Here is a 144179-nt window from a genome sequence, read left to right on the forward strand (position 1 = left end):
ATCTATAGTTACATCAAGCAAGAAAATAGCATATATTTAATCATTTTAAAAAGAACTGCATTTTGAAAGTAGGATAGACTACATTCACAGTTATGTCAAATAGTAAAATAGTGGTAAAAGCAAAAAATAAAAAATAAACATCTTTGAGCAATCATGAAAGATGGAATTTTCAACATCCCTCCCCAGTATATGATATGCTGTTTAGACCAATCTGATAATTTTAACTTTGCTCTATTGCTTGGTCAGACAGTAGCCAAGAATCTCTCACTGGTATTGGTTGGTATACTGAGGAAATTAAATAACTCATCTGAATTTGTATCTGAGCTTCAACAGCTTAGCATCTTTATATTTCAGTGGCAAGTTTCCTTATTTAATCTTCTTCCTGGATGTATCCATCAAAGTTGCTCTTCTCCCCATGGAATTATTTGTAACTAAATTATAAAGTGAACATAACATGTTCACATTAATTTGTCCCTGAATGATGACTTCCCATTTTATTTTTTCCATCAGCTCACGAATCTGGTTAGAATTTTTTCAGTTGCCTGATCTGATCTGGTTTAGATCAGATACTAAACCAGAAATTCCTAATTTCCTGGGACAATGAACACATGAAGTGAATTTAGGTTGTTGATCCTCTATGGTAGTGAAAGGAGAAAGTTCTCCCTCAAGTTCCTAAAGAATTTTCAGTGGTCCGGAGTAGCAGTAAATCTCAAATACAACCTGAGAGCACCTTGCTGCTCTCAATATTTTCTATGTCTAAACCCAGTCTTGCTCAATTCAGACCTGAATGCAGAGAAACCTGAATTTGAAAAGAAATGTGCAAGTTAAAATTGTGCTCAACACCACCCAACCCCATTCATCTTCTCCAATCTCAAACATCTCAGTCATATATTTGGTTTTTCAAAATAGTAGGAAATTACACTTGCAAAATATCTAGCATACAGTATACAGAGCATAGCTATATGATGCATAACTATACATTGATTAATTGGATTATTTGAAAGGTGCAGTCAATCTGATTATCCACAGTCCTGTGTCTATCATATTCTCTTAAGCTTTCTCACTGTCATAATCTTTTTAATTTTTCATTAAGCCTTCCAGGAAAGAAAAAGAAAAATGAAATAAAAGAAAAATTCATATCCTTAATCTTCACAGAATCCAAAACATTTGAAGATCTAAACAAGACTTAAAAATAATTAATAATCTTTGTTTTAGGTATTTATGTAAAAAAGAATAATAAAAAATTAGGGGTACAGTTTCATTCCTGTATTTTGTTTTCAGTTATACATTTATTCATGGTTTTTTTGGTGTAAGTGTTCTTCTTTTTATGTTTTTCTTGATTGACTCTTTGCAGGAAACTATTTGACATTGGTAGATGTAATGTCTATATTCCAGCCACAATATTCCAATATTCAAAATGACTTTGATTTATGTTACAGAGTTCAACTCCTTCATCAAACACATAAGGAAAACAAAAACATAAGAAAGTGATTTGTTCAAGATCACTGAATTAATAAAAGCAAAGCTATTGACAGAGTTTTAACTATTCTCAGGTTTTAGTGTTTTTATTTATTTTACTTTATTTATGCTACCCTTTTTATGCATAGATGTAGTGCTGTCTTTTTTCCAAATAGATAATAGAGAATAAGCTTCATTTTGCTTTGAACAGGAACTCTGTGAAAGAAAGAGGGTGAACATCTATCATTGTAAACAAATACATTATAATTTGTTTCAAAATTCTTAGGCTAGTCAACAGTACATGGTTCACTACATTGTTTAGATATCTTTCTTTTACAAGAAATAATAATAACCACCTCTCTGAGGGCTAAAAATGTGTCTCAGTGGTAGAGTAACTGCCTAGGTTCAAATCCCAGCATTGAAAAAAAAAAAAAAATCCTGTCTTAAACTGACTTAGGTATATGAATGATGAATGAACTAAATCAAACAACTAATAAATCTGATACTGCTTTTAGGTACTGCTGGATCAAGGGATCCAGAGTCTCTGAGTCTAAAGCCCCTGTCCTGTAGGATTAATAACCCTGGCAGAGTCTGAAAAACTTTTTCTGTGTTCATGTTCTGATCCCTGTATGTGGACAAAGGATTACTCAGACTGGCCAGATCTAGGTCACATGCATATCCCACTAAGACAACATGCTATCCCACAATAAACAGTGGTTTTATTGTAATAAAAAAAAAAAAAGAAGAAGCTATACTGAATAAGGAAACATGCACACACATACATACAAACATAGACATACCCATCATGGCCCCCTTTTCCAATTTCTTTTTCAATATAGACTTTGAACTCTTAGTCAAAATTATCTGGGTTTTTAATATGAATTCATTCAACCCTGCTGGAGAGTATCCACCCTGCATAGGAAAATTATGGCCTGAATTTCTGATTCTCACTGACATCAGTAACTTTTTAGAAACAATCATTTACACAGGCTCTGATTTACTACACCAGTGCTAATGGTTTTCTCATATTCTTTTAATTGTCAAAACACATATAATTATGCAGTATTAGGAAATTGCCCAATATTAACTCATCCTGACCCTATTAAATTATTGGGGAAAAATCTACAATAACTTGCTTTCTTTACTATGAATGATAGGTTCATTTTAATGTCATGAGTAGAATTAATTTATTAATTATATTTAATTATACACATACAATTAAATATAATTATATAAGCAAATGATAATAGTCTAATGAACAAAGAAACAGATACTTACTTGCAGTGACTTTCCAATAATCAACCACAACAAAAAGAATACAACTGAAAACTTTTGACATATTTATACAACCAAATGGAAAATAGAAATACTGGTTTGGAGGAAGAATGTAGAGATATGAATATACATGGCTTAAAATTGAATTAATTTTTCAATGTGAAAGATTTCTTAGAAATATCATAAATAACTTCTCTCTCTCTTCAAAGGGAATAAATAAGTTTCAATTTGTATCTCCAATGGATGTCAGTACCGTGCCACTAAAATATCACTGGCATCTTTACCTTGCAACAAAAGATCCTGATAGTTTACTGAGAAATTCAAAAGTTAAATTGTGGAACTGAGGTTGTGGCTCAGTGGTAAAGCGTTTGCCTAGCACATGTGAGGTCCTAGGTTCAATTCTCAGCACCACATAAAAATAAAATAAAGGTATTGTGTTTACCTACAACCAATATATATACATTATATATGCATATATTATACATTATATTATATTACATTACATTATATTACATATATTATACATTATATGCATACAATGTATATATTGGATATATATATTATATACATAATATGTAAATATATTAAGTTAAATTGTTTCAGCTAATTTTACCTACAACCCAAGTAATGATATAATTGTTTCTGCCTGATATAAATGCCTTTGTGATGCTTGTCCTCCAGCAGCTACAGAATCCTGTTGGTTCAAAAATGAGTGCATTTGAAAAACGACTTGAAAATGTCACTACCACTTTGAATAACCTTCAAAACCGCTTGCAGGAGGTCAGTACTCTGTCTGGGTTGGTGCACAAGTGAGGATGATTAATTTTTTAAAAGGATAATAATTTAATTTTAAAAGATACACAGTTACTCACCTTGTATGCAATAGCCTATTTGTTCATTTTGGAGGTGGATGGCAGGAAGCTACACAATGATTTCTGAAGCTGCAAACGGAGGTATAGAGCATATCATAATATATTTATTAAGGACTAATGCAAACCACATTGAGTTATAGAAAGGAAAATGTATTCCCCAGTGCTTAGAATTTACTGAACATGAAGAATTCGAATGAGATTGTTTAGTGAGAAGGAGGAAGAATTTCCATGCCTACCTCCCCAAACAAATAAATCACTGCTTCTATCCTGGGAATGTTTTCAAATAGACGGTGTTTAATGAGATGAGTAGTATTTATAACTGAGTTTATATTCACATGTCTTTTCTGTTTTATTTTTCAAATGTATTCTTCAGACTAGGACTTGAATACCAAATATGTGTTCAAGATATAATACTAGGGTACCAAGGTCACTTGTTCTTGAATTGTTCTTTCATGTTTTAAGACAGCAGCAGTTGATCCACCGAATAGCTAGCTTGTAGTCATCTACAAACAGCACAGAATAATCTGGAGGAACAGCATAGAAACATCTTTGAAATCATCCCTATACCATTCTAGAAAAAAAGAACTGGTGGACAAAACAGGAAAAGGAAGACATTTCACCCCAGATTTGCCTTATGTTCAGATCATTTTATTGAAAACTTAACTTTCGTTCTTCCTGAGCCAGTGTCTTGTTGCTGACTAGTAAACTTTTAAAGAAATTTGCAAAATTTTGGTTGAAAAATTGAAGTTAGGTTTTCAGAAGTATCTGCATGATACATCTAAAATAGGACATATTTAGGGGAGATCTGAACATAATTATGCTGAAATGAGCAAAGGAGAAAAAGGTAAAATCAGACACCTAGAATTGATGTCAGAAGATCTGTCAATTATTTTATTCAGGCAACAAAAACATATAACACCTTACAGCCATTCATTTAATGAATGAATTGAAGGTCAGTGATAGTCAAAGCCTATGAATGTATAAAACCTGAGCAAGAAAAATAGTCCCCTTAAACAAGAAACATTTCACTTTTGTAAAACACATAACTTTCATGACAAAGAAAGTATAACATCAGAATGAAGAAAGTATTATTTAATAGACTGTTACAATATTTACTTCACATTTGGGAGCAAATTATTTCAGGTAAATATTTCATATCAAAGGTAAAGATTAATATATATAAATTTAAAAATCAGACATTAAAAATGAAACAACACAACTAAAATGAGAATCAATATCTATCAACATTCTGGAGGAGACATAGGTGATTTTGTGAGTCTAACAAGTTAAGAAAAAGACAGATGAGGAAATAATTACTATACAAGAACATTAAAAGGCAAAGGATATAGTGGTAATATATTTGCAAAAACATCAAAGTTTATGTAAATCCTAAAGAAAAATGAAATATGTACAGATAAGAGAATACATACAAGTATCTGTTTTATTAAATAAATGAAAATTCAAATAAAAACTAGATGTAAATTTCACTTAGCAAACCAGCCAAAGACGAAAAAGATGTTTAATTCCTAATAATGATGTATGGTACGAAAATAAGTACTAGCGAGATTGAAAAATATTGATGTCTCTTTGGAAGGCCATTAGACAAAGTTTATCAAGATCAGTAAAATATTCTTATCCCTTGATCTATCAAATCTCAGTTCTATGGCTCTCTCTTATTAAAATAATGCAAATTTTGCTGAAATAGCAAAATAAACATGTTTCTGAAAGACTCTTTCACAGTAGTACACAATGGGAACGAAATACACAACAAAATTTATACAATCTCTTGGCATACAGTATGCACTCAAGAAATATTTCCCAGTGAATTAATAAAAGTCATTGGCCCTAAAATTTTATCCATAGATTTCAAATATTTGATTGCTCATATACAGTATGATTAATGCAGTAAAGCTTATCTAATATAAAGAAAGCATTTACTTGGAGAAACTATGGTAGCTTACATTATCATACACTCTCCTATTACTTCTGTTAGTTCAGAGGGCTAAGTCAACATAGTAAAGTGAAGTTAAACATTTAATTTAATCATCATAGACACATTAATGTAGGTAAATGACACTATGAAAATTGAGTTTGGATTTAAACACCTAAAGTAATTAAATTAACTAGATAATTAGCAAAATTCCAATTCCATTTGTAATGTGTGGACACAGCCTTTAGAGACATAGCTGTGACTTTTTTTTTCTCCTCCTTGGTAAAATTTTGTACCAAAAAATAAATAACACATGCAATCATAGAAAAATAAAAGGGTTTGGAATTTATTCAATATTGGAAAATAATTCAATATTTTCTTTTCTAAAAATAATTTTGAGGCTTAACAATATTAAATAATTTACCCCAATTTCTGTTAGTATGAATGCATTAGAAGAGAGGCTCTGATCACCTCCAGCATAGTTTCTCTGACCCTGAAATATGTGATTCAAAGTCTGAGTGGATTTCTTTTTTTTTTTTAATATTGTTTTTAGTTGTAGATAGACACAATATCTTTATTTATTTATTTGTTTGTTTGTTTATTTATTTATTTATTTATTTTTATGTGGTGCTTGAGGTTCAAACCCAGTGCCTCACACACGTGCAAGGCAAGTGCTCTACCACTGAACTACAGACCCAGGCTCTGAGTGGATTTCTCAAGAATCTAAGATAGTTTTGTTCCTTATAGCATGGTAAAAAGTCAAAGTTTTTGTTTGTTTGTTTGTTTGTTTTTTGCCATTTTGCTTAAAACATTAAATGGGAAACCAGATCAACAAAATTTGCTGCCACTCATTATAAGAACATTTTTACTGGTAATTCCAAGAGTATGCATGGTAGATTGTAGAAAACAGAAAATATACACACAGGTTCTCTCTTGACTCCCATTTAGCTTCTTTCAGAAGTCCACATTACCAGAATTCACCAAATCAAACAACAACTGTCAGGGGGCTGGGGAGATAGCTCAGTCGGTAGAGTGCTTGCCTTGTAAGCACAAGGCCCTGGGTTCAATCCCAAGCACCACCCCCCCAAAAAAAAAAAAAGAAAAAAAAAAAAAAAAAACCAACAACAACAACTGTCAACAGGGCATGGTAGTGGTGGTTCATGCCTCTAATCCCAATTACTCCGGAGGCTGAGGTAGAAGGATGGAAAGTTTAAGTCCATTCTTAGCAACTTAAAGTAAAAGATAAATACACAAATAAATAAGGGATTAAAAGAACTGGGATGTATCTCAGTAGTAGAGCACCTCTGGTTTTGATCCCCAGTATCACCACCAAAAAAGTCCACAAAAAAACAAAAAACAAACAAACTAATCACAAAACAAAACAAAGCCAAGGACAAAACCACTAAGTGTACCCTTCTCTCCAGAATTGAAACACATCCACAAAAGCTAAAATAATTTCAGCTGTATCTATAATATAATCTGGTGAACAAATTATTTTAAAATTTATTCTTTAAAGAAAATTTTTATGATGCAGTCTGAAAATCTTTAGTAAATGTTGATTCTTTTCTGACTTTTCCTTTATTCATAACCAGTTTTGAGGCATTTTTACTGAAGAAAATAAGATTAATAAATTTCTCCATTTGGGTCCAATCTTCAATTTATTTCAGCATCTCTCAAGATTATATAAATTGTGTATTGACACCTTAAATTTTTGAAATGTGAATAAATCTACCTTTCACCACTAGATGTCACCAAAGGTTCATTCATCCTAACAGGAGTCCAGCTTTTAGCCATTGGACCTCAGGACCTTAGAAAAGTCACTTGTTCTGCTTCTCACTCTAATCAGAAAGTGATAGCTTTAGTAAAGTATTCTTCATAATATTAAATTCCTCCGTGTTTCAATAATGTTTTATATGTAAAAATATCTTAAACATATATGGAAATATTCGAATATGCATTCATAGAGAAATCATTGTTTATCTTTTCAAAATTCCTAATAACCTAGCTGACAAGTATGCCATTTTCATTATGATATAAGCAAAGGTTAGATTCTTTCACCCATGAGATACTTCATCAATGTGAGGAATTATACTACTACTGAAACTGTTAATATCATTATGAATATTATTATGATCACCAAGATGGAGAACTTGATCATTAATTTCACGTGATTAATTGGCTTAAATGATTTGAATATATAATTTACATTTATTCTTTTTATGCACACAAAAAATGATAATGGAAAAATTTATTAATTTTCTTCTTAAGGCTTTATGGTAGAATCCCTTTAAAAACAAAATTTCATGCTACATATATTTTATTTGAAACCTCTATCTAATCATCTTCTCCTTGGTTATATGAATGGTCAGGTTCACCTAAATTAGCATATTTTCAAAACTTCAGTATCAGGAAGGGAAAATTAATGTACTCATTATTTAAATTGTTTTATTATTATCTTAAATATAGACTTTATTCTTCATAATTTGCTATCAAATAACATTTTGGATATTAAATATTTTCCCTGAATGTAGTTTCTTCATCATATAGCTTGATATAATTAGAGCCATTTCGATCAAACATATCTGGTCTTCTTTTAAATGCTCACCCTTTATACTTTGCTCTCTAGGACTTGAATGATATTTATTTGCAACTTTCCCAATTTAAAGATAACATCTATCTTTTGGAGAGTACCCCGACTATGGCCAGGATGGAACATTTGAATTCATATACTGAAGCAACAACTCAACCTTTCCAAGAAAATGAAAAGACAGCATATTCGTCAGGACTGCCGTATATAACACCTAGTGAGAATTATGATATTTCAGGTATGTCAATCATTCATTATATGGATAATTTGCTTTAGTATATGGTTAATTAGAAAAGGACAGCATAGTGCATGTTCAGTTCATTGCATAACTTCAGTCATACTTCCTGTCACATAGATTCTCTGTATTACTTATTGAAGAAATTGATAAATGTGTGAATGATACACCCATAATCATAACAAAAGAGACTTTGGCTTTTCTATATTAATCCCTTCTGTAAACAATTCAGATGCCACCTGTGATATAATTTTAATATGGGCAATATTTTCTTTCTGTTATGTACATTTGCAAGTAGGCAGAGATTTTTGTTTTTAATATCTTTTTTTTTTTTTTTTTTTTTTGGTACCAGGAATTGAACCCAGGGGTGCTTAACCACTGAGCCATATCCCCAGCACTTATTTATAATTTATTTAGAGACAGGGTCTTGCTGAGTTGCTTAGGGCCTTGCTAAGTTGCTGAGACTGGCTTTAAACTCACAATCCTCCTGCCTCATCCTCCCAAACTGCTGGGATTACAGATGTGCACCACTGCATCAGGCTAGGCAGAGATTATTAACAATGAAGAAAACGAGGCAATTGTCCAACTTGTCTCAGTTGCCTGAGATAAATTAATTGAGAAATAAACTCACTATATATAACAAATGAAACCTTATTATAATATTAATTATTCCTTACATTCCTGTATTTGATAATATTCAAGTCCATGCGGACCATGTAGGAGTTGGAGAGGGGTGTTATGCATTAAGGGATGCATTGTTTACTTACATTTAAGGAAAGAATATCTATAAAATTTTGTGTCACCATTCAGAAAGAGATTATATGGATTGCCTTTGCTGGTTAACACTGAGAATATTCCGTTTTTAGACATTTGCTTGCTCAACAATATTTGTTTATCAAATACCATTTGCCAGGCATTGCGCTGGTCACTGAGGACTCAGCATGCATGAAGTTCCCTGCTCTCTCTTGGAGATTGCGTTCTAATTGAGAGAAACAAACATGAAATAAGTGAAAAAATAAACACAAAAATAAGATGATTTTAGGCAAGGGAAAGTGTTAAGAAGAAATTAAGAATAATTAGGATATACACCTCTGGAGAAGGCTGGCTTAAGCTGCATTATAAAGAAAGGGCTCACCAAGCAGAAGGCATTTGGATAGAGGCCTAGGAAAGAAGCAAAGGCATTTACATGAAGCTCTGCCTAAGGCATTCTAGGCAACAGGATCAGCAGTGCAAAGGCCTTAGAGGGAAAATGAGCTTAGCATGTGAGAAATAAAAACAATCCAGTAAGACTGAAACTTAATGATTAAAGAGGAAAATGGCAGCATATCAGATCAAAAATATTTCAGGCAGCAGCAAGAACATGTCGAATCAGTAGACTACAGTGAAATTTTTGAGAAGCCAGAGGGTTTTGACAGGGAAGTCAGATGACAGATTATAGGACATTTGTAGGGGGCTCTGGTTGCTGAGTAGAATCTCAATACTAGAAAGCCAAATATGGAAGGTGGAAGATCTTTTAGGAGCTTTGTGCTGAAGGCCCGGCAGGAGATCATCATGGTTTGGGTGGAAAGAAATGAAGGGTTTTAGGAAAGTGTTCAGCACTAGAGTCAGCAGGACTTAATCGATCAGATGTGGAGAGAGGAAAAATAATATTTAGCTATCTAGGTGTCAATTCAATGAATATTGGTACCATTTACAACACAGAAAAATCTTGGGGGAAATTATAAGTTCTATTTTGACAATTTGAATCTGAAATCCTCAATAGACTTAAAATACAGATGACAAGTAGTCAGTTAAGTTTGGAACTTAAGATGCAGATGAGAGGTGGAGATGTAAATTTGGGACATTAATGTATATATTAATATATCAAAGGCATGAGAATCTCTGGGATCATATAGCGAGAAGGTAAGATGAGGAAGAAGGCCCAGGACTACATGTGCTCCTTCATTTTTCATTTACAGGTCAGATAGCTGAGGCACAAACAGAAATCAAAATTGTGAAGTGGACATTGAAATAGAAGAGGAGAGTACCTCTTAGGAAACAATACAAGTTTTCATTCCTGAAAAATGTATGCTAGACACTATTTAAAACTGGTCATGTATTAGTGTGAACTCATTTAATCCTCATAATTACTATGTGATATAGGTAAACATAAACACTATTGAATTTCTCTCTTTATAGAAGAGGAGATAGAGAGGGAAATTTAAAAAATAAAATATTTCAAGAAGGAGAGAGCTGGGTCAAATATCCTGAGAGGCTGAGGTTAACTAAGATGAAGACAAGAAAGTGATTCCTGAATTGGGCAAGATGAAGGTCACTGGTGGTCTTGGAAAAAACAATTTCAATAGAATGATGATAGTGGGGGTCCCACAAAAAGCGTTACATAAAGAATGCAGGGACTTTGTGAGAAGTTTTACTATCAAAAGGAAGGAGAAAAATAAATTTGTAGGAGGGAGACTCAGTATTAAGATTTTTTCAATATGAGAGTTATTAAGAAATATTTTTATTCTGCCAGGGGTTTTCCTATATGTGGAGAAAAATTATTACATGGGAAAGATGGTAATTATGCTGTAGCAAAACCTTGAAACCAGGATGGGATTCAAACTGCAAGTGTAGAGAAATTGCCATGGTGGGTGCTGGAGACTTCAGGCATTTAGCAGAAATTCTCTAGCAATATTCAGCTCCTCTGAAAACCTATGTGGGTTTTCCCAAGTAAATAAGTAGATAGGTTTGGGTTTTCCCCAGGGGAGTTTGTTGAAGATCCATACCTGGAAGTTGGTACAGTGGTTAGATCAATGCAGAATATCCAGAAATGTGCCTTTACCCAAATAATGTGAGATTCTTATCTGTCTTCACTATCTGAATCTTGAGTGGGACAAATTCCATATTGTATGCATGATGTTGTACAGACATGATTTCAGAGTCCTGTGCCAGAGTAGTGTTGAATTTAACAAAGTCTGGAATTTCAATTTTAACTCATATCCTAAGCATTTACATGAGTTAAAATAATTGAATCACAGCAAATTGTCCTTAATGATTCTTTAGGACAAATCCCTCCCCTTAAACTCATGGAATTCTATTTTTCCAGTCTATTGGAACTCTTTCCATTCATACAATCTGGTATTTTATAGTTAAAGTTTCTCTTAGAGTCTGAAATAGTTAGCTGTTGCTTGGTTTCTTGAGCATTTAAAGTCATTCTTTCATGATTTTCATTGTCACTATGACTGTTTTATTAGACAGTTGAATAAAACTACCTTTGACAATGTTAATTGTACTAGAAATTTCATCCTGGGCATTTTCTACACATCACACCTCCAAGGATCTCTCACTGTTGAACTTATCATGAGACAGTAGTGTTTGTTCCAAAGACAATGTCTTACTCATGGTGGCATCCACAATACCTAGTCCTGCCTAGCACAGAGTGGGTGCTCAGTGAATGTTTTTTGAATAATCAAATGTATGACTTATTCTGCTGAGGAGTCTAACATACACAGTCAAGCACTAAGTGAGGTGATAAAGGAAATGAAACATTAGCCTATGAAAACAGGTATGCTTTTTATAGTGTTTCCAACTGAAAAGAGCATGGAACTAAATCTTCTGTTCCAGATCACTTGGTGAGATGATTATAGAGCTAGTGGTAATTGAGACCTACAATTTGTTTGCCTAGATACCCTATACCAAGTGTGTGATCAATTCATTTTCTCAGGTCTCCTAGATCCGGTCAGTGTTTCTGTTCCCTTTATAAACACTGCTCTAGAACTAACATCGCAAAATCCTACAGATGCAGAAAATGCTGAAATATTAGAAGAGAAACCCAAGATAATCATTTCATTCATAAAGAATCTTACAGGTAAGTTTCACTTTGATGCTAAAGCTTGGGATCCAAGCATTTCATCAGGAAATGATTTAAGAAATTGTACCTCTGTGTCATCTGCCTTATTTTCAATATTTAGCATATAAATATGGAAAGTCAAGATTTTAATTGTATGTACATACGACTTTTCTACTGCCAAGCTCTTCAATATATTTTTATATATTTAACTCTAAAATAACTCTGGGGCAGGGGATGACTGAAAGGGAAAAATTTCTTCATTTTACTCTGTAGTGCTATTACGTGTAGTTTATTTTATAAAATGAAAGAAAAATGCATATGCACTTAAATGAGTAGTCGCCAAGTCCTAGAGGCATAAAATCAAGGCACACTAAGGCTGTAACATTTACCCAAATATAAAAACTTGTAGTGAATTTTACATTACCTGAACACTCATAAGTAACATGTTAATATTAATTCATGAAAAGATAACAAAGCCTTCCAAAATGGGGGAAATGTTGATGAAAGAATTAAGAAAATGACTTGACTTTTGGCTGCCTCTGACAGAACTTAGGTTGTTTTATTTTGAGATTTCCATCTGGGTGAAAGTAACATATTTGCATGCGTTTGTGTTTTGGTTTCTTAAAATAACAACTTTAATTATAATTCACAGACCATCTATTCTAACATATCAGTTATATATCATATAAAATCATTGTACATATAGTATTTTTAATTCAAGCTTGCTAGTGGATATGGAAAACCAGTATATTCATGCCTTTATATATAAAACATCTATCATCATCATTATCATAAGGGCAGGAGGTATGAAAGGAAACTACTAAACAAAGAGCCAGAAATAAAGTTATCTTTAAAAGATCAAGAACAATGTGTACTTAGGAAAGAAATACAGCCTCTCCCACTCCTATCCTAGACTTCCCCTGGAAGAGAATCAATTAGTGAATTGCACAGACTCTTTGCAAAGCTGTGCTGTGCCTATCAGTGAACAAGAACAAGACAGAGAACAAGATGGGAGAGAAGAAAACAGACATGTGCTTAGGGCTAGCAGAAAGCTAGCAAGGGGGTCTTACTTGAGTCAGGGTGATCAAAGGGCAACAGTAAAATACATTTTGTCTCATAATACATGCATTTAGTCCTATTCCGACCCCAGATTCTCATCTCATGTCCTAACACATGCTGATATGGAAGCAGTAATAGGACAATAAAAGAACTAGAGTGCAACTGTTAGTCATTCAGCAAACATTTAATGTGTCTTATGTCTCACGTCTGCACAAAGTGGAAATGAAGATGAGAAAGTCAGAAGCACAGTGTTTTTAATGCAGAAGATAATATGTGAATAATTATGATGAGTAGCCATGAGCACAGAAAATTAGAAAAGAAGTTGGGATCCAGGAGCATACCTAGGCAAAGTCTTTCTCTAAAAGGTAATATTAGAGCTCTGATTTGAATAGGAAAGGGTTAGCCTAGGAAAGGGTGAGGACACAACTGATGAGATGTGAGGGATGAGATCAAAGTAATAAGAACTCCATAAAAAAGGAAATACTAAAGATTATATTCACTAGGGAGCGTAATGCAGATGAGCAACTTCAAACAGTTCTGCCTTGCTAGTAGGAAGACCTGGGAAGTGGAACAAGTGAGTTAGGGGTGTAATCAATCACCAAATAGCAAAAGGAAGGCCTTATATGCCTGGCTAGGTTTCATCTTACTGTGAACAGGATGCAACCTGATAACTTAGGTAATAAAAAATTAGAATGATAAATTTGCACATTTAGATAGATACGTCTGTAAGTGGAAGGGAAATAGGTTTGGGGTAGAAAGTCTGGAAGCAGGCTGTTAGCAAACTGTAAGCTATAGTCCTGATGAAAGTAGAGAACAATTAGGGAACTGGCAATAAGCCAGACAAAAGATGAAAAACAGCTGAACTAAGGCAATGGCAAAAGAAAGGAGACTCAAGAAACCCTGGGGGCATGAATTAGCAAAATGCTGTTATAGGCTGGAGATGGTGGGTAAGGATAAGGTAATTTCAGGGTTTATTTCCTTGGGCAATTGTGTTGATGCCATTATTGAAAGAAAAAATGAAAAAGGAAGAAATCAGGAGGACTGAGACGAGAAAGTAGTGGTATTATGTGATTTAGGTGCCATTCACTATTTTTCTGCCACGATTTTAATTAATTTTTATTTGATAATAAATCCCAAGCATAAATCTAAAGCCAGGTTTTCTTTCCTGAGCTCTTAATCTGTTGACCAAATATCTCCTAGACCTTTCCATTTGGATATCTTGATAACACCAAATAAATGAAGAATTTCAAAGTAGAATCTAAACAATGAGATTAAATTTAAGCACTAGAATAGAAATTTTTGTGAGATTACTTTCTCACCGATACTACAGAAAATTAGACTACATAGAGGTGGATACAGATAGGTTAGGAGAAGTGGCAAGAAGGTGAAGGACCACTTGTTTATCTACATTATATATTTCGGTAAAGTAATAGATCATTTACTGAAACCAATGGAGGTAAACTGGCAAATAAAAAAAAAAAAAAAAACTGAAGGGAATCTGATGAAGGTTTGAAATAGCTATGGAAAAGAAGAAAGAGAGCCACAAGGGAATAAATGTAATGATGCGTAGGTATCAACTGACCAACTAAGAGAAGGATCTTGATTTTTCAGCAACACCAATCCATGTGGCTTTTTAATTCTTGTCAGTGTTGCTCATCAACCCAGGCACAGGAAGAGAACATTGATACAGGGTTGATACAGGATTGGATTTTTGCTACAGGAGTGTAGCAGGACAGTAGAGCGAGTTTTGAGGGTGTAGTCAACAGAAATGCTAACATTAAGGATGGAAGGTTTGGATTATCAAAGAAAATCAGTGTTTAGATTGATAGGGGAAATGGAGTTATGGAAATAAACATCACTAAGTGTAGTGGGAAGGTGCTGGGATGATAGTAAGTTGAGGACTAAGAGTGGGATCCTGGAGAATATTTCAGAAGTAGAGAGACTCTAGGTGATAAAACCCCTGATTTGGCATGGAGGTGATGATGGAGGGGGAAGAGAGGAAAAGGTCAAGGGCTTTGTCAACAACATATAATTTATCAGGTGCACCCTGTATTTGGAAGAACTTTAAAGAGGTTGGACTAGCAGCCTTTAAACAGAATTGTGTATTAAGGTTTTAACTTTCAAATCTTGGCCAACCAGCTGTCATCTTAATGAACTGCTCATCCACAATAGATTATCCTCTATGAATGACTTGTCTTAAGTCCTCTAAAGCAAGCATAAAGGAAGTCAGTGGTGTTTTTTTTTGTTTAGTGATTATTTACATATAATAGTTTGTGGGATTTTGTAATTTTTCTCCACTATGAAAAACAGTTGGAAAAAAAAAATAGAACAGTTGACACAATTTGGAGAAGAAACTTGATTGCCCTCTTGAATAAAAGCACTTGATCAAACCTCCTGGATAAAAGGGTAATAAGAGAGTAATGAACATTCTATTGAGTTGACATCTAATTACTTTTCTTTGCATACACATGAAACCAGTCTCTGTCACCACTCTGTGGGTTATTTGGCCTGCTCTATTAAGTTAAACTCCAATGTCCAGCAACATATCTGACAGCTAAATCATATTTTTTAACACTTATGTAAATTTTAAAACACATATATTAGCTCTGAGCTTAATATGAAAACATAATTCAAAAAGATGAGTATCTATGCTTGAAGTTTTCATTTAATTAGATACCATTGTCACCTTCTAGTGGAAGGAAATTCAAGGCTATTGTCTTTCCCAGTCTCTTTCTCTCATTATTTCTCCAAAATGAGTCCAAAAAAATTTTTTTATTTTTCTTCATTCTCAAGGAGAGGATGTTGCTTATCAACAGCCCCAAGGATATAAAAGACCCAGTGAGCTAGAACAATCTAATCTAATCTAGATAAAAGGGGTTAGGTAGAAAGCATCTGCAGGGGCTCCAGACTGTCTTAATTTCATTGCTTCAGAGCTTGTGCTTTCTGCAGGTTGGCAGACATTGAATCTGGGAAGAGAATTAGTTATTGAATTAATGGTCACACGCCACAATTGCTGTGTTTACCACACCTCATCAGTTCCACTTGTTCCTTTGGCAATGCTGAAGTTCTTGTTTATCTTTTCTGTCCCTTCTACACATTTAAGCTTTAGAAGCTGCATTTCATCTGATTCTGGGACCTGGGTTTGGTCTTTGGATGTATGCTTTTTGCAAAATGGAGATTAATAAAAATAGAGTGATGGCTGCTAATGCAAAACCAAAAATCATAGAAAGAAACAAGTACAGATTGAATAAAGGATATGGCTAGATTTAAAATCTCTAAACATTATATCACATTCAGTTATTATATTTCCTGCATAGGGACGCATTACTAATTTATTTTCTTCTAACAAGAATAACGTTCTGTAGCAATCCAGGGCTGCCTCGATGACCACGATCCTTACTCTGTCACTGTTGTTCTTGAACACTTGGTCAGTCAGTATTCCCAGTATACCTCGTTAAGTCAGTATACCTCGTTGAGTAAAAATAAAGGCTTATAAATTGTTGCTTTTGCTGAATCTTTTCACTACCAGAATACACTCTCATATTTTAAGATGAAAAATCTTTCTTTTTCTTCATACTAGTTAAGCTATACATATTACAATTGAGTTTTCCTAAGCCAAGCACAAGCAATCTTATTATCATTTTATCTATCATTATATCATCTATATATATGAAAAAACCTTTCCATTATGTCAAACCTGCAATACAAAAAGCTTGACAAGCTTGACACCAACAGTTTTAAGTGATATGTGCCATATGACTAGGTACATTGGACACAGGTACATAAATAGGCATCTCAGAAGATCACTGAATGCAAAGAGAGGTTGTGCTTCACAGTGATACACCACAGAGTCAAAAGGAAGACTGACGTCAGAAAGGCTCTTTTCTTTGTATAGTGGTCCTTTTCCTCAACACATACGCTCCAGTCAGACTAAACCATGTGCAGGTTCCTAATGTTCCACACTCTTCCTTAACTCGGTGCCTTTGGCTCTGGGGCTCGCCTTCCCCAGATTACCTCCATCGACTTGGTCTGTTGAATTTCCATGCATTTTCTGTGATTCAACTAAAACAACCCCCAGATAGAAACACCCCTCCCTTTTATTTCAATGGCACATTGTCTTTGCACATATTACTATACAGATCCTATTGCTTACTGAAACTGCTTATTTTCTGTTTTTGTTCCCTTGAAGTCAGAGACTGTGGCTTCTTCATCCTTGCATCCTAGTATCACATACAGTGCCTGGCACTTTAGAACCCCAGAAAACAATGTTTGCTTGTGTTTTAATAAAGGCAGTACTTAGAGCAGTGAGATGAAGAGGATAATAAGAATATTGACAAAGGAATATTATTTGCTGATTTTATAAATGGAGAAACACAATTTGATTACGTGAGCTAAAATTAAATTTCACAGGTGATAATCAGCTTATGAATGTAAGAGATGCATGTCCATACCTGATGGCAAATGAGCAGAGATTTCTTGATGTAAAAAATAAGAAATGTTAGACAAAAGTAGGCAGTGAATGTAAGCAAGATAAGTCAAGGAACTGGGATGAGAAGACCACTGAAACTTAGCCACATGGATTTTTTTTTTTTTTTAATAGTCTTAGGAGAGAAAGAAGATCTGGTGAACATATCAAAAACTGCAGGGCAGTGGAAAATATTCTATTAAAATGATTGTATCAATAAATGAAGCAAATGGAAAATAGCAAAAACATTGATGGTTATTTATGGTTTAACATTAAAACATAATGGGGATACAGGTAACAGAAAGATAATTACTGAAATAAATGATCAAATAATTCAGAATAGACTAAAGAGAAGATAAACAGTGTTGGAATAGAGGAGGGGACAATTGAATCTATAAAGAGTTGCCCAGCAAACACCAACTGGGAGGAAATGATCTGCATTTGAGATGAACAGAAAAAAACAGCAGATGAGAAGCCCAGTATTGTCATGAAGGGTGTAAATGTTTGAGTTCACATTCGAAATCTGAGTTGAAGTATACAAACCATTTTTATTTCCGTAGATCTTCAAATCTTTTTCTATGGTGCTGATAACAATGCAAATGGATATTTAACATACCATGAAATAGAGAGCCTTCTAGGGGAAGAGACACCAGAACAAGAGCAACTGGAGCTGTTTGATGCTGATCACAACCAGATGTATTCCTATGCTGAACTAGTAAGAGCATTTGGACTGACTGGTAAGGGTGTTCTAGGTCTGGAACATGGGTATGGTCTAGAACATTACAGTCAAAACCAACAACCCAGCTTTCAATTTTTCCTTTGAATATTACTTAGTCTTCCCTTGTACCTGCTGTAGGGATTTCAAAATGGCACTCTTAATACAGTGAAACTTTAGAGTTTGAGTAGTATAAAGTGATGATATAAGAAGGAACTAGAAGGCTACTATTCATGTCAAAGAAATAAGAAGTTAAAGCAATGTACATTGCATGACATTTTAAATACCCTTTGAAATTGAACATTTCCTTCAGTGTTTCTTTTCTATTTAGTTTTCATGGAGTCTGTTGTGTAAATAATTTGAAAACATTTCCCATAAATACCTAAAAGCTGTTTCTCAATCAGTGATGTGAGTAATGACAGACACACTAGAGCTGGCATCCAAAAACTGGTAGAGTAATAGAGCACGCTTGGCATAAAATAGAATTCCATGTAGCCAAATGTTAAAGTTATTTACTTTAAAATTCGAGAATGGAGCCAGGCACAGTGGCCCACACCTGTGATCTCAGCAACTCAGGAGGCTGAAGCAGGAGGATGGCAAGTCTGAGGCCAGCCTCAGCAACTTAGTGAGGCCCTAAGCAATTAAGGGAGAACCTGTCTCAAAATTTAAGAATAAAAAGGGCTGGGGATGAGGCTCAGTGTTTAAGAGTCCTGAGTTTAATCCAAGTACAAAAAAAAAAAAAAAAAAAAAAAAGAGAGAGAGAATTAAAATATATTAAATTGCTATTGTTTCCCTCTGATTTAAGGAAACCCAAGCAAAGATGGCTGTATACCTCTGACTTGGCAGAGGTGACTTTATTAACTCCTCCAGTGGTGTAACTACATTCTCAGGGATCACTTCCATATATGTTGAAAAGCACATCACCAGAACATCCACTATGTAACAGGGCCCATGTGCCTGTAGATATCTGGATATTGCCAATGTCTTGCATTTGCCAAATCCCTCTGACTTCTCTGGATACTACATCCAAGATCTTTAAAGGTCTCTGCTTGATTTTTATTCTTCCTAAGAAATATGAAAGGCATTCTGAGGTGGGTTTTGATCTAAACCTCAACTTCTGCCTTCTTCCCAGGCAGACCCTGCATTTCTCACCCACACTTTTTTACTGACATGTGGAAGATCATCCTGCTGCCATCCTAGGTTGAGATGTTTTTGACTGCCTACCTCCTATCCATCTCGGGCTTTTCTTTGACTCTACCAGGCAGCTGATTGCATTTCCAGCATCTTCTGTCAACATTAGGAATATGAGCTATGCTAAATAAGTGGAGTTACAGAATCAAGGATTGAACACATTTCTTGATGCTGAGGGATCCTGTTAGGAGCATCAACAATGAATGTATGAGGCAGGCATCCACTGGGGACAGGCAGAGTTTCTCCTGGTACAAGTGAGCTGTTTAAGAATTTTAATTGACCAGTGGGAGGTACAAAGAGGTACATGTGACTTAACAGTTTAGAGATCACTGAGCTGTGCTCCAGAGAGTTCACACAGTGCCAGATCCAGAGGGTCACACAGTGAGTGTCCTGAGGGAACAAAACGAGCCCTCACTGGTAGGGATCTTCCAATACGCACTGGAAGCACGATCAGCACATTCATTATTTTCAATGAACCTTACAACCTACGTGATATTCAACTGGCACAAATAAAACCAAACCAAATCAAAACAAACACAAGTGCTGGACATTTTCTCATTAGCATTCTGTACTTTTGGATGTTTGAGCTCCAGTTGGTTCCACATTCTGTTAATAACAAAAAAGCATTATTAAATACACAGACACAATCTGTGCACCATAAATTGAAAATGGGAGTCCAATTTAGTAAATGCCTAACAAAGGTAAGAGAAAGGTTTGAAGCAGGACAATGAGAGAGAACAGGTAATGAAGAAAGCAGAGGAACTTGAGTGAATTTCTCCATTGCCTTTATCCTCCTGAGACCCCAAAAGAGAAATTGTCATTATCAGTTGAAGTGATTATGAGAAATGTTATTTATACCTAGAATCTACATGTAGTTTAAATTTCTAAATCTAAAAATATTTTTATTCTAGAATAAATAAGAAGACGGAAGTACAAGAAAGAAGAATATATTCAAAGAAGTGGATTAATTTTATATTATAACATGTTCATTCTACATTCTTTCATTTTGGCAAGAAGTGTTAGGAAAGGTACTCCTAACAAGTTTCTAAAACTTGTCAGTTCTTTTTAACTTTCTTCAGCTTAAAAGAAAGTTTCTATTTCCTGAAACAGTCTTTTAAAATTCCATAATACTGCCAGTCTTGAAGAAAAACAATATTTTTAGTTTGAACTTTTAAAAAGTATAATTTCTAAAGAACTGTGTGTATAATGTAAATATTAAATATACACAAACATATGTAAATGCTACTGATATATTTTTTCTCCAATTGATATACATATCAGTAGCATTTGCTTCCTTTTTTTTTTTCTTTTTGGCATTGGGGGATTGAACCTAGGAGCACTTAACCACTAAACCACATATTCACTCCTTTTTATATTTTATTTTGAGACAGGGTCTCACTAAGTTGCTTAGGGCCTTGCTAAGTTGCTGAGGCTAACTTTAAATTTGTGATCTTTCTGCCTCAGCCTCCTAAGCAGCAGGAATTACAGATGTGTGCCACTGTGCCCAGCAGCATTAGCTTTTTCTGATGAAACTTAATTAATTGTTAATGTTAGCATTTTTAAGCATTCCTGTACTGTCCTATTCATAAGTTGAATCTATGCTATAGCCAGAAGGCAGACCTGAAAGCAGAACTGATGGTTTTTAAGATATTCACCACCATTTCCTTGATTTGTGAACAAAATGCATAGCCACTCCAAGATTTAACAGCACTCACACACATCGTTGCTAATGTAAAATTTAATGTTACATGAAATTTACCAACGTATTTATATTCAAAAGTTTCCATTTGGGGCTTCAAGTAAGGAATATTCATGGATCTCCATCAATATTTTACCCGTGTGACTGAACCAGAATTGTCTTAAACATATGAAATTCACCTTTTCAACATATCATACTCTAATGCAGTTCTGTGCTAAGTAAAAGAGTAACAGATCTTGATAACAAAACTTTTCTTGGTTGCACTGTTTTTATTTAATTTTGATCTAAATGGAAATCTGATCCTAACATTAAAACTAAGTCAGAGTTTAGGAGAAATGGTCTTCTGAAAGTATGGATAACTCTACAGATTCGGTGAAACTCAAGTTAGACCCTCTCTCTGCAGTAAGGAATGATCACTAATTATACAAGACAGGATTACTGAAAAAAGCTTAAAGCTTAAACTAACTGTGGGAAGTAACACAGGAATATAATGCTTTTAATTCTACAAAATTCAGTGAGTAATTCATGTTTTACTGGTTAATACACTAAAGTGCTTTGTAATACCTGAGATATTGTAATACCTGAGATTAAAGTTGGTATTGGACTTCTTTCACAGACTCACATTTTAGCCATCTTATTTGAATAACAGTATCATTTACACGTAGTTAGAATTCTTCAGTTTGAATTTTGATTATACTCTACTGAAAAAAATCTGGATTTATTACCCTAACTAAGTAGAGTATCAGAGATTTTGCATTATCAGAGTATAATGTGAATTCTCTCTTCAATTATGTCTGAATTACCCAAAAGAAAGAGTGTGAATGATATGATTATTGCATGCTTTTTGGTTTCCATATTTTAAAAACTAAGATTATCATTATTTATGTCACTCTTCCCCTGCTATACTACCCCCAATTCAGGAAAACAAACACACAAGTGATTTGGGACCTATAACGTTCTGCGGCATTTATAGGAAAATGAAAACATCTATATTTTATTTGTGTGAACTTCTAAGCACTTTTTAAAAAATTTGCCCGAAAAACTATTTTACTATCTGCCAAAAATATGAATAGCATCTTTTCATGACATATATGTCTTAAAAAGCTAGTTAAAACCCTTACCATCTCAGAAGCAGGATAAGAAGTTCTCTAACACATATTTTGAAGAGGTTTTAATAACAATTCCTATGATTCTCAAACTTCATTAGATAAGATTTTAAAATTCTCTATTTCAAAATGTTTTTGATTATACCAAAAGGAAATAGACATTCTCAAATGTGATTTTACATTTACAAACTAGCTGAATTGCTTAGCAGCAAGAATGAAAATGAATTAATTGTACTTTTTTAATAAAAGAGATGACTAGATTATCACTTGAAGTCATTCTTCAACTTACTTGGGTCATTTTAAAAACTTTTTCTTTCAGAGTGAAGCCATACAATTTTAGTAGTACTTTGGGATTTGTTAAGTAGCTGAGTTTTGAAGAGAGAGTCTACAGCTTTCTCCAACCTCAATCATAAATCATTGCTGTAACCCAAACATTTGCTCTTTCCTGACCTTGCGTGCTTATGTGATAGAATACTAGAACTTACGCTGTAGAGGCAAAACTTCTTAATTCTCATTTGTGCTGGACATCATGATAATCAGCTATGGAGATATTTAAAAGCTGCACCAACTCTTTCTAAAAAGTAAATGAATTAATACCTTCTTGAAATTTTACTTTATTAGAGAATCTAACCCAAGTGTGGAAAATTTAAAATCATTTTTTTACCAAAACTGTCTAACAGTAAGCCTCCTAAGAAAAAAATAAAAATAACAATGATCAGTAAATACTTACACTTAACAATCTTAATTCTGGGATAGAATTTTAATGTCCATGTTGATGTACTTGTAAGGTAGATCCCTTTGTTTAGTAAAAATGCATCCCCACATTTAATACATTGTTTTCACACTCACATACACATATAAAAATTGGGAGACCTGTCTTAGAAACATGTTTATAATAAATGTCCATAATATTGTGAAATAAAATCTGAATAAAAATTTTATTCCAACAACATTTCTCTATTTTAAATCATGTTTATTGTTTAAGTTTTTATCACAGTGGAGATTAATTTATAATCATCCAGTCAGTGCTTGTTAACTTCACCAAATTCCAAAAAAGTAAAATCAACTCATTCATACACTCTAAGCCCTGTTACCATCCCACCATTCATTGCCTGTGTCTTTTTTTCCTTTTAACGGCAACATTGTGATAAGATTGTGAAAAGGTATAGTAGGCTTATATGTGTAATACCATTTCTTCAAGTATCAGAGAGCAGGTACGTTTGTCTGTATTGTACATTAGAAAAACTACTTGTGACATTATTTCTAAGTACAGGAAAGTGGCTCCTGGTGGGAGTGTAATGAAGTTGTATGTCATAGTGTATGACAAGGATTTACAGCATTCTAGAATTTTCACAATTCTTCTGTTAGTGAATGACATTAGGTAAATGTTGCATTTTTCAGATGTCAGTCATAGGATTTCAAACTACAAATAAATAAAGCATACACTCAACAGGTGTAGTGCAAATGCTAAGTAAACAGAATGACATGGAAAAAAACTAATAGTTGCCACCAAGTAAATGGTCCAGCAGGGAAGTCCTGATTTTATGATGTTTGTGACTTGCGTCCCTGTTCTACATGAATACTGTCACTGTTCCATGTCACTCACAATGACTGGAAAAGGCTGCCCAAGTGGGGCTGAAGGACTGAGAAGGGAAAGAAGAACTTATCTTTACAAAACAAGTGGTTCTATTTCTGTCATTTCTGTATACCAGGTAAATTCTACAACCTTTGCAGACAAAGCAGGTACCAATAATGAGAACTGCAAATCTTCTGCTTAAAAGAAATAATTGTTGGCACCTATATACTATACAGAGTGTGGCCCAGAAAATAAAAGGGATGAAGATGATATTTTAAAATTAGAACTTTGGATTTGCAACATCTAAATATTCCAAACTTACATCACAGAAAAGCCATCAAATAGTCACATAAACATCCAAGCAATGGCCCTATTTTAAAATGCCACATAAGCAATCACCTCTAGTATTCTGAACAAAAGTCAGAGTTTTGCTGCTTTGTCTTAATTATGCATTGAACAAAATGTTACTCCTTAAAATAAAAATAGGGAAAAAATAATAAGATTCTTCCAGAGGAAAATTATTGGTAGGGGGAAAACAAAAGGAAAATGTGACAATAGATTTATACTTTTTTAATTACACATTTTCCCCCAGAAGTATCCATAAGTCGGTAAGAAAAGGAAAAACAAAACAAACAAGAAAACATGAAGTAAACAAAAAGTACAAAAAACTGTGCCATTTATCTTTTCACTTTCTTCCTCTGCATTCAGTTTTGAGAGAGGTGTTCTCTGATGGTAGTGTTCTGAGTGCACACATTAATGCTACAGAAGAAGCTACAAGAGAAGCATGTGGATCTTGACTGTCTTACTACTTCATTCATGAATGTGTTGTACCCTCAACAAATAAAACAAGCAGCCAGATAAAATTCTCTGAATTAGGAGACACCACACACACACACACACACACACACACACACACACACACACACTCAATAGAAAAAAGAAACCATTCCTTATCTGTGACACACACATATCAACAGTTTAAAACTAAGGTCTGACACGGTCACTTAATTAATTTAATAATTAAGGCTTCTAAAGGTTCAGTGCCAAAACTTTCTGCATCAGTATTTGAACCAAATACATTTTCGCATTTTAGGTTTGTGCTTTGTACAGCCATCTTAATTCCACAGAAATTCATTAGTAAGATCTGATAAGGGAGTGTTAGAATTGTTTGCTGACATTTTACTTTTAGTAGCTGTTAGACTAATTTCTAGCAATAAAATTTCAATGACTGAACAGATTTGTTTCCATCACCTGGGCTGCTGGCTCATTTCACCTTCTTTTCATGTTTAATATGGCCATTTCTTTTGTATTTGCCATTGAGGATTCCATTGTGGTAATGTCCATTAACAGCACTATGCTTATTTTTAGACCACAGACTTTTGATTTTTCTGTAGATAAATTTTGTCACCCAGGACAAGAAGAAGTAAAACAAGGCAGCACCAAACAAAAGCACAAAGGCAATATCCAGTAAAAAATACTGACAGAAAGAGATTTGATGGACAGCGGCACGGAGGTGATGGGCTCCATTGTGACGAAGAACATAATCTATCCAATAGACAGTCCGATTGACAGGGTGACCAGGTTGATCCTTGTGAATTTCTGAAAGCTTTTGAGCTCTCCGACGATAGCTAAGGAGTGGATGCAAAACACAGAATGATTATGTACATTGTAGGTTCTGTATTAAGAATTTCTTGATTTAAAAACGGAGGAAATAATAAAACTACTATCCTTCATTGGGTACCTTGTAAATTCCAGGCACAAAGAAATGTATGACATTACATGTAACATATATGTGAATGTATGTGAACATGTACGTATGTTTAAAGAAAACACTCTTAAATTGTTAATTTTAAAAACCAGCTAAAGTGGTAAATATATTAAATATTTTATATTAACTTAAAATGTATAACTGCAATAAAATGCATTTTAATTTAAAAATATCTGAACACAATAAAGTGCATTTTATTTTAACTTAAAAATATGGAAGTGCATAGTAACAATCAATAACAAATGGCCAGAGCCCCTTTATGCATGGATCTCTGGTTGAAGTTGATATTGTTTTGACATAAGAAATAAATTCTACCCAGAGATATCAAAAATATATATCATAGAGGATATGTCTTGAATTGTGCTTTATAGACAGAAAAAAGTTTGCAGATATGTGAATATCTGATAGGTTAAGAGAAAAGTATGAACTAAATCATAAAGGTGGGAGGGAAGAACAGGACCAGACAGAGTCATTTGGAAAGGGCATCTAGTGGGATGGTCATTTGGGTTAGACTTGCTCAAGGGTAATCAGAATGACAAAATATGTAGCTTAATATGAAGAAATTCAAAGATATATTCCAGTAGGAATATAAAGATTGCAAAATGAAAAAAAAAAAGTGAATAGTGTAATTAAAATGGTCATTCAAGCCAGATTTGAACTATTCCAAGGAATGCCTTATATAAGGCCCTTTTGGAAAAAGGAATTACCTGGTAATTATAGCACATTACATTATAAAGTGTGTCTTCCATTAAAAGATGGCCACAGATTAAATATGTGCTTTTAATAGTGATAACCTCCCACCTTTCTTTATAACTTGCCCTAAAATAATAAAATCACCAGACTAAAAAAAATTTTTTTCTCAAAACAAGAGAATTAATAAGTTCTTTAAATAAACCCTAAGGACTAGTTAAGGAAGTAGTGAAATATGTAATATCATTTAAGTATGATATGTAATAATATCATTTAAATCATGGGTAAGAGAAGAAATAGCTCTTCAGCCATATTGGTTACTTGGTTTAAACTAGATTACCTTGGCCATGAAACTGGTGAAGCCTTCTCAATAATTATTGCACATTAAATGTGGTTACATGATCATGTATTTGAAATCAAGAAAGATAAGCAAATTCATTATATAATGACTTTGGCAAAGGACATATTATACAAATTATTATTAATTTTTATATTAATATATCCTTCTGTCCTGAATGTTCAAAAGTCTTCAGTTAAATATTTAAAAATTTTCAAGTTATGTGCAATTAACTCATTGTTTATCAATATGCATACTTTTCTTAGAATGATATCAATTTATTAACCATACAAAATTTAAAATGTATTAACTATACAAAATTTAAAATTCTAAAACTGAGCTTCGATGCATATTGATATTTTGTAACTACCATTTAATTTTAATGTGACCTGAGATTAAAGCCTGCTTTCTCTATTATTCACCCTGGCTAATATCTCACAGAACACAGCAGGATTGGGTTGGGGTTATAACTCAGTGGTGGAGCCACATAAGACTCTAACAAAACAAAACAAAACAACCTAGCTGGACTATTCTAAATTACAGAACTTTTTGCTCTACTCTTTATAATCTAGTGTCAGCAGCAACTGCCCAACCCAAAACACTCTTACTTTAGGACTTTGCTTAAAAATTTATATAGCATATACACACATTTTACCATAAGAACATCATACTTTGAAATGCATTAGACCACAAGAAGAAAACGATAGGTTACAGAGAGGGATATTCTCTGGATCATAGAACATATTGCTCAAGTGCCAGAGCTGTGATTAAGACACTGGGTTTTTAAGGGGTCAGAGCCTAAAGAGCACGTCTGAGACCACATGAAGGTTGCATAATGAACCTCAGTTGAATCCAGAATTTTACATGCAAGCTGCATCATTTTATATGAAGTAATATTTTTTACTGTTGGCATTCCTTAGAATTTGGCAATGTTTCTGATCTCAATGTTAAGCATTGCATATGAACCAAAAAAGTTTCAAGTCTAATGTCATTTGAAATGCATTATATATTCAAAAAAAGGGGGGAAAACTGCTCCTTTGTTTTAAAACTACATAGGCTAGTTCTCCACCCTCTGAGACTCATTTGCTAAGTGGATTAACTCAGGGCAAAAGAATTTAAAAAACAAAATTAAAAAATTTGATTCATCATTCACATAAGGAAATAAATTTCAGCACTTCAACAATACCCAGTACCAAGGAAAACCAGCAACAGCAGGCTTACCATGGAGCTACAAAGAGCTCTGGCCTGGGAATCCAATAGTCCTGGCTTCGAATTTCTACTCTAATAGCTGTGTGACTGTGGGCAAATGAATAACGCTCTCTGAGTTCCAAGTGCCTCATATCTACAATGTGGATAATGAAAACTGATATATTACATTATAAGTTTTACAATGACAAGAAAGACCCAACATTTGACACACTGTAAGGACCCAATGATTGTTCCCATTCTAGTTTCTCTCTCTGTTTGGCAAATCCTGGTAGAATATTATTCAGGGTCATAACATGGCTTGACAAATGATTGCTACTTTTATTTTCCAAATTATAGGAACCATGTACAAGGCATTATCACAGGAATCTAAAGAATATTTCCCTAATGGGCTTATTGATAATTTATTGTCAATAACTGGTTGCAGACAATGTATTGTGATATGTGTGTGCATGTGTGTGTATGTATATAAAATGTACTTTAGTATTAATTGAAACCTTACCTGGGATTATTGATAACTTTCACCAGTGCTTCATAGAGCTCTCCTTCAGTAACTGTCTTCCACTCTAGCAATATCCCCATGCCTTTTGCCTGTACCCGGGTCATAGTATCATAATGATCTCCAAAGAGTGGGATTCCCACTACAGGTACGCCATGATACATAGTTTCAAAAATACTGTTCAAACCACCATGGCTCAGGAAGGCTTTAATATATGAATGCCCTAAAGAAGAATTAAAAAAAAAAAAAAAAAAAAAACCTTACATTATCACTCTAGACGTTTCCAGAAATTTCTTAAACAGCAATACTACAGTAATATACATTTAAGATACGGATTTTAAAGGCATAATTTAACTGATTCCTACTCTTCAGCAATGAAAATTTTTGCTATATACGAAATTACCTGGTTTGTATACATCAATCAAAAGCCATTTTTAGGTAACTGAAATGTATATCTTTAAGCATTAAAACACATTACGACTTTCAAACACTGACAAGATGTGAATAGTAACACATATTCAAATGGCCAATAATGAATAGGAAGCCAATGAAAGCAGAAATGCCAAACAATACCAGAGTACAACCACATTGTACTAAAAATATGGATCTATTTGCTGACTACTCAAGCATTTATCTATATTAATGTCAAACACACTTTGTAAAAAAAAAATGTAACAACGTAAGGCTGGATTCCAGAAGTCAAAGAACAGTTTAGTGCATAGCTAAGAAAGAACACTGTACAACAATCACCATTTACAACACTCAAGTTCTCCAAAAATCCATTTTTATAGTACTTGTTTATATATCTAAAATGTAAAACTGAACGAAGCAGAGGTGGATATTTAGGCAAAATCAGTAGTACTAAGAGATGCAACATCATGTAACATCTAGTTGTCTTGGGAATAAAAGAGATGACTGCTCTAAATTTTAGTGAGGTATTTCAAAACCCAAATTTGTGCTCACATAGGAAATAGCCTATGTGTCATAAAAGTGACCAAAAACTTTCATAAGAAGTTTATAAAAAATAAACTTCCCACTTAGGAAATCTGTTATTGGCAAAAAAAAGAATTACAGCATGCAGAAATGTCTTTTAGATAAACACACAGCAAGCACAAAGTAGACTGTGTGCATGAACCTCAGCCTTAAAGGGTTCCCAGAACATTCCTGCCCAATGTCTAACAGTTTGGTCAAGCAGTGTCTCTATCCCTTACCTGCAAAAATGGCTTCTCACATTGTTAGGCTCAACTAAAGGATAAGCTACAGAAGTGGATTTCAAACTTTCTTTTTAGCAGTTGAACCCTTTCTGTGAACATAACCATACCAACCCCAGCAGTGAAAAATAAAGCAGAGCTGGCGTACAGAAAGGAGGGGGATATTAAGAGGTGACAGGAAGGGAAAGATACTAATTTGGTTCCTACTTCTCATCCTGGAAGAATCTTCTGATCATAGTTAGAAACCATCATAGAACATGCATAGATCATGCCTGGAGTAAAAAAGGGCATTTATCTTGGAGAAGTCAAGGAGTTGACTGGAAGAATTCAGAAAAAGGTAAAGATCTGAGGAGTCCTCCAGGCTTGGACCACTGAATAAGCTACACCTTGCTGTGGGTCACACATGATAGAAGTTCAGATGTTGCTGGATAACAGTGTCACACTTGCTCTGAGACAGCTGAATTGACTTTACTGCTTCTTTCCAGTCTTCCATGTAATTTGAAGTCATAATAGACACACAAGCAGAAAGGAGGAAAAAATGCAAGTATCTATCACAAGAAAAAAATGCCTTGTAGGCTGAAGCTATAGCTCAGTTAGTGGAGAGCTTGCCTCACAAGCACAAGGCCCTGGGTTCAATCCCCAGTATCACCCAAAAAAAAAAAAAAAAAAAAAAAGCCTTGTGTTTGTGTCTCCTCAATTTTATCATTTACAGAATATCTGTAATGAACTAGTTAAAAAGAACCATATGTATAATATAGTGTTATATTTTCCTAGAAACTTAATACCATTTTTACTATTTGTGATTATTGAACATAGAATTAAATTTTTTAGATTCAAATATACTTAAAAGATAGGAATATAATTGTTATATTTTAATTTTGAGTTGAGGATCAGAAGTCCAAGAAATAAATGAAACAAAAAAATAAAGTGTTTCACAATGAATCCCACTTTCATGTATAATTATGCCCATTAAAAAATAAATGGAAAGGAAACTAGTAGAATAGAAGAAGGGGACCTCGGAGCAGGAGGAAAGAAAGGATAGGGTGAATACTGGGGAAAGAAAGAGAGCAAATTGTGTTGTGTGCATGTACAAATATGTCACAATGAATCCCTATTATTATGTACGTTTCTAATGCACCAATAAAAACATTTAAACATTTAAAAAATAAAATAAAGTGCTTCAAAAATGCCTACTGATTTAAGAAGAAATTCAGACTGATGACCTAATATTTACATTAAAATAAATCTATTTCTCTAGCTTTCTGCTTGTCTTTCGTTTGACACAAATGACTTCTCATTTCTCTGAGTTATCAGAGACATCTATAATAAAACTGTAACACCAGTTTGTATTATTTTCATTGTTTTAATTTTACTACTTTTATTTGCTTAGCCTAATTAGGTATACCTTTATTCACTGGTAATTTGTATAGCTTATTAAATATATTTTACAGATAATTAAATTTGATGACTAGTCTAAAATTTTAAATTAAAGGCTATCATGATTACACTTCACAAATTATTTTCTAACAAAGGTTTCAAATGTTGGTCTGAAATTGAAGAATTGAGAGACTAGACAAAAACACAATGACTCTATCAGAAACTACATCCATATTTTAAAAACCACTCAAGTATAAAATTTAAACTCTTAACATCCAAGTAAGTACCCACATGTCACTCACCAAGCAGGTCATTTTGCGGTAACCACTCTATTAGTTTTGTGTTGTTTCCTAGATTCTTTGGCTTGGTTCCAGAAAACCTAAAATGTACACCAGATAATGAATTTTTCAAAAATCAAACCTCACTCATGGTATAGGTTCTCTGGTTAAACTTTTAGACTTAAAGTAAATGTTTCATGATTATTTGTTGGTATTTTTATGAAAGAATCATGCATCAGCATCGACAAAAAATTGCTTTAAGTTTCTTTGTGACCAAAAATCTTTCATTGATTGAGGGACAGGTGAGAAATAATTTGCTTCCATAAAGATCTATTTTCCATTGGCTTTTCTGACTTATGCACAGAGATGGGGGAAACCAACAAAATTGTCCTTCACTAGAAGTCATTCCATCCTAGTAGTCAGAACCTGAAATAGGAAGAGCCACCAGGGGCAGTCATCAGCCCTCATTCTGAATACCTTGAGCCCAAGGGGAGGGGCAAAAACCAGAATAGAGCATAAAAAGCTCCAGGGAAAGGAGGTCTGGCTGTTCCCAACATGACCTTTGAAGATAAATCACAAAGATGCTTAACAACCAGAAGAATGACAAGAGTCTGAAAAGAACAGGCAAAACTATCCTAAATAAAGCAGAAGCAAGTTTTCTGGGTTAAACCTAATAAAAGAAACAATGGGACTAGAATCTGAAAGAAAAAGTTTTGAATAGTTAGAATACAACAAGTATCCATCTCATCGCTCAGCCAGGAGAAGAGGGAAGTCATCCCTACATAATTATTATTAATCAAAGGGAAAAATCTACATGACTCAGAGCACTTAGAATGGCTTGAGACACTTTCTTCTGATTGTAGAAACCGTGGGATTGATTGTGTTCATTACTATATCCCTGTAACTCCATAGCAGTGGCACATCTTAAATAAATATGTGCCAAATAAAGGGTTCAAAGTTCAGGTATGATTTTTAAACATAGGGTAGGAAATTTCAGAGACAGACAACTATTGGCAGGGCCTGCACAAAGCTGGAGCTTCTAGGGGTCATTTTTATTTATTTATTTTAACCCTGATTGAAACCAGGGGCACTTAAACACTGAGCCACATCCCCAGCCCATTTTAAAATTTTATTTAGAGACACAGTCTTACTAAGTTGCTGAGGCTACCTTTGAACTTGTCATCCTCCTACCTCAGCCTCCTGATCAACTAGATTATAGGCATATGCTAGATTACAGGCATGTGGCCACCACTGACGGCTTAGGGGTCTATCTTAACTAGTGTTAACTGGTAAATTCCTGAGTTTTTAGAGGCCTGGTCTCTTGGATTAAGAAATAAAAAGTATCTGTGAAGTGGGAGCCCAAAGGAGTCCAAAAGTCTTTGAAATATTTTGCCTATTTATTCAATCATTCTTTCCTGCCTCATTCCAAAATTGATTTAAAGGATTACATATGGGCATACATGACTAAATTTTAAAATATCATAGAAGAGTAATCCAGGGTACAAATCTAAGGGAGACATACAAATTAATCTGACATAGGATTAATCATTCCAAATCATATAGGGTAGAAACATAGACAAGAGGTCTCTTTGTCTATAGCAATCTTATGAATTAATTCTTAAATTTCAATTACCAAGAAACAAAATGAAAATTCAGGGCTTTCTGCTAATCTTGCCAGTGAATCAAATACGATGTGCTTTATGGGACCTGCAGGCCAAATAAGCTGAATAAGGGGATATTGAAAATCAACAGCAAAGAAAGAATGAATCATTACCTTACCTCCAAATCACTTTTTGAGGCAATCTCCCCAGAGCTCCTGCCAGTTTGTTAGCAATGTCTTCTGACAAATACTTGACACCAGCTCCGAAAGACACCAGGACAAAGCCATGTTCATTAGCACCATTTACCCACCTTTGGAGATCCTGTAAATCAAAATAGGGCAGTTAATTTTATGAAGACCAATATCATTCTCAGTCAGGAGCAATACCCCAGTTTTAAAAAGCTAAAGGTAAATATATCTTGGAGAAAAGACAGGATTTTTAACACATGGTGCTGGGGAAAACTGGACAGCTATATATAGAAAAATGAACTTAAACCCCTCTCTCTCACCCTGCGCAAAACTCAAATTGAAATGGATCAAAGACTTAGAAAGAAATTAGAGAAGAAACTGTACAATGAGAAGAAGAAAACACAGGGTCAACACTCCATCATACAGGTACTGGCACCAACTTCCTTAAGATCCCTAAGGTGCAAGAAATAAAACCAACAACCAATAATGGGATGCCATTAAACTTAAAAGCTTCTCCACAAAAAAGGAAGTGATGAAGAGCGTGAACAGAGAGCCTGCAGAACAGGAGAAAATCTTGACCAGCTACTCCTGCAATAAGGGATTAATATGAAGAAGATACAAAAAACTTAACCCAAACACGCACACACACACACACACACACACACAAATAACACAACGAATAAAGGGGCAAAAGAACTAAACAGAAACTTCTCAAAAAAGCAAACACAAATGGTTAACAAATATATGAAAAAAATGTTCAATCTCTCCAGAAATCAGGGAAATGCAAATCAAAACTACACTAAGATTTCATCTCATTCTGTCAGATGGCAATGATCAAAAAAGGAACAATAAGAAATCCTGGTTAGTTTGTGGGGAAAAAGGAACACTCATACATCGTTGTTGGTACTGCAGACTAGTACAACCACATTGGAAAGCAGTATGGAGATCCCTCAAAAAACAAGGAATGGCACCACCAGCTATCCCACCCCTCAGCATATACCCAAAGGACTCAAAATCAGCAGACTACAATGACATGGCTGAATCAATGTTTATAGCAGCATAATTCACAACACCTAAATTATGGAATCAACCCAGATGCCCATCAATAGATGAAAGGCTTAAGAAATTGTGGTGTGTGAACAATGGAGTTCTACTCAGCCATAAAAAAGAATGAAATTATGGCATTTGCCAGTCAATAGATGGAAATGGAGAATGGATTTTATGCTAAGTGAAGTTAGTCAAACTCAGAAACTCAAATGTCCAAATAATGTTTTCTCTCAGATGCAGAAATCTATAAATCTCTAACAAAAAAAAGGCTGAAGGTAACTTTCGAAAACAAATTAGAAAGTAAAGAAGAGCATATGTTATTTTCCTCCAAGTAACTCTTTTGCTTAAAATATTTCATCTGACTAATTGAAATTGACTAATTAAAATAAGGAGGACATATTTTTAAGTGGAAGAGAATCAGTAAGTAATAACAATTGGAAGTGGTGGTGCATGTGTGTAATTCCAATAACTTAGGAAGCTGAAGAGGGAGGATCACAAGTTCAAAGTGAGTCTCAGCAATTTAGTAAAACCCTGTCTCAAAATAAAAAGGACTGGGGATGTGACTCAGTGGTAAAGCGCCCCTGAGTTCAATCCCTAGTACCAAAAAACAAAACAAACAAATAAAATAACCACCCAAACAAAACAAAATCAGTAGCTAATGACCTAAAATCTCAGAAAACTAAAACTGACATTTGACATATAGTCAGAGATAAATTTTATATGAGGTAATGAACAAAAAGCTTGGATTGAACATGACAAATCAATTGTATTGGCAAAAATGTGTTAATGCATCTTTGACATATGCTGGATTTGTATTGAAAAAGAAAGCATTTCATTTTATTGGATACCACTTGCTTTATTTTATTCCAGAGGCACAAGCTTGTTTTTAACGGCAAGTCATCCTTTTGAATAAATTTTGCTGAAGACATCAAGCTTCAATTCCCCATATGAAAACTAATAGAGTTATAGCACTTTGAGGAACACGAATTCTCTTGTGAAGGCAACACATCTGCTGTCCACGGAAAACACCTAGGCCATAGATAGTCAGGAAAACAGGGTCCTGACCCATCTGTGCTCATGTGTGCAGTGAGCTATCAGTTACCTCTCACACAGCCTGCAGTTGTCCTGCTCTAGATCATGAATCATTTCAATGGCTGCATCACCCAGAGTTTTTTTTATCTCTTATCATTTTCCAGCATAACCTAATGTGTAGCTGAGGAGTACTACTCAATAAGAAGTATTACTGCAAAGTAAAATGGAAGGTTAGGCCTAGGTTTTCTCCCCCCCCCCCCTTTTTCTCTTATCACTTAATGGCATTTGCTTTACCTGGCTCTACTGCACTCATTCTAAGGAGAGGAAGGGAAGAACCACCTTCTAGGCTCCAGGTGAATAAGTGAATACTGTCACTACTGAACTGAAAGTGAAGATGGAAAGGAGGAATAATGTCCTAGCTACTGAGAGAGTAAAATAAACTACACTTATTTGGTAAGGGGGGAAAATAACTAACAAATCACATTCTTTTCCAGGAAACTGAAATAGAGACTCTATCAACTTTAGATTAGAGAGATTAACTTATATTCTGCTGCCTCTACTAAGTATATCACACGTACTGAAAATGTAATGGTGTTATCTGTGGATTCAAAGGAAGAAACAAGAGAAAATTGATTTAAAAATTTAATTTTATGTAAAGTCCTAAGCCAGATGTACTTAAAACACATACAAATGCTGCATGCTAGAATGATTTGAACACAAATGACACTTTATCCCTATGGTTTGTCTTCAAGTAATTTATCACCTATTATCTAGTTCGCTAAAGAAGAAACTTTCAGGGTCAATGTTATTTACAAAAAGTTTACATTCAAATATAGTAAGGCCTTAAGGTAATAATGTTATTTAAATTTTGCTTCACAAAAACTTAAAATGTCTTTGGGTTTCAACAAACTCCACATAAAAACGCTTCTTTGGTTATTTGTTCTTTGTTCTGCAGGATATAAACCAAAATCCAAGTGCTTATTTTTCCTACTTTTTCCTCCCATAATCATTAGCCATAACAAGAATTTATTTAAGTATTTGGCCCTATGTAAGGGAACAGAAAAAATAATGCATCCATCATGGTTATCTTCAGGAAAAGTAATCAGTATTTTTAGAAGATACTCATCCATTTAGCTTAGAAGAAAGAACGAGGCCCCAAGGTGATATCCAAACTGCTATTTCCTGGGCTGGAGGTAGAAGAGATGAAGGGAAAGGGCAGAATCGAGACTGGGAACCAGGGGACACTCAGTTACCCTGGACATACACCTCTTTCCCTCCATAATCTCTAGCTTCCAACCTAAATGCACAGAATTTTGATATGACAAATGTTTCATGGGAACATTGCAGGACTGGGTTCTGGATATGGCTGACAAGGGTGACATACAGGAGGCAACAAACAAATGTAAGAGCCAAGGCTGAAGGGGTCTTAAATTTGCAGAACTCATGGCAAAGACTTTAAAATTGGAATTTCATGAAAAGAATGTCTGTATTTCAGATGGGCTGGGAGGCCCTATGTATACATATACAGTATTTTCTGAACTTTAAAATCCCATCGATTATAAAGTGCCAAAATGCATTCAATATAAACAAAAGAATTTCAGAAATTTAAGTTAATTTTTTTAGCATATATAGTTCAACAAATATTTATTGAGTGCCCACCATATTCCAACACCATTTGAGGTGCTGGGGGTGTCACAGGAAATAAAACAGATAAAAATCTCTTGATTCAAGGACCCAGTTGAAGTGAAGAAGTACCGATAGTGAACAAATAACATATTCAGCATGCTTGAAGGTAGATGTAATTTGTGAAGGAATGAATATGCTTTATTTTAAATAAGATGACACTGTTAATTTCTAAAGAATTTTAGAATTGCCCTGTCCCTACTCCTCAGAAAAAGGATCAAATTAAAAAATTGGATTAAATCTTCATCCATTTACAATATCAACAAAATCTGTACATAATCAAGAAGAATCTGAAATATCCAAAACATACATGAAAAAATGAATGCTTTATTAAAAAAGGAAACCCGAATAAACAGAGAGATGTAATACATTTCTAAACAGGAAGTATTAATGTCATGAAGATGCTAATATTTTATATAATTTTTATAAAATTAAATTTAACACAGTCTCAGTATACACTCCACGATGATGAGTAAAAAATTCATTTAGAAAAGAGAATGTACAAGAAACTCTAAGGAAGTTTTTGAATCACCACTGGGTTTACTGTCTAATTTATCATGTCCCATTATTACCTTTTAAATAATCAACATTTTCTTTAATGATTTTTTTTTTAAATACTTGGGATTGAACCCAGGGGCACTCTACCACTAAGCTACACCTGCAGTCAGCCCTTTTTATTTTTTATTTTCAGACAGGGCCTCACTAAAGTGCTGAGGTTGAATTTGAGATCTTCCTGTCTCCATCTTCAGAGTCCCTGGGTTATAGGTGTGTACCTCCATGCCTGGATCTTTCAGTAATTTAGTTAAATTAAATGCATTTCTTTAGTGTTTTAACCTTTCATGCATCTAGAATTTATTCTGAAGAAAACAAATGAGGCTGGGATCCATCTATTTTTAGCTACTCTTAGACAGTCAGCACTATTTTTTTTAATATCTCATCCTGTTCTGAGCCATAGGAAATACCACCCTCTCCCTGATTTCTGAGTTCTCTTCTGTTCCACTGATTTATGCATCCATTCCTCTATTAATGCCCAAATTTTACTTGCTGTTATATTATATACTTCAATATTTGCAGTGTTAGATTTCTCTTGCAGGAATTTATTCTTATATTTAATGCATCTTTTTAAGGACTCTAACTGATCAACTGCCACTTATTAGCAGTATTAATTCCTATGAATATTATGGACATTTTGTATATATGTACACAGCAAACATTTCACTCAAGAGATGAACTGAGAAATTGCATCCAGTTCTTAAATTTAGCTGTCAGCACTGCAGGCACTTTGCTCCACTAGATGGCATGGCAGGCACAGAGCAGGCAGGCCTGGGCTTCAATCATCACCAGCCCAAACCCAGAGCCCATCTCTATGGGTTCAAGGAAAGGACTCTTTCAAAATGTAAGTGAAAGCCAAATGATCAAAATAGCAGATCAAACACTGAGCAAGAAATCAGCAACATTCATAAGTACTCCTCTCACTGCAGCAGTATTGGATAATCCCATTCCTATGCAATTATCACTTTAGATGGCCACCTATACTTTCCTATAGAGTCGTCATATATACATATATATATATACACACACACATACATACATATATGTATATATTTATGAATGATAACTTCACAATAAAAATAATCATTTTATCTCTTGTATGGTTAAATGTCTTAAGTTCCTTGAAGGAAAATGTAGCACAGTAAGGAAACACAGATAATATATATGATATGTATCATAATCAGATGCATGTTAAAGCATTTGCCTTTTCTTTAATGATCATGACCTATATAAAAAATTATTTGTTCTCTAGTGATACCAGATTTCTTTTCCTAAAATAATTATATGCCCAATATTTTGACTTAGTCACAGGATGAATAAAAGCAATGAGAGGCATGCTGTGCTCCCATTGCCGACTGCCCTCCACACAGCACCGTGCAGCCTGACAAGGTGCAGAAGCCTGGCTCTGTGAAACAGCAGACAGGATGAAACAGGAACGAAGGAACGTACCCAAGTTACATGCAGAAAGCAAATACTCCAAAAGTGTAAAACTTGACACGACAGATGTCAAGAAAGGGAAGATGGTAAAACACAATAAAAGAAGGAGTATAATGTTAGTTCTTGAAACCTTTACAGAAGACTATCATTGGGTGATTCTGTTTTTATATACTCAGCCTCTATCCAAAAACAGTGACCTCCTATTATGGCTCACGTAAACACACCCCAACTCCATCCCAAATCCAGAAATGTAAAAACAGCATTAAAAAAAAAAAAATACATGCTACAGAACCAATAAAAGAATAACTAAAAGTTGGATAGTGTAGGCCCGCACCTCTATCCTCACTAGGCTTGATTATGAGGACACGAGAATCTTCTAGACCTCTACGTCTTCAACAGGTCTGAGTCCTGTAGCCAGATGGGGCATCAGTAGTTAGCCTCAGATATGTCCTAAGGGTACTCTGTGACCCAAGCCTACTCCTTTCTCTCCCCCTAGAATGGGAACATTGAGAGGGGGCCAGCCAGACAAGAAATCAAGAACACTGCATCCTTTGTCAGCCCCACGATTCTGAGAGAAAGAATGCCTGGACTGTGAGAGAATCCTACACAGGGACAGTGAGGCAGAAGAGTAGGCAGAGTGCTGGGGCTGCTTTCCTTGTTCTTAACACCAAAATCCATAGGCCTCTCTTCCCATTTTAAGGTGTCTGATAAAAAATGTTCTGCTTAGGTTAGGTGGGCCGAAAAGAACAGAAAAATTCATTCTGCAAAATCCAGTAGGTAAAATAACAATAAACGTTTTGACACAAAATATTTTAAAACATCTTGATTTTTGACTACCGTAAGGGTAGTTAAGATTTGTTAAACAAACAACAAAAAAACCACAGAGAATGTAAAAGTTCCCATTCAAAATGATCCTTATTTTCAGCAAAATTTGTTTGGCAAGAGATTTTCCTCAAACCCCTAGTTTACAACTTGTTGTGATCACAATGAAAATGGCCTAATCTTTAAGGCCCAGCTTCCTCATCTCTACAAATGCTGATAATACATCACAGGACACTGTGAAGATCAAATAAGACTAAACACATAAAAGTTCTTTTTTCAACTAAAAATTAGCCTATTCTTTTCCCTAGCTAGGATGTCTGATAAATAAGAGTATGGGGATAAAATGATATACACACTGAGAAAAGGGGGTAAAAGTCATATTACATCAAGATGTTTTCTCTGTTCTTTGTTTGCCATATTTTAAATTCTTCAGAATAAAGCTGCTTGCACTACAGAAACAAAAAGCAGTAAACAAAGAGTAGTTTTTAATATGTAATATCAAGTCTAGTTGTTAGTTTTCCAGAAAATTCAAATTATTTCTAAGATTATCCAAAGGGTTAAGCTTCAACTAACCCAAGAAAGCAATAGAGAGATCAATGTCAAGGTGATTTCTATTGAGATTCTGCATTATCTTTTTTTCTTTCACATAGGCTTTTACTTTTTGCCAGTACAGTTACAATTAGAAGAAGTAAGCAAAATTTGAAACCTGGACTTGACATTGAAGAGAGTAAAATTTTCAAGGTGCTTGAGACCTTCAAGAGACTGCACACAAGCAGTCAGGATGTCCCAAAGACATGAATATGACAAGGTATTGAAGTACTGGGGAAAGTACCCCGCCATGGTATGTTAAAAAAAAAAAAAAAAAAAAAAGGAAAGAAACATAAAATTGAGAAACTTTGGAAAAGAAAAAAAATTCTATTTGAAAATGACATCTAAACCCTTCTCATATTACAAAAGGAAACTAAGAAGGCAGAGGTTTGGAAAGAATGGGGGATATTTGCACATGTTTATTTGAAATAAGAACAGGGGAGTCAGGGAGAGAAATAAAAATGAAGAAAGAGGAGGCCCACATCTCTGCAAATATCCTGAAACATTCTTTACTTAATCTACTATCAGGTTAACTGTCAAAGTTCTATCAAATGATCACTTATCAAATAGTGTTCCTCCCAGAAAGTTAGCTGGGTTTTTAATTTCATTCATTAATTCAACACTTATTGAGCATCTGCTGTGCATAGCACCTGACACTCTTCCAAGCACATGGGGAAAAATAAAGAATAAATGAAAAAAAAAATTCCTGTCTTCAGAGAGTTCACATCATTTTTTAGGGGAGTAGGCATTAGGGATTTAACCCAGGGGTACGTTACTAAGCTATATACCTGGTCCTTTTTATTTTTTCTTTTGAGACAGGGTTTCACTAAGTTGTTGAGGATGGTCTCAAACTTGCGATCCTCCTATCTCAGCCTCCTGAGTTGTTGGGATTACTGGTGTGTACCGCCACGTCCAGCAAAGTTCACATTCTTAGCAATGTGGCCATACCTATATTTCCACCTGAAGATCATTGGGTTCTGACACTTTATTCTTCATTCCCCAGATGCAGCCTGCCCCTGGGAGGCCTCACACTTCCTCCTCACATCACAGTTATTTACCAGAGGCCCTCTGTTCCTCCTGTAGACCTGGCTTCTCACAGGGTTTCAAACTCACTGTCTTGCTGTGGTAGCATTTGGATATATATACAAGACTTCCCCCCCAACTTGTGAGACTCAGTACTTAGTTAATTATGTTACCTAATAGTAATTTGAACCCTTAAACAAAATAAAAACAATTAGTAAATTGCTGCATTTTTCCATTCAGTTAATTGGATAAAAAAGACTGTCTTTCGCTTAGAATTTAAGAGAGTATTGGGTACCTAAAACAAAAGTTTCACTTTAAAATTCAAGTTTAGCTAATATATTATATGACCTGTCTAGAAGAAAGACAGGCCAATCTTTCTGCTTTCCTTCCTTCCCTCTAGGAAAACAAAGAACAACAACTGACATGTTTTTCATAACCATCACAATGGAACATCACAGGGACACAGAGACTGATGAAAACAATTTGCATAGCTTCTAATTTTGAGTGATTACCAAAGTAAAATTAGTAACTTGACAGAGAGTAAGCCTGGGTGTCATAACACCTTAGTCAAAGTGGACATCATCAATAATGAATCAAGTCAAGACCATCTGCCTCCTGATCAGATGCATGCCCTCTGCAGTATTCCTGCCAAGAACGCATAACCTGAATCCAATCAGGAGGAATGGAAGAAAAGCCCAAACTTAGGGACATTCTATCAAATAACAGTTTACACTTTTCCAAAGTGTCAAAGTCATGAGAATCAAAAAAGCACTGAATAAACATTTATGAAGAAAGAGCCTAAAGACACACACCTGGTTCTGAACTGGAGTCTTTCCTTATAAAGGACAATATTTAAAAATGGCAAAACTCTATTGAGGTATGAGAGTTAGGTGGTATGAATGTACCACTGTTAATTTCTTTATTTTGTTATTCTTTGTTGTGGTTATATATGAGAACGTTCTTGTGTGTACAAAATGCATACTAATATGTTTGAGGGGCATAAGGTATCATATCGAAAAATTACTTTCAGATGATTCAGGTAAAAAAAATAATAATAATAACTAGCTGGGCATGATGGTGCACACCAGTAATCCGAGCAAATCAGGAGCTGAGGCAAGAGGATTGTGAGTTCAAGGTCAGCCTCCACAACTTATTGAGATCCTAAGCAACAGGATGAAATCCTGTCCCAAAATTAAAGAACTGGGGATAAATTTAGTGACAAAGTGCCCCAGGGTTCAATCCCCAGCACAAAACCAAACCAAAACAACAACAAAAAAAGCCTTTAAACTATACTTGCAAATTTTCTGTGTATTTCATATTTTTTTAAAACATAATAATGTATTTTGCAAATTGCTATATTGTAAGAAAATAAAAGAAATATAGCTTTTAAATTTTTTTTAGTTGTAGATGAACATAATAACTTTTTTTACTTATTTATTTTTTTAATGTGGTGCTAGGGATCAAATCCAGTGCCTCACACGTGCTAGGTAAGTGCTCTACCACTGAACCACAATCCCAACCCAGAAATACAGCTTTTAATAACAGTTCCATGCATTATCATTGTTATAAAACAAATACTCAGAATTTGAGACACAAATTAAGTAAATAAAATTTTATTTCACTGCAGAAAATATTTCTATTAAGTTTTATTTTTAGATTTAAACTTTATCCACTAAAGTGGATCTGAGTAACACTTTTAATTGCATTTTTTTTTTAACAAACTAGATACTGGGAACTGATAAGTAGTCTTTGGTAAAAGCAATGTAGTGATACCGAAATTATTAATCACACCTGAAAATAACAAAGCCATAGCAAAAGACATGGGAATTATATTGCATATCAGACTATTTTCCCAAAAATAGCTAAGGCACTATTTCCAGTCCCTTATGTGCTTTCAAGACCTTTACATCATGAGGGGCTGTCTACATTCATACCTGGTTAGGCTGGTGACTTCTCTGATTAACAGAGTACAGCAGAAGTAACAAAGGATATAGTTGCCACCTGTTTCTCTAGCTCTTGGAACATCCACCCTTGGCAACTACCACGCTACGAGCAAAAAAATAGGTGTTCTAGCTACAAACCCTGGTTAGGGTCTCAGGCAAAAGCTAGTATCAGCCACCAAACTGATGACTGAAGGAGACTGAAGATAATCCCACCTTCCAGCTCCTGAACCTCATTCCATGTGGAATTCAAAACAATCTTTCCCCTGTTTCCTGTCTGAATTTTTCACCTACAGGCATGATAAATGGTTGTTTAAACATCTCTTGGGTTTTTACAACTCTAGGGACTGAGGGTCTCATTGTATCTTCATTTGATTCCTTTCTCAAGAGTCACAAGTGGATTTTTAAAACAGGGCTAGGAGATCCACAGGCGGTCCCTACCATTTTTCTCAGAAGAGATCATGGAGAATAGAAAGTAACTAACAGCAGCTGAACACATGACTTTGTGACTTTAAACCCATTTATGTTATCTCTTCTAAGAAAAAATAGGAGTGGATAATAATAAGGCCCGATAATACAAAGAAACTCGTTCTGAGGCATGTACCTCAACAATACTTCAATAAACAAATGCAAAACCCTGGTAGTTTTCCAAAATAATGCTGGAACCATAATCCCCTTTTGAAGTTTACTGATATTACCACCAGGGAGAGAGTACAGTGCCCTTTTAATGTGTTGGCATATTCATTTCATCAATAATTCAATCATAGTTAAACAAACTGGTCACCTTCTATGTGCCAGGCACTAGGCGCCAGGAAAATAAAAGAATAAGATATGGTTTCCTGCCCAGAAGTTCATACATAGTCCAATTCAAATTTGTGGCCCATATAAACACTGCCTTTTCTCCACTCACTGCTTGATGCTGGGGAAATGGAGACCCTGGAAATAAAAAAATAAACTTTAAATAGTACAGTTACATTAAATATCTGGAAATTTTATCCCTGTTTTTTCTTTATTTCAAGGTGGCATTCTCAAAGAGATGAAAAACAACAAAAGGTTGTACACTAATATTTTCAAAACCAATTAGAAAAATATTGATAATAATGTATGATCTTAGACAGAGATCTAAATATGCCATAAAACCATATCCTAAGACCTCATGAATATTTCATTAGTGCTAGTGTTGATATCTGATCAACTTGAATAGTGTATGTAGGCAAGAAGGCAGGAGAAGTCTCATTCGCTTCCTTGAGGTGAGTGACTGCACAGACCAGAACACTTGGAATGTTCTGCCTTTTCTCCTCCATCTCCCTCCCCCTTTGCATAATCTATTTCTACAATGATTGATTCAGGAAGTAAACTCCTACTGAACAGCAAAGTCAATGGCCCAGAAGGGCATGGCCAGTGGTGCATTAATCATGGGATGAGTATCTGGTCATCCAGGGAAAGCATTCATACCTTGGGCAGAAACTTGCAGAGCCTGTGAGACTGTATGCTTCTATGTTCTACCTTATATAAAGACAACTTAAAAATAAATCACTCTGTTTGGACAGACAACAGAAAAATCCCAATGGGATTCAGCAAGGGCTATATAGATTAAGACTAAACATCAGTTATAAAACCCCATTAACTGGGTGTAGTGGCACACACCTGTAATCTCAGCAGCTTGGGAGGCTGAGGCTGGAGGATTTTAAATTCAAAGCCAAACTCAGCAATTTTGTGAGGCCCTGAGCAATTTAGTGAGACTCTGTCTCTAGCTAAAATATGTTTTTAAAAGGGCTGAGGATGTGACTCAGTGGTTAAGTGCCCCTGGGTTCAATCCCCAGTACAAAAACAAAACAAAACTAAACAACAAAAAATAAATAGAACTGTTTGGGGTTGCTATGCCCCTGAGCATCCCATCCAGGAAGAATACTCTTCATCACATTGTGTACTATAGAGCCAATTTTATAGAACAAAAATTTTGATTTATCTATTTTTCTTATATTCTAATACCATCCCTTCTTTCCATCAATATAATTAACCACTATGCACTTAGAAAAGTCCATGTAGTCCTATATCTTTGAATAAGCAGGCAAAAAAATAAAAGTTTTTTTCCTCACCAAAATTTCCGTTTATCTTAGTTCCTGGTCCGTCTCAAAGTTTACTTCCCAATCCTAACCAGAGTATTGCAAAGTCTTATTCTGGTACTCTCCACTCAAGGTCAAATGCTCACGTTCTCAATACTAATTCATTTTTTAAAACTTTACCCATGAAAAAAATTCAAAACTTTTATTGGTTTAATTGCCAGATGATATCCAAGGCCCCATCTGTTTTTCACTGCTTACTCTGATGTGCACTGGGTCATTTTACATTCTCTGAGCTTATTCATCCTTGCCCACTCTGGTGACTGTTCACTCCTCACATGATGTCCCTTCCATCTATCCAAATTCAACAGACCCTTCATGGTCAGCTCACCTGCCATCTACTCTCTCAATCCTTGTCTGATCTTGGCAAGTTTAATAATTTATTCTTTAACCTTCTTTGATAATACTGTATACCTTTGTATGGAACTATTCATTTTGAACTCGTTATAATATTATTTGTATAGATATGTCATTTCCTCTAATAAACTATAAGTGCCTTGAATTTCAAGATACCCCATTCAATAAACATTCATTGAATATGTATAATATATATTATAGTCACATATTGTTTTACAAAATTTCATTATTTTTCGCAAACCTATGCAAAAAAATCTATCAATTTATAAGTGAACTTACTCCAAGGGGTCATTTTAAAACTTATTTTCAGAAGTCTATGTGCATTTTCCAAGATGATGACTGCAATACAGGATAACTAAAGCTATACTTCAGTACTTCAGGTATATTATGGATTCATTATTAATTTAAAAGACATCTGAAAGAAGCATTAAAAATCATGGAACATCAAATTCACGTTCTCTACTCCCATTCTGGGTACCAGAGACTAATGGACTCACTGCATCATTCAAAAAATTCCTCTCTTGCACATGCTGAACAGTGAACAGAGATACAGGAAGGACTTTCAATCAGAAGATTTAGAGAGCAGAAGTGAGGCATACTTGTTCTCAATCTTGAAAATGTCATAAATTTTCCATAAAATTAAAAGGAAATCTGAGATTTATTTATTTATTTAGAGGACTGAACCCAGGAGTCATTTACCGCTAAGACATATCCCAGCCCTTTTTATTTTGAGACAAGGTCTTGCTAAATGGCTGGCCTTGAACTTATGATCCTCCTGTTTCAGTGAACCAAACTGCTGGGATTGCAGAAGTGCACCACAATGCCTAGCTAGATTTTTACATTTATAAAAGAGAAATATGACTAAAGAAGAAAACTTCAGTAACACTTCCAAGGAAAGGGCACTTTGAGTATTCTCGACTGAGAAAAAAATGGAGATATTCATAACTTGCCAAGTCTTTTCAAGTCAATTTGTTTGCAAATTTCATGATATATTTTATATTACCACATGGCTCCAAAGGACAATTGATTAGAAAAAAATGATCTACTAGAATGAAAAATTGAGAGAAAAAAAAAGTAAGCGACTTTTCCCATCTAAGCCAAGAAAAACAGGGGAAAAAATATGCTGGCAAAGGTATTGAGGTCTCTTCAAGTTCTAAAAATTTGAATCTGGGCAATCTCAGAACCAGGGTCCAGAAGGAATGCCTCATAAAGGAGGGATCAGATTTTTCTAGGACCAACAAAGGAGTTTTCAGAGAGGTGAATTTCATGCAGGAAAAGTTATGATATTACAGAGAAGAATTGTAGGATTAAAAAGGGTTTTTCAGGTCAAAGGAATAGTAAATTCAATGGAAAACAGTAGAAAGACAGGCATTGCATAATAAAAAAAAAAATCTTGTACAGAGAAAAACTTTTCTACAGAAAAGTGAAATGAACATGATTGGTAAAGAGAGAGAGGGTGCCAGAGGGGCTCAAAGGCTTAAAATCAAAAACCCTGAATTAATAATTAGTTCATCGTGGAGTGGATTCCTGTTATATGATAGTTGATTCCATAAAACTGAATAAGCCTCCAGATTAAAAACCAATAACCAAAAGTCAAAAACACTACCAGGAAAGATTTTTTTCTTTTTTTTTAATTTGGTACTGGTAATGGAACCCAGATACACTGCCACGGAGCTACATCCCCACTCCTTTTAACTTTTATTTTGAGACAGGTCTTGCTAAGTTGCTGAGTCTGGCCTCACACTTGGGATCTTCCGCCTCAGCATCCTGAGTCGCTGGGATTACAGGTGTGCACCACCAGACCTGGTAGCAGTTCTTTTAATGGAATTAAAAAATGTAGTCATAATATTGGCGAGGTATTTAATTTTCATAAATATGTAAGAACACATATTTAAATATCATTTTAAGTAGAAACTGATAAATTGACTGTGATATATTTGTAAGTTGCAGTAGTACACAGATTGTTTTGAAGAATATGAGTCTTTAAAACATAGCTATACAACAGAGAGATGTGAACGTGGAAAAATTCAAGTGCAACTTGTAATGTCCCGTGAAGAGAACATGAAGATAGAATGGGTAGAAAAAGGGCTCCAAGGCCAGCCAACTGCCAGTCATTTTGGAATAAAGCAACACCAAAGGCAACAAATGTGACTATGCAGCTGAAGTCACTGCAAAGAATTTAGCACCAGGGCAGAGGGGACTCAGTGATCCCAATACTCTTGAGGTCCCCAGGGTGAATGCAGAATCTCAGCTTGGGAAAATCTCTGCATACCAATTGAGTGTGGTTAAAAAAACTCACTGGTCCAAAACATTGCTGATTTTAATGAACAGTTCACATACAATTCCAAATCAGTGTTCACTGAATATAAATAATTATGTATAAATCATTACTTCTCAAAGTGAAGGAAACAGAAGATGTACCAGGGAATGCATACCATAAAGCCATAACATCGATACATTATCCTGGAATGTTCATTTTATTCCACAAATAAAGTTTAAGTCTCTTTTTAAATTAATAAAACAAACCAAGGTGTATCACTGTGGGAGAGATTGCTAGTTGTGTACCAATAGTCATTTCCTCTACTTCCTTAATAACAGCTCCAAACTTTAGTTGGGCATACTACAGCCCAGGTAAAGACTGCATTTTCCAGAGCTGGAGTTAATGTGCCTAGTCAATGTCCTGGCCAAAAAGATGTAAGCCAAAGTGAGCCTTCCAATAAAAGATGGTAAACAGCTCCTCCTTAAATAAGAAAAGGGGGGAAAAAGTACTTAATAGAACCGACACTAGTACCATCATTTCAATATGCCAGGGATGGTAGAGAGAGTGTTGAAGGAGCCCGAGTTTCTACAGACTTCTCAAATCTCTCACATGCCATGGGCCTCTCTCAGACATTACTTGATGTGACATAAAAATAACTTTCATTTTTGTATGGCTATTAATTTCCAGTTATGCACATTAAAACATCATTTGAATGATGTGATCATGAAGAATATAAAACAGGAGAAGCTTCCAACTGACATCAATATTTATGGTTGGCTATACATGGCTTTCTCAGTATCACTCAGGTGAGCAAATTCCTTGCTCTATGGTATATAAGTTGGAGAAGTATTGAAATGTAAATTATTAATATAAGACTACCTTCTAGGTCTTGTGGGTTGTTTTAAAACCAGAATATTCATGCTATATTAGCAACTTCCAGTACCCTAGGGACCAAAAGTTGCACCTAAAAATCCAACATCATCCCAGCATCATTAATTTGAAAGAAAAGCAAAAATTATGTTGGCCCAGTCATTTATTTCACTGCTGAAGAAACTGAATCAAAACATTAACTGACAAGAGGCAATCAGAAGCAGAGCTAGAATTGAATTCCAGTTCTAAGTTTCAGTCAACTGTTGTCCTTTCTAAAATGCCAGCATGGCCAGAAATCTATGAAATAATGCAAAGGCTATTTTAAGTTCCTCAGAAGCATAAAGCTATATAAACTAAAACAATGCATAAGCTTTTAAAATTTTTCTCAATGAAAAGAAATTGCTGTATATTCCCCAGGGTTAAACGTCTCCTTCCTCTTGGCAGTGCACTTTAAAAAAAAAAAATGATATGCATAAAGAAATATTAACCTATGTTGCAAATAGCAAATGCTTTGTTTCCTATTTACTGTTTTGATTCTTTCCTTTAAACAAAAAGTCTTTTTTTTCTTTAGTCACTAAGTATCCACCTTAATTACTGCCACTGGAGTTTAAAAATGTGCTAACATCTTGTTTTTCATAAATATATTCTTAATTATGATTCATGACAAAATTGGACTAAATTATATAGACCTTAAATCTCATTTTTGTGCCATAATGGCAAGAATTTTTTTAAAAGTGGCTCTTCCAAAAACTATTATATGTAGCCTAAATATTATTCATTAAGTACTCTGAAGCTGATGTGACTAAGTAAATGAATAAAATGCTTTACTACTGGAAATATGTGCATACATATGTGTATATATATATATATATATATTTATATTTATATACACTATTTCCTCATCACAGGCAAGAACTGCAAACTCCTTCTCTTATATTTTGAGTGCTAGTAAAGCAACCATTATCATATCTTGATTTGCTGAGAGTAGGCTAATTATGCGGCCACGGCACTGCATCCTATGCAATGAGAGGGAATAAAATGGACTCAAAACAAGGAATCTTTTTCATTATTTATGAATAGTAAAAACCAGGCAAAGGACCTTAGAAAAAAGGCTGAATTAATTAGAATTTACATTTCTCAGGGAAGAGAAACCACCTACCCTCAAGTTGGCAAACAAGATATTTAACTGACACCAACTAACTATAATAACTTATAATAATGTATGCTACATTAACCATGAGCTGAAATATCTGTTAATATCCACAAATGTCTTCCACAAAATGACTTACGTGTCAATTAACACATAAGAATAAGGAAACAGCAATGGAAGGCTAAAACGAACAGAGCTGGGGTGATGCCTAAGAGCTGGCAGCTTGAGTTCAAATTCTGTCTTCTGCCATCACTGACTGCAACTTTGGGCAAGTTAGTTAGAACACTTGGACTTCAAGTTGCTCATCTGCAAAATGGATATAAAAACAGTCTTTATCCAGAATAGGATTCACATCAAGGATAGTTCCTTGATACAAGTCTCCATGCCATATAGTACTAATTCTTGAGTTTGTGAAATGGCCAGATATGAAAGAATGAAAGTATCTCTCTCTCTCTCTCTCTCTCTCTTTTTTTTAAGTATCTCGTTTCAGGTAAATTAGCCAAATGGTTGTTTGAGCCACTTCCAGCTTTATGTTACAGTCATGGCCCTGCAAAAAAATAAATAAACAAACATTTCCATAATATTGGGAACAGGCTTTTGCAAAAGTTTCAAAGTTTGAGACACTGCAGAATCCTTTGGAGTTCAGAAGCTTGACAACTGATTTAGGTAAAAGGAGCATTTCATTGTTCCAGGAATTTAGGGACTTTATGAGGCTTAAATGAGCTAATTGATACAAATTGCTTGGAAAGGTAAAAGGTATAGAAAAGCCCTTAATAAAACTAGGAATAGTGGCACATGCCTGTAATCCCAGCAACACAGGAGGCTGAGACAGGAGGATCACAAGTTTGAGGCCAGCCCCAGTAACTCAGTGAGGCCCTAAGCAACTTAGACCCTGTCTCAAAAAAACAGAAAAGGAAAAGGGCTTGGCTGGGAATGTAGCAGTTCAATCTTGAATAAAAAAAAAGCTCTCAATGAGCATTAGTTATTAGTACCTAACTTACTGTTAGTACTGATTAAAAGAAAATAATAAGTTCTTACTATAGATCCTCAAGAAGAAAGGAGTTTGCAAGACTTTTATATCATTTCAGGCACTTCCCTTGGAAACCACTTACAGATTAAAATTACAATTATATATTTTATAAACTCTCTACAGGTGTCAATATTGCTTTACAAAAAGGATGAATTATTTGTCACTGATATTGCCAATCTATTTCTAGTTGTGTCTTTATTTGCATCTAGAACCAAGCATTCTAGAATGAAAGCTTCAGAATAAATTCCAGGGAGAGTAAAATGCTCCTTTCCCCCAAGTCAGTAGTCAGGCTTCTGAATGCCAAAGGATTTTGCTCTGTTTCAGTCTTTGAAACTTTTGAAAAGGTCTGTTCCCAATGATGTGGAAATGCAGTTCTGCAGGGTCATGAATGAGACATGAAGCTGACAATGGCCCAAATAATTTGATCAAATACTTTCATTTCTGGACACTTCAAAAAACACCACAGGGGGCTGGGGTTGTGGCCCAGTGGTAGAGCACTTGCCTAGCATGTGTGAGGCACTGGGTTCGATTCTCAGCACCGCATATAAATAAGTGAATAAAATAAAGGTCTATCAACTTAAAGAAAAAAAAAAAAAAACACTACAGGAATTGCAGGTAGTACATGGCACCCTATTCCAAGGGTCTGGCCTTGGTCTGAACCCTGATTGGGATCCTTTCTCTCCCCAGGTTTTGAGAGAATTCAGTTGAATGCCATATCCATGTCATCCATGATGGGTAATGAATTAACTTCTTTTGAAGGTAGCTGGAATGGTACTAGCTCTGCACCATCATTAAAACTGAGAAAATAGTCATTCACATCATTTTAGGTAGGGTTTAATTCTTTTGTGGGACTTCAGTTGAGAAATGCTACTTTTGGGAAATAATCTCTTTCATTAAAATATAAAATAATGTCCCCTGATACTGTTGATGCTGCTGCTGCTGATGATGACAATAAACTTCACTGTTTGCTACACTGTTTCTATCACATTCATTGATGAAGCTTTTTATTTTTCTTGCTCATCTAATGTACTTAAATATCAGTTATCTTTTTAACAGTGAATTTCAAACAAGATTTATGTTCTATTTTTTTTTCAACAAAAGATACCTGATTCCAAGTTCTTTTAATTAGCAATAAAAAACTAATAGAAGCCTTTGTTTTTCTCCCTGAGGCATTTTTGTTTTAATAAATTCCATGGGAATCATTCTTTAAATATCATATCACATAAATTTTTGTCAGAAGCACCTCCGAACTAATTCACTTTGAAAGATCAAATGTGAATAAATAGCCTATATTTCTTTTTATATGCCAAATAAGATTATCTCTGCATTTATGTGTGTTTACATCTGACTCCCAGCTTAAAATGGTATATTCTTGGCAGAACTTTATTTCATTCTATCTTCTTTACCCAAAACCTTGAAAAGCTTTAGTTCTTAGGAAGAATTTAATAAGTAGTTGCTAAAGTAATGGTGTCCTGAAAGACTTAAAGTCTACCTATTTCACTAATCTATCCCTGCATAACTCAGATAAACAAAAAGCATTTTATAGATCATCTGAAGTCCCAAAACATAACAAGTCTATTCTTTGTAGAACTATTTAACTGGAGGCCATGGTATATAAAATTGCTAACTTCTTTAATGATTTTCCTATGACAACCATAAGAAAACTTTTATTCCTCGTCTTGATTTCTTATTAACACTGTATAAATCATTACAGGGGATTTCACTGTAGTGTTTATTTACCAGCTGTAGGTCTTTTTCTATTTCTACATTGTGATACATTAGCAAATCAATTATGTGTTTATATAACATGGTCTTACCAAATAAATAGAATCATACTAAGTGTAAGGGTCCAGAAGACACAAAACACTATTCATTTTGTACTAGTTTTGTTTAATGGTTCAACCTGTTTGATACCAAATCAACCCCACAGAGACCAGAAATAGTGGTTAGAAACAAAGGTTTTCAAAAAGACCTGAGCCTGATCACTATGTAACCTGGACAGAGGTACTTATCTTTTCTTACCTGATAAGAATAAAGAGGTTACCAATAGTTCTTGAGCCTCTCAGGTGTAAGAGGATAACATGCAATTAAGAGAAATGGCGTATATAATGCCTTCCACATCATGGCTCCTCGTAGTAAGCACTCATGAAATGGTAACCACTGGTGTTATTTTAATGGATACTGAGTGGTGGAATTTGTAATGTTTCTTCCATTAAAGGAACAATTTTTCACCCAGCGTTTAGATTAGTTAATTTATTTTGCTCATTTAATTTCCTCCAGTATAAACAGTGTGAATTTCCTTCCATATTTTTCCAATCATTGAAGATGTTCAGAACAACTGTATCTCTGGATCTTGCATTATTTAATTATCATAGAAGAAGCTGAAAGTAGCTTTATGAAGCTAATAACCAGGTTAGAAATAATAAGACATAAAGGCTCCAATGAATAAGTTCCAGCAAAGTAGTATGTAAAAATGACAACCTGAGAGGTAAGTGGAGCATTTTCAGCTGTAAAGGGACTATGCAGAGGTGCATATTTATCACTTATATACTCAGCACACCCAGGACATCAACTGAATGTCAATGGATATAAACTGAATGAAAGAAAGGAAATGTGGAATTTTTGTAGGCATAAAGCAAAGGATAGAACATTTTAGACAGGGAAAGATTTGAAAATGCATAGAACACAAACTATAAGTAATATTAACATACACATTCAGTGCCTGTTTATGGAAGACCTACAATACTCTGACTTTAGGGATGCAAAGATGATGGAATAAGATGTCCAGTTGAGGAACCAAGGGTCATCATGGCCAAAGAAGGAAAAGATGAGGAAATAAATTAATGTGATGGGCTAAAATAGATTATGGAATTTAGGTAAAAAAAAAAATCAAAGCTTCTGGGGCTGGGGTTGTAGCTCAGCGGTAGAGTGCTTGCCTAGCATGTATGAGGCACTAGGTTTGATTCTCAGCACCACACATAAATAAATTAAATAAAGGTCCATTTACAACTTTGAAAAAATTTAAAAAATCAAAGCATCATTTCAAATGAAATAATATTAAAAAGGGAGAACAGATCAGTTGACCTGTAATGAGCAATTGTAAAGAACAAAATCAGACATTTATAATGAATAAGCAAGCAGATCCGATGGCTGCAAGCCTCGTTTTTTTCATGTAGATCATTTAAGTGTGGGCACACAAAGAACGTGTCAGAAGATAAATAACAAGTGTTGCTCTATTTGAAGGTTAATCAATCACTGTTTTTAGAATAGATTAGATTCAGGAAAAAGGGGTACTGCAACTGAAAGGTAAAGCCTGGGAAACAGGTTTGTGGGCTCTATCATTGCTCACACTTGAAGTCAAAACATTTTGCAGAAAACGGGAGTGGAAATAAAATGAACAGAAAAGGATGAATGACATTTTCAAAGAAAAACCACCCACATTTGCTGAAACCAGAAAGAAGGAAGCATTAAAAAAATTCAAGGAATATGTATTTCATTTTTGATGTGTCATAGCTTTCAAGAGATTTTAACATTAAATAAGAATGCCTGTTAGTTAAAGTGATTCCCTTTCTATAACTCTATATAATATGCTTAAAGTCTTAAGTTTCTCCACCATCTGAGAAACTGACAAATAATCTGCAAATGTGTTCATTAACCCAACAGAGATTCACCTAACATGTATAATACCAATGACATCATCAGTGATGTCACTGTATCTCATCATCAGGAGATACAGTGTGAGTGATTTATATACTTTACAAACAATATATACTAATGCCCTGAACCTACATAAAGGCTGAATATTACAAACCTCTCTCAGAAAAATGTAATAACATTTTTCCCAACTCCCACAAAGTTCCTTTTTTATCAGAACTAGATGGAAAACCACCAAACCCATGAACAACTTCTTGATTCCACAGGCCTCAGTCCTAATGTTTTTCAAGTTGAACTGTCCCAGCTATTTCTGCTTTATTTTCCCCACTGTAACTCAAGTGAGTTTTTAAGTGTTTTATTATTCCCCAAAGCTGTGTAAATTAAATTGTAAACTTAACGTTTACAACATTTCTTTCCATCCTCCTGAACATGAGGGTGTAATTGCACAGAAGCCACTGCCATGTACCTAGACATTGTTTTCATACTTTATTATAAACAAAAAAAGCAGAAGGAACATGATTGTTCTCTTAAATCCTGAATGCAACCCATTCACAGTTTTTATCTTGGACCTTCCTTAATCCAAAATTATAGAAGCAATTTTAATAAGAGGAAACTTACTCAGCACATAGGTAGTACTGATGCCCCGTCCCACACTTTATAAGGACAATGAGGTCGCTTTCTCATTGAAGTAAGGAGAACTCAAAGGGGCTTTTGTTGTCAGTTTTCAAAGGTGACTGTCTTCCTTATAGGGATGTTTTGCAGTTTAAATAGGATTATAGAGCACACCACTTCATTTAATGCATTAAATTAGTAGCAGTTACTTAGTTCCTAGCAAGATGAATATGTGGTTATAGTTTCTTGGTTAGAATTTTATCAATGTGTTCTTTCTAATGGGTCTGTTCTGCGAAACCTGTTCTTTTTATCAACTTCTTGGGCTGTCAATATTTTGCTTCCGGAATTCTGCTGCTGTATTTTCACTGGAATGAGCTGGTGAATACTGAGTCACTAAGTATAGACAGCTGAATAAACTGCACTCATTGCTTTAGTATATAAACTTCCTTTTATTTATTTTATCTCTTTCTTTCATAGTATTTTAGTTTGTGAGAATGGATTTAAGTTTGCTGTTTGACTTTCTGTTGACAAATTATAAAAATGTCTTAATATCAAAAGGATGTTGTTTCAAAGGCCCTTTATAGGGATAAGTCATAGAAAAATAAATAGGGTTGAATTAATTGTTTAAAGACTATTTTCCTCTTGCATTTATACAAATGCCTTTATAATACAGAATAAGGTGCTTTTATCTTGTGAATTATTTTCCGTGAGCCCCTCAGATAAGCTGTGATCTCTGATCAGTACCATGCCTCAATCAGAACATAATCAGAAACAGCTATTTTGTTAATTTTTCTCCAAAATGGGGAATCACTTTTCTGGAGCTTTGAAAGAAAGCCTAATAGCTCAAAGATGTAAATGGAGGGCTGGGGATATAGCTCAGCTGGTAGAGTGTTTGCCTCACATGCACAAGGCTGCGGGTTCAATCCCCAGCACCCTCCCCCAAAAAAAGATGTAAATGGTTACAAAAAATAAAAAATTCAAGCAAAGTTAATGTAAGTCAAAAAAGCTCAGTGTCCTTCAGGCAGGCATTAATGCATCTGACCTTCAATTCTATTAACACATGAGGGTCATGTTAACAATTTTAATAAGAGGAGACTTACTCAGCATATAGGTAGTACTGATGCCCCTCTCCCACACTTTACAAGGATAATGAGACCCTTTTCTTCCTTTAATTAATGTTTATTTCTGTTCCTTTAATATGAATGTCCATCACTTAAAAACTAAATTTCAACTTAAAACTTTCTAATTCACTTTTAAACCTATCAGTCATGTTAGTTTTATTGTTGTGTTATTTTCAGAGCACATATGGATAGAAAAACATAAACTTACAAACATAAACCATCTACAAACCTTTTCTTTGTTTTGCCAAAGTGCAAAAGAACATGAGAAGGTTAATTCAGGCCATGGAGAAATAAAAAATTTCCTCAAGTTTAACTGTGTCTATTTCAGATTCTAAAACTCCAATAATATTTTTTTCTTTACCATCTTTCTATTTCCCTACAGTTTATTCCAATGGTTTATTACATCAGTTACTGCAATCATTTTACTATAATGGTCAATCATTCATCTTAAGAATCAATAAATATCATCAATACACTAAGGATCTTAAAATCACCATAACTCTGGTCAGATAAATAACTTGGCTGGGTACAGGTGCACACACCTTAATCCCAGCTATTCAGGTTGCTGAGGCACAAAGATCGCAAATTCAAGGCCAGTGTGGTTGCTTGCCAAGCATGTGCAAGGTCCTGGGTTCAATTCTCAGTCTGACTAAATAAATAAGTAAATCTATACTAACATACACTGAGGCTTGACACTATTCTTTTTATTTCTTTTTTTTTTTTAAACTGCTATATCATGGAAATTTTGTTAGCCAACATTTTAAATTATAAAATAACTTTGTTACTTCTGTAAATTGGAATTTATGATTGAGTCATTCAGGGCAGTGATGACTCAAATTGAACATAATCCAGGTTCAAATACTGCTTTGATTATGAAACAAAGTGAAACTTGAGCCAAGAGGGACAGATCTCTTACTTGGTTGGAGGAAAGGGAAGAAATAAACTAATAATGATGCCGTATTTAAGGTAACATCACTTACAAAGATAGCAATGCCGCCAAGGACAGGACCCTAGCTGCCATCCAAAACGAATAGAAGGTTTTTTTCAAAGAAAGTTAAAAATACATATATAAATATAACGATGTAGGAAAATATATTCTGGATTTGTTTAATTCAAAGATGTATCCTAGGAAATATCACCATAAGGATAGACTTTCATCTTAAAAGGAATGCCCTTTTAAGAGTTCACTTTTGTGATTCTTTTTTCAGTAATTGGTGAGTAATGACAAAGATTCATTACAAATCTCCTCACCTTCATGCTTAAGCTTTCTAAAGGCTATTAATTTTGGCTACTTGATTTCGACTTTTGCTTCTCAGGTTCTCTGACATTACAACATTCAAAAGTTTAGCAGAACTTTTTCACAGAAATTACTCTAACATTAGAAATCAGGGTTTCCCTTTTAAGATGAGACTATCCTATCCTTATGGTGCTATTTTCTATGGTACATCTTTGAATTAAATAAAAATCCAGAAATATATTTCCCTGGAGCATTATATTCCTATATATTTTTAACTTTCTTTGGGGAAAAAAAAGTCTTTTATTCATTTTGGATGGTTACTAGGGTCCCCTTGAGTTCAATGGCTATGAATATTACATAAGTAGGAACCTGAAAATATTTCTCTTCTAAGAAATATCTCTTTCCATGAAAATTATCAATTCATGAAATCTGAACAGTGAAAAGGAAAATTCTCTAAATATCATCCTAAACTAACTGGTCAAAAACTGGTCTTTGGTGAATCCAGAAAAGCAACCATCATTCCCACTCCAGGATCCCCTTCTCCCTGGTGGCTAAGTCAGGAAGACACTGTGAAGCAATCAAGGGCAAGTAATCCCCTATGTGCCAGGTACTTGTTATCTTGCTCATTTTCATAATAGAACTATTTTTCTGTTTTCATGAAGTTAAGATTCAAAGCAATTGCATCATTTGCCCAATGACCTACAACCTATAATACTAAAGCCACAATTAAATTAAAACTCAGGTTTGCTGTGTCAAAACTTACGCTCATTCCAATACCAACCAGCCTCCTTAAGTTTAGTTCAAAATTGGTTTCAAGGAAAAAAAAAAAAAAAAACTATACTACTCAGATACTGAGATGTTATCAAAAAAGTCAAATGGCAGTTTAAAAGATGAAAAGGCAAAAGCAAGTGAAAGGAGAGACATTATATAGGACAGAGATTCATTCCAAATTAACTCAAGCCCAGTGTGGTCACCCTTCCTGGCATTAGTCTCTGGACACGACACATACTCCCATTCCAGCCCTTTGCCTCAACTGTGCCTAGGTTTAATGAGGATATGAATGCCATTATGATAAACAAGAGACCCAGAGACATCAGAATACCCACATGGACAGGCTTAGAGATGGAAGGTTTTCCCAGTACCTTTATAGGAAGGCATGGTTAATACACCATTCAGCCATGACACTGAGAATAGATCCGAACACTCAATGAGTATTTGCTGGTGGTTAATGAATGAATGAAATAAGTAAATGGAGTCTGATGAAGAGGGTAGAAGAGAAGTTAAGACTGCTGTCCATTATTTCCTCTTTAGGCTTTCTTTCACAAGTGAAATCAGCTTTGGAATCCCAGAGTTAAGAAAAGTACAGACTGCAGGGTTTGGGGTTGTGGCTCAGTGGTAGAGCACTCACCTAGTGCAGGTGTGGCCCTGGGTTTGATCCTCAGCACTACATAAAAATAAAAAAAAATAAGGTATTGTGTCCACCTAAAATAAATAAATATATTTACATGTGTATATATCATATATATATAAAGAATCCAGAAAAGTATCCATCATTCCCACTCCAGTGATCCCCTTCTCCTATATATATAAAGAAAAGTACAGATTGCATGTGAGATTCTTGAAAGTATTAAGGACTAGGGCACATTATGCTGGATCCTCAGCACCTAACATAAGGGAATCACTCAAAAAATATTGCTCAACAAGTAACTGAATATGACAAATATAGGTATGAAGGACTAAGCATTTTTTTAATAAGAATGAAATGATATTCTTAGTCAAAATCCCCATCACCTTAGGGAAGTCTCTGAGACCCAGAAATTCTGATTTGCACATAGGATGAAAGCTAGAAAATCTATAGTAAGAGATATGTAAGGATGGCAGTTGGACTTGAGTATGGATGGACCAGTGCCAACCTATGAAATCTCATGGAAATCATAAAATGACAGAGGAGATTCATCGCACAAACAAGCAGCTATTGCAAGGGATTAACTTTCTAATAAAATAGAGATTATTCAGCATGAACAAAGATTAAAATGACCTAAAATGTCAACCTTTACAGTAGCAGGAGGAGGTTCTTGCTCCATGTCACAGGAGTGAGCTTAAAAGTGTATGTATAATGTGTCACATGAAGTAAGCTTCAATAAAGTTCTGTGTGGAAGATGGAAAAGCAAGGAAAAAAGAAGAGAGAGGGAAGACAGATGAAGGCCTCTAACATTTGTCTAGGCTAGAGATTTCCTTATTATTCCTTTCAAGGACCTTTAGTTACTGGGTTCCCTAGAAGGCATTGTTACAAGGCATTGGTCTAACCCAGTAGGAATAGTACAGATTCAGAAGCCAAGATGGACACACTACAGTGGAGCACCCTTGGAACGCTCATGTGAAAAGCTGGTACTGGTCAGGCATGGTGGTGCAAGGCTGTAATCCCAGCAGCCTGGGAGTCTGTGGCAGGAGGATCACAAGTTCAAAGCCAGCTGCAGCAAATGAGCAAGGCCCTAAGCAACTCAATGAGATCCTGTCTCTAAATAAAATACCGAAGACGGTGAAATAGGGCTGGCATGTGACTAAGTGGTTGAGTGCCACTAGGTTCAATCCCCAGTACCAAAAAATAAACAAAACAAAACAAAACAAAATGGTACTGGTCTATTCATGATATCTAGGCCTTCATGATACATTCCCCTGTCTTCCTTCATAGCACTTCTAAATGTCAATTAATATGCCTAGCAGTTTAATGTTCGTGTATCTCATTAGACTTAAGCTATTTGAGGGCAAAAATCAAGTCTGTTTTTGTAAGTCCTGTTCCCAGGAGTTAACACAGTCTCTGGATTTAGGAAATTCTTGGTGTATATTTGTTAAATAAATATATAGATTATTTGAAATTTTCTATGTGTTATGTTCTGACCTCATCATCATAATAAAATAGCCTTTGGAGAAGCTCTTTTTAAGTAACTAAGGCAAGTTCTGCCTATCATTCCATATACAATATACTTTAAGAAGTCTGCCAGAGGTTTAAATATATATTATTAATAATATATATATTTTATTAATCTGGAACAAGGTATATATGAGGTTATAAATTTTAACCTGTGGTTCTAAAGGTTTAATTTAACCCAAACTCTCCATTTTGCAATGAATAATCTGGGGCTATTTTGATGAAATAGTTCTGGATCACTTAACCTAGATACAAATGCAGTTATCTGAAACCTACTGTGAATTGCATCTTTCTAGAACTTTCAGTTTGCATGAAAGCTGAGGTCCTAAGAGGTGCCCTGCACTCCCTTCCTTGATCACACTTAGTATGTACAACATATGAATTTAATTATGACTGTGTGCTGTGACAGAGAACTGTCCTCAGGCTCTGTGACACTACATGGCCCAAGAAGGCCAAACCTCATGAGAAACTGATATTCTTTTTATTATTGTTATTCTGGAGGGCTCTCCTCCTTCTCTTACATTTAAACAATTAAACCACAGTTGTTTGTTTCCACTTGGCTTTCAGCATGACTGCTTCAAAAATTAATTTCTGTTTAACTTTTCCATGGATTGTGGAATAAGATAATCAAGCTTTGTAGAAGATACACAATTGGAGTAAATTAAAGCAGGGTGAAAAAGGCCTGAAGGTGACTACTGTGAATAGAGCATATGAACTTTAGTTCCTGGGCATTTTAACATTTACTTTGGCTTCTGAATGTCTTTTTTACTTTCTTTCTAGATCTTGGTTGTCATCCAGATTACTGAGACCTCCAAAAAAACTTTGCTCATTATTGAAATTAGTAGGAGAAATTACACCAAAATTCCAGATCAGTGTATCTCTACTAAATGTGCTCTTAAAAATATAGCTTACCTTAGTGAATGATGTTTTATATTTTAAAAATTCATAATACAGTTTCAATATAATGTTGCAATAATTGTTCACTTTTATAATAATGCTCTGTAACTTACAGAGGCAAGTAAGTTCAATCACTCTTTAACGAATGTTTTTTTGTATAGACATAAATAGTTTTCCTCTCCCTTTAAAAGAAAACTATCTGTTAAGTTCATGTGACAAGCCCCACAATGACAGACATGAGATTCAAACTCCAAACTCTCGAGTCCGAGGACTCTGTTACTGCAGGGACACTGGATGCACTACGTGAATTGTTGAAGCAGAGCTAGTGAACAAAGGCTAGGACTCAGTGTGTACCTGGTAACTTTCAGACAACCAGAATGACTTCATTATTTCCCAAAAGGCATGTTTCTAAACAAGGACACTGTTCCAACAAAATCTGTACATCTCAAACATTTTCAACACACTGAATTATTTTCTTCACATCTTAACTTCCCAACATGGTTTATGACCCGCCCATTTTAGTCTTGAACCTGAAAGGAAAGTGAAATCTATAGGACAATGTTAAGCACCCATTATATCAGCACTGTGTTGGGAACGTAACATTTGTTATTACTTCTGAAGTCACAGTGACTGTGACATCTGGAGCTGTAAAAAGCTGAAAATGCTACACTACCTCCTTTCTCAAAAAAGTTCAAACCTTTGAGACTAATAATGCCCCCATGCAAGTGAAACCCAGAGCGTGTACCTCAGTCCTCTGGAACCACTGCCTTTTACTAACCAAACTAATTATGTTGCTAGTATTGATTCTTCTGACTTAATGCTAGACCTCTGATTTCAGTATAAAATATTCACTACTAGAAAGGTAATGAGTTAAACTGCTCTCAGCTACTAATACATAGGACTGAATGAATTTTTTTGTCCTTATTCTTTCCTGCAATTTAACGCAACCAAGGTTTAGGAAAAAAAAGAAGTATTGTGCGTGTGTGTGTGTGTGTGTGTGTCTGTGTGTGTGTTTTACTGGGAATTGAACCCAGAAGCTCATGCATGCTAGGCAAGTACTCTACCACTGAGCTATATAACCAGGCCTTTTTAAAATTTTATTTTGAGGCAGGGTTCTCACTAAGTTGCCCAGGCTGGTCTGGAACTTATGACCCTCTTGCCTCAGCCTCCCAAGCAGCTGCGGTTATAGGTGTGTGCCACAGTGGGTTGCAGAAAAAAGACAGTTTTTATTAAAGTAAAGCAGAAAGGAATTTTAGAACATTGGGCATCCTGAGCCACAGTAAGGTCAACTGAGGATGCTACAGTGGGATTCCTGGCCTCAGAGTTGGAATTAGAAATAACACAAAGCAGAGAGGAGTGAGCAGTTGAAAGTTTATGCCCACAACATGGAGGGAGCTATTGAAAGGAGTAGAAAGAGGAAAATGAGAAAATAGAAAGAAGTTGAAAGGCCAAGTGTAAACAGCAATTTTGACTAAGGCAGGCCATATTTTAAAGAGATTATGGATTTCTGTGAAAGAAAACTATTGATAAATTATTCCTAGTGGGTTAAGACATTTTGTTTAAAGATCGCCTGCTTACATATTCAGCACAAACGCTTATTAATGAAACCACTAATGTATAAAGATTATTTATTTGTTTCTTAAACAAAAATGGTATTGTATCAGCTTCACTGAGTATGCTTTGTGTGGTTTGATTTTCTAATTAGCAATTCTTAGCATGATTAAATGCTAAATACACAGCTGTGTAAAGCTTCAGCTGGTAGTAACCAGTAGTGCCTAATACTGACTTTTTAAAGAGAATAACAAAAGTACTCAAATACTGGATATAAAACTTTTGAGGCCCTATTCTACTCAAAGAAGTAAAGTTATCAATATAAGCACTGATTGTATACAATATGTGAATAAAGCTAATAGTTATGTAGTTATTTGTCATCTCTGTTGAAAAACTCTGTGGGCTAGAGAGAAAACAGTCCTAGTTTAAGTAGCACATCAGTTGAAATCACATAGAAATACATATGACTTCCGTTAAACTGTAATTTGAAAAAACTTAAAATTTATTACTAAGCAAGCCCATGAGGAATAAACTACACTTTCTACATTAAAACACTGTCATCAGAAGCCCATACATGCTTAAAAAAATGGATTTTTTCATTCAACTGAAAATAAGTTGTACATAATCTAGCATATAAGTAAATTCTTTTTATCTTTACCTTTCTTTCTTGTAATACCTGACTATTCTAGATAGTTAAAAATAATGGAGACTTGTGTATCTTCATAACAGAAAACAACCCATATTACACATCAACATAAACATCTTTAAATCTATGAAGAGCCAGCAGACAAGTCTCATTTCAAAGTTTTATTTACAAAATAAGTTGTTTAAAATTTATCTGAACTAACTGTTAGGAAAAATAAAATGAAAAGCATTTGAAGTTTATCAAAATGAAATCAAATTTGCAAAGAGTTGAACCATTTACCTATATTTTCAGTTTTTGCCTTTTGGAGAAAGCATTTTATATTATCTCACAATTTCTATATTACAAAAAACAAAACAATTTTCAAAAAGGATAAACTAATACACACATATACATACATACATATGTATGTTTATCCTTTCTTACATGCAATCTTAAAGATATATATATACATAAGTGTATATATACATATAATGTACATATGTGTATATATATATAGATATACATATGTATATCTATATATATATAATATATGTATATATGTTTAATGTGCCTGAAAATTCTCTTTAGGATTGCAGTTTAAGAAAAAAAAATTTTAACAATGGTAATTTAATTATATTTCTCTGGGGAAAAAAGCAGTTTATGAATTATACAAAATGAAATGGTGGTTTGAAATTTTAATCGTTAGTTTTGAAAAATGCTATTTGTCTTGATGCTTTTTCTAATTTTTATTTCTGACTTACTGGAAAATGGAAGTTTCCCTAGTACATACATTGCAGAATCAGTCATTTTATGGGACTCCCCTGGTCCCCTGCAAGGCCCCACCTGTTTGACTTTGCTTCTGTAAACATAACTTCACCAAATATAAGAATGTTTTAAGTTGAGAAGAGAAGTCTGCATTTTAATATATGAATGGTGCTCAAAACATTCTCTTTCACATCATCATGAAGTGGAAGAAACTTTAAAAAACAGTCCAAGCCTCACCATTCATTCACCTGTCCATAAGTAAGTGATATGGGCAAGGCAATCTTCCTAGGACCTGTATTCAGAGGCTGATTGTATTCACCTGGTTCCCAGTGGGTGCTCTGTCAACTTTGGCAATGGGTTGGACCCACAGATCTAACTGGATTGTCAAAGGAGAGTGTGGATTTAGTTGTTTGTTGCTATTTATCTGCTTTACACTTAAAATTGTCCAGAGATATGTGACTAAACATACATACATTGGAAAACATCAGACTCAGCAGCAATCATAACTGCTGGGCCCAAACACCACTTGTTCTGGTCTCCCTTTACTTCTTAGGTCATGACTTCTCAGAACCTTGGAGACCCCCCCACCCCACTGCCAACCTTGACTCAGCTTCTACATGGTACAACACTAGGGACTCTACATCTCTCTGTAAATAATGTCATTTATGTCCATGGCATTCGTCCAATATTTTGGGAGTCCCATATTTGAATACCTATCTCTGACTTTTCCTATCAATACCATGTTTACAGATTGCAGTGTCAATTTGACACCCTCACTTGTGTAGCCCAGGCTTCTCAAATTCAATATGCCTCAAACTAAATACTGAATTTCCTGCCAAAATATGTTCATCCTTCAGTCTTTCCCATTAAGAAAATGCCATTGCTCAAGCAGGAAAACTGCTTGTTTTCTTAGAATCCCCAGCTGAGTCAGTTCTACCTTCCAAATATTCTTGGAATCATCCCACTTCTCACCATCTCTGAAGTCACCAACCCAGCTCTGAGCTACTGCAATTCCCACTTAATCTCCCCTCTCTCCTTTCTTCTCCTTACTTTCTTCACAAAACAATCAGCATAACCCTTTCTAAAAGTAAATCCAAAGCATGTGCCAGCCCATTTGAAGTCTCAGTACAAAGTCCAAACTCTTTATAATGTACATCTTCCTTGCATGATATGATATCTGCTCATCTCTTCAAACTGAGTGGAGCCACCCCGCCCTCAACTCTTCAGCCCCTGAATCTCTGTCATTTTCTCAAAGCACTAGGTCCTTCCCACTTCTCCACTTGGGTATGGGTGCACTCTCCCTCCAGTGACTGGCTCTACTTTCTCTAGAGTCTCTAGAGGCATTACTCTAATCACCTGGGAAAGTGTTTTTGTTTTTTTGGTCTTTTTTTAAACTCTTTAATTGTGTCCTATTGGTTTCTTTCATAGCACTTCAATAATGAAATCATGCATCTTATTAATTTGTTTACATCTTTACCATTCTCCCTTAGGACAGAAGTAGCACAAAGAAACTCTAACTTGCACTTAACGTTGCTAGCTTGGTGCCTGGCACATATTGAGACACATGTTGGCACATAATGATCTGCACTGAATATGGAACTAAATGGCTATCCCTTGTGTGAGTAGTCATTCCTCTGTGGTTGGCAAAATTTTTTGCACTGCCACATGTGTGAAAAAGTTCTAAGAGTACTTTGCAGTCAAAAAGTAAATGTCATACCAGTTTACTTGACCCTCACCGTGACCGAAAAAGGTGGTAGGAGATTTAATTAGCCTCAAAGTTTTAAAATTTATCAAGTTATTTGGGTTGTTTTTCACTGATAAAAAGTCTGAGAATTTATAGTATCAAAATAATCTTATTCCATTTTTGCAAAATGAATTCAATTCATTCATTTGCTGCAAATTGAATTAATTAATTATTGCAAAGTGAATTAATATAACTTCAATTTACAAACACTGGGCATGAGAGTGGGTAGGATGTCAAGAACGACTCAGTTCTCAAAGAATTTTGCTTCCTCCATTATTCTTTCCAGAAGATTTGAAAGTTTATAGAACCTAGTATTTTTTCTTAAAGAGCTATGCAAATTAAATCTTTTCAACTGCTATAAGAGACCATTTCTCTGAATCTAATTGAGTATAAAACAATTCAATTCAACAGACATTTATTAAGCAGTTGCTATATTCAATGAAGTATAAAATCAGCTCAACTTTGACAAGTTTAGTTTTACTATATTATAGATCTGGGAACTTGGGGGAGCAGAAGCAAATCAAGGGAAAATAAATAACATCTACAATATGGCACTAGGCTTCTCTAGTGCATCTGAACAACATAATTCTCCTGAAAAGTCACCCTTTCGAAAGTCATCCACATGAAATACTGCAGGCGAAAGTTAATGACCACTCTAATAGGAAGTCTATGAAGTAGAAAACCATTTCAGAGAAAAGCAAGACCCACCTGTTGATCTCCCTCTCTCATATCTCACTACACTCTTATCTCTCAGAGTACTTTCTGGATGCTCTGTGAACCAACTAATTAACTGACTATATTTATGTTGAAAGAATGAGAATTTTTGAATATCCTACTAAACATGGTTCCTACAAAGAGCAATAAAGGCTGCTTTACAAAATATACCTTGACACAGGGCCAAAAACAAACAGTAGGGATGAATGAAAAGAGGGAGAAGAGTTTAAAAGGATTAGTTCTGAGGTCTTTACCTACTACTAACACAGCTGCACATAGACATTGTACTTAGATCAACATCTTAAAGCAAGGGTTGGTAATTCCACAGAAATCTTTTTGTCTAGTTTCACAAAATAGAACTATAAGGTAATGAGCTGACTAAATACACAGTGAAATCCAGGGCTTTTCTAGTTCTTGAAATCAAAATACGTACACATTTTCTTTGATATAATTTACACTGAAAATAATTCTCTAAAACAGAGGAAAATCTGCAAAAAACAGGTAAAAAGTATTTCTCATACAAAACACATTACATAACAATCAAAATTTCTGGATCACAAGATTTAGACTGAGTCTAAAGGAATGGTTCTTAAAGAGTACACCAACAGTGTCATATCACCAGGGAACTTGTACACATAATTAGGCCCATACCGGACCTATTAAGTGGCCTACAATCATGAATTAACACGTATGTCACAGAATTCTGATCTAAACAACACTGAGGAAATAAGAGTACAAATTATATAAGGGGATATATCATACATATTACAGGAAGAAGAGGATGAAGACTGGGGTTGGTTGCTGGATCTGTACACTCAGTCTTAGAAAATACTCAACTTACTTTTAAGATTTCTAGGTTATGTAGTCTAGACTCATTGAAGTTTGACTACAGAACGGAGCCTGGGCAGAAACTCTGACTACAAGGAGGGCAGTCATCTGTTTGCCTGGAGTTTCCCCTCAGTTCCCTCAAGAATGAGAAACACAGAAACAGGAGAATGGACAAGTGTGGAGGCAGCAAAGAGAGGCTGGAGTTCCAATTGTCCCAGCTCCTCCATTTAAAGGCCTGAAAAACCACAAACATACCACTAAGTCTGAGGAGGCCAGCAGCTGAAGGCCCTCGGAGCTACTCCATTACTTCTTCTTTCTACTCTTGAAAAAAGATATTCATCAGTTTCTGCTCCTTTCTAAGACACTCTCGAAGGCCTAAGGACCACATATCTCACTCATCATATTCCTTCTACTTCCGTGAGAAAAGACAAAGATCCCCAACATGAAAAGAGAAGTACCAGAGTCAAGTGGTAGAACAGAGGTGAAGCCATGAATGCTTTCCCCAATATCCATCCTACACTTCCACCCTGAAACCATTCTTCTATTTACCATGTGAAAAACAGGAAGTGAACTGTGACTCAGTAATTATAGATAATCTTAAACTACAAGAGTTATTACAGCAATAATAAGAGCAGCAACTACCACCACCACATCTGGCCACAGCTCTCATTGACCAAAATCCTCTAGGGCGAGTATTCTCATGTTAATAGGGATGACTCCTATTCAAAGGATGAAGACCAGGATTCAAAGTTAGGATCATTTGGCTAAAGAATATTTTAAAAAACATGTTTTTTTTTTTTTTTTCCCTTTGCAAAACACTGTCCAACATCTGGAAAGCTGGTATAAAATATTCCATAAACAAAACTAGGAAGTGGGGAGTTTGTTTTCAGTGCCACTGATTCTTCATAAACCCATGCTCACTTCATCCTCACTGTCAAAGTCTGCACTCAGGAATAGATCTAGCAAACTCATTGGCAGTAGCAACTTTAACTTCCAAAAGAGAACTATTTGCTTGGAACGAGAAGCATTTATTGAAAATATCACACCAAAAATGTTGGTGCCAACAGTAATTTATTTGCAAAAATTGTCATTTGTAGAAATGATCTGTTAAAAAATATTTCTCTTACCATTTGCCAGTGTTTGAATTAATATGTAAATGAATGATTCACTGGGGCATATTAAAGCTTAAAGACTTAGCAGAGGGGAAAGGTGTTTAAAAATCACACCAGGCCCTGCAATATCAATTATTAACCAGTTTTATTTGAATTTGGTTGTATATTTGGTTCTCATATTAAACATGCTTTTATACTCATAATGCCTACAGAAACAACAGATAAGTTGTTTAAAACTACAATGCTGCTCAGAAAATTATGGTATCAGTGAACTGAACAGTAAGTTATTGATGGTTTCAAAAGTGCCTGATTTACTTCCTGGATAGATTCACTTAACAAGGCAGTTTGGTTTCTTATTACAAAATAAAGACAAAAATGTATGAACAAGCTACAAAACTACTGCAAAAATATCTGTAAGAACATTTTATATTAATGAATTCCTATAGGGAAACTATCATTTCTGCTCAAATATGTTGTGTTGAATCTGAACTCAGAATTGGTAAATGGAATTAAATTATCAGTCTCTTCCAAATACTGCAGTCCTCAATTTTCTGATTCCCAGATAACTATATGGCATATATGGCATAATAGTAGTATACAGATGAAGACATACTATAAAAGCTATTTGTTAATGATGGGATCCAAATTAGGAACCCAACTACAGAGGATATACATTTTGATTAAATGATACTGGCATTTTAATCAATATGGCATAATAGTTATAATCCTGTCTACAGTTTTAAATTTCATTAAGATAAAATGTTAGAAATGTAAATATAACATATTGTTAAAATGGTCTTGATATCTGCTGCAATCTGCATCAACCTTTTAGGAACTGCATTCCTTAGTGGTGAGATCAGCTTTCAAACACCACATGCAACAGTTAAATAATAGCTTCCATGTGAATCAATGAATGTTGAAGATATCCAGGAAGGCATTGTTTTATTTCTTGGTTTCATTCTTCTCACAACCTGATCTCCTCACAAAGGGTTTATCTATTCAATCTGTTACTCATTCTCTCATTTTCCCCAACACTTCCCTCCATTAGGTAGTCTGACCAATGAAAAAATGACAGACAGCAGTTATCTCAGGATCCTGACCTTGATCTCACGCTATTTCTTATCTTTTTGCTCCATTTTTCTTTTTTTTGGTAGCAGGGATTAAATCCAGGGGCACACTTTGAGCCCCATCCCCAGCCCTTTTTATGTTTTATTTTGTGACAGGGTCTCACTAAATTGCTGAGACTCCCTTTGAACTTGCAATCTTCCTGCCTCAGTCTCCTGAGCCACTGAGACTACTCGCCTGGCCTTCTCTCTCTTCTTATCTCTTAACTACCTCTCTCTCAAGACTGCTTCCTTCAATTAAAAATGTTCCCAGAACAAGAAAATGAAGACCCTCCTAGTTCGCCTTACCTGGAGCATCAAAGCATCTCTGAAGGGCACCTAAGGAGTGCCATGCCACCTAATATCTTCCTTCAAGATGGAAGTGGCAGGTCTGTCATTCATTACTAAATCTGTTTACAGGCATTTTTGGAACACAGTAGAAATTATTTTACTTCGCCAACTGAGTAATATATGGTTCCCTCTTTTCTCAATATCAATAATATCAGAATAGGTATTGCAGTTCATTAAATAACTTAGCCTGGAATTTTGGGTTGCTTTATGGCTGGAATGGTATAAGGATCTCCATTTGGAACAAACAGATAATAATGGTTATAATAATTACAACATTGTTGCACTAGCCAAATCATCTAATTTTTGGCAACTATTTATTTGATATAGTTCATTTAATATTAAACATTTAGTGAATGCAAATATTTTTTGCAGGCACTCTAGGTAAAAAAGTGAATAACTAGGGTATCCACCCTCAGGGTGGCCACGTTCTGGTCAGAAAGAATGTGGTGGGATAAACCAACAGTGAAGGAACAATGGTTCAGTAGTGTAAGAGCTGAAAAGCGGCAGAGATTAACAGTCCAACAGGGCCAGAGCATTTCAGTCAATGGGAGATCACCCAAAACCCATCATGTGAAATGTTTTCATTTTAATAACTGAAAATTTCCCTAAGTAAGCTTGTAATCCAGTAAACTGGTACTGTTATTACTCTCCAATGAAATTACTAAAAGCTACAATCACTCTCTATTGGATTTCACTCACTTTTAACATTTAAAGGACCTACTCAAAATAGGGACCTGTTTAAAGAGCTCTGTCTTGGCTGAAGCAAAGCATATTTATTTATTTGTTTGTTTATTCATTCATTTTGCATCCATGTTCTCTACTGACCTGCAATGGCATAGCAGGTAAAACACTGTACTGATGGGATCCAACCCAGACCTCTTCCCCTTAATCCACATCTTTTAGGATTCCTTCTGTGGGCACCCAGGTAGTTGATAGTATGGTGAGAGGGTTTCTCCAGGCACAGTTCTTACATGCATTTTAAAATGACTCTATCATCCAGGCACTCTGTTTCTTCATTCTATATCAACACAACACTGTGGAATCAAAAGCATTTGGATTTGGCTGATTTCTATTACCAAATTTTTAAAGAACTAAAGCCCAGAAAGAAAGAGAATCATCAAAGGCTCACTTTAAGCACTCACAATCTTTAGAGATATCAAAAAAAATGATATTAATAAAACTGCTATCTGTGTATAGTTTTGTACACAATTTTAAATGTGTAAATGACCAGAAAAAAAATGATTGACAAGAGGTATGGGCATCTTGACAAACTAATAAACACCAAAACAATCTACTTACATAGGCTGTGCCACAATCTGTTTGGCAGAAAAAATTGGGAAGAAAAATTAAATGAATGAGCTGATCTAGATACTCTCCCAAAGATTCTTAAGACTCAATCCTTATGGAAAGATTCTAAAAAAAGTCTTTTAGAACTTTTCACTACCCTTTCATCTCAGGTTGTGAAATTCAAATCCCTCTGGTCAAATCATCTCCAGACATCTGGAAAACTTAATCCATTCCCAGTGTAAGATACCAAGGCAATTAACAATTAAGCCATTATTAGTGAATCGTGTGTTCTCCCTGGCCACTAGCTGGGCCCTCTTGTTTTAGTGCCACAACCATGCCTTTTAAATAATACAGGCATTTGAAAAACTTATTAACTTTTAGAACCCCACAGTATAGTTTATCATCTCAGATAAATCTACTTGAGAAATCTCAGTAGGAACACAAGTGTTCCTAATCACATAAAACCTCAACAAAGTAAGGAATATCTAAAAGAGTAACACACATCATTCTTCAAATACTCCCTGCTCAAGAACTACAGATGGTATACTGAAATGAAAACAGCCTTTTACACTTAGAATCCAAAATTTTCAATGCTAATAATATACTTATCCATATCCTCATATTACATAAAACACACGTCATACATCTATGTCTGTGTGTGACCCAATTACGAAACAATTGTTGCAAATAGAAAACACACTTTAATAAAATCACTACAGAAAGCCTGAAGAGGGAAAAAGAACAAGGAAGTCCATGAAGTAGATCAAACTCAGTGACAAACAAGACATTATGGCAAATTAAAAACTTTTGAGTATTGGCTCATGTGAGCATACAAAGAAAACTCAAAAGATTTTGTTTTTAAAGTAAAACAGTGAAACTAATCAGGGTATCAGTGGGTAGAGGGATCCATGGGAAAACAGATGACTTTGACTATAAGGAAAAATGCTCACATGCTATGCACCTTAATGAAGATCAAAGTATAAAAAAATGACATGAAATATCATTCTGCACTTAAACTGTGACATTCCAGTTGCTGTAGGGAGTAGATTCCTTTTCATATTGATTCCTTCTTTAGTAAGGTGATAAAAGAAAAAAGACAGCATCCAAATCAAACCAAAAGGAGCTGACAGAGGGCACTGCTCTCAGGGGAGAAAGAGGAAGACCTGGAGAGAACAAGGCTGATCTGTATAATATTACAAATGACTCCATTAAGGTCAAGACAGACTTGCTTACCAAATCTTTTAGAAGCTGCTTCTAAAATCTGATTTTAGCTACCTTTAATTAGGAGAGTTATACATCACAAGGTGACTCTGGCAGAGAATATTTAAGGATTCACATTAGACTTGGATAAATATGTGAGTGAGTGAGATAAGCTGGGGTTAACCCTATCCTTTGTGGCTGTCAGAGAGCACAACTGTGACACTGGCTCTCGTGGCTGTTATCAATTCACAATGCTAGTGCTGTATACGATATGGATCTGGCCATTTCCATGTTTCCATGCTACATGAAATATATCGAGGTATTTCTTCTCAAGTGTAATTTCTAATGGTTGTATTAGAAAGACCATGTATTCCAAACACCTTATTACCCCATGAAAAAAAATCTGCCCAGTGACTGTCCTTATCTGATATCTAGAGCAGAAAATCTGAATTTACTATTCATCAAAGCTCTGATAAACTTGTTTGCATGTAGTTCCCAGAGCTAGGAAGCAAAAATTTAGGAAAGTTATTGTAATTATTTCCAAAAATAAAGAGTAGAAATAGTTTCAATAAGCAAAATTCTGGAACAAGTCCTATGCTTCCTGGTAAATGGCATCAAATGTTGAGTCAGCCTGAGATTAGAAAACCCACTACAATAGGCACATGTTTGGCTCCTGTTGGTTTAGGATACCTAATTACAAACAAACTAGGATGGAGAACAGAACTTTCAGGGATTCACTGATAGCTCAGCCAAAAAAATCGAGGTTTGGCAGTGAACAGAAAGATTTTCTTGAAGTGGCATTAATTCTGTCCTTGAAATGAAATTGTACTAGGGATGATTTCCTTAAAGAGTTACATTTCCTTACTAACTTAAAATTAGTTGACGGACCACTTCGATGGAAGTTCATGTCTCATTCCCATTGTAGGACATAAGCTTTCTAGTGGTTCTGACTTTCCAAAAGTGAACCTTTATTTTCTCAGTTTATGTTAATCTAAGTTGACTAAACAGAGACCTGTGATTGTGCTATTTGAGGAAAACAAAGAGGACTCTGTGTTTAATTAAAAACAAAAATTAAACTCATTAAAACTAATCATCTCACTACATTCTCTTCACATACTATAGCTATTACTTAAACAAAACTCTATTTCCCAGCCATATGGCAGAGTGGCCTCTTAGAAATACAGAAATGCTCAATCAAAGCAGGAATGTGTCCAGGGGAAGTGGTAGATCTGCAGATGACAGCACTTTGTATCCTAACTGCTTTTTCAAGTAGCCTTAGTTTTGGAACAAACCCATCTCTTCTGGAAATCAAAAGTGACCTTTAAAAAAAAAAAAAAAAAAACAATTACCAAGGAGTTCAGCAAACCTTACTTCTGGTAGTGGGCTGGCCGGTTTGGTGAGGATTCCTCCTACATAAACAACGTTAGGCAGAGTGGGTCTTGGAAACTCCAGTGCCACGTCAGTACACAGCATCCACAGGCTGGACCCATGAACCAAATCATACATGGACTTCTCTGGCAGCAGGTTGTACTTCTGCATTATCCTTTCATATTTGGGAAGAACCAGAAAGCTGACCCCTAATCTGGAAATGAGGTAAACGCCGGTATTTTTCATCCTTTGTAGCAAGTTCATGCGGTCTGTGAGAAGTGAGTTAAACTCTGGGACGTAAGCTAATGGAGCAGGAGCTCCCACTTCAGCAGGATACCAAAGGCCAGTTGAAAATACAGCATATTTAACCCCTAAAAGATGGGCTATCACAAATCCACACATATCATTCGGGTCTACCAGCAGCAAATCAAACTTTTCCTTTTTCAGGCTCTGGATTAGGGCTCGGTTGCCAACCATCATGTCACAGTTCTTAGTATAATGATCCAGTATGTCAAACAGTTCGATTGCTGTCAATCTCCCAGAGAAAATATTCCGCATTTTGGACTGCAGGAAAGCGTCCGAGGTGGTACTGTTGAAGATCCCTGGGTAGCGCTGGAGGCTGTAATGATTAGATGGGGCGATGTCTCTGCCTTCAGAGAGGAGGAACACTGTGTGGTGGCCCCTCTCGTGCAAGGCTGAGGCAAGCGTCTTGAAAATGTACATATGGCTTTCAAACATAATTGGCGGCACGATGATGATTTTGGCAGCCCTCGCTATCCCAACAGCGCTCCACAGGAGCATGAAATACGGAGTGTAAGACTTCATAGCTGTAATGACAACCAGAGAACAACTTAAAACAGAATACAAGGTTTACTACGCAAAACAATGTACCAAGCCTATGTTTTTCAAAATATCTGATGATCCAGTACTTTTAGAAATCAGCTAATATTTTCTCTAATTAAGCCTTCATTTTTAAAAGCTAGATTGTTTAAGTACAGAACTGGAAGCAAAGTAGATACACAATGCAATATACTTAAAATGGATCAGTCTGAAAGCATATAATTTCATTAATAAACTAGGATTTTATAACTTGAAATAAAACTTATAAAGTTGAATGACATGTGATATTTCTTCTTTGAATATAACCTACAAAATAGTATGAAGCCATTTATCTGTTTATCTCCTAATTGAGCATCAATGTTAATTTCATGAACAGTCGAAATTTTTTATTTCCAGGTATACCGCATACACATTTCTTATTTAAATCATCTAAATCAGCAGTCACATTCCCAATTATAACCAAAGCATACCAAGGACAGCATGCTTTAGAAAACAATTATTTTTAAGTAATAGTTCAGTAATTTTATAGAAAAGACTTTTCCCCCAAAGGTATACATTGCTGGTGGGGTTGCAAATTGGTGCAGCCACTCTGGAAAGCAGTGTGGAGACTCCTTAGAAAACTTGGAATGGAATCACCATTTGACCCAACTATCCCACTCCTTGGCCTATACCCAAAGGACTTAAAATCAGCATACTGCAGTGATGCAGCCACATCAATGTTTATAGCAGCTCAATTCACAATAGCTAGATTACAGAACCAACCTAGATGCCCCTCAATAGATGAATGGATAAAGAAACTGTGGTACATATACACAATGTAATATTATTCAGCCATAAGTAAGAGTAAAATTATGGCATTTGCAGGTAAATAGATGGAGCTGGAGAATAGCATGCTAAGTGAAATAAGCCAATCCCCAAAATCCAAAGGCTGAATGATATCTCTGATAAGTGGATGATGATATATAAGGAGGGAGTGGGAGGCGTAAGGCAAGAATGGAGGAAGGATGGATTGTGCAGAGGAAAATGAGGGGTGGGGAGAGGGCAGGGGAAGGAAAGATAATAGAATGAGACAAATATCATTACCCTGTGTACATGTACGATTACACAAATCGTGTGACACTACTTCATGCACAACCAGAGAAATAAAAGGTGCACCCCATTTGTGTACAATGAATCATAAAATAATAATAAGTAAGCACTAAATGATCCATACATTGCAAATGATGATTCCAGATACATGTTATTTTTTTAAATTATGACCTATTATTTTCAATATATGACATAAGACTACACACGACATTTTAAAATGCCAAGGATATACTTTTTATTACATGAGGTAAAAAATAATAATAATAATGCTGTGTTTGTAGTTTGTTGCATAAGTACACTAGCATAGACTTGGGTAGGGCTTTAAATGCAATATCATCGAAGAAATCAAAGACATGAATCCCTCCTACTAATGCTTTTCAAACCCAGAAGGTGGTGACAACTTAAGAATTCCCCATTATCTCTACTTATTTAACATAATTCTGATGCTCAAGCATGTAACAGAAAATAAATGAGATACAAAAATTAGCAGGAAACAAAATTTATGGAAATTTTCTTCATGGAAAACTCTAATGAATCAACTAATATCAAGGCAAATTGATAAGAAAAGTCAAGATTCCCATTTATCATACACACACACACACACACACACACACACACACCACACCACACACATTTCAAAAGTTTTTACCACCAGCAATAATTACTTATTCATATGATAACCAATTTATTTCCTACAAAGACAATGAGGATTATTCAAAAAAAATAATTTTAAGAAACACAGAAACCCTTACCATTAGGAAGTATGGGTTCTACTGGAAGGGGAATAAAAATTCAAGAAAAAACAAAAATATATACTATATAACAATTTATAAAATATTACCAAATAGTAAAAAAACAAAACAAACAAACAATTAAAAGAAACCCTCTACATCCACTTTCTAAAAACAAATGTTAAAGTCTTTAATTTTTATGGAATTAACCTGAGCATCTGAGCACTAAACACACTATTTGGTTCAAGGCTGATTTTTGTCTTTTAATTTTAAGGAACTATTCTTATATTTTCAGGAGATTTTTTAAAAAGCAGGAATTTTTGTTAACTGTTTATCTGTTTGTTTTTTTTTTTTTTGCATCTCAAGTTCACACTTTTGTTCAGAAAAAACACAAAAAGAATAGTAAATGGAAATGGTATTATATACCTCATTCATTCACTCATTATTTCATACTTATTTAAATAATATAACATGCATACATTTTAAAACTGCTCAGAAACAAAAGAAAATGAAAATCACTACAATGTAAAAATCAAAAAAAGTCTCAAAATATAGGTTTATAAAAACTACAAATTACTAGTAACAGATGACCCCAAAGTTAACCAAATGATTCTGAAGTCTACTTGAAAAAGTGAATAGTAAAAACAAGAAATAAAATATTAAATGGGAGAAAAAGGAGGAGGCTTGAATTTTCAGCTGTTAAAACACAGTACAATGTTACATTAAAATAATGTTACATTAAATTAATGTTACAGCAAAAATAATGTAGTAATAGTAAAAAAAAGAGTTGAGTTAAAATGAAAGAAAGAAGGCCCCAAACATGTCTTTATAATATTTACAGAAATATACATTATACTGAACTTAAACATTTCAATTCGGTGGGGGAAGAATCCCTAAAATAACGGGATTCCTCACTCTTTAAATAACTAGAAAAGAAGTTAGAATCATATTTCAAACTTTGAAATAAAACAAATTTCAGATAAGTTCAAGTGAAAAACTTTACAAAGAACACTTAAAACTCAACAATAAGAAAATAAACAATAAATTTTAAAATTTATTAGGCAAAAGACCTGAACAGATCATCTCACCAAAGAAGATCTACAGATTGCAAATAAGCAAGTGAAAAGATATTCAACATCATATGTCACTAAGGAATTGTAAATTCAAACAATGAGAGACCACTACACATCAATCAGAATAGCCCAAATCCAAGACACGATCTCATCAAACACTAAGGAGGATGTGGACCGATAAAAACTGCTATTCCATCTGATGGGAATGCAAAATGGTAAAGACACTGTGGAAAGAAGCTTGATGGTTTCCTAAGAACAAAACCCACTCTTATCGGATGATCCTGCAGTCAGGCTCTTTGGAACTTACCCAAAGGAGCTGAAAAACATATCCACACAAAGAACTGCACACAGATGTTTATAAGCAGCTTTATCCACAACTGCGAAAACTTGGGAGCAATCAAGATATCCTCCCAGAAGGGAGTGGATATACTGTGGTACATCCAGAAATGGAATATTTTCCAGCACTGAAGCAAAAATGGGCTATCACACCATGAAAAGACAAGAAGGAGGAATCTTAAATGCATATTACTAAGTGAATCTAAAGAGAAGCCAATCTAAAAAGGCTACTTACTAGATAATTCCAACCCTAATGACATTCTGGAAAAATCAAAACTGGAGATAGTAAAAACATCAATGGTTGCCAGAGGTTGGGAGTAAGGAAGAGATGAACAGGCAGAGTACAGAGAATTTTTAGGGTAGTAAAGGTACTTTAGTATTATGTTGGTGGACATGTGATATTATACGTTCTTTAAAGCCCATGCAGTGCCCAGAACCTATTGGTGCCCCCTAATATAAGCTATGGGCTTTGAGGGATGGTGATTCATGCGTGTAGGTTCACTGATTGTAGTAAGTGTAGTACTGTGGTACAGGATGTCCATAGTGTGGGAATATGGGAAATTGGTTTTTTCTGCTCAATTTTGCTGTAAACCTAAACCTACATTAAAAATAAAAGTTTATTAATTTTTAAACGGTTCTATGCAAGCAGTCCACAATATTTATCTTATAGTTTAATATAATTATATAAAGTAATATTACATTTTTATTATTATGTAATTATCTTATATTTTAATATGATTACAATGTCATTATAGTAGTTCATAATATTATTTATATTTGAAGCTACCTAAAAGAAAAACTTAAGAAAAAGAAAATAAACTTTGTTTAAAAAAAATGTGAACTGGGCTAACTAGAAAAAGCAAAGTGGATTAATTAATCAAAAACAGATTATAGAGTCTGGCTAGCTGAAGAGCAAGTTCTCAAGATATTTAGTTCTTCCTGGAGTTTAGTATTACATGGAAAGCAAGATGATGAGCAAATATTCCAATCATAATTGCCATCAGTGGTCAATCTTGGCGCTACACCAAATAGTATTAGAGAAACCTTGTCTCTCTTCAAATACTCTCTACAAGTAAGCCTTGGAAAATACCATCAGTAAAGATTCAGTAAAATAAACTGATTGGACATCATTACTAGTGCTTTTAAATAAATATACATTTTATTATAAATTTTTTTCTCTCTTCCCCTACCACAAATTAAGATCCATAAGGATAGGGATGTTAGTAAACTGTAGTAATTATCATTCTCAATGTCTAACCAGGTATTAAATGCTCAGTAAATAAAAATATTTGAGTGAATGACTGCAGGTGGAACCGTATACCAGGACCACAGAGACCACCACTAAAGAGACCTATTTTTTTCTTAATTTTAAATGACATGGCCTTCTAATCACATCAATTGCCTGACTTTGGAATAAAATATTAAGCCAAAAGCTTTTGCCTGAGGCACTGAAATTAGTTACATGCATCACCTCAACCACAGAGACCTTTCTGGGTTAAAAGGACAATGCAGGTGGAGGAAGAAAGTAGCAAGTCCAAGTGCAGACCTCACTACAGCTTTTCCCTGAGTTTAGGGGTCTTTTATCATTTTGTTAACTAACTTCAACAATCGTAGCAATATCACAAATGACTATGAGAATTACCATTATATTCAAAGATCACGAAAAGAAACTGAAATTTGTTGGGTGCCAAACAGAGGCACATAATAGGACACAGCGGTGCCATCTATTCTTTTCCAAGAATGGAATCCTTACTTTAGCATGGCTGATAGACAAAAAGAAGACAACATATCCAAGCCTTCCTAACAAGTAGTTTTTAGTCATACATATTTAAGTTCTGTGCTGAGAAAGAGATGGAAGAAGCTGCCTGCATCTCTAATTTATGCCCTCACAGGTTTTCACATTTCACCTTCTGCCAGTTGGAAGTGAGAAAGTGGTAATAATTAACATCCTGGACCAGGCAGACAGGAAAGGTGTACACAACAAAGCCACTTGAGCCCCAGCACCGTGGAACCAGAACACCAGTCCACCCTGCTTAAACCCAGAATACTATTTGTGAAGCAACTGAAGTACCTTTGCTAAGCCACTGTCTCTGAAGATAGCACCAAGGTGACCAACCATCCTGGTTTGTCCAGAATAGAAGAAGGGCTCAGGGTGGGATTTTCAGTGCTGAAAGTGGGAAAGTACTGGACAAACCAGGGCAAGTCAGTCCCCAGAGCTCTGACCCTGTCTGTTCCTTTCCTACATTACAGACTTTATGAGCATTGTTTAAAGAGCACACAAAAGCCAGAAGAATCGTTCCAATTTTATAGATATTAAGACAGAAGAACTTGTCAAAGATGTAGTATCTAGTAAATTAATCCACTTATATTCTACCATGTGAAGAAAGGAAGAACATTAAAAGAAAATACTGTAACTATGAGCAAACTGCTGAGAAAGTCAGGTGTTTTTTTTTGCTACATAGTTGTTAAAATAGCCCAGGTTTAAAAAAATTATCTTTCATATGCAGGCAATATCTGATTTTTTAAAGGTAAAAATGACTGGTTTTCTGCAAGTAAACTACTAAAAACAAGAAGTCCGCTAAAATCATTTAGAGAATGAGAACCTTTTGTTATGGGGTAGGGAGAGAAGAGATAATTTATAAAATGAAGGTCACCTACTACTGTGGACTCCAACCTCAAAAAATAAATAAATAAATAAAGTCCTATCCCCTTAATTAAGCTATAATCCCAGTGAATATTTTATATTTGGAGAATTCAGATTGGCTATCAGCAGTTGAGAGATTAAGACAGACAATGTTAAATTTTCAAATCCACCTCTTTACTAGAAACTTGTTTGTATGGTTATGCACAGTTTAATTGCAGAGATAAAACTGAAAAATGATACATGCAAAAGAAAAAAATATTTGGTTCCATTTCATAAATTAGGTTCCCTGTCAGAAGTTTTTTGGTCAAAATTTCAAACACAACCACTTTTTTTTTTTAACGGTGAATCTCAATTATACAGAACAGTGGGTTTCACTGTGACATATTAACATATACATGAAAACACAGGCCAATAATTCCCATCCTCCCTCCTTGGGTTCCTTCCTAGTTCCCTTCCTCTACCCCAATGATCACCCTTCTACTTTCATGACGTCTACTTTTATCCTTGTTGCCCCCCCACCCCCGAACTCCAGCTTCCACATATAAAGGAAAACATACTTTTCTGAGTGTGACTTTTTTCACTCCAGTTTCATTCATTTTCCTGCAAATTACACAATTTTTTTTCTTTATGGTTGATAAAACTCCATTGTAATACAATCACTTTTTCTTTTTTAAAACACTGTTTTGTCTAAAAACAAAAATCATTTGAAAGGGTATGATGGAAAATATTTTATTCATATGGCTTACAATCCTCGTACTAACATATCCTGTTATAGAAGATGAAGATTAATATAAATCTCTAGAAGCACTACACAGGTATCTTTCTTTGTACACACGAAATATTGGAAGGAACAGACCATTAGCAGTACCATTCAAAAAATTCCATTCTGGGACTCTGATGAACTGCCAAGGACACCCAAAACCCTATCCTTGAAGACGAGGTTATAAAGAAAGTTGTTGCTTTTGTAGCATCCCAAGCCAGCTGCACTTAGCACTTCTCCTCACTACAATTATCTGCAGTTATCTCCTTTCAAACATCTATAGTACAGGTGGTGAAGCTGTAATGAGAAACTCAACCCCATTCCTTTATCAGTGATAGCTGGTTCCCACCCACCTGGGGAGTTTCTCCACAAGCAGGTAGGGAAGTGAGGTAAAAAACAAGACTATGGAGAGGAAAGGAAAACAGGATAGTAAGAATTATCAACAGACACTAAACCCAGAACCTTGTGTCCAATTAACACTTGAAGATAGTGACTAAAATTAGTCATTTAAAACCCACAAATTGAATCACTTAAAAAAGTGATCCTCAAGTTTTAGGGTCTAGAAGACTCACCTGAGGAGGTACTTACTAAAAATGCAGATCCCCGCAGGTCTCTTCAGCAGATAGTCTGTTACTTGGGGAGAAACCCAAGAATCTGCTTTTTAAATAAGCAGCTGGAAATTTTTATGCAATTCTTCACCAGAATGATGGATAAGGATCTAGTACTTAACATCCTACCTTGTGGCTCTAGGGCTGGGGTAATAGCTCAATAGTAAGTGCTCTCATACATGAGGCACTGGGTTTGATTCTCAGCAGTACATATATATAAATAAAGGTCCGCTGACATCTAAAAAAAAGGTGTGCATCTAAAATGGAATGAGTTAAAGCCCAAGTGTTTGGTTGATTCAGAAAAGTATAATGCATAGCTCCAGATCCCAAAGAACATAGGATAAACAACTAAAAATATCCCAAAATAGTTTTTTCATTTCCTTTTTAAAAAATGCCTACAGTCTTTCAGGAGCACATGAATAAAGCTTCTGTATTTTAAACACAGAAAAAAAATGGCAGTCCCTTTCATTTTCATTCAGTTTAATATTTGCTTTCCCCATCATCAATTATTACACAAATTCTAAACCAATTTGAACTATTAGTGTGTTTGTAAAATATTATTTTCAAGCTCAATTTAAAAATAATTAAATGTCAATTTTAAGTTTGGGGGTCTGAGAATATATGTCATATTTAGTAACCTAAGACTGTCTTTCAGTTAGCTCACATTTCTAGTTCTTTAAATTAAGAAAATAATATTTTAAATGACCTATAATGAAAGCAAAAATTAAAATGAAAGTAATGTGCATCTATAGATCCCAACAATCAACAGCCTTAGACCAAGTCTTTAATTTCTCTGAATCTTATTTTCCTGACCAGCCAAGTGAGGATATCAAATCAGATGGTTCTGAAGATCTCACTTGCTAAAACTTACTGAAAACTGGGTTTTTATATAGATTTAAAGCTAGATGCATTAGCACAAACCTATAATCTCAACAGTTTGTGAGACTGAGGCAGGAGGATCACAAAGGTGAGGCCAGTCTCAGCAACTGAGATCCTGTCCCCCAAAATAAAAAAGGTGGGAATGTAGCTCAGTGGCAAAGTGCCCCAGGATCTCTTACCCAAAAATAAATAAATAAATAAATAAAATAAAATAAAATAAAAGACAAAAAATAAAATACAAAGAAAAGGAAAGGAAAGTTTTAATGAGAATTGGGAGAATTAGCCTTAGCTACTGTTGGGCACTTCCCTAGCATGCAAGAGGTCCTGGGTCAGAACCCCACACAGGGGAGGGGGGTGGACATTAGTTTAATGAGACTGATATTGATACAGACTGAATTTGGGGAGACCCTCTGAAATTAAAAACACTTCCTCATTATGAGATTGAAAGCTGAGAGGCCTTGCCCCACCACCACCAGAGGCTGACAGGCTCCAAAGAAGTTAAGGATGGAGACTGCCCCTCCCTCCAGGCCTGTCTAGCACAATCTAACTACATCTGCACATGTACGGTTCCTGCTTTTTGTCTCCATGCTGCCTCTTCTGCTTTAAAAGATTTCCTCACCTTCAGAGAGTTCAAAGATGAACTTCTAAAACAACAAGTTTCTTCTATTTTCCTTCGAGCTGGTTTTGAATAAAACCTTTTTCCCACCAATTTGACTCCAAATAATTCTGGAGCACAGTAGCCTAACCTCTTCCCCAGACAAGTACTGATGCTGAACAAGTAACATGATTTGGTTTACGAAAGTAGTTAATACTAGGAGCAAAAGGATACTAAGGAGGAAAATTAAGAGAGAACAGTATTCACCTTGATTTTCAACTTTATAGGAAATCTTATAATGTGAACACAAATTTCATAGGGTTACTGTTAAAAATATAAATTAAAATTCAGAAGGTACAGGATGGGACCCAAAATTTTTTCTTTGTAAAACAAGCTCTCTGGTGATAGGATGCTGCTGGTGCATGGAATATACTCTTGAGTTAGCCAGGATTTAGAGTAAAGCCAAAGATAAGACAAAGAATCATGAAATACTATCAAAGGTAAGCAGTCAACAATATTAAAAACTTACTGGAAAATAAATTACTTTTTAATCACACATAAGAGCAATTTACTTCAAATAATGAAAAGACCTAATGGGCCTAATAAATTTTTTTTTTTTTTTAATGCACTGATAGATGGTAGGTGAGTCAATCTTTAAACATATGGCTCTATTTCAACTCTGGCTGCACATTATCATGATGTGGGGAGCTTTTAAAAGCTAGAGGTGCCTGAAAAGCTGCCACCCCCAACCTACTTCAATTAAATGAGAGTTTCTGGAAATTAGGCCCAGGTCTTAGAACTTTTTGTTTTTTAAATAAATACTCCCCAGATGTTTATAAAATTGAGAACCACAAGCCTGCACTCAGAAAAATACACAAAATTAACAAATACAAATGAATTTTTCAATAGATTGAGGAGTGTGTGTGTTTTAAGTAGAAATATAATATCATGAATTTAGGCTATAATACTAAAGAGGGAAGCATTAAGCAGAAACGTACTTTGAAATCTAGGTGGAAATTTCCTTTTGTCCTCAAAATAATCAGAAATTTTTTATCACATGAGAAAATGAAATGACTGGATGAATATGTGGTGTCACAGATCAGTGGGTCTCAAAGGTAGCACTGACCAAAAGCCCCTAAAGGGCTGAGCTGTGGTTATGCATTCCTATAATTTCAACAACTTGGGAGGTTGAGGCAGGAGATTCTCAAGGCCGTCTCCAAAAGAAGCAGGTGAGGGGGCTGGACGGACAGTTTAGCAAGACCCTGTCTCCAAAAAAGTGGGTAAGGGGGCTGGTCAGGCTGGGAATGTAGCTCAAGTGGTTGAGTGTCCCTAGATTCAACTACGTACTGAAAAAAAGAAAACGAGGGGAAAAAAAAAAAAAAAAAAAAAAAAAAAAAAAAACAGAAAACAAATCTAGATTTGTTACAACATAGACTGCTGGAACAGTCATCATGGTTTCTGATTCTACAGACTTAAGATGGGCCCAAGAATTTGCACTTCTTGAGTTTCTAGGTAATGCTGATGCTGTCAGACCAAGAATCACTGATAAGGAAAAAAAAAAAATTTCAAAAATGCAATTTTCCTTTTCAATAAAGTACATGGTATCAGAAAAACACTTTCAGTTCTTTTATCAGTCCTAGTTTTAAAATCCATGCATGTGTGCCCTCAGGTGTAGCTCTCTTTATCTGCAGTTCCTCAAAGACCAGTGTGGTACCATTTAGCTGCATGCATTGCATCATGTGATCAATAACATGGAAATTGTTTGTTGTGAATATAATCTCATCCTTAAAGAAATGAGAAAAGTTTCACAAATCATACAACCTAGATTGTCTGAAGTTTAAAATTCTGATGGGTATATGCTTTCTTAAAAATAAAACCACTCTTTGTTTAAAAAACTCTTTAACTCTTTGATTGGAATTTTAATTAGTGAGATACAGTAAGTGAATCTGGAGGAAATACAGATCAAATTTCACCTCCCACATTGAAACCCCTTCACAAGTGCAGGGAACTGCTTTTTAAATATACCATGACTTAGAGGTTTTTAAGGCTACAAATACATACTAGGATTGTAAAAGATCATAGAAATGCCTCTATTTATTAAGAACGTCCCTTTTTTAATATCACTAAATGGATTTTTAACATGATCTGCATTGACATTGTTAAGGGTAACAAAATAAACTTCCGAGTGATGTCTCAAACATATTTTGGGACCAAAAATGTCTGGCTGAACATTAACAAAAAAGAATTCTAGGTATTCCCCTGTTCATTTCTTTGGAAATCATCACAGTTGAACAAATAACAAATTTCCCCGCTGTTGTCTCATGAAATTCCATCACAATCACTACCAGAAGCTGCTTACAAACCGTTACATTAAAAAAATAACAAAGTGATATCAATCCCCAGATTTTGAAAGATTCTATAGAAAACACATGCATTTCTTTGATGCTCCCTTACTAATGGGTAAAAATGTACAGTTTTGTGTCTTCTAAATATCTAGGATTATAACAGATATTTAGCACAATGAAGCAAGTGGTAAAGGTATATCACTGTTGTTGTTATTAGTCTTCCAAAAATAATGTAAAGACACTTAACCACATTGACCCTTAATGCTTGTTATGATATGAAGTATGTAAATAAAAAAGTATATCCATTTAAAAAGTGAATCAGAGCTACAATTTAAAACCTAAATATAACTCAGTACAAACCCTCTCATTTGTTGGAAAGGGACAAAGTCTCTAGGGAGTGGTTGCCTAGCATCATACAACTAATTCATAGTTACTCATTGGCAAAGTTGAAACTAGCACTCAAGTTTCCCGGGTCCTCACCCAGGATCTCTCACCTGTACCATATAAAGACACCCCAAGGTTGTCACTGCCATATGTCAAATAGTTATTCAACTTTTGCTTGAATTCTGGAATACATGAATCAAAACAGTAGCCTTAGAAAAGTCTTAGTAAAGATGTTCTTAAAATAAGTCAATCCCCACCTTGGGAAAAACTAAAGATATCATTCAATGATGTTTGAATATCTTATCTCTGATAAATACTGTTTGTCCAAGGTGGTATGGGGGTAAAGAAGAGGAAAACTCCACCCTTTCAGAGCTCCTTTCTCTCCTTATTGGGAAGACATGAACAGAATTAGGTGTCAAACTATCATCAATGTATCTAAAAATAGAAGTCAAAGAAAAGTAAAAGAAACTGGGAGGCAATTGTCTGAGGTGGAAATTGAGCGTCAAAACCTTTTAGGATGATCAGGGCATAGCACTGCATGTAATTCCAGCCACTGGGGAGGCTAAATCAGGAGGACTGCAAATTTGAGGCCAGCCTTAGCCATTTAAGGAGACCCTCAGCAACTCAGGGAGCCACTATCTCAAAACAAAAGAATAAAAAGGGGTTGTAGCTAGAGTGCCCATGAATTCAATCCCCACTGCCATAAAAATAAAAAATAGACAATGTAGCTCAGTGGTAAAACACTCCTGGATTTGATGTGAGGGCTGCAGGAGACAGGGGGGCTTGCCTGGGATGGAGAATATCCTGAAGCATATGCTCCAAGGGACAAATGTCACCCTGACCCTGTTGTGGGTATAAGATAAGTAAGCGTGATCCTCCCAATGTAGCTGAACAATAGATAGCCTTGCAGGCCAGGCGAAGATTGTGGATCCCCACGTGAAAATGAAGGGCACAGCCAAATTGGTACTCAAAGGCAAGTTGGTCAGCAATAAGGACAACTGCCGAATGGGAAAAGATTCAAGGCCAAGGGAATCGTGAGAAAAAAGGCACTAATGCAGTCAAGGTCAAGAAGTGACAAGAGACTGTGCAAAGAGCACATGATAGATGGAATGAATTAAGAAAGGCAGGAGCTCTTCATGAAGAAGACTGTGTTCGAATTAGGACTCAGACTAGCAGCAAGGGAAAGGCAGAGGGTAAACTCAAAAAAAAACACCAAATCTGTCACTTGAAGACTGAAGCAAACAAGGACGAGTGTGGAAATTGTTTGAAGCTTTTGAGAGAGCAGGTAAGAAATCAGAGCTAAAACTATAGGTCATCTGTTTACAAAACAACACCCAGCCCAGCACATGAATAACCTCACCGAAAAGGGCAAGAACAGAGAAGAGAGTGGAGGCTCAGGGGAAAGTGTGTTCTTTAAAATGCCCAGGAAGGAGCAGAAGCACAACCAGAAGAATAGATCGCTGTTACAGCTCGCACAGGAGTATGGCAGAGCAATTCTGGGAGGCTCTGTTGGTGTTGGTGTTGCTGTTTTCCTAGGGATTGAAGCCAGGGTCACTTAACCGCTGAGCCACACTCTGGGGCCTTTTTTTTAAATTTTATTTTGAGACAGGGTCTTGCTAAATTGCTTAAGGCCTCACTTAGTTGCTGAGACTGGCCTCAAACTTGTGATCCTCCAGCCTCAGCCTCCCAAGCTGCTGGGATTCCAGGCGTGTGCCACTAGGCCTAGCTAGGGAGGCATTTTCTTAATAAAAGTTTTTCTTAGAGCTACCTTCCTCCTCCCCAGTGGAGCATTCTCTAATCTATTCTTCCATTGTGTACAGCCCTCCCTCAGTTCTAGAAAAAGCCCTCTGCAAAGCCTCTCCCCTCAGATTAAAAGGCAACAAGTTCATCTGAAAAGAAGATGCAGATCTGGAAACAAGAGGTTGAGGTTCCCTTTGAGGTGACAAGGAGGCAACTGGGACCTGGAGACCAGGAAGGCCAGAATGTCTTGGAAGAGGGTGAACCGTGTGAAATTCCTTCCTTAGGTCTCAATCTACTCCTTTCCCCTTCATAGTTTTCAGTGTCTGAGCCCCCTCCCCCCTGAAGGTGGAGCTTTGAAACAAAAAGTTCTCTAGGAGCCTGAGCCAACTTTGAATAAAACCTGTTTTTCCTTTGCCACACCGTCTCCTGAGTTTCAGTGGAGTGTGTCCAGCTTGGTAAACCCTTTCCTTCTGGGTTCAGGGGGAGGAAATCTCAAGTGAGAAAGGAGTGGAGAGGATGGTGGGGACTAAAGAGCTGCTACCTACCGGTAACTTTAGTGAGGTCAAGGTCTTCACGTTCCAGAAAATGAGGCAGGTGGTGAGCTCAAGCACATTGCTCTAATCAGGAAGCCCAGGTCCTAACACTAAATTCCCCAAGGATGTCCTGGTGTCCTCACGAAGTGACCTAAGAACTCTGGGTCCCATGTCAGGGTACCTAAAATGCTAGCACCTACTACTGGACAGTGCTCAGGGGAAGAATGAGGATAAAATCATAGAATGTACATTGCTGAGATTTGCAAACTATAAAAAAAAAAGTTGCATGAATTTAGCATTTTATTATTATTTAAGGGAAATGAGTATTTCTAAGATGATGAAATTAGTGTCGGAGAAGCTTACTATATTTTCCCACCAATATTCCTAATATATACACCTCAGGCCTGATTTGGGATGGTGTGCCCCACTTTGGATGCTCAGGACCACAGCTCGGAGTAAGTATAACAAATATTTCTTAGTAAGTATTTGTTATACTTACTCTCATCCTGTCAATACTATAGTTTCCTGGCATAAGACACCCAGTTAAAACAAGGCCCAACTATGACACTGAAACACGTTCCCTTTCCTCTTGAATTCTGTTTTTCCATTCACTGTTAATTTCCTTTCTGTTTCCTCACCATGTTCTTATTCCCTTTCTCCCTTCCCATTCCAATTTCCCTTACTCTCACTTATCTCCATTAAGACACATTTTCACAAATAGTTACAACATATTTTCAAACCTATCACACAATTTCAAAAATGGCATTGATATTCCTTAAAAGGGTTTCACCCTTGACCTGAATCCATAACTTTCCATTTATCCCTGTCAAATGGACAGGCAAACCTGTTGGACTAGTTTCCTCCTAGTCCTACTCTCCCGACTGGTTCTGTGACAACAACTGGACAGAGAACAGCAACACAAATGCAAAAACTATGTAAAACCAAGGGCTTTCCTCCTCAAGAAGGCTGCACATCTACTGCCCTCTGAGACCAGCTCTGTCAAAGCAGTAAGGCAATAGGTCCTGACATTACTATTAAAAAAAAAAAAAAAGCTTTTAAGTCTTCCTGTTTTCCTGTTGGTTCTTCCTCTTCTAAATTATGAATACTATGATGAGAATGAGGTAGAATCAGATTAAGTGTTCACATGAAGAAGTTTTTAAAAATGTGAGGAATGAGACCACATCCAAAATGTAATTATGGAAGTGCCCATGTTTCTCTTTGTTGTGGTTGTGTGTGTGTGTGTGTGTGTGTTAGCTTAAGCAGAGTAAAAAGTTGAATTTTCATAACAGATTAATCAAAATAGAATTTTTTTTCCAGTATAAAGGTCTAAAGCTCTCTTTATATGTTTATTTATTTATTTATTTATTATTTATTTTTATTTTGAGACAGGATCTCCCTGAATTACTGACACTGGCCTTGAACTTGTGATCCTCCTGCCTCAGTTACTGAACAGCTAGGATTACAGGCATGCATCACTATGCTCAGCTAAATAGGATTGTTTGTATGAAGATTTATTTTGATATTGCTCTAAAGAGCAAAGTCCTTGTAAAATATGCTTTGAAATCAATAGCCACATTTTTTTTAACTGGAAAATATGTCTAATATTCAGAAAAGTATAACAAACATCTGTAAACCATCACTGTATTTATTTATTTACTTTGTTACTGGGAATTGAACCCAGGGGTACTTAACCACTGAGCAACATCCCCAGCCCTATTAATTCATTAATTTATTTATTGAGACAGGGTCTAAGTTGCTGAGGCTAGGTTTAAACTAGAAATCCTCCCATCTCAGCCTCCCAAGTTACTAGGATTACAGGCATGTGCCACCACTACACCTGACTCATCATCTATATTTTAAAACATCTTATCATAGCAAATACAACTATTTTGTACCAGGTATTGAACCCAGGGGCACCTAACCACTGAGGCACATCACGAGACCTTTTTTGTGTGTGTGTGTGTGTGTGTGTGTGTGTGTGTGTGTGTTTAGAGACGATGTCTCACTGAATTGCTTAGGGACTCCCTAAGTTGCTGAGGTTGACTTTGAACTCGAAATCCTCCTGCCTCAGCTTCTCAAGTAGCTGGGATTAGAGATGTGCAGCCACTGAACCTGGTCAACTATTTGTACAAATGATCATACTTTCTAATTATAAGGACCCATATCACTTAAATTTAAAATCTCTCATGGAGTAAAATTAGTCCCAGAGGCACTGTTTATTAAAGTGAGTTATAACTAATATACTAACTAAAATATTATGACTTGATATCTTGAAAATATTTCAAATATTAACTTTCTTCATGACAATTGAAAAGTATAAAATGATTCCACACATAATATATCATGTAATTATTCCCAAATCAAGCAAAAATTTAACAAATTATTTTTGGTTTTTTTTTTTTTTCTCCTTTTTCTTGGCACTAGAGATTGAAACTAGGAATGCTTTACCACAGGGTTATATCTCCAGTCCTTTTTCTTCTTAATTTTGACACAGGATCTCACTAAATTGCTGAAGCTGACCTTGAACTTGCAATACTCCTGATTCACTCTTTACAGTCACGGGGATTACTAGGCATGTAACACTGTGCCTAAAAAATCAGTTAGTTCTAAGTGTAATTATTTTTAGTGAATGGAAATATTTGCAGATGCATTTCTGTTATTTACATCAAGTCAATGGAAACTACTATACCTTAAAATATAACCAATATTCTGATTACTATTCATTAAAAATTCAAATAGCACAAAGCTATAAGCAAAACATAGTGTCTCTAAAATGTTCATACTACACATTCTTCCCACCTCAGTTAAATGTTTTAAAACTTACATACATTTCCAGACTGAGAATAGTAACTGACCCAGGCTGCTTAGGTACCCCACCATTCACAAATCCCAAACTACCATTTTCAGCCTGGCTACACCTCCTATGTGCTTACCTAAGTGTGGCACTCCTAGATAGGTGAATTCTGACTTCGTGGTACTTTTATCTCTGTAAGGGAGGGCCGAGCATAGCAATATATAGTATACAAATGAACTGATGTATACACACCATTTCCTAACCTGAAAATTGCCTCCACAGGTCACTACAAATTTCAAATAAGAGAACCATACATTATTGAGGTAGTAAGCATAGTGGGAAAAAAGCAGCAAAATTCCACTCCAGCCCAACAAATTGCTGATAACCAAAGTATAGCTGGAGAATTTCAGGTAAAGAAAATGAACAAATATAAAGATACATACATAAAGACCTCAATTCATCTTAAAAATATAGAACATCAAATCCCATTAACTCAACAAGTACTCACTGGGTGTCCTAAAGCTATATACTACTCTAAGTACTATATAAACAAACGAACAGCAATAAATAACAATGGGATGTACTGAGACAACATACTAATTTGAATTAAAACATAACCAATTAATCACCATTATTCTTTATACACAATTTGCACTGTGTTCAATTATTGGCTGATCTCCAAACCAACTCATAAATGTAAACATTTTATCAAAATACCAACTAATTATAGGGTAAAATATTCATCTGCACCTGAAAATAGAAATCTCACTTTGATGTATGTCACTTACATAAAGTATGGCTTCATTGAAATAGACGAAATCTTAAGATTAAAACTAGGTATAATAAAATATTATTAAAGCAAATAAAAAAAAAAGCAAATAAATCTCTGTGAATCAGTCCTTCCTCTATTAAGCACATTAATCATTGCTTTTCATTGTCAGTTTTAAGACCCTGTAGGATATCAAAGTGTTTTCTGAATCATATAAATTGAATTATAGTTTAAGTTTTGATAACACCTGTTTTGTATTTTTTTGCTTGTTTTCTGATCTATTAAAATGAATAATCAACATCCTTATTAGAATATCTAAGGATCTAGTGCACTTAGAACATCAAGAATACTTTAAACATGATGTTTAAAATTTCTACTCTTCAATATTCAAGTTCCTTTAAAACAACCCCTTCAGTCTACTGGAGGTTTCTCCCAGAAACCTACCATATGTCTCCAGAGCCCTGGAGGAATTCCCACGCTCTTCGAGGATCTTATTCAGTTAGTTTCTTTGCTTCCTTCAAAATGTTCAATTGCTGTTAATCTACTGGCTTCTAACCCAAAAGGCTATAAACAGGATCAAGTTTTCATCTTAAAAATCTCTTTTCAATCACTTTCCCTGAACCCTGACAGCTAGCACTTTTGAAAGCAAAAGTCACTATGGGTTTCCTAACTACAAATCCAGAGCTTTCATAAAAACAGCTCATATTTATTTAACACAAACCAGGAACCTTCCAGGAGTGTGCTTGATGAACTCTCTCAATCAAGTCTTCTCATAGCCCTATGAAGTAAGTAATGATCTCCATTTTGTAGATAAGGAAAAGGAACTAAATTATAAGCCCAAGGTCACAAAGCTACTTGGGGACAGAACCAGGACTATTTGATACTCCTCATTTTAGTACCTGAACTCTTCTTGAAATTCTTTTCTTCTTCAGTTATTAAAAATCTGTTTCCCCTAATTCTCCTTCTTGCCTCTCTTGCTTGTATCTTTTCACCTTTGCTGCTATTTACTTACCCAACTCTCAAATTTTAGGATCTCCTCAGGTCTCTATTTTCTTCTTAATACCTGGTACTTACCCTGGCACTTACCTATCAACTTTCATTGTTTTCAATCACACGTATGCTGAAAACTGCTAAATCAATCCATCTATCCATCCATCAATCATGCATCTATTATCTACCCACTGTCTAGCCCAGGACCTCTCTGCTCACAATTGTGAAATGATTTGTTGGACACGCACCTCCAGCTGGATTTTCTAGAGGCATTTCATAGTCTACATGTCCAAAAATCTAACTTGCCCTTGCTTCTCAAATCTGCCATTCCTTTAAGATTCCTGTCCCATCCTCCTGTGTCATCCACCCCAACTCCATCAACTAATTAATCACAATTCTTAAAACTCTACCACTAGAATATCTTTGTGATCAAACCCTTTTCCTCATCTGACTGCTACCACTTTGGTATAAGATCCTTAACCTTTCTTACAAAACTCACCCAAATACCTTCTAAACTGCTATTCCTGTCTTACATTCCTCTGATCCACACTTTCAGACTACTGTGAGAACTGACTTCTCATCATATTACAAACCTTGGTTAAAACCCTAAACAGAAAATCGTCCACACTCCTGAGGGTGACACAGTCCCCCGTGATACTACTCCTGCCTGCACTGATTCATCTTTTATGGCACTTTCTAGAAGAACTTTTGGTCTTCTGCTGCCCAATGGCTCACTTCCAAATTCTGCATATCTCTACCACAGCACTTACAGAAGGTACAGCACTACCTTATGTTTCTTATTGAAGCTAGCTTGTTTCCTATCTGCCCCCCTTTTAAATGCAAAACTCTCCTGTGTTCTTAATTGTCTGCACATCTCCAGGACACAGTCTGGGTACATAGTATGCCTTTTTTTTTTTTTTTTTTGGTACTAGGGATTGAACCCAGGGGTGCTTTACCACTGAGCCACATCCACAGCCCTTTTATTTTATTTTTATCATTTTTTTTTATTTTTTTGAGACAGGATCTTGCCAAGTTGCTTAGAGCCTCGCTAAGCTGCTGAGGTTAGCTTTGAACTTGCAATCCCCCTGCCTTAGTTCCCAAATCGCTGGGATTACAGGCATTTGCCACCAGTGCCTGTATGTCACATAGTATGCTTTTTAATAAACATTTGTTGAAGCAAAGAATGAATGCTTGAAATGCATCAGATTAAGATAATATTATCACCCTGTTCAAGACTAAATTAAACTACTTCATTCAAATGAATTTGATTATGTAGCTCCTCCTTAGATAGGTATGCAAAATGCCAGTATGGTTAGCAGGATTATCAAAATGCACTTCTTCCTAGCTTCCAGGGCAAGGCAATACTAATAATTACACATAGGGTTAATGATTTTTAATAACAGAAAGAAGCATGCAAAATATTAGAGTATACATATTACTAAAAAGAAAAAAAAAGTTTATGCCTTCCATAAGACAAGCAAATTTTTTTTTAAAGGGGTGCTTCAATTCTCAGAAAAAGCAGAGTTTTTTTTAGAAAACTGAACTGTCTAAAATTAGGATATTCTTCTAATGACCTCATATGCAAAAATTTCTACAAAAACACATTAAAACTTTGAATATAAAAGCCACCCTACTGGGAACCTCAACCATTCAGCTCACTATCCAGTCCAGTCTAGTAATAAATTAGAAATAATTTTTTAAAATTTTTCAGTAATGGTGTGAGAAGTAAGCTATCTAGAAAATATGCTTACTAGTGCTTACAAAATAAGCACCAATGGACATGGCATCAAATAAATAAGGTATTATACATTGCATAAACATAAAAAGTTCTCAAACTCTGGGTTTATCTTGACAATTTCCAAGTGTAAAACAGCAGCAAAGCATGTGAAAGTAGCTGTCACAGAGTCCACAGGCTTTACACATGCCCACATCATTTCATGAAGAAAAAAAAAAAAAAAAAAAAAACAACAGATAATATAGCAGTAGGGCCGCTCACAGCCTGACAGCAGTAGAAACTGATAGCTGATAACAGAAAGAGGACCCAGAAAAACCATAAAAAGAAGAATGGTACTTCTGTCTCCATTCTAGTATTTCAAACCAGCAGGCTAAGACTATCCGCTATAAACAAAAACAGCTCTATACACCTCGACCAATAGCACTATTCAATTCTTTATGAATTCATGCTCATAAAGAAAACCCAACCACCACCACAAAATAACATACCCAATATCTTCCAAGGATAGACTAACACTTATCTGTTTTAATGTCTAACTTTTTAAAATTTTTCAGTAATGGTGTAAGAAGTAAGCTATCTAGAAAATACGCTTACTAGAGCTTACAAAATAAGCACCAATGGACATGACATCAAATAAATAAGGTATTATACATTGCATAAACATAAAAAGTTCTCAATCTCTGGGTTTATCTTGGCAATTTCCAAGTGTGGCTTGGAAATCCAGTGTAAAACAGCAGCATGTCAATATTATTTGATAAACAGGCAAACACGTAAGTTTGAAAAGAAATTTGAGGGTGGTATTGCAGCAATATTAAATGGTAATTAAATTGATGGTTGTTCATGGATACCTCAGAATGTTTTAATTTAAATTACTGAAAAACATAAACTGTCGATTTTTTAAATTCAAAAAATAAATTTTACAAAAATAAATTTTGTTAGAAATACATTTTCTGTATTTGTTTATTCTTTTAAGGGCACCAAACATAAATAAAACTATAAAGCTCTGGAAATGTTAGATTTAGAAAAAGTTAAGATCTCTACTATAGTATTACCCAGAGCTCAGTTATGTTCAAGCTCTAAACAGAGTAGCAAGCTTTTTTACTGAACTTGCAGGCACTCTGCTTTACCATAGGGTTTAAGCGATGCCCTGTGCAACTTAGTGAGACCCTGTCTCAAAATACAAAATAAAAAAGGTCTGGGGATGTTGCCCCTGGGTTCAATCCCTGGTATCAATCAATCAATCAATCAATCAATAAAACATTCCTATGACACAACACTAGATGTCAACTTATCTTATTGTATGTGTAAATCAAACAATACTAGTTATTTCCCACTGGCACTATGGAGAATAGCTGCTGAACAAAGACATTCCCAAAGCAAAATTTCAAACTATGGAGATAGTTTCTATAGAAGAAAACAGTGTGCAGGCTCAGATTTACTTCAACTAACACAGAGTTTTGTACTCCCTTCAATTAATTTAAAAATCCCCTGGGGACAAAATGTGATTATTCCTCATACTACTAAAATATCCAGTTTAATCACTTTCTATCCTTCCTGCAAATGGTAGTCATTCCCCCCACCCACACACCCCCGGGGATGTAAAGGGGATGAAGTATGCCAGTTCTGAAAGGATACAGATTTTTTTGTAACATGAAATTATCAGAAATATAAATAACAGCACACCTGGCAGCTAGCCAAACTGCCACACATTCATGTCATTAATCTTGAAAGACTCCTTGTACAAGGTGACAGCCTGAGGGGACTGAAAATATTTTGAGTAGTGTAGGGTTTTTTCCTAACCTTTTCCAATAGAACCTACCTGAAACAAAAGCTGTCTTCCATGGCTAACACTGGTCCATAATAAAGGTGACTCTCCAGGTAATGCCTAATTTGGAAATGCCACCCGCCCCTTCTCTTTGTGCTACTCCTGTTGAGAATGCCTAGTTAGCGCAGCTTAGCTGGCCTTCTGCATTAGTTTCTGGGACTCTCAGGAGTTCTCCATCTTCTCCCCTCCTGGTCCTCTGGCGTGCTAAAAGGTGACAGGAACCCGTGACCCAGGTACAGGTACAGCGGCGGAACCCTCAGGAAGTGCTGCCTGGTGGCACGTTCACCAGACCCAACTTTATAAACCTCAATGAAGCCAGTGAGTTGGCACGTACAGATTAGGCACCCGATCCCGCCAACCTCCGACCGTCCTTTCGCCCGGACGCACAGCCTATGCTGGCTCTCGCCTATGCGGTTTGCCTCCTACAACTCCAAACCACACATTACTGGGCCCCTCGTCGCTCCTCCAGCCCGTGGAAGGCGCCCTTCTCCAACTACAGCGCGTCCTTCTCTCCATCCTCCCGCCGCAGCACACCTCTTCTCTAACCTGCACCCCCCCACACACACACACCCCCGCACACACAAGCTTCTCAATGCAAGGGCACCCCGTACTCTTCCTCAAGCAGCGCGCGACCCTGCCACCACTGTGCGCTCCTGGGGTCGCACGGGCATACGGACACCCGCGGTAGCAGAAATGTCCCAGCTTGTGTATACAGCTGGAGACATTCCCTACTCCCAACCCCCAACAGCGCCCGCTCAAATTCCCCCTTTGGGGAAAAACGGAGTAAAGGAGTTGGAGAGGTCCTGAAGCACCCAGTCCCGCACTCCTGCCCAGCAGTTGGCTCGGGCCTCGAAGCTCCGGTGTGCCCATCCCTCCCCGGTCAAGTACGAGGTCCCGGGCGGGTTAAGCGCCCTGTTATCCCCTCCCTCCTCTCGTGCGCACGAAGCCAGAGGACCCTCGAACCTGGGCCATGGAGGGAGAAGCGGCTGAGGGCGCCCGGGGGGACAACCTGGAAAGATCTCCTTTCCCCTGCCCCCACACCCACTACCCACTCCTAACTCCCCCATCCGCACTTTCCGATTCCTACCCCAACCTCTGGATCGCAGGCATTCGCCCGGCACTCACCTCAGGGAGCCAACAACGCCCCTCTTCTCCGCCCGCCCCTGTCCCCCTGCTGGAGCGCTGTGGTCCTTCCTCTTACCTCTTCTCTGGGCTGCTACGCGTGAGTTTGAGTGTGCCTCTGCCGCGTAATTGTATCCGGGACAGAAGGGACCCGTGTTTGTGTGCTGGATCAGGTGTCGCCGCCTTTGGTGGCACGGGGGCGTGAGGGAGGCTGCAGAGTTCGCGTGTGGGCTTAAGACGGGCTCTCACAGTTAATGGCAATACTTTAACCGTGCCCTCCCTCGGGGCCGCAGCGCGCCTGCTCCTCCGCAGCTCCCCGCGGGTGACCGGGCCCCCCCAGCCGCGCCCCGCCCAGCACGCCGAGAGCAGAGCTGGAGCGCTCCCGGTCCTCCCGCGCCTGGTTCAACGGGACACGACCACGGGTAGCAACGCGCTCAGCTCCTCATCACAGGCCCCGGGCTACGAGCACCTCCCGCTCACCCAGCTGGGACATGGATGCGGACACGCTTCGTGCCACACGCTTGCAATCTGGGCGAGAGTCAGAGACCGGAAACCAAGGTTTTCGCCCGTGGGGTGGCTGCCGGCCGGCAGGCTGGGACACTGGTGAGCTCTCCCGACGAGTTCAAGCTGCTAGCTCTGGGACTGGCACGTGGCTCCGCCTCCTGTCTCCCCCTACCAAGCGTTCCTGAATCCTCTCTGCCACCACCAGGCTGGTCCCCGAGCCCGCCTTTTTTTCATCACGTGCACGCAGCGAGCTCGGCGAGTTGGTAGCGCGCCTTCTCTCACCTTCTCCTCTTCCTACCTATCCTGTGACACTCTTCCCCAACACATTCAAAAGTTGCCCTTGGACTAGTGGGGTGGAGGAGACACAAGAAAGAAAGGAGGAGAGGCTTAGGTGAGCAGACACCTGTGCTTCCACCAACGCAGGCTTCATTTCTGGCCCACATGAAGCCGAAAGTGTCAGAAAACGTGGGTTTTGAGATCCTGAGAAAAGTAAATTGGGTTGCTGGGCTCAGTAACATCCCTCCTTTTGGGCTTGTGCTGAAAGGGCCATTTATGTTTTGCTTAGTTGAGTCTGTGGCGACTTTATTCTGACTAATCTGTGTTTGCCAGCAGCATATCCTTGCCAAGTTGGCGTCTAGGCCAGGAAGCAACTTTGCCCAAGACCTGCTGGAGCAGCCTTCCTGTGGCGCCTCAGACCAAAGGGGCCAAGTACCTCTAAGTGTCCAACAGTAGATTATGGGCTTCATGAGAACCAGGAAAGTCTAATTAAAGTTTAAGCTTTACCTCAGTGCCTGATGGACATTGCATTCTATGTAGATAGAGACATATGACCTCATATATATGCATGTATATTGACATGAACAGCACTGATTAGTTCAGACTTTTAGAAAATTAAAAATCAGACTGAGTATATATTCCAGAAGCTAACGTGCCACCACTGCACACAAGCATATGTTTAAACGTTGGGAAATGGGGGGAAAAAAGTCAAGTGAATCTGTTCTTTCTTTGCTACAAAGACAGACAGATTCAGAAACAGATTGGAATTTTCTACTCTTAGATAAGAAAATGGAACTTATATTTTATTGTACTTATATAATAATAAATGAAAAAAACATACATTGCTGTCATTAATATGTCTAGGTTTAAGAAGTGCAGGACCTGCAACTCATATATTCAAGTCTGTTCGCCATTGAAAGCATTTTCAAATGCCAGTTTCAAAATGATAGAGCACATTTCTTCTTTGCAGATTAAAAATTGGATTTTCCCAGACTTTGCACCTGATCTAGAAAGGTTATCATATGGTTTATTTCCTATTTATATTGAACTAGAAAAACACTAAAACACTTTACATAACAGATAAAAAAAATTAACAAAAGAGAACAGAGAATGTTATATTTTCTTTAAAGGATCTGTTATCTCAAATGTCAGACTTTCATTTTAAATCATTGTTTTGATGATGCATATGTAAATTCTTGGTAAAACAATTAGAAATTATGACAATGTCCTCAGATTTTATTTTGCAAAAGCTTCCAAAATTTGTCACGTGCACGTGCTTAATAAAATCATATGAACTGATCATTGAGTAAGATTCTGTTAGACTCATAGATATAAAAGGCATTACTATGTATTATGTGTGACTGTGTCCATGTATATTATTTTTATGATCTATTGTCTTCAATGTTTTTATATAATGATATAAATGATATTATTGATATAATGATATATAATTATATTATTGACTGTCTTAGTTCTACTGAAAGGGCATTCCATAACTTAAGACTTTAGTCAATCTCTAAATAAATACAGTTTTTGAAGTTCAAAACTATAAAAGCAAGAAATCAGTAAGTTTCTCCCTTCCTCCCCTTTTCCACCTTCCCTTTCTCTGTGTGCATTTCTACTTACATCTCTATCTTGACCTCTCTCCCCCTAAATGCACCACTAGCTCTTAGCATAACATTATTGACAAAATAGTTGGATAAAGTAAATAATGAAAGAATTTGCTTTTTCATTTGCTCATCTTTTATGAAAGATTACTATTTTCCATATTTAATCCATCCTTCAAATTTCCATCCAAATTAACCAAGATTCTCCCCGCCATCTTTAGTTCACAGAATGTTGAATTACACAGCATGTCTTTGTTAAGTTTCAGTTAATGAAGAGTATGGTAGTAAAATTCCCTCATTGTTTCTGCATACCAGTTGCATCAATTTACTCAATTTTACTTTTTAAATGCTTGTTAGAATTCTTCATCCATTTGGGCTCATATAATTTTATTGAAAAATATCAACCAACACGTGGGAATTACTAGCTTAGCCTGGTAATCATTAGCCATTAAATTCAGAACCAACACTGCCTAGAATAAACTTTAACCTCACCATTTGGCATGTTACCTAACTTCTCTGTGCCTTGATTTCTTTACCTGTAAAAGGAATATAATAATATTATCCATTTAATAAAGTTATTATGGGAATTACAGGAATTAAAACATAAATGGCATAGGACACAGTTTCTGATGCCTGCTAAGTGCTGAATAAATGTTAACTTAGTGTCATCTACCATAACTCTAATGGACAGCAGAAGATTTAATCAACTTTGTAAATGTTTTGGGGCTTTATATTTACTGACACATTTATTGAGGAATTTTCACATTACTGGAGGCAGCACACTATAGTAGAAAATTCTTAAGTCCTTTGCTACTTTCTTGATTTTAGGATTTTACTTTTCATACAGCATTCTAGTAAGATAAGTTCTCATGCTTGTCCACTTACTATGACAAGTATATTAGTATGTCTTAAAAACTGATCTTAGATTCATTTTATTTATTTGTTAAGTATTTAATTAAATATCCAATGTATGCTCAGTTTTGTATGCACTGTAGAGAACTTATTTCATTAACACATGACAAAAATTATTCCGTGGATCCTACCCTGAGCTGGAGAAAGAAGTAACCTAAGAACATTTAGAAAATTATGAGTATATAATCATAGCTTATTTAAATGTATTCAAGCATCAAATGCATCATAAGAACAAGAAGAAATATAGAAAGGAGAAAGAAGGAGATTAATATCAGCTAGACTTGTCAGAAAAAGTATCTTGGAAAAGATTATAATTTGATTTAGAGCCTGAAGAACAGATAAGGTTTTAATGGGTATTTTGTGTAGAATCAAATAGTCGATTATTAATTCTTCCTGAACAATTTTATATCCCAAACAAATAAAACTACTATGTTAAAGTACAAGCATTAAAAATAAAAAGATAACTTTTGTGTCTAAACTTGAAGTATATTGCTGTGTTCAATTGTACTTTTCACTGGTTCAATCCAGGTGAGCAGATAATTGAGCACCTGTAGGGGCAGACCCTGCTAGACACTCCAGCCACAAAATTGATAGTGACATGATCCTTTGACCCTGAAAGAACTCAGAATGGTGGGGTAGAAGAACAACTATATTATGCATGTAATCATAGAACACAAAAGCACAGAAGTAATTCAGAGGAAGTATGTTAACTGCATGGAAAAGTCTAAGAAGACTTTCCAAAGAAATGATGCTTGAACTGTGTTTTGAAGGTTGAATATACGTTCAAAAGTCATCATAAGGACAATTCAACTAGAGGGACTATTTAGTTACTCTATTTCCCTTCTCATAAATTCATGCATTTCTGACCATTGTCCCCTTAATGTATTTGGTACTGACTCTTGTGTATTCTCTGATAAAAATTGCCTACATTCTAGAAATAATACAGATAAAACCTACTGACAAATATAAGAAAGAGTAGATCATAGATTGTTTTCATGTAACATTTTAAGTGAAGAAGAATGTAAAAGTGGGGATAGGTTTTAAATGAAGATTTCTTTAAAAAGAATAATAAAGAAGAAACTGTGCTCAAAAATCCGTGTGGGTTTTAGGCACATGACTAAGAAAGCATGGCTTTAAAAACTATTATTTAAATATTGAAACACAAGAGTATAATTATGTAACTTCATGATTGATTACTAATTTAAAGCTAATATATTGTACAAATTTTCCTTTAAAACTTAAAAAAATGGCAACCCCTACCATCAATTATGAATGGTACAGCTTTATATCTTTGGACCCTATAATACAGACCATGTAATGTAAAACACAGCAGAATGGATTTGCATTCACTTGTGGGCAGAAATACAGGTAACTGTGCCTTTCAATACTGTTTTGCTGACAGTCCCAAAGATTTGAATATATTGTTTTGGGACACCTTATTGCACTGACAGCATCACTGACTTCACAAACCAGTCTTGCTCTTCGGGCACTTCAAATGTCTTTGTCAAATGGAGAGCTGAGGAAGAGGAACAGAGATTAGGTCCACACTGAGGCTGTTCTCCATAATAATAACAAAAATTATGACTTCCACTTTGAACCCTTTATAATACATAATGCTAAAAGTGATTTCATTTAATTTTCACAAAAAAGTCTGAGAGGTAGGTACTATTATTACTGAGGCAGAAAGATAGCTCTCCCATAGGCAGCCAGGATGAGGGTCTTGAAGAACAAGATGGGAAGGGCACATCATGCCAACCTGAAAGGAGACCTTGGGTCTGAAAGACATCCTGTGACTTTCTACTTCCTGCCAGCCTTAACCACAATGCCTTCTTCTGAATACCTGCTTCTATTCCTCATAGCAGCCTTTCCTTAGTTACTGTTGCTCTTACCCCTAGTAACAGCTAACCACAAGCAGACTCCCTACCTGAAATGCTTCCTTTTTCTAACAGGTATCAGAAAACACCAGGTGAGACCCATTCTCTTAATTTTTTAATAAGGGATTAAAATCATATACTTCTGATTGGCTTATTAAACTCAGAGCTCAGACAGCTTGATTGGTTCACGCTAGCATTCCTCACCCCACCAATCACCTGTGCTGGGTCATTAGCTATGCCTTTAAAAACCCCTAGACAGGGTCTGGGTTTGTAGCCTAGTTGTAGAATGCTTACCTGGTACTTGTGGGGCACTGAGTTTAATCATCAGCACTATATATAAATAAATTAATGGTATTGTGTCCATCTACAACTATATATTTTTTAAATCCCTAGACAACAGATAACAGTTGGCATCCCTTTCTTTGGGAACTTTCCCTTCTTTCTATTACTCTAATAAATCTCTAATGTTCCCTAATGTTCTCACTGTGGGGTCCATATATTTTATTCCTTGAATTTCTGAGACAAAGAACCTGAATACCTACATCCAGTGTTACACAATCACTGTTTAAGGGAGAGTAGCAGAGGGTTAAGGAATAAAACTTACCCAAGTAGCAAAACTGGGAATTGAATCATGATCTGCTTGAGTCAATGGTCATGCCATGAGCCGCTTAAATGATTAGACAATGTCATCAATGAAACTCTGCTTCCTAACCAAGTCACAGTAAGATGGATCTTTAATTTCTGACAGTGATAACAAGTTTTAAAGGGGAATAAAGTCATACTATAAGACATTGAAGTTAAGGCTCTCTTCAAAACACATCTTAGTTCCCACTCTCCTTCCTATCCACTTTATAGGTGTCACTTATTATTATGACCCTTCTATATTTAGCCTGTAATGCCTCCTGGGAATAAAGAGATTCAAAATATATTATAGTAGTAGCACTACAATTTCTTTTATTTGACATAAATATATTCCAAGCTCCAGGCAATAATAATTAATTCCAATATCCATCAGTAGGCGAATGAGGTATGTTCCACCATATTCTCTATATTTTTACAGACGGTAATCTTCAGATCTTTTTATTAATCACACATCTATATGCAACAGCTCTCAGATTTGTTGAGCATAATTCTAAAGCATCAAAACATTCTGACCTTTTCTTCATATATCCCTGGTACCATGATAGACATTTCTATTTGTTAGTATACTTGCATAATCAACTTGTCTTATTGAGGAGTTTAAAGAATACCCTAGAATCCATGATTATATTTAGAACAATACCTTCTGTGTTTTAACATAAAGAGCTACTTTTATTGTTTTCAGGAAAGAAACAAGGAGCTTGCCCTGGAATACTGGTAAAAGCAGTATTATGTGGTCCTTATTTCATGAGATTACTTTAAAATCCTGGAGCTTAAATAGTCACTTCTTCAGCTCAGGCTTGAGTTGTCAGATGAAACTACTAAGTATATGTTTGCCCATAGAGTCAGTCCTAACTCTGACCCTCCCGAAGTCTGCAAAGAGCAGGGGGGTTTAATCAGTTAGCCACATCCCCACCCAGTCTCCCCCAACTTTTTTTTTCTTTTCTCTTTGAGACAAGATCTCATTAAATTGCTTAGGATCTCACTAAGTTGCCAAGGTGGCTTTGAACTTGTGATTCTCCTGCCTCAGCCTCCTGATAGTGCATGCAACATCAAACCCAACAAGCATAGATTTTTATAGTGTTAAAAAACAAACACTAAGAACTTCACTTCTAGATAAGACTTATCACTATTTACCAATGTGTGTTTTACTTTATAGACTGAATCTTGTTTTGAATCTTGTTTTGAATCGTTTTGAATTTCTACTGCCTTGTTTTTTTTTTCATCACTTCCTTTGTTTTGTGTAACAAAATATTATAGTGTACTAAATAAACTGTCTAAAGAAATAGTCAATATAAAAGGGTAAACCAGGTGGAAAAAATCTGACCACATACAGTAGTCTTTCCATAATGTGAGGACATCAGGGTTGTGGGGTATTTTTCAGGGTATAAGTAGAAACAAGGTTCTTATTATAAACCAGAAACAGACTACATATTACTTTTTTAAAATGTGATGGTCAAGTAAAAGTTGCTCCTGTTATGTTTACAAAAGCCTTATCTTTCCATATCAAAATAATCCTCTCTACCAGATCATCTCCCTCAAACCATTCGGTTAAATAATCACCTACCATTAAACATATGCAGGGTTTTAGATTCTATTCCTAACCCTGATTAAGTGATAATTTTTACAGAACACAGATGGAATAAAGTGGCTTCCTAAGATGCTTTCATGTAACCTTTCTGTTGCAGACAAGAAATGGTAAAATATAAATGGAGGCAGGAGGATAAGATAAAGAGGAATTTAGAAATTAGGTAAACATTCTCATAAACTAAATGGTGGGTGACCTGGCAACAAAGAAAACTGTGGCTGTGGGAGGAATGAGGACTCAAAACTCTAATCAGTTTAAGTTGTTAGCTAACTCTACTGTCAGGATCCATGACACTCCAAATATCTCTCCAGAACAGGAGCTTACTAATCCTGTAGTAAAAGTTAGATCTGAACTGGTGTCTCAGGCATGCCAGGTAAAAACAACTATTAGTACCTGAAAACTATTGGTCAAGAAAGGCAAGACCAAAGAGAAAAGGAAATCATCCCCCCCTTCAGTCGAAACAAGATATATTCACAAATCCAAAGGCAAATAAAGAACTCTAAACTTAAAGAATGAAAACCACAATGCCCCAAGCATGAATTCCATACAGGTGAAATTAAATTTATGGACTAGTTTGACACAGGTTTTGAAATACTGCATTAAGGAATAGTATCTACTAAAAGTCATATGAATTTAAAAACAAGGACAGTTCGCAAGAAAATTTGAACAGGAAAATGAAGATAGATATCTTAAAATGTTATATGAAATAAATTCTACATATTTGTGAAATAAGTAAATATGAAGATGGTTCTGAAAAATTCATTAGGATAGAGGAAAGGAAAAGACACCCACTCACATATACACATGAAAATTTAAAGACCTGAAGACTATTGTCTCATGATACATCTAACTTGTGTTTCAAATGAAAAGCAGGGAAGGACTATCAAGAGAAATACAAGCCAGGCATGGTGGTGCATGCCTGTAATCCCAGCAGCTGGGGAGGCTGAGGCAGGAGGATTGAGAGTTCAAAGCCAGCCTGAGCAAAAACAAAGCACTAAGCAACTCAGTGAGACCCTGTCTCTAAATAAAATACAAAATAGGGCTGGGGGTGTGGCAGTGGCCAAGTGCCCCTTAGTTCAATCCCTGGTTATCCCCCCCGCACCAAAAAAAAAAAAAAAAAAAAGAAAAACAAAATAATACCTAAGATTTTTCCAAAATGTAAGAAAGACTAGATCATCAGATCTTAACTGATATCTGGTTGTCACTAGATAGAACAAAAAGCACCTGTTACAAGAAACAACATCACTGATGATCTCTGAGAACATTTGAAAATCTTTCACCCCAGATCCATTAAATTGTAAACAAGTACAAAAATGCATACTTGAAAATATTTCCAATCTTCCTTCTTTAAACTCAACCCTAGCCAAGTCATGAAAAAAAAAAAAAAAAAAGCATCAGATAACTCCCAATTTAAGAACATTCTACATAATACATGGCTAATTTTTCTCAAATCTGTCAATCATCAAAAATAAATCTAAGGAACTGCCCAAGCACAGAGGCTCCTAAGAGACATGATAATCAAGTGTGTTGTGTCCTGATGGGGTTCGGTAGCTGACAAAGACATTAGGTAAGAAGCAAGATAATCTGAATAGAATGTGAACTTTAGTTAAAAATCATGGATTAATATCAGTTAGTTATTTGTAACATACCTACCACATTAATGTAAACAAGATGTTAATAGGTGACAATGGACATGGGGTATATGGGAACTTTACTGTTTCTGCAAACTCTCTGTAAACTTAAAGTATTCAAAAATTTTAAAGTATTAAAAATAAAAACTCCTAGTTTCACTTTCATTATCAGATATATTAATTTATTTTATCCCTCATGTTACAGGTGAGAAAACCAAGGCACTTTAATTACAAGCGTTTGTTGGGTTCTACTAACATTTGGAGGTAATAGAGTAGTTATTAAATTATTATTGCTACAAATTGTGATTACAAGTTTCTTTGAAATATCTTAAAATTAACTTTATTTTGGATTCTGCAGTTTTAAAAGAATACCAATGGAAAAAATATTAATCACAATCAATGTTTATTTTTCAGGACTTTAAAATGGTACCGAGACATAAAGTAGGTTATAAAATCAGCCTCTGTTAGTGCTAAATACTGCTGAAGTGTGTCACTGAAATGTTTTTGTGGTACCAAGCCCGCACTAATGCAGTATAAGTAAAATTGATGAGAAGCAGTCTTAAAAGAATTTTATACTTTACTGCTCCTTTTCTTCTTTAGTGATTGCTCTTACGCATTTCTTAAAGTTTTCTACCTTTCTTCTTTGTACCTTGTTACTTTCCAGTAGTTCTCTAGAAGGGAATAAATCACCTCACAAAAAAGGGGCAGTCCCACTCATCCCAATTATCTATATGCTTTTTTTCAGGCTGATTTTTCTTATTTGCTCTGTCTTCTAAATCCCTCCCTTCAGAGTGGACTGAAGCAACTCTCCCTGCTGACAATAGCTTTGGAATTTCACTCCGGTAAAATTTCACTCTTGCTAAATGTGTGTGAACTTAAGTATATCTCACACAACTTATTAATGACTCACTTTTGCAGCTTGAAAAAATAGCAACAGGATTACTGACTGCAGAGTTGTCAAGATGAAATGAGGTAATGTAAAAGGAGAAAGTTCCTAAGTCTCTGGTGTTTTAAAGATGTAATTCACTAAATGTCATTTCTAAGAATATTTTTTAGTTTCTAGGGAAACCCAAACACTACGTGGAAAAAAAAAAAAAAAAGTATATTCACTTTTTATTTACCTTCAAAAGTCAAATCAGTTTTTCCTAAACTTGATATAGTGAACTTAGATATAGTCAACTGAAGTCTTATAGGTTTAATTGAATTCTCATAGGTTGTTTCTATTAATATTATGAATGTTATTCTTCTATAATATATTTAGACATGGTGGAAAATGTGCAACTTTCTGTTGCAACTCAGTTTTACTTTCATTTCTAGGAAATAATTGTCTTGATTTACTTCCCACAGACTCTGATTCCCAAGTAGAATAATCATATGATACTATATGACCATAATTAGATAATGCACAATATCATGATCCAACTGTAATAAGTTTATGTACGATTATGTTTAAATTATGTGAATTCTCCACTGAAAGAGCCAGCTTTTAAAACATCTGGAGCCTTTCCCTACAATTCCTTCCAATATTGTTTCAAGAATTTTGCATTTTAGCCCAGAAATTTAGTTAAGGTGCTTTAACTGCTGGTATTAATTAGACATTCAACATCAAAATGCCACGATGTGTTATGGAATCTTAAGTTCAAATCATATTCCTGGAAATTTATACACTGGATTTCCATCACTTTAAGATAAATCTTGGTATGAAGGCCTTTAAGTTGTCACCACACATAGTAGATCCTGAATATTAACTACATGCATTCATTTGTGAACATTCATTGAGTTCTTTTACACAAAGATCATAAGATATTGGTCTTTGTTCTCAAATACTCCCAGTATATTGAGAAGGGAGAAAGGAAAGAAAGAAAAAATGGAGGAAAGGGAGAAGAAGAAAAGGAGAAGAGCAAATCACTGGTACAGAGAGGAGAAATGCCAGTAAAGCTAACAATGGAGTAATATGGAAACAGAACCAATAAATGTTTGAAAAGGTTTTATTGAGAAAATAACATATTAGGGGATGCCAGGGATTGAAGCCAAGACATACAACCACTGAGTCACATCCCCCGTCCTATTCTGTAACTTTATTTAGAGACAGAGTCTCACTAAGTTGTTTAGTGTCTTGCTTTTGCTCAGGCTGGCTTTGAACTCTCAATCCTCCTGCCTCAGTCTCCCCAGCTGCTGGGATTACAGGCATGCTCCACTGCCTGAGCAGAAATTGATTGTTAATTTGCCTTCAAGATAACAGGAGCTTCCATTAGAACTTTACCTCCACAAGAAGAGAAACTTCGGTCTTTATTTTACTCTTCTGTCTATCTCTATTACCTGGTTTATAGTGTGCTAAAAACTTGGGATTAAGTGGTTGAATAAATGAATGTGATCTAGGCAATAAAAACTTCTGAATGAAAACATTTACTACCTAGAGATCTTGCTCATGTTTAAATATATATACACACACAAATCCTGACACTATTGGTTTTCATATAATTTCAAATGTCGCTAGAGTCAAGCTAAGTAACTCAATTCTTAGAAATTTTAAATTGCCAAGAGTACCCTCAAGAATTTTAGGAAATAGGAAGAATCTGATAGTAAGAACAAATAACTTAAAAATATTAATGATAATAATCTGAAGTTGAGAAAAAGCCAAGTTGATCTACTTCTTCCACTAAAATTCCCCACAAATATATGCATTTACATGACTTGCTGGGCTGGATCAAAACTTTAGCAAAGGCTATGTCACATGATTAAAAATGTATACAGAATCACTTCTTGGATCAGTTGAACAGAAAGAATCTTCTCTATAGCAAGACTAAAGAGTCTCCAAGTTTTGGACATGTGCTATATGCGACACATGACAAAAAGTTGTGGAACATACTCTTCCCCATCAAACATTTTTTTAATCCTGTCTTTGTAATGTCAGGTCCATTGTGAAGCTTTCCTGAAGTGATCTCCCCTTCCTTCCTGTATCCTCAGCTCTTTGATCAGATCTTTCTCCTGACATTCAGGAAGTTTGTACTTATTAAGTGTATCCCAAATTTCTATTAATTTCTTGTGGCCTTGAATGACACCTTCTCATTCTTGTAACTAACCCATCTCTTCTACTTTCCCATGCACATACATATATACACACAAACATTTATTGAGTGAATGTTGACATAAAACTATAACTTGATATAGGGGAAAAACAAACTTGACATTTTCTAAAATAAGGAAGGATCCATAAAGAAATACTGATATAAGGCTTATAATGGCAATGCAAGATGTTTAAAATAAGCTAAAACAAAAAACAAAAAAAAACAAAAGTAAGTTAAAATGTGAAATATAAACCATGATGTAACATTAAAAACACTCTCTGATGCTGGTAGATATTTATTTCATATCTTTTCTTAGGGAAAACTATACCACTGCTTCTGATAACTTTAAAAGCAATGACTTCCACATCATCAAAACATATTTATTTGTTTTGGTGGTAATGGAGATTGAACCCAATGGTGCTTTTATGTTTGTATTTTGAGACAGGGTCTTGCTAACTTGCTGAGGCTGGCCTCAAATTTGCAATCCTCCTACCTCAACCTCTTGAGTTACTAGAATTATAGGAGTGCACCAACAAACCTGGCCAAAACGTCCTTTGATTATCACCTGGAGATGCTGTGTCCTACTCATTTCTTATATCAGTAAGGATGCTTTCATGTATAAATATTACATTACCTGTGGATAGTTGCCAAAACAATAGGATCTTTATCTCCTTTACTAAGAAGCATGGAGGATGGTGACTCCACAGTGCCATTTGGATTTAAGTTTTTTCTACCTTCTGCTTTCATGGTTGCAATATGGATGTGAGAGCTGCACATCTGGTATCCCGGATAAGAAGGTAGGAGCAGACATAAAAATGACTATTCTCTTGAGCACCTCTTTCTTAAAAGGGGGTATTTTTCTTAGAAGAAATTTCTCAGCAGATTTCCCCTTACATCTCATTGACCAAATTAGGTTAAAGACACCTATCACTCACATAGGGGAAAGGTTACTGCTGGTGACAAGTTCTACTTCCTCAAATGTTGGAAGTTTGAACATTAGAGAAGCACGCCAAGGTAAGCATATTAAGAAGGTTTTATTTACATGTAATAATACAGACTTCTCCTTGGAGGGAGAAGGAGACCATGGCTGATGTTCTAGAGTCCCAAAAAGTGTTTAGGGTCTCCTTTGTTCTGTTCTCTCCCCACTTATCTCTCTTTCCTGCCTACTGCTGCTGGTGAGATGAAAAACTGAAAAAAGGATGGGCAGAGGGAAGGGCCAAAGTGATTCAGCCAGGTTAGGGCCCAGGGAGTATTAATTAGCAGTTTCTTGCCTGTAGTCCTTCACAAGAGCAGGTAAATTTGGTAATCAATGGACTCCAGGGATCCTTGACATTCCATTCTCCCAGGGGCTGTCTCTGATTTCCAGAGGAGAAGGCTTTCATGGCCCTCACTTCCTCTATTTGACCTGATCCCCTATTTTCTACACTATTTGCCTGTCCCCAATTCTGGCTTCACTATGATGTACTTATACCAGTTAAAAGCACTCACTAGAGCTGGCATACCACAGCCTCAAAAAAATCAAGGTTCTGTTAACAATGATGGAAGACAAATAACTCTTGAAGAGGAAGCCTTTAGTGCCCACCACATCACACAAGGATAGTCTGTGTAATCACTTTGACATAGAATGCAGACGTTTGCTGACCTTGATTTCATTGATTAGTAAAATCCCTGAAAATCCTCTATTGCTTTAATATTAGGTTTCATATGATTTCTTTAAGACATGGGTAAAGTGAATTATGTTCATTTGTAGCATCTGCAAAATAACTGTAAATAGCAGAGAAAATCATTACATTTAATTTTCAACACCTATATCAAGTAATTCAGATTAAAGAAACATTGTTTTAACAAAAATACCAGAACTTAGATCCAAATGAGTGTTTTTCTACTTACCTTGGGAAAACATACACTTCTATGGAGCTACCAGCTAAAGAAAGAAAGTCAAAAGTATTTGTGTGTGTGTTGGAGAGAGAGAGCGAGAGAGAGAACGAGAGAGAGCGAGAGAGAGAGAGAGAGAGAGAGAGAGAGAGAGAGAGAGAGAGAGAGAGAGACAGAAAGTAATCTTGAAGAGTTGCTGTGTCAAGGCCTATGGTACCATTCTTAGAAGTATTTTCAGTAATAAGAAATCTTGGTCTCTTTGTGAATGAATTTGCTGGCTAGCAGTTAACGCCATTCTGAGTCAAGCCCAGAAAACTGGATAGATAGTTAAGCTGATAAAGCCATACTTTGATTGAAAAATAATGACTACTAAGAAATATCTTACATGCTTACTATGGCTTGCTAACATGCTCTAGAAATAATTTCAAATGGAAAATTCTAAACCTACTTTCAGAATTAAATCACATCCCAAAACATGATTAAAGGACAATATTATCTTATGCAGTTACATTTGAAAATATTTATAAAGTCAATTATATGTACAGTCACCTTCAAACCAGACCAGTTTTTAATAACACTAACCCACTAATCTGTAGTCTATAAAATGTTTATTTTAAAATATAAATTTATATTTTCAAGCAAGTGTTTTTTCTAAATTATTTGAGATTGATGACATCATTCAATTATACAACAGCATGTATCAACTGTCTTTTATGTCTTAAGCACTTAGAAGAAATCTTTTAAAATTGAATATATCATTTCAAAGATTTTTTTTAAATTGAATGATGTCAATATCAATAAGTAATAGATTAAAGAACACTTGCTTAAGAATAGAAATTTGTATTCCAGGTACTAAATGCTTCCCATTGACTTAAGTTATTTAGAAACTTAGCAATGGGAATGCACCTATGTACGTGTATCGTAATGGAATCTATATTTTTCATTCTACTTGTCATAGTCAAATGTATATTTCTGAATGAGAAGCTTCATATTTAGAAAAATTGCCTAGGATTTTAGAAACAGTATAGATCCAGAATTGTATATATGAGTATGATCTTAGCCTTTGTGGCAGGAACAACTAAAACGTAACAGAATAAATAACCACCATAGTTGGTACAGCCCTCACAATTTAAGTATGTTACTTTCCATTGTAGATGTTTAATTACCAAAGAAAACTATCTTCATTTAGAACTTTAGCTATCCACTTATAATTCTCACCAATACTATTTTTTACTAGAGGAACAGTACGTATAGATTAACAAAATTGTTGGATTTAACTGTAGCCCTGTAAAAAGGGAAATCAGTCCATCAGGGAAGAGATATTAGTATCAGTGAACATGCCGTCAGATGTGGACTTATTTCTCCCTTGAACTTACATACATGATAAGAACTGGCACATATAAACTTGTGAAAGATGATCATGTATTTTGAAAACATAACAACATAATATTTTGATGCATCTTCTTATATTAATTTGACATTTATCCCACCCTAATACAAAAATTTCATAACACATTTTATTTACCTTTAATTTGTCACATTTTACCACTTTGTTTTCCCAAAAGAGTGATTTTAACTTTCCTATGTTTCCATGTTACTCTGCGTGTTCAGAATGATGTAGTTTTATTACAAATGTCCTCAATTTGTGTCTTTCCCACACCTTATTTATCTTAGTATTAGTCTATGAAGAGTTTAGAACTATACTAAATTGTAAATTTCTGAGGAATGGGACCTTATCCTATATTTTCAAAAGAGGATTCTTAACCTATGCTGATTATTTGTTGACTTTATCTCAGCTGGGACATAAATAACCTCTGTTTATCATCTCTGTGACTTTGAGTGTTTTTTCCCCCTCTATTTGATTACTAAACAATTTATATTTACTCTGTAAATGTTGTGACTAGTTCCTTTTTGCAGTTGTATACTATCTGTGAAAATTAAGATATCAACTATCTTTGTGTCTTCTAGTCATCCACCCTTAAGCTAGTTTCTGCTCAACAAGTACTCCCATATGTAGACACTTAGACATCTTGATATCCTGACATCTTTTTCCTCTTAATAGAAATTATAAAAACACTATCTCACCTTCCTATATTTAAGAGTTAAGAGTGCACAAAGTATAAAGGATTACTGTCATTATTTCTTATTTATATATGAATGCATTTCATTATACAGTGCTCATCTCATGCAGCAACGTGTTCCCTCAGGGAGAATAGAAAGCTTTGAAAACATATCTCAGTAATCACTTGTAGAATTCCTTGAAGGTGGCCTGATGATGAATACTACATGTATTTTTCGAAGAAATAGTGGTGTAGGACATGACTTACTGGCCCTGAGAATAAAAAATAACTAAGGTGTGTTTAGAATTGAATTAAGATGTTAGGTTTCCTCACCAATGATGTGATACACATAATAGTATAATGTGTGAATCCTAAATACAAAAATTTAATTTATTATCTATAAGATCATTTCAATTGCAAAAAAAAAAAAGACATTAGAGTCATTTCACACTGAAATGATAACTCTGCAGAGCTATGCAGAACAATAGTTCTTTCATCGCTGTAACACAATAAATGCATAATCAAAGCTAAAAACCAACAGAGAAAAAGATATAACAGGCTTCGAAGAATCACCCCATCAGTATTGTAACAGTGCACAGCTATTAATTAACATGCTGTATATAATATATGTGACATATCTATGGCATGGTAGGATTATGAAAGTATATCTCACACACACACCACTAGTTTAAGAATACATTCATTTCCTTACTCTCTAATTTCAGTTCCAATATGTCAAGGTGCTGCTCGAAGCTTGGTTCTTGTTCCTGATGCCAAGCCAATAACAAGGACACAGTTTTGAGAAAAGGGAAAAAAGATGGTTTATTGCTTTGCTAGCAAAATAGAGACACAGGAACTCCTGTCCCAAAGACTGTGATTCTGCCCACCAGCAGGAAAAAGGGGCTTTTATAGAGGTGACTCAAAGAAATAAGATTAGGGAGGAAAGATTGGGAAGGAGAACATCAGGGAAAAGAAGATCAGGGAGGAGAAGGTTAGGGAAAAGATCAGGGAGGAGAAGTTCAGGGAAAAGAAGATCAGGAAAAAGTTTAGGGAAAAGAAGAGCAGGGAGAAGTTCAGGGGAAAGGTTGGGAAAAAGAAAAAATCATGTAAGTTTCAAAGCGACAAGGGATACAATCGAAGCATCAAGGGAGCCTCTGTTACAAAGGTACTCAACTGTGATAACCCAAGAACTCAATGTGTGATAGATACTAATTTCAGTATAGATACTAATTCAGGCATACTCTGAGTCATAATTATGCAAAGTTATGAACTCTACTTCCTAACAGTATGTAGTGAGCCTTGATGTGGCACTCCACTGAGTTCTCTAGAAGAATTAAAAAGAAGTATGTGAATTGCCTTAGCCCTTTGAAGAAACGGACTAAACATTCTCACTGTGTAATCTGAATTTCTTCTTTAACAAATTCTTTCAATACTAGTATCTCCATTAACAGTAATGTCACCAAAACTTGTCATAAAGTCTTCATTTTTATTTTTTAAAAAGTATGTACTCTTTCTCTTGGCAAACTTAGGTCTCAATTTGTTTCTTTTCCTCAGAACATACCCTCTGATCCCTTCCTGAGCTGATCCTGTAACTTCTATTACAACCACTAAACTTCTATAACAATGGTCCATTTCACCTTTGAATATAGCCTCTCTGCTCTGAGGCTTATTTCTAAAAGAACATGTTTTTTTCTCTCTCTTCTCCCTTCCCACTCCCTAAGAGGATTAGGGAGACAGGGTTATCTTTTCTTCCCCATTTTAGGCCTAGTTATCTACCCTTGAGAACACCCCACAGCAGAAGAAGATGGCCCCTGATCTAGGAAATGACTATCTCCCAAATTAATAAATGAATCACAGTCCCTCTACAGGGAACACCTAAACTGTAGACTTCGTGTAGTTTTTTGAAAAAGCTCTGTTCTCCCTAATGGGCAGAATTCAGTCTCTGGAACTGGAGTCCCCAGTGCTTCTCCTTTGCTAGAAAGAGCAACAAGCTTATTTCCTTTTCTTCAAAATCGTGTCCTCCTTATTAAATTGGCATCAGGGAGAAGGACCCAGTTTTCTGGAAGACTTCCCCTAACTAGCCCTTAAACTAATTTATTGTAATCACATCATTGTCTGTATCCTTGCTAAACTGCAAGTTCTACAATGACCAAGACATGATTTGAAATGAGAAATTGATGACTAATGAATGATAGTATATATACTTCTGTAATGTACAAAGCTGCTCTCCCCACCCTTTCTGTTGCAGCCATTTCCCCACCTCCCAACTACTGTCAGTCTGTGAACAACCTAGCTAGCTATTGGTTCATCATTCAGCTTGCAAGTATCCTTCTCCATTATTGTTCCTCTGTTAGCCTGGTGGAATTCAACTGCTTCACGGTAGCTACCCACCATCTTTTCTCTCTTGCTTTCTCTCTCCCTGACTCACTTGCTTTCTCCTCTTTGCTTTCCACTCTCTCTAGCGCGCACCCTTTCTCTTTCCCTTTCTTTCCTCTCATTTCCTCTTACCCTGCAGGAGACACTCTGTTTGCTTAATAAACTCCCTTATGTGATTTCCCATGTCTGGAGTGGTTTCCCGTGGGATTCCTTACACTTTCAGAATCCCATTGTTTGGAATGTACACACTTCCAAGCATCAAAGATTTCCCAAGTATTGGAGTCTCACAAGTAGAGAGCCACAATATAACCAGAAGTTTTAGCTTAGAAAGAAAGAAGAGAGACGGGGGTGGGGTGCAGGGGTGGGGGGGAGGAAGGAAAGAAGGAATGAAGGAAGAAAAAAAAAAAAGAAATTGAGACACTATCTTGCTTTAAAGTGCAAATAAAATGTTCACTAGTGTTTTAGTTAGCTTTTCATTGCTGTGATAAAAATACCCAAAAAGAACAAGTTAGAGGAAGAAAAGTTTATTTGGGTCTATTTCAGAGGTCTCAGCCATAGCTAGCTTACTCCACTGCTCTGGGCCCAATGTGAGGTAGCACATCATGGGGAAGGGGCCTAGTGGAAGAAAACTGCTCAGCTCTTGCCAGGATCAGGAAGCAAAGTAGAGGGAGGAAGGGGCTGCAGGAAGAACAACCGTCCCAGCCGGCTCCCTCCCTCCTCCCCCCAGGATCCCCCTTTCCCAGCCATGTTGTAGGTTCTATTACCACCCAGTCAGCCCATTCAAATTAGGATGAACAGATCATGTTACAGCTCTCTTAGTCAATCATTTCACCTCTGAATGGTCCTGCATTAAAAAAAAACTTGGGGGGACACCTCATATTCAAACATAAAACTAGTTAGCATTTGTCACACACTTCTTCTGTGCTTGGCAGCACACTAAGCAGTTTATTATATTGTTAAATTTCTTTCTCACAATAACTCCATGTTAATATTTGTTCCCATTTTATACCTAGGGCAATTGATTTTATCAAGTGTAAGTAGCCAAAAGACACAGATATTAAGTGATGGAACTAACTTCAGGCAGCTACCAGCCCCGCTCTTCTACCATGGGTACTTATTACTATGTTTCTCGCACCAGTTAATATCTTCTCTTTCAGCTTCAAACTGCCTTTCTTCTATCTGCTCTGGAATTCTGAGGTAGGAAAGACACATTTCCACATTTTCAGCATTGTATATTAGGCTTTGCCAAAAGGGGGCCCAAGAAGTTGGAGGAGGAATGCCCTTCCCTTTTCTGCCTGCTTCCTGTGGACTTCCTGTGGCTCCAGTCTGCTTTGCTTCCACTGGGCAATACATAAGCCTGCATGGTTCCTCATTCAAGTAGCAAAAAGCCTTTCTCTAGTTGCATAAGAATCTGGCTTGTAGTTCTCAGACGCTTCCAAAAGCAGCCTCTTCAAGACCATGTCCTCAAAGGGCTGGGTTCCATACCCATGGAGACCTTCCCCTAAAGTTCTAAACTTGAATAAATCCTTCTGTTTTCCTAGTACTATATATGAGGGCTGATCTTGCAATTATAACCTCTATGAAATCTAAAGTTCCCTTTCATTGACCTAATTAATTACTTCATACTTAAGGGCAATCTCATTTTGACCCTTAGGAAGTTATACATGCAGCTATTAAGTGATAAAGTCAGTAACTAGAGTTGAACCAGTCTGCCAACCAGAGCTTTTATCTACTTCTCTTACAGTCTTTAAAATTTCATCCTTACTCTGTATGCTAGGCATTCATTATAACATGTATTGATGTGGTGTGTTGTAATTTTGCACATTTGAGGTCCTATAAGTCACTTGTATTTGATTTTACATTTCATGCTTTAGCTTTAGGAAATTTTCTGATATTATTTCACTGAAAAGTTTGTACGTTCCTTTGGTTTGTATCACCACAACTTCATCAATCCCAATAAATCTTAAATTTGTTTTTTCATATTATCCCATAATTCTTGGAAGTACTGTTCATGGTTTCTTAACATCTTCTCTTCATGATCAACTCTATTTTCATGATTATATATTTTGTCTTTATTGCCCGAGGTTCTGTCTTTCAAGTAGTCTAGTCTGTTGATGATGTTTTTTATTGAATTTGTAATTTGGTTTATTATTTCCTTCACTTCAAGGATCTTTTTTTTTTAATCTCTATGTCTTTATTGAAGTGATCTTTTGCTATCTGTATTTGCTGTCTTACACTATTATTTCCTTGCAGATCAGTTTACCCATGTACGCTCTAAACTCCTTCTCTGACACTACTTCCACTGTGGTATGGATGGATTCTGTTATTGGAGTATTTTGGTTTGCTTGGGGCAATTTGTTCCCTTGCTTTTTCATGTTGTTTGTGTGTCTACGCATCTAACAGTATGGATCTGAGGCAGTAGAATTTCTACCCTGTGGACTTATGGTGTCCCTGAATGTTTCCAGTACCTCACTATTTAGGGGGAGACAATTAATAACAACAACCAATGCAAGCAATTTGCAGTGTTAAACCAAATATTTTCTACTATGTTGTCTAAAATGTTAATAATTACAATAAAGAGGAATGATATGATCAGTTATGCCTATAATAAAAACAGCAAGTTTGCAAAAGGGATTACACTTTCACATGGTAGGCAGGGAGAGAATAGAAGTGATAGAGGATGTGATGATTATGAGAGATGAGGAGAGAAGACAGACGTAAAAGATTAAAGGAAGAGTGAAAGAGAGAACAATAGAGATTGACTATTAGCAGAAGAAAAGAGAGAATCAAGAGAAACAGGAGAAAAATATACATAAAACAAAAATTTAAATTAAAAAAATTAAAAATAAAAATAAAAGAATACAAAACAAAACTATAATATAATAATCAAACATCCTAGTTCACAAAAAACTAATCCACATAAAACAATTGACTTAAAAAATGCTAGAGGCCTGGAGATATAGTTCAGTTTGTAGAGTGCTTGCTTGTCAAATACAAGGCCCTGGTTTCAATCTCCAGCACTGCAAAACAAAAACAAAAACAAAAACAAAAACAAAAACAAAAAAACAAAACAAAACAAACAAACAAAAAAACTAGAGAAGAAAGAAAAAAAATAGGAAACTGTATAAACATCCATGTACAATTAAGGTCACAAACAGTGAAAAAGAATTTTTAAGTCTTGATGAAAAGTTAAAGAATTATTTCCATTGGAGTTCAAAATAGTCTCAGCAGTTTAGGTGGGTTCATCTGGAGCATGATGCTTCTTCACCTTCTGGATTGTTGGAGTGAGAGATAACCCCATGGGTGGGATTCCTGGAGGCAGGGTTTCAGCTTAGGCAGGCTCCAGGCTCTTTGCTGAATGCCAGTTGGTCTGGAGATTTTAAATCAGTGCCCCTCCAGCACACACACCCACAGTTACAAAATGGTTCCTTCCTTTGTCCTCTGCATGCTGCCTGGAGAGATGGTGGCTTCTTTCCTCACGCTTGGATATTGTGCAGGGCTTTCTTCAGGTTTGTGGGGTTTGTTGTGCAATATACTTGGTCTCTGAACACTCAATACCCAGACAAACCTTGGTCCTCCCAAAAATATTCGTTCCTTTAATTCCCTTTCCATCTATATGCTCATGGCTGGATCTCTTTGGTTGGAGCTTCCAGCCTGGCTGTGGCAGTAGCTGTGCCACTGGAGACTTTTTTATTTTTTGACTTATAGCCAACTTTATTTTTTTTAATACTTTTATTTTTATAGACTGCATTTTGATTCATTGTACACAAATGAGGTACAACTTTTCATTTCTATGGTTGTACACAATGTAGATTTACACCATTCATGTAATCATAGGTAATACTGTCTGTTTCATTCTACCATCTTTCCATCCCCCACCTCCTTCCACCCCATTTTCCTCTACACCATCCAAAGTTCCGTCATTCTTCTCTTCCCCCCCTACAAAACCCCCTCGTTATATATCGTCATCCACTTAACAGAGAAAACATTCAGCCTTTGGTTTTTTGAGCTTGGCCTGTTTTGCTTAGCATGATATTTTCCAACTTCATCTATTTACCAACAAATACCATAATTTTATTCTTTGTGACTGAGTAATATTCCATTGTGTATATATACCACAGTTTATTTATCTATTCATCAATTGAAGGGCATCTCAGTTGGTTCCACAATCTAGTTATTGTGAATTGAGCTGCTATGAACATTGATATGGCTGCATCATGGCAGTATGCTGATTTTCAGTCTTTTGGGTAGAAACCGAGGAGTGGGATAGCTGGGTCAAATGGTGGTTCCATTACAAGTTTTCTGAGGAATCTCCATACTGCTTTCCAGAGTGGCTGCACCAATTTGCAACTCCACCAGCAATGTATGAGTGTGCCTTTTTCCCCACACCCATGCCAATACTTATTATTGTTTGTGTTCTTGATAATAGCCATTCTAATTGGAATTAGATGATATCTTAGGGTGGTTTTAATTTGTATTTCTCTAATTACTAGGGATGATGAGTACTTTTTCATATATTTGTTGATCACCTGTATATCTTCTTCTGTGAAGTGTCTTCCCAGTTCCTTAGCCCATTTACTGCTTGGGTTCTTTGTATTTTTGGTGTAAAGTTTTTTAAATTCTTTATAAACTTTGGAGATTAGTGCTCTGTCTGAGGTGTGTGTGAAAAAGATTTTCTTTCATTCTGTAGGCTCTCTTTTCACATTATTGATTGTTTCCTTTGCTGAGAAAAAGTTTTTAGTTTGAATCTATCCCATTATTGATTCTTGCTTTTATTTCTTGTGCTATGGGGGTCTTGTTAAGGAAGTCTGATCCTAAGCCAACATGATGTAGATTTGGCCTACATTTTCTTCTATTTGGTGAAGGGTCTCAGGTCTAAATTCCTAGATCCTTGATCCATTGTGAGTTGAGTTTTCTACAGGGGTGAGAGACAGGGGTTTAATTTCAATTTACTGCATATGTATTTCCAGTTTTGCCCAACACCCCATTTGTTGAAGAGGCTATCTTTTCTCTATCATATGCTTTTGGCACCTTTGTCTAGTATGAGATAACTGTACTTATGTGGGTATGTCTCTATGTCTTCTATCTTGTCCATTGTCTACCTGTCTACTTTGGTGCCAATACCATGCCATTTTTGTTACTATTGCTCTATAGTAGAGTTAAGGTCTGGTATTTTTATGTCTCCTGCATCACTCTTCCTGTCCAGAATTGTTTGCAAAGACAGAACATGTGGTTTCCAGTTTAGCAATATAATAGGTTTGATGTTAAAAAAGAGATACTTGATGTAAATATTCAATTTTATTCATTTACCTGGGTTTTCAGTAAAAATAAGAAATACCTCTTAATGTACAACTAGAAGATAGTAATCAAAATTTAATTTTTTTTTTTTTTTTTTTTTTTTTTTAGCAAATGAATTCATTATCTCAAGTTCATGAGTTACATGGCAACATCAGAAACACCAAGAAGATATGAAGTGCCCATGTGTTGGTAACCCAGCTTACCCTAATTTAAGGTCATGCCAACCCCAACTTTAATGTATATATAGAATTGGTAGTATTTGTTAAGTAACAGAATGAAATTACATTAACTCATGAGTAATATTTGCCTTTCATAGATGCAGTTCTCACCATTCACACATTAATCACTGTGAAAAGTTTCTTCTTTAGGGTTATTAGAGAATGGCTTTGCTTCATTCCATAAAAGAAAATGTGATTGGGAAGAAATGATAGCTGGATGTCAATATCTGCCTCTGAATCCCCTAGGACTAATTCATTGTTTTCTATTGCTCTACATTTCACACAGATTTTATAGTTGTGGTTTGCAAATTTGGTGTACCCAAGAGTCACTAGAAAACTTGTTAGAAATGCAAATTTCTCAGCTCTACCTTTAGAGAGTCTCTTTTTTTATTTTTAAAAGGATTTGCAGATCAGAAAACTCAGGTGCAACAAAACCATTGCTTTGAAGATTAACTAGGTGCATCAGAGTGTGTGTGAACCAGGAGACAGGTAAAATGTGGGGTCAGGATCTAGAACATAATTAAATCCTTATAGCTTCAGACGATATCTTGGAAATAGATCATTGTAACTTGGCTAATGATAAGAGTCACCTGGGCACTTTGTCAACCAGATAATTTCTGGCTTCATTTCCTAGAGTAATAGTTCCCAACTTCATCTGCAAAAGAGAATCACCTGCAAACCAAATATCCAAGCCACATTGCAGATTCAACAATGCATACTTTTTTTTTTTTTAAACTCCATTTCAACTTGAATGTGTGGCCAAGGTTTTGAGCCACTGTAAGTCAAGGGTAGTGGCCAAATATTGGTTGGTTTATTTATTTATTTAAACATAAGTTCTATTAGTACAAGCTTCTGGTGATTCTTAAAACACAGTTTGGAGGTTTATTAAATTTGATACATAAGTACCTATTTCAGGTTATTTAAGGAAAGAGTCATCCACATTTGATTAATTTCTAAATATACAGGACAAGAGATGAGTTTCTATTATTTGGAATTGATAATTTTGACATTCTTTAGCTCACGCTATCTTTAAATACCATCAACAATCATACCAAAATATATGTATGTGTGTATGTTCATATTTCTCAGTGTTCTCAGAGATACAAAACCAATAGAATATAGAGATGTATGTAAAAGGAGATATATTATAGGAATTGGTTCCCATAGTTATGGAGGGTGAGAAGTCCCATGACCTGCTCTCTTCAAATAGCAGAATCAAGAAACCCAGTGGTGTCATTTAGTCAGAGTTCTCTGAAAATTAGAGGGTTGATGTGTAAACTCTGGTCTGAGTCCACAAGCCAGAGAACCAAGAGTGCTTATGTCTGAATGTGGAAAAATGTAGCTGTCTTAGCTCAAGTAGAGAGAGTAAATTTACACTCCCTCTGCTTTTTAAATTCTATTTGGGCCCTTGGCTGATAGGATGGACTCATTCATGATGGAGAGGCCCACAGGCTTCTCTCAGTTCATCAATTCAAATACTGATATCTTCCAAACACCCTCATGGTAAATCACAAGAAATAATGTTTTCCCAGCTATCTGAACAACCCTTAGTCCATTAAATCTATACAAATTAATCATCCATAGCTAGCTAGCTAGATAGATAGATAGATAGAGGAACAGACATAGAAACATTTGTACTCTTATATTGTGAAATAAAGACTAACATGCAAATGACTAGTTATTACCTTAATAAGATTTACTGCCACTTTAGAAATGTGATGAAACATTATTTCCCTAAAAGATGAGTTTTCAGGGTGTGGGGTTAAAATTGCTTTTCCTGATTTAAACCTACTATTTATCTCCATCAAGTCCTTTAAAATTAAAAGTGAAGCAACTTGTTCCTAATGAAAAAGTACTATCCGACCTTCTTAAAAAACTTACATGGGAACACAGTGTAGGTTCTATTGAGGGCAGTAGAACACAGAGAGGTTACCTCTTCCAACCCTATCAAGAAGAAAGTTACTTACAAACACCTCCACGTAACTCTACAACATAGATACCATGCTGTCACTGTGGCTCCATGCCAGGAAAAATCCATCATGCTCTGCAGTCATCTCACATCTGCTTTTAAGTAGAACGGGACAGCAGAGAGCCCTGATCTACTTAAATTGTCACATTTTATAGAAAACTAGTAAACAGAGAAAGTAACTGATTTGATGTGTCACATTTCCATGCCTTCAGAGTTTAAATCAATCCCTCACCCAACCCATACATACTCTATCTGTTCCTCCTGTCTGCTCCCTAGCTCACCTTTAAACTAGTTGTTATTAAACACTTTAAACTCTAGTAGTTTTGAGGAATCTAACACCCCTCCTCCTTCACTTTGGGGAAGGGGAGCATGAAGCTAGCAAAAATCAAACATACAATACAGTGCTGAGGATGGGCTCTTGGTGTGAATCTGAAGGGTTTAAAGTCTTTGTTTTGTGCACTTTGAGCAACTTTTTTTTCTGTCCATTCCTTGAGTCATTTGGGGGTAAGATGCTAAGGATGTGAGTAATTGATTAAGCTATGTTCTAGTGTTTAAGTAGATTTCACTTTCTTTTGACCCTCATTTCCTTTTGCTTGTCTTGCTTCTACTGTGGCTTCCATGATGTTATGACTTGGTATATTTGTGGGGATGGCCTGTTTTTCATCTAGGCTAGACATTCTCCAATTTGTATATATTCTTTGATATTCTAGAGTAATACATGAGAAATTATAATGGATTTCGTGCATTCTATAGCTTTTGAATGGCAACCTTTTATCCTAGTACCATAATTCAGTTTCAATGACCACATTTGTGATTGTGTTCATAGGTACATTTCATTAAATGAAGATCAAATAACACAGGATGCTGCGGGAAGAAAAACGTGCAGCAGTACAAATTAAAAAAACAATGGGAGGATAATTGAATCAAAGAATACAAGGTAGTATGGACTCCTTAGTAGTCCGATTATATTTTTACAGTAAGTGGATATTTTGCTGGTTGGATCCATTCTCAGTACAAAACAAGTTAAATTAGTATAAGGTGTAAGAAAACTTATTGATAATTTTCCTCTATCATGTTCTAGAATCATCTTGCAGAACTACTTCACCTGTGAATTAAAAAGTATTTTTTAACGTGCAAAAATATTTTGTTCTGAGTCTAGTAAACATCGGATAAATTTCTCTTCCTATAGATTTTATAATTGGTATGGTACTATTTCTTAAGTGAACAGACAGTCCTATGAAGTTATCTGTTGACACCTCATAAATTATCATTGTGAATTTCTTATGAGTAGTTTGGTTCAGTATGATATTTGAATACACAGATTTAGCAAACAGTGATCGAATAAAGTTTCCTGGTCAAAGGCTCAAGCTCTAGAATCAGGATGCCTAGGTCCAAATCCTAGTTCTCTTGGGTCTAGATAACTTACCATAGACAAGTTATGGAACATCTTTGTTTATTTCCTGATCTGTAAAGTGATGATGATAATGCTTTCTACTTCACAGAATTATTGTTGGGATTAAATTAGTGATTCATAAAACTTAGAATAGTAATTAGTGCATAGTAATGCTCAAAAAGTTTTTAGTAGTATTGAAATTGAAAAACAAACATTTAAATATTACATATGTTTTTATCATTAAATCTAACTGGTGATTTGGTGTCATCAGACACAGTATTATCTGCCATGTAAATGCTAATTCTTTCTTTCAAGGATTGTAAAATGTTTTATAATTAATTTGTGAGTCCATTTACACATGATTTACTTTGTATAGATTAGATATAGGTGGTAAAAAGTATTTTATATCAGTATACTTGGTATTTTACCTAACATATCCATTTATCAAGTTTGAAAAAGAGCAGTGGAAGCCAGTGGTTATCAATACTTGTTTTAAACAACATGCTCATTTCATTTTTCCTATTGGAGGAATAGATTTACAATAATAAATAGACAACTCAACAAAATAAATGACAAAAGGATGTATAAGTGAAATATTATGTGGGATGCCTGCAGAATTATTTTCACTTGGTAAAAAGGGAAAGTTAATTAAGAGATGGTTTTAAATGGTTTTATAAACAGATGAGGACTTTAATGGGTAAAGATGGTGCTATCTTTGGAGCCAAGGGACAGGTGTATTTAGCTGAGTGTATCTTGAATAAGGATTGGAAGAAAGGTTGGAACTAGATCAAGGGGCAAAAGGGTTCTGAAGTGTCGCTGAGTGCACGGTTGAAACTTGATCATGTATTTCAGAATGAACAGGGATAGAAGGGAAGCCAACAAGGTTTGGGCAAAGAAAAAAAAAAGATTGAGAGTATTTGTTCTGAATAGAATGAGTGCTGTGTTTACTAGGAGACTAGAAAGAGCAGGAGATAATGGCTCAATATGTCAGTAAATGGAGGTTTCAGTAGTATGGTAGTCTAATTTTGTGTAAATACCAATGCATTCAAAATGCCCAATTTTTTTTTGTTCTGTTTCCTTTGAATTCATAACCATACTATTGCAAGTTGCTCTTTCTAAAACAAAAGGCTGATTATATTTTTCTATGATTTCAAACACTTTCCTGACTCCCTGTTGCCTAAGGTATGTATAAACCCTTTCCATGGGTAAACAGAGAACTTCATGGTTGCTACAGATGTTACATACTTACCACCATCCTACCTGTACATTTTAAAAAATATTTCACTTAATCCTGTTTTGCCTTTGATTATGTTGTTCCTTCTGCCAGGTTACTTGGCAAAATGGCAAGCCCATCTGTATTATTTTAAGCCTTTTCAAAAATATTACAATTTACAATGCCCAACACATGCATCAGTTTCATCTTTTCCTCCTCATTTCTACTTATATACTTTGTGTGGGCTTTTGTTGTTGATCTCAATGCCGTAGGGTAAAGGTAACAAGCCAAATACTGTAGAAGCGTGCATTAAGCATAATACCAGAAATTGGATGAAAGACAATCACGCTAAGGTGCTGTATTTCAACTAAGCAGAACACCTGCTGGTAAACTGCTTTTTAAAGCATTGCTGGCTTAATAAAACAATCAGGCAAAGCATACCGGGCACACATGTTTCTCTTCTCTACACAGGTCACAGCATACTAAAATGGAAATGTAAGAAGCAGCACATAAAAATCTGCTGTTAAGGTCCATCAGAAAAGCACTTTAAATTTGAGGTGAAGGCTACTCTACAGAATACTATGTGACATCATTGAGTTCAGTTTGGAGGATGGCAGTGTCTACTATGAGTGTTCTTAGTCGAAGGCCGAAGAAAACTAGTGGCACAAATGTATTACCTTGGAAGGACCTGAAAGTGAACTTTGTACTGGTGTGTAAAGATCTATAGAATCCACCTGTCGCTTTGTTGCCTCTCCCATCAAATTGGCCCTTATGAGTCTGAAAAAACAATGCCACTTTTCAGATTTATAAACGGCCTCTGTGATTTATCTCTCAGTTCATGGTTTGGTTAATGAAAGTCAGCCTAAAAGAGTCCTCTAAGAGTTTGACAATGGAAGCAGGTTTTCACAGTCCTTTCAGGAAGCTCCAGAAATGAAAAACAGTTTTAATTATTACCTGTCTTTTGATGGATCATACATCTTTATTTCCAACCATGATTTTTCTCATGAGCTTCAGAGGTATATTTCCAACTTTCTTCTGGACATCTTCATTGACTCATAGGTATTATAAACTCAATATATCAAAGTTGAATATATCCTCTCTTCCTTCATAACCAAAAACAAGGACAAAGCATTGTTTTTCTTCATGATTTATCTAGCTGTTTAGTGCCATAAACATATGGATCATACTGGAGGGACTTCATTATTTTTTTCTCTTCCTTATCCAGCCCATCACCATCTTCTCTTCCTGTTTTCTCATACCATGCCCAATGGTTTAATCCAGTTCACTCTGGCAACTGAAAGACTGTCTCTTTCCAATCTGTCTTTACATGGAAATCAAACCATCCTTCTAAAGTGTAAACTACAGCTGTAAGCTCTTCTCCATCTTCACCTACCCTTAGGTGAAGTGAAGAACTCCTTATAGCTAAGAATCCCCTCCTGGGTAACTAGGGTCTTTCCTACTATTCCCTCCCTAACCTTTGAACTATTAGTTTTTTTTTTTTTAATTGATTCAACAAATATTAGTGCCTAAAATGTGCCATAACCATGTGAGGGTGAACAAAACAGAAAGTAGAATAGAATTTTTTAAAAAATCATAAAAATGTAGAATCACATGATATGCTAAGAGAAGAAGAATATTATGGCATTTGCAGATAAATGGGTAGAATTGGAGAATATCATGCTAAGTGAAATAAACCAATCCCCAAAAACCAAAGGCTGAATGTTTTCCTTGATAAGTGGATGATGATATATAATGGGGGTGAAGGGGATGAGAGAAGAATGGAGGAACTTTAGATTACATAGAGGGAAATGAGAGGGAGGAGGGGGGAAATGAAAAAATGTAGAATGAGAGAGACATCATTACCCTATGTACATGTATGATTACACAAATGGTATGAGCTACATCGTGCACAACCATAGAATGAAAAGATGTACCCCATTTGTGTACAGTGAATCAAAATGCAGTCTAAAAATAAAAATAAATAAGAAGTCAAAAATAAAAACAAAAAAAAAATCATAGAAATGCAGATTCGCATGCTATGCTAAGAGTTGTGTAGGAAAAGTAAAGGAAAGAACATTAGAGAGTAGCATAATTTAGATTAGATGTTCAGGGATCCAATCTGAATACTCATCACAGCATTCCTGAAAAGAGCTATGCTCTCACACCTGTGAGGCTCTTCCATGTCCACAGCTACCACCAAGCCCATTGCTGTCCCTACTTATATAATGCTCCTTCCAGAAGTCACCCCTAAGATCCAAAGCCTGAGATTTGTACTTCTTAGGTCCCCTGCAGTCTCTTTACCCATTGTATTATAGTCTTTGGTTACCTTTCAGTAGTTCAGGATGCAGGCACTCTGGTTGTGTTCCTTTGGATCTTTAACTTCCAGCACAGTACCTAGTACATCAATAGTTCTCAATAAACATTCCTTGGATAAATAAATGGAAGATGTTGCTGTCAGTGACGGAATTGAAAATCTGGACAACTAATACTCATGGAAACTGTGCCCCTTTACTACTGATCCCAAAAGATGGATCTTAAATTCTTTCTCTTGTCCAAATATGTTCACACATCAACCCTATTTATATTAATTATTTGATATATAATAGGTAACTGACAATTGCAAGAGGGTGCGGAAGATTGACAATTGTTTAAACAGAAAAGAGTTATTACTTAGGAATCTAAGACCGCATGCCTCTGTATAAAGATAACCTTGCATGTTTTGAGTCATTTTATCTATTGACATCCATTTCCATCTCCATCCCTGATAAGGGATCAGAGTTTATGTCCTTATAATTTGTTGATCACAAATTGATCAGCCTGAAATATTGCAGTAATAATTCTCTGAAAACTTGTCATATTATAGAAGAAATGCATAGATAACTTTGTGATATATGTGTGAATCGTTGAAGGGGCTCTATGCTAAGATTTAAGTAGGCTTCTTTATAGATAGGCTGATAGTCAGTTTTTTAAAAACAAATAGATGAAGTTTATAACCTAATCACCACATTTGGGAAGCCAGGTGTATCGTAGACCATCAGATGCAAATCATGTTACCTACTGAGAATAGATTAACCAAATGTATACAAACCAGTCTGTTTTCATTTCCCTTATATCACTTATTGGTTTATCAGGGTAGGTGAGCAACATGCTTCCCTGTAACCATAGCCTTAGCAATTCCCTGGAACCCTGTGAAACTCTGTAGTTAATGGCTCTCACTCTTCCAGCCTTTCCTCTCCCTGCTTCACTTTGCTCAGAAGCAGAAGACCCAGCATGGATATATGGTGAGGTTAGGATGAATGACCCACATGTCCCATAGTCTCTACAGCTCAATACATTTTCAAGAACTGGTGATAGATATATGAGAATTCTAGTGTAATTTCTTTCTTTCTTTCTTTCTTTTTTTTTTTTTTTGAACCAGGGGTGCTTAACCACTGGGCGACATCCCCAGCTCTTTTTAAATGTTTTTATTTAGAGATAGAGTCTCACTGAGGTGCCTAGCGCCTAGGTAAATTTCTGAGACTGCTTTGATCTTGCAATCCTCCTGCCTCAGCTTCCTGAGCTGCTGGGATCACAGGTATGCACCATCACGCCTGACCGTCACATTTTAAACATGAACTTAAAAGGTTTGCTGGGGATAGTATACATCTAATAGCAGTGAGGGTATTAGGGATGGGCCCTGAGAAGAACAGCACTGTCTTGCTTGGTAACTGCTTCACGGGAAGTAGTTACAGGTTCAGGATGCCAAAGCCTCTGCAGGCTAACAAGACTCACCAGAACCTGGAGCAGTGGCATACACCCATCATCCAGGCGACTGGAAAGGCTGAGGCAGGAGGATCACAAGTTTGAGACCACCCTAGGCAAATTAGTGAGACAACGCCTCCCACCCCAAGTCTCAAAAAAAAAAAAAAAAAAAAAAAAAAAGGGCAAGAAAGAACATGTGTGGAAATGTGGAAATAGGTATATTAAGGATATGGGAGTATGGTGGAAGCAGCTTGAAGTTGGATCAGGTCAAATGATGTAGCCCAGTGGTGGGATTGAGCATTGAGCATCTCTGGGTTCGATCCTCACTAAGGAGAGAAGGGAGTAGGGGGGTAACTCAATGTGCCACTTCGTGAGTGTATTTCCAAGAGCTTCGAGAGACTGGATCTCAGCGGGGAAGTCACTCTCAAATTCTAGTGTAATTTCTTGCTAAAGAAAGTTGGAAACAAAATGTGACAAGGTCACATTTAGCTTTAAGTGACTTTAAAACTCAAAGTCATTTTAAAATAAGAATTTCAAATGATACAGTATTGCCTGAATGAATTATCTCTACATTTCTTCATATCTAGTGGGTTCCCTCAACATCATTATATTTATAGGTCTAAATCCTACCCACCTACTTGAGCTCAAATGCCAATCAACTACAAACTTGTCAGATTTGTCCAGTTAGATGTGTTCTTTCCCTGTTAACATTAGACCTAGCTTCTGAGCTGTCCTATGGGTTAAATTTCTTGAAGGCTTTGTTCTTGTTGTTTGTTCACAAATGTTTGCTGATTGATTAAATAAATAAATTACATAATTAGGTAGAGCAAGAGTTTCAAGTTTTCTAGACATTGAATTAAACCCTTGATTTGGAAATGGAAGTAATCTCTGGAACTTCCTGTTACAGTGAGCTGATGATTCAAGCTCCAACTTGAAAATATATCTGTGACTCCACAACTTTCTCTTCTTTCCTCTATTTTTCTAAACTATACTATAAAACAGCACTGTTGATGAATTGGCTGAATTTTTCCCTCCTAAGGTGATGTGGTGCTAGCTCTTTTCTATGCCTGGACTTCCCTTCTTCCAAAAAATGGTGCTTTGGTTTGAATGTATGTATCCCCAAGGTAACATTAGTAAGAGGTGGAATCACTAGGGTGGTGATTAGTCCATAAAGACTCTGCCCTCTTGAGTGATATGAATGGCTTTATAAAAGAGGTTTCAGAGAACTGCCTGGTCCTTCCATCACTTCTGCTATGTGAAGATGCAGTATCAAGCCACCATCTATGAGAAACAGGCCCTCAGACACAGAATCTGCTGGCTGCCTTGATCTTGGATTTCCTGACCTCTGTAACTGAGAAATAAATTTCTATTATTTATAAATTATCCAGACTAAGGTGTTTAATTATAGTAGCAGGAAGAGACTCAGGCAAGTGGGTTGGTCTATGTTCCAATAAGACTGTATTTAATAAACACTGAAGTTTGAATTTCATAGATGTTTTGTGTCACAGAATATGATTGTTCATTTGAGTCTAGTTTTTCAACTAAAATATAAACACCATTTTGACCTCATGGCTATACAAATAGATAGTGGGTCAGATTTTGCCTTTAGGTTATGGTTTTTCAACCTCTGTATAGGCCACTGAAAGGTTAAGATTAGTAAAGAGTTGAAGAAGATAGAAGAGTGAAAATGACAGCATTCGAGTAGTAGGGACAGTTGTTGCAAACATTCTAAGAAAGGGGTATGCTCATGTCTGGAAGAACAACAGGCAGTGAGACTTGAGCAGGTTGAGAAGTGGAAGCAGATGGTAGGGGGGCAGAGATAATTCAGGTGAGATGGCTCACATGTGAGCTATGCCCCCACACTCCACAATTCTTAATTCCCTCTCAATTAAATGCAGGCAAACAAAGCAAAACAAAGCAAATCAAACAACAACAACAAAAGAGAAATATGCCACCCAGAAGTTTGAGAGACCATAATATGCTTTAAATGAAGAGAATACACATTATCAAATCATTGCCTTATATCAGTCTCCAAAATTTTGGTCTCAGGACCCTTTGTATTGTCAAAAATTACAGTAGGCCATCTAAGGGGTTGACTTTAATTCTGAATTAAAAGTTGAGTCATTGGAGGATTCTGGGTAGAGCAGTGATGTGATTTTTCTATTGTCACAGATGGCAAGGAAGCCTAAAAGATTATCTCTAAGTCCCAAAGATTTAAACTTAGAGTTAACTCTGGTTGGGGTGGGATGTTGGCAAAGATTCTGAGACTGGAACCTGTCTGTCAAAAACACTTGTATGATCAATTAGCAATCCTTACCCTGGTGTAAGTTCTATGTTGTCCTGTGCTTATGCTCCTCAACTTCACCTTTTTTGCCATTTAGATTGCTGAACTTTCAGCAGGTTACTTACTCATTGAATATCATCACTTAATTAATATCAGGACTTTCTGATCCTCAGATTAGTGATCTCATTGTATCCAGACCTTTCCCCCTTTCAGGATAGTGATCACTTCCATATTTCCTAAAAACTGAAAAGAGACATTTTAAAACAAAGCTGGTATGGCAATGAGGATCACTAATGCAAATTTTATTCTTTTAAATTTGTATAGACTTCATAGTTTCTAAAGCACTTTTGTATTTTCTTAGGCAAACCTCAGAATGGCCTTATAAATCCCTAATAATCCAAAAGAATGATCCTAAGGCCCTGAACAAGGAAGAGCCACCCCTCTGGGTTACTCTTAACTTTAGCAGTATTTGCCTGTGACTGCTGAGCTTTATTTTTTTATTTTTAACAATAACGTTTATAAAATTTGATTTAACATTATAATCATAATTCTATAATTATTACCAAAATAATTCTCGGTGTAAATAGAGCACAGGAAAGGAAGGATCAAGGTCCCAAATGTTCCATAGTAAGCTGAAAACTGCCATTCTTTCTGTGCATTGTGGGGAAAAGGAGGAGGAGGAGTTTGTGCTGCGCTTCTGTGATGACTAATGAAATTTTTATTCTTTTCAATAAGAAGAGCTTTAACAATTAGGCTGTGTTATAATGAAATGTGCATTTGTCCAAAGTCTGATTCCTGGTCCATCAATACCTCTTTGTGAGAGGTACATCTCTAAACATGCCTTGTCTGGAGTGGAATGCAACCAGAGGCGTTAGTGCAAGGAGTCTCAGTAAAGGGGGCTGGAGTGAACAATGGGGCTTCAGAAAAGCTAAAATTAAAATGTATATATATTTTCAGTACCATGTGCTATTCATTACCTGACTAAAAACTATCTAAACAATGGGTTAGTAAAGCTTCACATTTCAACGTGACCATAGAGAAATGTTTAAAAATCCAAATTCTAAGTGAAACCCATTTTATGTTCTCAGAGACAATGTAAAGGACAACTGAAAACTACTTTTTCATGTGCATTTTTAATGAATCTAGGCTTCAAAACTATCTCAAAATTTTAAGCAGCCCCTACATTTCCTATTTTGATGAGAAGTAGTCACTTTCCTCCCCTGTTTCTACTGCAACCCAAACCAGCTGTGGTCTAATTTTATTACTTTCTTGTTCTTGCACCACACCATCTCCTTTCATGAATATTTAACATGTAGGGAGAACCAACAACCATATTAAATATGATCTTTGTCGCAAGGGATTCACATTTCCAACAGGACAGGAAAGAACTAATTGTTTATAAGATTACACATGTGCAGAGAACGAAGGCAATATGATAAAATCCTGGGGATTTATATTCCCTATAATTTGTTTGTGTTTGTTTTCATAGCTTGAGATAATTCCAAATGCTACCGAGGATGCTAAAGAAAGGTGTTTACCAAGGATGGCACTTAAGTTTGTAAATCTCTGTGGAGAATGAAGTCCCCAGAGCTGAGGGGAAGGAAACAAGACCAAGGCAGAGGCGGGCAATGAGAGCAATGATGGTGAGACTGGTCCACAACTCTGCCGATGCTTTTTCCACGGTGCATGATTAATCCATGTATCTTTGGACGTTAAATGAATATTAGTTTCCATTTCATGTGTTCCTCATTCCATAACCTATATTAGAAGTTATGGCATTTGACATTAAATGGATGGAACTGGAGTCTATCTTGCTATGTGAAATAAGCCAATCCCAAAAAACCAAAGGTTAAATGTTCTGTCTGATATGTGGATGCTAACACACAATAAGGGAGTAGAGATAGAAGTTCAGTGGATTAGACAAAGAAGAATGGAAGGAAGGGAAAGGGGATGGGAATAGAAAAGATGGTGGAGTGAATCTGACATAACTTTCCTACGTTCATATAAATGTATAAATATACAACCAGTGAAACTGCAATCATGTACAACCACAAAAATGGCATCCTAATTAGAATAAATTTACTCCATGTATGTATAATATGTCAAAATACATTCTACTGTCATGTATATCTAAATAGTACAATAAAGTAACATTAAACAATTAACCAGAAGAAATACGTTTGGTCTTACGTTAATCCCGTTAAGAAATAAAGTCTTCTTATCCTTGAAGATTTGATGCCGTAAAGTTGAAGGATGCTTTAAATCATTGGAAGGATGGTTTTTATTTCTTCTCTGTGTTGTTATAAATTTCTAAAAGACAATATCGATATATAATGAATAAAGTTAAAAAGATGAAAAGGAACATCTGATGGGAAGTGACTACTGGACCCACTGGGCCTAAAAAACTTTATCTCCTCTCACAGACAATACAATCATCTGCCCATGTTCTGTTATCTTGTTCCTTGAATGAGATGCCATTTTTTCTGCCTAGCTAATTTCTAACCAGCTCTTTATCTCTTTCCCTTTCCCTCTCCAACAAAACCAGTAAAACTTAGTGAAAGTCACCTGCTCTGGAAAATTTCTTAACACTTTTCAGTCTGAATGAATGATCCTTACTTGAACTTCTGTAATACTTTGGGCGCACTTCTGTTCTTACATGATTATTTGTTGTGTGTACTTTGCTTCAGCTTTGGTAAGATATAATGGATGTTTTTATATTCGTAACATTACAAAATGATTACCATGATCTAGCTAGTTAACATCACTTCATGTAGTTGTTTATCTTTGTGTGTGTGTGCATGATGAGAATATTCAAGATTACTCTCACTGCAGATTTCAAGTATTCATATGTTATTATTAACTATAGTCATCATGCTATATAATAGTTCTCCAGAATTTATTCATCATATAGCCAGTATCCTTTGACCAACATCTTCCTATTTTACCCACTCCTCTTCCCTGGAAACCACTGTGTTTCTATTCTTTGTTATATGAGTTTACTTTTTTAGATTTCACATATAAGAGAGAGAAAAGCAAGATTTTTTTTTTCTATATCTGGTTTATTTCACTTAGAATAATGTCCTCCAAGTTTATCCATGTTATATAAAATGATAGGATTTTCCTCTTTTTTTTTAAGGATGAATAATTTCCATTGTATACTTACACAATGTTTTCTTTATCCCTTTATCTGTCAATGAACACTTAAGTCATATACATATCTTGATTATTATGAATAATACTGCAATGAACATGGGAGTACAGATGTCTCTTCAAGATAGAGATTTTATTTCCTTTGGATGTATGCCCAGAAAGAGAATTGCTGGATCATATGATAGTTCTAATTTTGATATCTTAAATAATCTCCATATTATTTTCCATAATTGCTGTACCAATGTACATTTCTACCAACAACATACAAGGCTTTCTTCTCCTTTGTCGCTGGCTCTTTGCGGTTCCAAAATCTGTGGATATTTGTCACCGCCTGCAGCAAACAACTTGCACGGGTCTTATGGGTGGTGGAGTGGAATCTGAGGCACTTCTTTCTCTTTAGTGCACTGCTTTCTTGCTTATTTATTTATAGAAGATAGAGGAAATGAGGTTTACTTGCTTTGAGAGGAGAGAGAGAGAGACCCCCGCTTATCAGAGAGAAAGAGACTTTGCTTAAGAGAGAAACTTTGAGAGAAAGACAGGCTTTGCTTAGAGCTTAGAGGAAGAGACTTGCTACACCTTAAAGTCCTGCATCCTGTGAACTAAGGGCACGTCCACCTAAGGTGCCCTAGTGATGCGTCTCAGTCTCCGTTCTGCGATCTGCCTTCCGCAGCTTGCCCCTACTCGCTGCTGCTGTGCGTGTTCTTCTGCTTCTGTGTGTCCTAGCTGCTTTTCTGCTAATGGCTGCTGTAGCGTGTTTTTCCCTCTGGCTGCTGTTCTGCTAATGGCTGCCATGTGTATGTCTCAATCCGCCTACGCTTATATCACCTCCAGGACATGGAGAGCAGGGCCACGCCTCTTACCCAAAGATTAGGCGAGATGCTCCCGAGCAGGCAATTAGTGCTCGAGAACACATGTGCATACATTGTGTGCATGGATGAGAAAATCACCTGAGTGTGCTTATGTCAATTAACCTCCTCGCTGCCGATGTGATCAGGCAACATCCTGGTGCCTCCAACATGGCACAGCCCCCAACACTCCTTACCCTCACTAACATTTGTTAAATTCTGACTTTTTGAGAATAACCAACATAACATGTGTGAAGAGATATTTCATTGTAATTTTGATTTTTATTTCCCTGATTAAGTGATGTTCAGCATTTTTTATATACCTGCTAACCATTGTTATATTTCTTTTGAAAAAATATTATTTCCCCATCTTTGTCTACATTTTTACTTGGTGCATTATAGTTCTTCAAAATGATGAGATTTGTTGTTACATATTTAGACATGTACACAATATAACATTATAATTTACCTTTGTTCATTTTTAAGGTAGGTTGTTTGGTTTATTTGTTACTTGTTTTTTCCTCTGAATTGTTGAGGTCCATAAATATTTTGGATATTTGCAAATACATTGTCTCCAAATATTTTCTCCCATATCTGGGTTGACTTTTCATTTGTTGAAAATTATTTGGTTTCTTGTGCTGTTTAGGTCATTTTTTAGTTCCATTTACTGTTGCATTAGTTATGTATGCTCTTGGTTGCCACATCCAAGAAATTATTGTAATAGGGCTTTTCTTCTATGTTTAAATATAGGAGTTTAACAGCTTGATGTTTTGTATTTCAATGTTTAATCCCTTTCTATTATTTTTGTTTAGGTCTAAGATAAGGAGCCACTTTCATTTTACTGCATGTGGATGTCCAGTTATCCCACCATCATTTATTGCACAAATTAAGCTTTAATCATTGTGTGTTCTTGAGATTTGGTTGTGTGTATGTCTGTGCTTGCTATTCCATTTAAATGAATGTACATCTGATTTTATACCAGTACCATGTGTAATCAAATTTGAAATCATGAAGCATGATGCTGAGGTCTCCAGATTCTTTCTTAATATGGGCATAACTATTCTGAGTCCTTTGTGTTTCCATATAAATGTTAGTATTGCTCCAAGGTGGGGGGTATGCATGGAGGCAAGAGTGTGGTGATCCAATTTAGGGTGGAACAAGAGCAGTTCCTTCTTATTTTTTTTTGCTGGTGGGGTCAAGCGGTGGCAGCCATTGCAGTTGGTTACCTCAGTGGTGATATCTGCCATTACCCTCTGCAGAGCAGGCCACTGGGACAAGGTGGCAACCACGACATGGCTAATATTGACAGGCCCCACACTTCTTCATTCCTAGCATCTCCAGATGTATTAGGCTTGCCACTCTCCCCCTTGATCTTTTTTCTGTGGTTATTCTTTATATTTTGCTCCATTATATTGCTGAAGTTTCTTAATTGGACTCCTGTTTTCTTCATGGAGAATTCATTATCTATTTCTATTAATAGGTTATAAACTACTTTGAGGAGAATATATTACTTACATGTGTATCTCTAGTCTAATGACAGTTCCTAGTGTGTGATAGTAATTTTATAAATTTTTAAAATTCATTTTTATTGTAAACATATGGGATACATCTTGTTTCTCTGTTTGTACATGAAGTAGAGGCCATTTGTGTAATCATACATTTACCCAGGGCAATAGTTTTTGATTAATTCTGCTATTCCCCCCCTCCCCTCCCAACCCTCTTATCCTTCTATATAGTCCCTCCTTCCTCCATTCCTCCCCTCTTCCTACCCCCTATATGTGTCATATCCATTCATCAGTGAGATCATTCATCCTTTGGTTTTTGAGATTGGCTATCTCACTTAGCACGATATTCTCCAACTACATCCATTTGCCCCACAAATGCCATAATTTTATTATTCTTTATATCTGAGTAATATTCCATGGTATATATATACTACAGTTTCTTATTCATTCATCAATTGAGGGGCATCTAAGTTGGTTCCACAATCTGACTATTGTGAATTGAGCAGCTATGAACATTGTTGTGGCTGTATCTCTGTAGTATGCTGATTTAAGTCCTTGGGGTATAGGCCGAGGAGTGGGATAGCTGGGTCAAATGGTGATTCCATTCCAAGTTTTCTAAGGAATCTCCACACTGCTTTCCAGAGTGGCTGCACTAATTTGCAATGTATGAGTGTACCTTTTTCCCCACATCCTTGCCAACACCTATTGTTGCTTGTATTCTTGATAATTGCCATTCTAATTGGGGTGAGATGTAATCTCTGTGTAGTTTTGATTTGCATTTCTCTTATTAGTAAAGATGTTGAACATTTTTTCATATGCTTGTTGATTGCTTTTAGATCTTCTTCTGTGAAGTGTCTGCTCATTTCCTTAGCCCATTTGTTGATTGGGTTATTTGTATTCTTGGTGTAGAGTTTTTTGAGTTCTTTATAGATTCTGGAAATTAGCGCTGTATCGGAAGTATGAGTGGCAAAGATTTTCTCCCACTCTGTAGGCTCTCTCTTCTCATTGCTGATAGTTTCCTTTGCTGAGAGAAAGCTTTTTAGTTTGAATGTGTCCCAGTTATTGATTCTTGCTTTTATTTCTTGAGCTATGGGAGTCCTGTTAAGGAAGTCTGATCCTAAGCCAACAAGTTGAAGATTTGGACCTACTTTTTCTTTTATAAGATGAAGGGTCTCTGGTCTGACTCCAAGGTCCTTGATCCATTGTAAGTTGAGTTTTGTTCAGGGTGAGAGATAGGGGTTGTTTCATTCTGTTGCATATGGATTTCCAGTTTTCCCAGCACCATTTGTTGAAGAGGCTATCTTTTCTCCATTGCATATTTTTGGAACCTTTCTCCAGTATGAGAAAATTGTATTTATTTGGGTTTGTGTCCGTGTCCTCTATTCTGTACCATTGATCTGCCTGTCCATTTTGGTACCAATACCATGCCATTTTTGTAACTATTGCTTTGTAGTATAGTTGAAGATCTGGTATTGTGATACTCCCTGCTTCACTCTTCCTGCTAAGGATTGCTTTAGCTATTCTGGGTTTCTTATTCTTCCAGATGAATTTCATGATTGCTTGCTCTATTTCTGTAAGGTACACCATTGGGATTTTAATTGGAATTGCATTGAATCTGTATAGCACTTTAGGTAGTATGACCATTTTGACAATATTAATTCTTCCTATCCATGAGCATGGGAGATCTTTCCATCTTCTAAGACTTTCTTTAATTTCTTTCTTTAGTGTTCTATAGTTCTCATTGTAGAGGTCTTTCACCTCTTTTGTTACATTGATTTCCAAGTATTTATTTTTTTTCAAGGCTATTGTGAATGGGGTAGTTTCCTAACCTCTCTCTGGAGATTCATCACTTATGTATAAAAATGCATTAGATTTATGAGCATTCATCTTATATCCTACTACTTACTGAATTCATTTATGAGTTCTAAAAGTTTTCTGATGGAATTTCCCAGTTCCTCTAAATATATAATCATGTCATCAGCAAATAGGGATAGTTTGAGTTCCTTTTCCTATTCCTATCCCTTAAATGTCTTTAGTCTAACTGCTCTGGCCAGAGTTTCAAGGACAATGTTGAATAGAAGTGGTGAAAGAGGCCATCCCTGCCTTGTTCCAGTTTCTAAGGGGAATGCTTTCAGTTTTTCACCATTTAGAATGATATTGGCCATGGGCTTAGCATAGATGGCCTTTACAATGTTAAGGAATATTCCCACTATCCCAATTTTTTCTAGCGTTTTGAGCATGAAGGGATACTGTATTTTATCAAACACTTTTTTTGCATCTATCGCAATAATCATGTGATTCTTGACTTTAAGTCTATTGATATGGTGAATTACATTTATTGATTTCTGTATGTTGAACCAACCTTGCATCCCTGGGATAAAACCCACTTGATCAGGGTGCACTATCTTTTTAATATATTTTTGTAAGTGATTTGCTAAGATTTTGTTGAGAATTTTTGCATCAATGTTTATTAAGAATATTGGTCTGAAATTTTCTTTCCTCGATGTGTTGCTGTCTGGTTTAGGTATCAGGGTGATATTGGCTTCATACAATGAGTTTGGAAGGTTCCCTCCTCTTCTATTTCATGAAATACTTTGAGAAGTATTGGAATGAGCTCTTCTTTAAAGGTTTTGTAGAACTCAGCTGAGAATCCATCTGGTCCTGGACTTTTCTTTGTTGGTAGGCTTTGATGACTTCTTCTATTTCAGGTACTTGAAAATCGATCTATTTAAATTGTGTATGTCTCCTCGTTCAGTTAGCAATTCATATGTCTCTAGAAACCTGTTGATGTCTCAAGAATTTTCTATTTTGTTGGAGTATAGATTTTCAAAATAACTTCTAATTATGTTTTGTATTTCAATCTTTCTGTTGAGATATTTTCTTCTTCATTCTGAATTTTCATAATTTGTGTTTTCTCTCTTCTTCTCTTTGTTAGTGTGGCTAAGGGTTTATCAATTTTTGTTATTCTTTCAAAGAATCAACTTTTGTCAATTTTTTGATTGTTTCTTTTGTTTCAATTTCATTGATTTTGCGCTCTGATTTTAACTATTTCTGTCTTCTACTACTTTTGGTGTTCTCTGTTCTTCTTTTCTAGGGCTTTGAGCCATAGTGTTCGGTTGTTTATTTGTTGATTTTTCTTTCTTTTATTGAGTCCTCTCCATGAAATAAATTTCCTCTAAGAAACTGTTTTCATAGTGTCCCAAAGATTTTGATATGTTGTTTCTTTGTTCTCATTTACTTCTAAGAATGTTTTAATTTCCTTCCTGATGTCTTCTGTTATCCATTCATCATAAAATAGCATATTAATTAATCTCCAGGTGTTGGAGTAGTTTCTGTTTTTTACTCTGTCATTTATTTCTAATTTCAATCCATTATGATCTGATAGAATACAAGGTAGTGTCTCTATCTTCTTGTATTTGCTAACAGTAGCTTTGTTGCATAATATATGGTCTATTTTGGAGAAGGATCCATGTGCTGCTGAGAAGAAAGTATATTCGCTCTTTGTTGGATGGTGTATTCTATAAATTTCTGTTAAGTCTAAATTACTGATTGTGTTTTTGAGATCTATGTTTTCTTTGTTCAATTTTTGTTTGGAGGATCTGTCCAGTGGTGAGAGAGCTGTGTTAAAATCACCTAGTATTATTGTGCTGTGGTCTATTTGATTTCTGGCATTGAGAAGGATTTGTTTGACATATATGAATGAGCTACTGTTTGGGGCATAGATATTTATGATTGTTATGTCTTGCTGATTTATGCTTCCCTTAAGCAGTATGAAATGACCTTCTTTATCCCTTCTGACTAACTTTGGCTTGAAGTCCACATTATCTGATATGAGGATGTGTACTTCGGCTTTTTTGCTGTGTCCATGTGCATGGTATGTTTTTCCCCATCCTTTCACCTTTAGTCTGTGGGAATATCTTTCTATGAGATGAGTCTCTTGCAGGCAGCAAATTGTTGGATCTTTCTTTTTAATCCAATCTGCCAATCTATGTCTTTATTAATGAGTTTAGGCCAATAACATTCAGGGTTATTATTGAGATATTATTTGTATTGCCGGCCATTTGGCTCTTTTTTCTTTTTGACACGACTTGATTTCTCCTTTATTTGGTTGTTCCTTTATGGTAGTTCCTCCCTTTGCTGATTTACATCATTGTTTTTCACCTCTTCCTCATGGAATATTTGCTGAGACTGTTCTGTAATGCCAGTTTTCTTTTGTAAATTCTTTTAGCTTTGTTTATCATGGAAGGATTTTATTTCATCGTCACATCTGAAGGTAAGTTTTGCTGAGTATAAGATTCTTGGTTGGCATCCATTTTCTTTCAGAGCTTGAAAAATGTTGTTCCAGGCCCTTCTAGCTTTTAGGGTCTGAATTGAAAAATCTGCTGATGTCTGTATTGGTTTCCCCCTGAATGTAATTTGATTCTTTTCTCTCGCAGCCTTTAAAATTATGTCTTTATTTTGTATGTTAGGTATTTTCATTGTAATGTGCCTTGGTGTGGGTCTGTTGCAATTTTGTGTACTTGGAGTCTGGTAAGCCTCTTGTATTTGATTTTCCATTTCATTCTTCAGATTTGGGAAATTTTCTGATATTATTTCATTGAATAGATTGTTCATTCCTTTGGTTTGTTTTTCTAAGCCTTCCTAAAACCTGATAATTTTTAAATTTGGCCTTTTCATGATATCCCATAGTTCTTGTAGATTCTGTTCATGATTTCTTACCGTCTTCTCTGTTTGGTCAACTTGTTTCAAGAATAAATATTTTGTCTTCAATATCTGAGGTTCTGTCTTCCAGGTGTTCTATCCATTGGTTATGCTTTTAATGGAGTTTTTAAAATGGTTTATTGTTTCCTTCATTTCAAGGATTTCTGTTTGCTTTTTTTTTCAATATCTCTAACTCTTTATTGAAATGATCTTATGCTTCCTGTATTTGCTCTTTCAACTGTTTGATTGGTGTGGTCATTCAATGCCTGCATTTGCCCTCTTATCTCATCCTTCAATGCCTGCATTTGCTCTTTCATCACCTCATTTGTTCTCTGATCATTTTGATTATGTACATTCTGAACTCCCTTTCTGACATTTCTTCTGCCATGCTGTCATTGGATTTTATTGCTACACCATCTAGGTTTGTTTGGGACATTTTCTTCCCTTGTTTTCTCATATTGTTCAGGTATCTACCCCTCTAGTAGTGAAACTCTGGGATATTGCAGATTTCCTCTATTGACTAATATTGTCTCTGTAGATTTCCAATAACTCACCTGTTAGCTTCAGTAGCCTGAAGTCTTGGAGGAACTTGATAATGTGGTGCTCCACTAGGAAGCTGGCCTTCTACGGGTGGTGGCCTTCAGGTGGTGTATATTCCCTGGTGGCTCTGGGTTGGTCCCCAGTCTCTAATATCCTCTTATTGGTTCCTGGGTCTTGTCAAAGGTCTTCTAGCCTCCTGTAGGTGTCTCAGGAAGGGAGTTGCCCCTCCAATGATGATGGCCATGTCCTCAGGAGTAATTCAAAATGCCTGCACCAGCCTATAAAGAAGCCTCTGGCTAGCCCCGTGATGGTGACAAACCTCAGAGTGGTGATCGGGCGGGGTTGTTCAGTGGTGGCATCTGTATTTGGCCTGCTGGTTGGGCGAGTTGCTTACCTGCCACCCTGCTCTGCAAGGCAGGTGGGTTGGGTGCCTGCCTTCTACCTCCACCATGCAAGCGGCCTGACTCACCCGTCAGCTTGCTCCAGACTACGACCAACCAGTGATGGCTTCTGTCCTTTTCCTGCTGGCTGGGCAGGTTATCTGCCCGCCACTTACCTCTGCGATGTAGGTGGCCTGTCTCACCCCCCAGCTCGCTCCATGACTGCCTATAAATAGTTTTGAACAATATATGAAGAACAGAGGAGGAATCATATTTCTCATTCTATAGTTTTGTCCTTTTTTATCAATTTATTGCTGGTAAGAAGTTGTAGGTGAAAAAGAATAAAAATTCAGGTAATATTTATTTACAAACTTATATAAAATTGGAAGTGATTCTAAATTGATTAAAATGATTTTTGCTCGTGTTAATATAGAACATACATTAGCAAAACCCACTATAAGAGTTGATTGCAATGAAAAATCATAACAGTTAAAACTAGCTTGTCTTAGTGTCTTTTGTAAAGCTGTGTAAAATATCATGCCAGGTAGAGCTGATTGAAACAAGGAACATGTTTTA

General features: G+C 35.8%; 2 protein-coding genes across 4 annotated transcripts; one reads left to right on the forward strand and one right to left on the reverse strand.

Moving 5' to 3' along the window:
• Positions 1–3435: 3435 nt before the first annotated feature.
• On the forward strand, positions 3436–24420 carry LOC306669538 (uncharacterized protein). Of its 2 annotated transcripts, XM_079153556.1 has the most exons (5): positions 3436–3513; positions 8162–8360; positions 12070–12204; positions 18271–18447; positions 22741–24420. In XM_079153556.1, exons 1-5 carry the CDS (start codon positions 3442–3444, stop codon positions 22743–22745), a joined length of 588 nt encoding a protein of 195 aa, XP_079009682.1. In that variant the 5' UTR covers positions 3436–3441; the 3' UTR covers positions 22746–24420. The 2 variants fall into 2 exon arrangements, with proteins under 2 accessions (XP_079009682.1, XP_079009681.1); XM_079153555.1 differs by having other exon boundaries at positions 18271–24420.
• Positions 19866–98215, reverse strand: UGT8 (UDP glycosyltransferase 8). 2 transcript variants are annotated; one of them, XM_079153554.1, is made up of 6 exons: positions 97960–98215; positions 74168–74991; positions 33143–33285; positions 31388–31464; positions 28501–28720; positions 19866–25625 (listed from the first exon to the last, which is right to left on the reverse strand). In XM_079153554.1, exons 2-6 carry the CDS (start codon positions 74987–74989, stop codon positions 25262–25264), a joined length of 1626 nt encoding a protein of 541 aa, XP_079009680.1. In that variant the 5' UTR covers positions 74990–74991; positions 97960–98215; the 3' UTR covers positions 19866–25261. The 2 variants fall into 2 exon arrangements, with proteins under 2 accessions (XP_079009680.1, XP_079009679.1); XM_079153553.1 differs by having other exon boundaries at positions 98036–98214.
• Between the last annotated feature and the right edge of the window lie 45964 nt (positions 98216–144179).

This window comes from Sciurus vulgaris (assembly GCF_902686455.1).
Source record: "Sciurus vulgaris genome assembly, chromosome: 9".
NCBI classification, from domain to species: domain Eukaryota; kingdom Metazoa; phylum Chordata; class Mammalia; order Rodentia; family Sciuridae; genus Sciurus; species Sciurus vulgaris.

Bases quoted from the DNA above. Each gene is read 5' to 3' on its own strand.
- LOC306669538 (XM_079153555.1), top strand. From the start codon at position 3,442: ATGAGTGCATTTGAAAAACGACTTGAAAATGTCACTACCACTTTGAAT. The intron at 8,361-12,069 runs GTATGTCAATCA...CAGGTCTCCTAG, and splicing joins TGAGAATTATGATATTTCAG to ATCCGGTCAGTGTTTCTGTT. The intron at 12,205-18,270 runs GTAAGTTTCACT...TTATTTCCGTAG, and splicing joins ATTCATAAAGAATCTTACAG to ATCTTCAAATCTTTTTCTAT.
- UGT8 (XM_079153554.1), bottom strand. From the start codon at position 74,989: ATGAAGTCTTACACTCCGTATTTCATGCTCCTGTGGAGCGCTGTTGGG. The intron at 28,721-31,387 runs GTGAGTGACATG...ATTCTTCTTTAG, and splicing joins ACCGCAAAATGACCTGCTTG to GGCATTCATATATTAAAGCC. The intron at 25,626-28,500 runs GTAAGGTTTCAA...TCCACTCCTTAG, and splicing joins AAAGTTATCAATAATCCCAG to CTATCGTCGGAGAGCTCAAA.